The 144,179-nt window shown below is 43.4% G+C and overlaps 1 protein-coding gene across 1 annotated transcript; it reads right to left on the reverse strand.

Annotated features, from left to right (window-relative positions):
• Positions 1-28,191: 28,191 nt before the first annotated feature.
• LOC309548030 (uncharacterized protein) lies at positions 28,192-119,161 on the reverse strand (the record flags this gene model as incomplete). Its single annotated transcript, XM_082248005.1, has 3 exons — positions 28,192-28,295; positions 104,686-105,316; positions 119,078-119,161. 3 exons carry the CDS (start codon positions 119,159-119,161, stop codon positions 28,192-28,194), a joined length of 819 nt encoding a protein of 272 aa, XP_082104131.1.
• Between the last annotated feature and the right edge of the window lie 25,018 nt (positions 119,162-144,179).

Raw genomic sequence — 144,179 nt, forward strand, 5'->3', positions numbered from 1 at the left:
GGCCCCAATTACTATTGTTTGTACCCCTAAAAGGCTAGATGAGGAGTAGGGGGGGTATGGAACAGGCAGCACCCTCAAACCTTCAGAAGTATGAGATGAACCCCAACAACTTGGAAAGGTGGATCTCTCTCACACGTACCAACACAGACTATCCCCCAATTTAACTGATCCCCAAAGGTTTTTGATTAAATAGCGGAATAGAAAATATGATCCAAAAAAAGTGTATGTATATCACACGTACACAACCACACTGGGCCCCAATTACTATTGTTTGTACCCCTAAAAGGCTAGATGAGGAGTAGGGGGAGTATGGAACAGGCAGCACCCTCAAACCTTCAGAAGTATGAGATGAACCCCAACAACTTGGAAAGGTGGATCTCTCTCACACGTACCAACACAGACTATCCCCCAATTTAACTGATCCCCAAAGGTTTTTGATTAAATAGCGGAATAGAAAATATGATCCAAAAAAAGTGTATGTATATCACACGTACACAACCACACTAGGCCCCAATTACTATTGTTTGTACCCCTAAAAGGCTAGATGAGGAGTAGGGGGGGTATGGAACAGGCAGCACCCTCAAACCTTCAGAAGTATGAGATGAACCCCAACAACTTGGAAAGGTGGATCTCTCTCACACGTACCAACACAGACTATCCCCCAATTTAACTGATCCCCAAAGGTTTTTGATTAAATAGCGGAATAGAAAATATGATCCAAAAAAAGTGTATGTATATCACACGTACACAACCACACTAGGCCCCAATTACTATTGTTTGTACCCCTAAAAGGCTAGGAGTAGGGGGAGTATGGAACAGGCAGCACCCTCAAACCTTCAGAAGTATGAGATGAACCCCAACAACTTGGAAAGGTGGATCTCTCTCACACGTACCAACACAGACTATCCCCCAATTTAACTGATCCCCAAAGGTTTTTGATTAAATAGCGGAATAGAAAATATGATCCAAAAAAAGTGTATGTATATCACACGTACACAACCACACTAGGCCCCAATTACTATTGTTTGTACCCCTAAAAGGCTAGATGAGGAGTAGGGGGAGTATGGAACAGGCAGCACCCTCAAATCTTCAGAAGTATGAGATTGTGTTCACTGTACCCCACAAAGATTGAGTTCACTGCACCCCACAATGATTGTGTTCACTGCACCCCACAAAGATTGTGTTCACTGCACCTCACAAAGATTGTGTTCACTGTACCCCCCAAAGATTGTGTTCACTGCACCCCACAAAGATTCTGTTCACTGTACCCCACAAAGATTGTGTTCACTGCACCCTAAAAGGATGTTGTTCACTGCACCCCACAAAGATTGTGTTCACTGCACCCTAAAAGGATGTTGTTCACTGCACCCCAAAAAGATTGTGTTCACTGTACCCCCCCAAAGATTGTGTTCACTGCACCCCACAAAGATTGTGTTCACTGCACCCCAAAAAGATTGTGTTCACTGTACCCCCCAAAGATTGTGTTCACTGCACCCCAAAAAGATTGTGTTCACTGTACCCCCCAAAGATTGTGTTCACTGCACCCCACAAAGATTCTGTTCACTGTACCCCACAAAGATTGTGTTCACTGCACCCCAAAAAGATTGTGTTCACTGTACCCCCCCAAAGATTGTGTTCACTGCACCCCACAAAGATTCTGTTCACTGCACCCCACAAAGGATTTTGTTCACTGCACCCCAAAAAGATTGTGTTCACTGCACCCCAAAAAGGATTTTGATCACTGCACCCCAAAAAGGATGTTGTTCACTGCACCCCAAAAATGATTTTGTTCACTCCACCCCAAAAAGATTGTGTTCACTGCACCCCACAAAGATTGTGTTCACTGCACCCCAAAAAGATTGTGTTCACTGTACCCCCCAAAGATTGTGTTCACTGCACCCCACAAAGATTCTGTTCACTGTACCCCACAAAGATTGTGTTCACTGCACCCCAAAAAGATTGTGTTCACTGCACCCCAAAAAGGATGTTGTTCACTGCACCCCAAAAAGGATGTTGTTCACTCCACCCCAAAAAGATTGTGTTCACTGCACCCCACAAAGATTGTGTTCACTGCACCCCAAAAAGATTGTGTTCACTGCACCCCAAAAATGATTTTGTTCACTGCACCCCAAAAAGGATTTTGTTCACTGCACCCCAAAAAGGATGTTGTTCACTCCACCCCAAAAAGATTGTGTTCACTGCACCCCAAAAAGATTGTGTTCACTGCACCCCACAAAGGATTTTGTTCACTGCACCCCAAAAAGATTGTGTTCACTGCACCCCAAAAAGGATGTTGTTCACTGCACCCCAAAAAGGATTTTGTTCACTGCACCCCAAAAAGATTGTGTTCACTGCACCCCACAAAGGATTTTGTTCACTGCACCCCACAAAGATTGTGTTCACTGCACACCAAAAAGGATTGTGTTCACTGCACCCCAAAAAGATTTTGTTCACTGCACCCCAAAAAGATTGTGTTCACTGCAGCCCAAAAAGATTGTGTTCACTGCAGCCCAAAAAGATTGTGTTCACTGCAGCCCAAAAAGATTGTGTTCACTGCAGCTCACACACAGAAAAATGGATGTGGATCACTGACACCTGCCTATCTCCAATCCCACACCACACAGCAATATCGATTGTAGTTTGTAGAACACAGTTTCCCTAAAATTCAGCAGACTCTGTCCCTAACAGGATTGAGAAGAGATCGTAGATCAGGATTGAGTGCAGATTCACCCCACCCCCCACACAGCAATATCGATTGTAGTTTGTAGAAGACACTGACCCTATAATTCAGCAGACTCTATCCCTAAAATGCCTACAACTCGCCCTGCCTAAACACTCCGACCTGTCCCTCAATTCTATCCGGACACAAATGGTTTTTTCCTGCCTATCTTTCCCTAATCAGCAGCCAGCACATTGATGTGTGCTCTGTCCCTTAGCTAAGCAGCAGAATGACGCTGCTGCGGCGGCTGCCTCGAACTTATAAAGACTTGGTCACATGCTTCAGACGGCCAATCACAGCTACTAAGACATTTGCAGGCATGGCTGGGATGGCTTAAGGCACACCAGTTAAACGATTGTTGATTGGCTGTTGAAAGCCCGCCATGAAAAGAGCGCCAAAGCATGCAAAACCCGGATTTTTACCCGAACATACAGTAAAGTGTCCGTGTCCGTGTTCGGGTAAAAAAAATCCAATTATTCGGTACGAACACGAATAATACAGTCCGTGTTCGCTCAACACTACCCATGAATGATTGTTGCAGACTAAGATATGTTAACGTGATGTTGCGTATTGACTATTTGTCTCTTTTCACATCGTGTTTCTATCATCTTTTTACATTAGATTTCCAACTACTTGCGAAACCTGCGTGGTCCCTCTCTACATATTAGTATACAACATAGTATATTGGATGTTCTTACAGTCTGTATAGCATTGTACACTCAATTAATTGTGTATGTGAATTCAATTTTCTTTCTCCTGCTTTGTTAAGGTTTACATTTAATAATTCAATAAACATTTTATTGATGCAAAAGAGCAAATTCACAAAAAGAACACTACTTAGTAATTCAATTTTCAAGACAGAAGAAAAATGATTTTTCCGATAAAATATTTAGAGTATAAATTTGATAAACAAACTAGTAAACTTATGTTATGAAGGCATGCGACCATCCAAAGAATGATTTACGTTATGAAATAGTTTATTATTAAAATAATTTAATTGTACTAATTGTAATGATTATGAATGTAACTGTGAACACAGAAGACAGGGTCATACAAGTAGGACAGTCCTAATAAAAACATCGATCTAGGAAACTAGGTCAAAATACATATAATTAGTTATATGTGTGCTGATCTAGTCTTTTTTTTTTTTTCGTTTAACGTATTTGGAATAAAGTATTGTAATTAAAGTTTAATCTTGTTTATTATGATATCCTAAGCACTCCCATAAAAATAATTCAAGGAATGTGGCACATATATCCATTTTTGAATGCATCACTCCACATCACCTTCTATGACCTTCCCTTAAGCTTGTCCAATGGGTGTTAGCAGTGGTGTCATAGGTAGCAGGGGGCTGCTGACATAGTTATGGGCTTTAGGAACTGAAACATGAAAGAAGCTTGATGATAGGAGCATTGCAGATATGTAGGGTAGAGTGGGAACAAAGATCTTAGCAGTATAGACTAAAAGGGGATACTGCATTGCCAGCTGATGAGAAATTACTCTTATTGGAGTGCCCAAGTGCCTGATTGCCTGGTCTTCTTCAGAATTGTTAAAGCTACAAATAGACTTCTGTGGCAGGACAGCTCCCAGTATGCAACCCCTAGGATTACATGTGTGGATTAACCAAAAACAAAACACATTAATAAATTGTCACCACCCAACAGACAGACAGGAACAGACAGAGTTGCAACCAGGCACAACAGAATACACATAGAAACAGAGAGGATGATAGAAAGGATCCCATTTCTGAATGAGATGAAATAGAGTGTACTCAAGTGCCAGGTAATAATCTGTATGTATGGCCACTTAGTACTACTGTACTGTGGCCTCTCCCTTCACTTTTGCCCCCATTGTACATGCCTCGTTAAAGCTTGGCACTGACTGCACCAAGAAATGCCAGTGGAGGCCACACTGACCTCCCTTCCAATACCTAGATCACATACCTCCCAACTTTGGAAAGGTAGAGGACTTGTGCTAGAATGTGGGGTGGTCAGATATGTCCTGGAGGGGTGGGGTGCGTGCGCGGGGGGGGGGGGGGTCAGGCATGTACTGAGGGGTGTTTTGGGAGGGGAGAGAACTTGTACTAGAAAGTGGGGTGGGGGGTCAGATATGTGCTGCAAGTGCATTGGGAGGGGAGTGGATTTTTGCTAGGCAAAGGTGGGGGGCACAGATATGCAAGAGGGGTGCTTTTGGAGGGGAGATAATGAAGTGGGTGTGGCCAAACTTCACAGCGGGAGTGGCTTAAAGGGCATAGTTAAACAAAACCCAGGCTTTTTGATATGTTTGGGGGGGGACGCTTTGGGAAGGGAGAGAACTTGTGCTAGATTGTGGGGTAGAAGGGGGATTAGATATGTGCTGGGGGGATCTGGGAGGGGGGAAGACTTGTGTTAGAAGGTGGGGTGGGGATCAGATATGTCCTAGGGGGCATTTTTGGAGGGGTGAAAACTTGTGCTAGAAAGTGGGGTGGGGGGGTCAGGTATGGGCTGTGGGTGGATGGGTGAAGAGGAGAGGACTTTAACTAGAAGGTGGAGTGCAGATTTTCAACGGGGGTGCTTTGGGAGAGCAGAGGATGAATCAGATGTGGCCGAAATTCACAGGGGGTTGGCTTTAAGGGCATAGGTAAACAAAACCCAGGCTTTGGATATGTGTTGGGTGCTTTGAGAAGGGAGAGGACTTGTGGCATGGAAGGAGGGTTAGGTATGTGCTGGGGGGATCTGGAAGGGGAGAGGATTTTTTGCTAGAAGGTGGGAGGGGCAGATATGTGAGGGGGCACATTGGGAGGGGAGAGGATTTGTGCTTTTGTGCTAGAAGGTGGGATGGGGGGGATTTTCAAATTCAACCCTCCCAAAGCACAAGTCCTCTCCCCTCCAAAAGCACTCTCCAGCACACATCATTTTACCACTGCCCTCCAAAAATCACTCCTGTGTACACTGTTGTTATCTGCCCCCCTCCACCTCCTTTCCTGGTCATTGTGTCCCCTTTCCCTGTAAGTCTCCAGTTATAATAAACTCATCAACATAAATCATCTATTTCCTCTAGAATGCAGGAATTTGGATATAAGATACTGACCAGGTGGTACAGATCACCTGAGAAATTGCATTGCATATTCCCGAACACAGGCCCTACTTGCTGGCGATGTGGAGAAGATAGGGGAACACTTTTTCATATATTCTGGAAATACCCTCGAATACGCCCATTTTGGGAAAATATAGGCACTCTGATTGGGGAAATTATTGGTCTTGTTATAGATCACAACCCAGCAACTTGTTTACTGCATCTCAACTCTGTCTTCAAAGGTAAATACCAAAAATCTGTGGTAAAACATCTCTTAAACTAGGTTGTGTGTGCCAACTCACTGGAAATCCCCATACATCCCTACTGTGGGCCAATGAATCAGAGCATTAAATGATGTTATGAAAATGGAGGAACTTATGGCATTGTTAAATTCGCAGGAAGCATGCTTCTGCAAAACATGGTCACAATGGATTAATTTTACTCTATCATCAAAATATCAGTCACTCGCAGATAGTTGGGCTAGACATGAGGAGGCAGAGATGCAGTAGAACAGCACATACACACACGCACGCACGCACACACACACTTCCTCACTTCCTCTGCTTGAAGAGTGTTGAATGGGCCATCCTCACTCCCAGTCCTCTCCTCTTCCAGTCAGTGGAAAGTTGCTAAAAGCCAGGGTTTGTTCCAAGTTCCCTGTCCTCTGATTGGCAGTAGGTGGACGGGGTCAGAGTTATGTTGTTAACTCTGCTGCTAGATTTGAATGATCAGGCCCCACTGACAGTCCCCCCTTCTCCGATCAGCAGCAGGTGGGTGAGGCTCAGAGTTCCTCTATCCGGTCTGATGTTTACCAGCCCGCGTTTATGATTTCTGCTCTAGGGGTGGACTGTGGTATGCCAAGGCTCACTGCAGGAGGGGAAGGTGTCGGGAAGGTTCCCTGGTGATCGGCTAGAGCCCTGTGATATGCATGTATTAATGGAGCCCAGTGTTGGAAATCATTCTAGCATTGGTCTCCGGGGGTTCCAGCTGGATTTGTGGGAGGTGGGATTTAATTGCAATCTTGGGATGGTCCAGGCGAATCTGGGACAGTTGGGAGTTATAATGTTGATTCCTACATTTTTCATACCAGATATATTGCAACACTTTTGGACTTCAGGCTTTGTTCATTACCTTGGGAACCTACTTAGCCTCAGCAAAGGTTTTCTCAAACCTTTTGCAGCTCTTCAGAGGGAATTATCTACTACAGAATATTATAGATATTTACAAATATCACAGTTTCTGGCCCGCAACCCTCTGTTGCATGTTAAATTACACTGGAAAGCCTGTCTTTACTACAAGGCTGGTCATAGTAAAGAAAGAGGTATATCATTTTTCAAGAAATGACTACAAGATACATCTACTTTAAATAAATCATCTCCTTTTAAAAGCAGGGAATGATGTTAATATGTTGCTACACACCTTCCCAATGATCTACTGCACTCCGCATGATTTAAAAAGCTACTTTGTGTACCAACTTTTGGGAACTCTCACAAAAAAAAATTACACTCAGATGGTATTAGACCTCCCTTCATATGTCTAAATTTGAGCTCTATCTCCTCCAATTGCTGGAGAGATTGTGGGCAAGAGGGTAACATCTGCTACATTTTTTGGTCATGTAAAAATCTGACAAGCTATTGGTTAAAGATTTTCGGAATCACCTCAGAGATAATAGTACACTGTAAAATCCCCACTCTGAGTTTAGCACTCCTAAATCTTGTAATTGATGATATTCCTCATCCTTTATGACATACTTATAACTCATATCCTTATAGCGGCCATATTGATGATTATGACACACTGGAAGTCTAATATCACTCCCTTCTTTACTGAAACTCTGAATGCTGTGAAAAAACCCACTGTACAAAAAGCTTATGCTTGCAGCAAGCAGAGGGCCCTATGGGAAAACTGAGCTGTTCTGGCACCACCCTTGCATGCAGTGGTATAATACAAGATATACACATTGTTGATATTACTGCGTGAAAGTAAATTTTCTTATGTGGAATAAGAAATGTAAATTTCTAATGCAATTGGTTTGTCCTGCTGTTTCTTTTCACAGTATAGGTGTTTTTTTTTAATTTTAGTATATTTGTTTTTTTGGGTATGGATTTGCACTGGTTTAGAACCTATTGGTTTCTATATTTTCTCTTATGAATATGTTACAAAGGGCAAAGCAGGGCAAGGTGGTATGATCCCTGTGTTGTGCTTTATTTAATGAACCTACCCTTTCTCAATAAATACTTCATGGAACCAGCTTCTCTAAGTATTCAACTAGAGACAACTTGGCAAGGCTGTAGGGTTGGGAAATGTTGTTGAGAGTTGCTGCATGGATTAATATACATGTTCGACAGCACACCGTGGATCTTGCATAGCAGTCCAAAAAAACTTTTTTTGAGGAAGAATCACATCACATCAAGATAAGTGCAATGTTTCAGAGCCACATAGGACCCCTTCGTCAGGCATGTGATGAAGGCATCCTACGTGGCTCTGAAATGTTGCGCATCTTAATGTGATGTGATCCTTTCACAATAAAAAGTTTTTTTGGACTGCTATGCAAGATCCATGGTGTGCTGGCGAACATGTATACAGTACTTATCTGTGATATATCCAGCGTTCAGTTGGTGATCGCTGCAGCTCCCATAACAGATGTGCCTATCTCCAGGAACGTGTGCAATGGGAATATGAACTATTCTATTGCTACAGGGATTGTGATATCCAATGGAGTTAGAGCTCCACAACAATGATATTGTAATATGGGTAGCAGAGATAAATAGTAACTAAATAGAACTACTTCACTACTGTACTTAAGTACTGAAAGGCGGTATCTGTACTTTCCTGGAGTATAATTTTTTTCTCCTACTTCCACTTTTACTTCACTAAATTTTTTCGATGATTTCAATACTTCTACTCCGATATTTTTTTTGTGCTGCATAGTTAAAAATTACCACTGCCAGAACAGTAGATGGCAGGTTTCATGAAGTTCAAAAAAATGTGTATAATGTCATGTGTAAATCAGCGCATACGAAAATAAATGCTACTGTATGTATAAATAAAATGGTCTACATATCTGCTGTTAAGGGGAAAGACAAACCTCCCCCAACCAAGGAGAGTCAGAAGCATACATAGACCTTTTTTCTGGTAAGAGGCTGATTTTGCTTTTTTCACTGGAAGTTGAGAGCACAGGTTTTTCATTTTTTTTTAATTTGCACTTACCTTCATCCGCCGGGTAAGGGAGAAATCCACAAGGTGGTGGGAGTCTGCGCCTAATTTTTGGAATAGCACCTGTTTGATTCCTGCACCTTTGAAAATATATTCATCTTGTTTTGTCACATATATATGGTATTATGGCATTATGGCATTATATATATATATATATGGACTTTTTATTGACTTTGATTTCATAAACTCTTCCTTTATTTCATTATTGGAATATATTGTTGTATATCACATATATGATTTTGCACACCAATAAGCTGTGGAGAAAAAAAAAACATGCAGGGAAGAGAAGAAGGGATGCTTTAAAGGGGAAAGGGAGGGACATACTTTATCTGTTTTTGTTTACAAAAAGTTACAGCCAAAGGAATTGTGATTGTCCTTTAGGTTAATCATTTGAAATAATAAAAAACGATATGATGTTCCAACTTTTGACTTCTTTCTTTAATAACTACATAACACAGTAATTATACTTTTTACTTTCAGTACTTGAGTAACAATTTTTTAAAAAAAAACTACTTGCAATATTTAAGTACAAAAAATGTTGAATACTTTATTACTTCTACTCAAGTCACTTTTTGATCGAGCACTTCCACTTCTACTCAAGTCACTTTTTTGTCGAGCACTTGTACTTTTACTCAAGTATGGGTTTCGAGTACTTTATACAAGTGTGATGGGTAGTGACAAAAGGGGAGCGCAAAAATGTGTATTGCCAATGCCATTCATTAATGCCTACTACAGCATGATCTGTAAGTAGAGATAAGTGTGCCTATCTCTTCACATCCAAGAAAATTTAGAAAAGTAGGGTTTATGATTCATTTGGAGTGAGTAAAGGATTTTGGGAGATTGTAGGCACTCTTTGAGTGCTGTAAAGTAGATTTAGGAAAGCATACAGTATACTATTATGTCAGTGTATAAAAATGCCATTGCATTGATCAGCTCACAGTCATAGAAAAGTTCCTTTTTAGTAGCTCAAAGACATAGCCTGATACACTGGTAATACCAAAACTGACAGGAACAAACCTGTCATTTGTATTTCGTTTTTGCGAGAATATAACAGAAATAAATTCTTGTATGGCTGTGTATTTTAATAACATTTCTACTTGATTACATCCCCATACAGCAGTTTTCAGTGATTTAGCTTTTCACTTTTTCCCAGTGTTATAATGTCATAAATATAAATGCTGCTGTGTTTTTTAATAGAATAATAATCATCATTTTAAAAGCCTTCGGTTTCATAAGCATGTACTTAAACTTTTTTAGTGGCTCCCTTAGTGAGTTTTGGAGAGTATTTAATGCTCATTGAAAAGCATTGCCAAAACCTGCTTCTCTGGTTTATTGAAGTCTTATAGCAAACCACCTATGTTTTCATACCTCTTCTGACACTCATTTCAGAAATGGCACTGAATCTATTTACACTGAATGGTTCTTGTACAAATAGACGGTGAGCAAAAAGGATGCCCCACATCTGTAACCACAATATGCTCTTGCTGAACACATGGGATTAAATACAAACCTTTTCCACAATACATCTTTTCTACTTGCAGACATCTGTGTACCAGCATCCAACCACATCCTTTGTCTGTTTGTTATTTCCTTTGTGATTAATGATATTCCACATTTTTTTGTTCTTTTTATGTTAAAGTCAAGTACAGTACTTCATTTGTAAAATGTTCGAGAATTTATACCATTGACTGCATTGGAATTTATTTTTCTTTTATGCTGTAACGCATTGTAATTTTTACTATAAAAGAGAAATTGTCATGAAAAAGAACATCAAAAGTGTTTAATAGCTCTTGTCCGACATTCATTATCTTAAAATGTATTCCTTTTTTTTTTTTTATTTCCAGTGTCGTGTAGAATGTTGTACCAAAAACTATCAGGTCTCCAGTTTTAATATTACTTTTCTGCTGGATTATTTATTACTTAACCGAGTTGTTCAGAGAGTTGTTATCAGTGACTCACACTCCAGCTCATTGATATTAGCAATGTTCTCCTGGGTTCTGGCTCTGTGACCAATAAGGTTTCATTTACTAATAAATCATTTACAAGTTTTAGATTAAAGTGGTTGTAAAGACTGAATGTTTATTACCTTAATGGATTCTATGCATGAAGATAAAAAGCTTCCTGTGTACTGTTTCCGCCACAGCCCCCTCCTCCTCCAATACACACCTAAGCCCCCTCTCGAACCAGCGATGTGCATGGGAGCCTCGGCTGTCCCTGGTCTCTCTCTCCTCATTGGTTGAGACACAGCAGCGGGAGCCATTGGCCAGTGAGCCAATAAAAAGTGAACGGAGGGGGGGGGGAGGTCCGTGGCTCTATGTGTCTTATAGACACATAAATGGCGGCTTAGGAGTGAGCACGCACCAGTGCCCCCATAGCAAGTGGCTTGATATTGGGGGCATCGGTCAGGGGGGAGGAGCCCAGAAGCACCGGCGATGTTCCCAAGAAGAAGAGGATCGGGGCTGCTCTGTGAAAAACCATTCCACAGAGCAGGTAAGGTTGACATGTTTGTTATTTAAAAAAAAAACATTATTATCAGTTTAACATTAATAGCCCTGTGTTTGCATTTGGCCAAAATAGTATAACAAAGATGAAGCAAAATGTTTCAGATTTTCCTTAGGGGCTATTATTGCTGTCCTCCTTCTAAAAACAGTTGCCTGGATGCAGATATTCTAAATTTAGTACTTTGTGAGTCACTGTCCTGGAATAGATATGCACATCAGAAAAGTCAGACAGAATCCTTATTTGCATTAGTTTTGTTTTAGGTGACTCAAAGTATTAAAGTAAGTGGACTACATGGTGAGCAGTCATTTAGCATTTCGAAAAGGCAAGGGCAGCAATGGCAATTTCAAGTATTTCTCAGGAACAAGTTTCCTTTAACATTAGACATGCTGGGAGATTGGATAATTATATGACAAACCAGGTTCAGCGTGGGGTAAAGTTATGCATTTGGGGACAAGCTACAAAGCTACATGCATTTAACACTATCCGACCACCAGCAGTACTATTAATGATGATGGGCAGCTCACCCAGGCACCGTGACATACCCTGGGGTGCACAGAGGCATGATCTGAGATCCACTGTGTCCACCGGACACAGCAGTTTACAGTGCTTGGTATTGGGCCACTGTGAGTGACCCAGATATCACATAATCGCTGTGTGATCACATGAGACCCAGAAAACAATAGTCATGAATAGGATCCATTCATGACATCTGTGTTTACTACTGTGTGTGATCTGTGATTAGTCACCAGTGATCACACCGTACTTGGACCAATCGCAGCACCCTGCACCACGTAATAGCTGGGGACCAATCACAGCATCACAGTAAACAGTCAGCCATTCATCACAGTTCAAACGATTGCTGTTAAAGTGATCATCACTGTAATAAGTAAGCACATTGTAAAAAAGGCAGAGGCCCTAGAGAATAAAATGGTGGGTCTCCCATGGAACAGCGACAAACTACGGTACATTAACTTATTCATAGGTGATGCTTTAAAATCCTTTACATGTTGCCACTTAAGATTTACATAGGAATAGGAGTTCTGGTGCTAGAATTATTGTTCTCAATCTGATGTTGGCTGTGATTTTGATGCAATCACTATTTACATATGCGTGCAGGACTGATGGGACTGTCAGGGACTGGTGCATCTCATTAAAAGCATCAGCTCAAACCAAGATCAGTTTGATGCAATGCTTTCCCTAGTTAGATAATGGCGTGTTTACATCCGACAAAAACTGAAGTAATGAAATACTTATTGTTTCCGGGTTTCTAAGACCATAGGGATGATCAGGTATGTTTCGGGCCCCGATCATCTCCATGGTATGCCGGAGGTCCCCCTTCCACCCCCTGTAAAAGTGATCCAGCGGCTAAGTATCCACCAGGATCGCTTTTACAAAAAAGTCCATTGCTGGCAATAAAATAAAAAAAACAAAAAACACTTTAACCTAGCGATGTACATGCACGTTAGCAGGTCTTAAAATGCAACAGTCTTGGAAGAATCTTTTGGGTACATGCAGAAAGAAATATGTCTCCCATGGGACTTTAATACAGAAAACATGTGTATCAAAGGCAATGTTTATTGTACAATGTATTTAAAACTGTCTGTTGGGTAAATTTCTGTTGAAGAAGGATCAATGTCAGTTTACAGTTTCTAAAGCTACCAAAAAGCAGTTTCATTTTAAAAGAGGCATGGGGGCTATTTATAAAGAATGGCAAATTGAGAAATGGTTGTAATTTTTTGGGTTTGCTGTCTTCCAAAGTTTGCGCACCATTTGCACTGCGTATAAGAGCCGGGGGGACAATGGGACACAATAGGGAAAATAGTTCTGTGGCAAGGAATGCATGCTGTAAAGAAAGACGGGCATGGCCAGGTTGCACTAAACAGCTGAAGTATTATAAAAAAATGAATGAAAAAAACATGTGCCTATTTGCTGGATGCACTGCATGCACATGCCATAGTCCTTGTGGTACAGTGTCCCTAATTACTGAGCCACACAAGTGACAGTCACAGACACATAAAAAAATGCAGGTTAAGAGATTATTATTTAGGCCTCATGCACACAGGACGTTTTTACAGCTGCTGTTTTTGGCATCAGGCGTTTTTTTCTACAGCCAGTAAACTCTCGAGCATTTTATTCTATGTGTCCATGCACACATAGGCTGTTATCAGCAGTTTTTGGCAGGGCGTTTTCTGGCTGGAAAAAAAAAAGAAAACTAGTGGGTTTTAAGTGGCGTTTTTTCAGCTGGAAAACGCTCTAACGTCGATAAATGCCAGTAAACGCTGATAAACGCCAAAAAACGCTGCTAATTGGCTTTTTAAGCCTGGGTTCTGTTTCGAGGTGTCGTTCATGGATTCACACTGGTGCATTCTGAACACTGCATGTGATTTGCACCAAAAACACACCACATTCCTGTGCACATCACGTCATGTCTGTGCGATGTGATTTGAGCCAAATATTTTGTATGCATCCAAAATGTTGACCTTTTTTTCTCCACACCTATACGCATTGCATGGGTGTGAACACCTATGCAATGCGATTCTGGCAAGCAAACTGCATTTAGCAATCTGTTTCGGGGTATCATTCATGGAACATGAAGTCCCCGTTGACATTGCACCGATTTGTCATGCGATTTGTCATGTCGAATCACATGTCAAATTGGAGCCTATTGCCGGCAACGGCACCGGTTCACACTGAGGGCGGGTTTGAAACCTTTCGGTTAAATGCGGACGATTTCAAACTCGCATGTCAGTGCGAGTTCGGAGGCGATTTGACAGACATCTCTATGGGTTCATGCACAGATGTCTATTGAAATCGCCATGAAGTCACCAAAAGCAGTGCAGAAACTACTTTTGGGAATCGGTGCAACGCTGCAAAGTCAGGGTTGCACCAATTCGGACAGTGACGTTGCTGGCAATAGGCTCTGATTTGGCATGCAATTTGACATGTCAAATCGCATGTCAAATCTGTCCGATGTGAACAGGGGCTTAATGTTCCATGAACGACACCCCAAAACAGATTGCAAAATGCAGTGAGCTTGACAGAATCGCATCGCTTGGGTGTTCACACTCATGCAATTCGATTTTGATGCGGGGAAAAAAGGGTCCACATTTGCACCAAAATTTTGTAGGACCTTTTTTTCCCTGCACCTAAATCTTATTGCATGGGTGTGAACACCCATGTGATGCAATTCTGGCAAGCATTGTCTGGCAAGCATTGCGGGAAAGTGGGAGTTACTAAAAGAGAGGTGATTTTTAGCTAAAAACGCCAAAAAACGCTAACGCCAAAAAAACGCTAAAAAACACTTAAAAACGCCAATGCAAAAAAGCTGAAAAACTCACTACAAAACTACTGGCATTTTTATAATGTCCAGTGTGCATGAGGCCTAAAAAATAAACTCTCTTGTTACAAAAAGTTTTCTGCACACAGAAATCCAGCAACTGTGAAACAATGAACAGTGTGGTAAGAACTTTATAATCTAATAAACAATCTATATAATTCAGCATTTAGAAATTGTAGAGTGCAGCAGTTATGTCAACATAGTGTACAACATAATACATGCAGTGCACCAATCAGAGAGCACGTCAGGACTATGTCATGCATTGCACAGATTGCAGAGAGTAGTTGTCAGGAGTGCCTCTTTTAATGTTGGTGGTGAGTGAAGAGTTCCCCAAAAATTTTGGTTGTCATTGGTTTATGTTTTGGCCCTGTCACTTCTGTAAAAAAAAAAAAAAAAACAGTGAACCTGTAAAAGAAAATTGTAAATACTTACCCATTACCAATCTTTGGTTTACTGCCTAAAGAATTTTATGCATCCAACACTTTCAAGTGTGTTGGTATAAGGGGGCATGGCTACAAATCCAGAAAGTTAGTGATTGGCAGGGGAGGTCTCAGATCTTGGCAGAGGAGGTCTCAGATCTTGGGAGAGAAGGTCTCAGGTCTTGGCAGAGGAGGTCTCAGATCTTGGCAGGGGAGGTCTCAGATCTTGGCAGGGGAGGTCTCAGATCTTGGCAGGGGAGGTCTCAGGTCTTGGCAGAGGAGGTCTCAGATCTTGGCAGGGGAGGTCTCAGATCTTGGCAGAGGAGGTCTCAGATCTTGGCAGAGGAGGTCTCAGATCTTGGCAGGGGAGGTCTCAGGTCTTGGCAGAGGAGGTCTCAGATCTTGGCAGGGGAGGTCTCAGATCTTGGCAGGGGAGGTCTCAGGTCTTGGCAGGGGACGTAGCTTCTTCAGAGCTGTGGGAGGAATAAATTGCAGTTCTGCAAGGAGTCATTACTTGACATGCTGGTAGTGCTGGGCATTGCAGACCAGGGGCGCCTGGGAAGAAACCTAGAGCACGTGCCTCAGCTGTCAAATGCTAGCGACACCCCTCATGCATTCTTAAAATGCAAAACTGTACCTATAGATTTCTATATCCAGCACTCAAAAGGGGTATTTTGAATAGGATGTACTTCTTTTATTGTACTGGCAATTCTCAGAAATTGCATACAAAAACAAAGTGGAACTTTACCCATAACAACTTGATATAAAAAATAACGTTTTTTTTTTTAGCAAGGAGCATACATTCCACATTAATAATTATGCTATCAAAATGAATGTGTGTTGTAAATTGCCTCCAGCATTACTCCAGTCTCTTCTTGCTGGAGGCTGCCATTTTGCTGAAGCCCAGAGCCCATGAGCAGCAGTAAATCTTTAATCTGTCAGCAGATTGGCCTCCAGTGGCTCAATGCCAAAAATGGAGAGCAACTTGGCCTGTGCAGAGCAAGGTGAGACAGTGTGTTCCTGGATTTTAAACAGTATAGGCACTTAACTTATGTTTAATGTTTTACATAGCTATACCTGCAAAAGGGGCCAAGTGATTTAGCAGGACTTAAAGTGTTACTAAACCCACAACAGTAAAATTAGTCTGTATATGCATGCAAACATGCCTGTTATACTCACTGTGGAACCTAAGGGGGTAATCCTGCACATTGTGTTTGATCCTGTCTTCTCTGATCCTCCCCTTCTTCCACAGTCCCCAATCCTTCCCCTGACAGTACAGAGCCTTGGGGGAACTCTGAATTTTCTCAATTTGGTGTGTAATGCTAGAGAGCTTTTTTTTCCTTTGGCGAGTGCATGTGTTCAGCACAGGGCCAATTAGCACTTTCCAGACAGAGGGTCAAAACTCATGTAGCCTCATAGGACGGTCAGAGTAGAATGAAAACTCCTCCTACAAGCTTTAACCAGACACTAATACAAGTCATAAGACTGCTATATACTGCTGATGAGAAAAAGTATTTAACAGTTTAAATGTACTAAAATACTGGAATTTTCATGTTATGTGTACTGTGGGAAACCAGATATAGTGAATACAGCGTCCTGGGTTTGATAACACTTTACTTTTTTTGAATAAAGTTCCACTTTAAGTTTGGTCTGATGGAAAAATTCTTATTCCTCTAGGGGATCCTACTCTTTCTTTCCCTTGGTGGCGCATAGATTCTTTTTTGATTTCAATAAAAAAAACTTACCATATCATTAAATGTGGTGAAAATAATGCATTAGTTAAAGTGACCCTATTGCCTAAATTGCTTAAACTAAGGAATGCATGTAAAAGAGGACAGCATGTACTCACTTTTTTTTTGCTGCTCATGCTGTTGAACAATTTTAAATTCTAAGAAATATTCTACTGAAGTCCAAAGGGTTTCTGACATTTTCAGGAGCGTTGATCTTCAGGGTCCATTGTAGCTCTCACCCAGGGCCAGATTAACGTAGGGGCTATTGGAGCTGCAGCTCCAGGCCCCTACCTTTATATAGGCCCCGGGTTGGCCATATTCACTGTTACCGCTCTTCTGTCACTTGTAAACACAGAAGTCTGGCTTCTATGCTCGCTTCCCCAGGCAGCTCCCTCAGAACCTCCCCACACAGCACGAAGGCCGGACAAGGAGGGACAGTTGCCGATGCATGGATGTGTTTATGGGCTTCAGAGACAGCATCCCATGTTGAATTAGGCATGCATGGCTGCACCCTTCCTCCTCTGGGTGCATGCCAAGGCACGGCCCTTAAAGCCCTTCAAAATCCTCAGCACCAAGCCCATGATGCTCTTAATCCGGCCCTGCTCTCACCCCCCTCTGACCTCAAATCAATACAAAAACCCTTAGTTATTTGGAGACTAGCAGGAGGAATCGGTGAGAGCTGCAGGGGACACAGGAGGTTGACACTCAGAAATTTTGGTTTCTGTGCGGATCTAAGCAGAAGTTTTCTCAGCATCAAAGTTGAGTTTAATGTTGCAAGGCCAGGCAATTAGAACTTTTTAGAAGACAGTCAGCAATAGCAGCCTTCATACTTTCCTTTTACATGTGTCCTTTAAATGATCATGATGTGCATGAAAAAGCATTCATGAATGCAAAAAAAAAGTGCATTGCAGCATTAAACTATAAATCTTACTTTTTTATATTAGTAAAACTTTTGGCATTGAAATTGTATTGGACAATTTTCCTTATGTGTTGCATCGGAGAAATAACCATCAAGTGGCCACAATTTCAATAAGATCCTCTTATATTTCCTTACATATCTTTAGGGTGACTTTTAGATTGTAGTTTAGAAGACATTAACTTTATTGTCATTTTTAATTATATATTTACATGCATTTTGGATATGGGTTACATAGTTAGTGAGGTTGAAAAAGACATCAGTCCATCCAGTTCAACCTATAATGTGTGTGTGTGTGTTTGTGTGTGTTTGCTGCTAACCATACATTGTATACCCCTGTATGTAATTATCATTAAGGTGCCCATCTAATAGTTTTTTTTTGAAACTATCGATGCTCCCTGCTGATACCACTGCTTGTGGAAGAGAATTCCACATCCTCACCGCTCTAACAGTAAAGAACCCCTTACGTAGTTTAAGGTTAAACCGTTTTTCTTCTAGTTTTAGTGAGTGGCCCTGTGTCTTATTGAATTCCCTTACTCTGAAAAGTTTGTTCCTTATGCTTGGGTCAACAGTACAGTATTTGTACATTGATATCATATCCCCTCTTAGGCGTTTCTTTTCCAGAGAGAATAATTTCAATGCTTGTAGTCTTTCCTCATAGCTGATGTCCTCCATTCCCCTAATTATCTTTGTTGCCCTTCTCTGGACTCTCTCCAGTTCCAGCACATCCTTTCTGAGGACCGGTGCCCAGAACTGGACGGCATATTCAAGATGTGGCTGGACAAGAGTCTTGTAAAGTGGGAGAATAATCTCTTTATTTCTGGAGTGAATCCCCTTTTTTATACATGCCAGTATTCTGTTGGCTTTGCTTGCAGCAGCTTGGCATTGCATGGCACTGCCAAGCCTGTTGTCCACCAGGACCCCCAATGTCCTTTTCCATCTTCGGGTTAGTACAATTTGTGTGTAGCATTACCCCCGTAGAAGCTGCCGGTAAATAAGGATCCCCCACCCTGCACAGCCAGGCACACCAAATTTCCACAGCACACTTGAGTTAGGAAACAGTCAAGCAACTTTGTTTGTTTTGTTTATTAGGGGTATTAAACTTGGAGGGGGATAGGGGTATTATGGGATGCCCACTTCACTTTTCAGCAAAATAAACTATTCAGGGACACAACTATATACAGCCCATATCTACACTCCCCTTCTCCCTCCTGCACAAATCTTGCTTGCAGAAACAATCAGGCCCAGCTGGAACACTGTTTTTGAGATCTGACTAAGCACTCAGCCAGATCCAGTAAAAGCCCTTCACAAGCAGAGACTGCAGGCCTCTTTTGTGTGTAGAAAAGTCCCAGTGTCCAGCTACCTTCCTGTGGCTACTGATCCCAGTACCACCTCTTCGGGCACTGCCAGACTACCTGGCTGCAGCTGGCACTTTCATTAGCCCTCCTGGCTAATCTTCCACAGTTCTCCCAGACTGACTCTACAGCCATCCTAGACTGCCACTCCTCAGTCCTCCCTGACTGTTTCACTCACCTACCCGTTTGTCTTCTCCCTGGAGATCTCCTGGACATGCCCGCTGGCTCCTTCTGTCCTCAAACCTGCTCCCGTGCCACTGGACAGGATTCCTCCTTGTGTTGTCTGAGGATCCCTTCTGCAACTGAGTCCCAGGCCCTAGGTTACCCCCCCCCCCAGACTAGGGGATTGCCCTCAAGGGCCTCTGACAGCCTCCTCTGCACTCCATCTCCAGCTTCCACCCAAACTCCACTACCCCTGCTGGGCTTACCCAGAGTGTTTTTAGGAAGTCCCACCCCCTGCCAGCCCATTTGGCCAGGGATTGGTTGGGGCCCTCATTAATACTCCAGGCAGCTCCTTCTAACCCCCCTCCCATTCTTCTGGAAGTTTTTGCAAAGTTCCAGCAAGTAGGGGGAGGTATCAGACATGCTGCCCAATGAGTCATTCCAGCCTCCCTGGATCACTACCCCTGATCCAGATTCAAAACACAGGCTTGGCTGCCAGCCAAGGCAAACAATTTACCTACACTACCAAAAAAACTATTTACACTAGCACACTAAGCTAGAGGGTGCTACTTTTGCATACATTTATGACTTTGTAATGCACTATTTTGTGCCTGCAAGGGAAAGCAACACAGGTCAGACCGAGGTGAAGGACCCCCCTTGTGGAAGGTTAAATATAAACATCTTACGGTTAGTATCACTTTATTTTTCGTTATAATCTGCAAATAGGATATTTTCTTTCCATTATATTTTTTTAATTTCTGCCAGCTCGAACCTTAAAATAAACGAATATGTTTCTTTTTCCTTTATCTTCCTGGCTTTATCTCTATTTCAGCAAAAAATGTATTTTGGTTTAGACAGAACAGGAAAGCGTTAGAACCTTTGTTAGGTTTGCATTGCTGTCTGTTTCCCTATTAAGGAGACAGGAGATACACCAGTCACACACCAAACTGGTAATAGCTACATACTTTTGTTGGCTGTTGTGAAGATAGGCCCTATCCAACCAATGATTAGGATTATCACCATCACACTGTTATTGAACATACATTTATAAATTATTGAGGCTGGAAATCATAGCATAGTTTCACAAAAGCAAAGAGAAATGTCCATGATACTTTTTTTATTTGCACAGATATTTACATTTTCAGGACAAGCTTTGTTTCCCAACCAGTGCTAATACATAACGTAGTAGCAAAATGTTAACTAGGACAATCTCTGAGAACAAAAAAACACAATCAGCAACACATACACACACATATACACAGGAATGGTAATTAAACTGGAATAGCTGTTGAGGTAAGGAAAGAAGTGGGATACAAAATGGAGGTAGCAGTGAGGGGGGGGGGGGGGTGGTGGATTCACAGAGAGGAGATTGGTCATAAAACCGTTGTATAGTGATTTAGAGAACTGAGGACCACATTTAGTCTATTATTTCTTGTGCCAAATAAAATTATCATTCATAGTTCAAAAATTTTCATTTCCTGAGTATACAGTACATCCAGAAAGTATTCAAAGCGCTTTACTTTTTCCACATTTTGTTATGTTACATCCTTATTCCAAAATGGATTCATTTCATTATTTTCCTCAAAATTCTACAAACAATACCTCATAATGACAACGTGAAAGAAGTTTGTTTGAAATCTTTGGAAATTTTATAAAATTAAATCACATGTACATAAGTATTCACAGCTTTTTCCCAGTACTTTGTTGAAGCAACTTTTAGCACCAATTACATCCCCAAGTCTTTTTGAGTATGATGCTACAAGCTGCTGGAGGGCCACAGGTTGAGCACCCATGGCCTAAGTAGACAAAAATCCTTGCACCAGACCCGAGCATGACTAATTTTGAGACCAGTGAGCATTAAATAAAAAAATACCAATACCATTTATGAATATGCGTGCACAATTGCCTACAGTATATCCATTGGGAATATTTTTTAAAAGTTGTTGTGTAACCTGTGACTCTGTGTTATCAGCCAGGCCAAAGCATGGTTAGTAGAGGCACTCATTATTAATCCCAACCTGCCAAATTTCCTGGTTTTATGTAAATTGTTGTCATTCTGGGATCTGTCTTTATGAATGACTCCTAACTTAAAATGTGATGTGTTCACTTTCTCTGCTATATAGGCAATATTGATTTACAGAGATAAACACATTTCTTAAAATCTGCTCCATCATTGATTTGCCTGTTTCAGTCCCACAACAGGGTTTAAATTGTTAAATTTTTCTCTTTTTAACATGTTCGGTTTTCCCATACTTCCCTTCCTTTCCCTTTCCATCCAGGCCCACGCCTTTACACCTTAGGCCCCGGTCCTGGAGGCACTTTGGGAATACTTCCCCTTTTTTATAGTATACATCTCTAGGGATGCGGTACTCCTTCTTCCAGTTTATTACAAACATAACTTTTTGTTTATGAATTTTAGGTGGATAACACACCTGAGGGCCTCTCTCTTTTTTCGGCCTTTTGTGCCGTATGTTTGTAAATCCGAGTTTTTTTACATAAATTTCTTGCTCTATAGTATCATTTATAGTGCTTGCTCAGCTAATCTAATCGTGATTTGGAGAGACAACTGTTTCCTAACATTAATAAATATATACTCCCTAGTGGGAGTTTTTTCCTCCCCCTCCCTTCTCTCTTTTCAGGCTTTTCTTGCGGCTCTCGTTGGTGCACATTGGGCCAGGCACGGGACTGAGCTATGGATCTCCTGGGCACAGCATGGACCGGTTTCATGTCAGGTATTCAGTCGGCTTGTGGGTCTCGAACCAAGGTCGAAGAGGACCTTAGGGTCTATCTCGGCAAAATGCAGAATCTTCTGAAGCGTAAATCCCATTTGTACTGGCACATAGAATATTTTCAAAAGTATATCGATGAAGACATTAGCCCGCAAGGCCTAAGAATACACACTCTTCCTACTCTGAGAGACCCCTCCGATACTTTTAAAAAGGAGTGGGAGGGTATTCTCAACAATTGTAGTCGTGATCTCATGAGGTCACTAGTGATCCAGTACAAAGGGGATATGACGTCTTTAGACACAGAAATAGATTTAACCAATACTAAATTTAAACATGTCTTTGAGGCCCCGACTTTCGTTCCAGCCTGGACGGAGGTCAAGGCTAAATTAGAAATCATCAATAAAGAAATTATTCACAAAAAACAGTGCAAATTTTTAAAAGACAGACAGGCCTTCAACGAAGGCTATGCCTATAGATGGAACTCCAAACTTAGCACTTCGCGCACATCTAGACCACGCACAGCTGATCATGCAGAGACCACGGATGATAACGTGGAATCTGATTCTAGCATCTCAAGTTCCCTTTCACACAAATCACGTGTGTCCCGACAAGGACCATCTATTCCTAATAAACGCACAAAAGCACAGAAACGAGGACGCGGTAGTACCGGTCCTTCACCTACTCAACCCACAAGTTACAATAAGAAAAAAACAGATACACAAGCTCACTTAAACACATCCACGCAATTAGCCAATATAGCTCCCACATTACAAAAAGTTTTAGCTAAAAATGCCACACTCCCCTTAAACACCAGTGATTCTACATCCGCCACTTCGGATGATGGTTTTTTAGAATTACCTATCCCTCAAACACCCAGGAACACCAAACAGGGCAACCTGGATCTGTACATGAAATCCAAAACCAATTAACTACACATACTAATTTTTCAAACAAATTAAACATTATCAATCTGACTACTTTTGGCCTTACTCCGGCCCAGGAACAGGTGCTTGGTTTAGGTTTGGGCTTTTGCCCATCACGGGCTCTCGATACATCAGAAACCATCAAAGATCTTCATCTATTTGCAAGGAATCTTACTTTCAAATTCATATTTGATGACGATAGAAAACAAAAGACCCTAGAAAAACAACTAGCCGAACAAACCAAGCACCTTTCCATGGCAGAGAGCCGTGCCCTCAAGGACTTAGTCCTCCTATATGAGGAGGGCAACACTGAGGTCGTTGCAGTGATTGACTCCACGGATTCCCTGTGTGGAGATTCCATACCCACCTCGGAAGTTGCCCCAAGAAGGGGCTTCAAACCCAAATCCGAAAAAATTCCGGATTTATCTACCAACCCTAATATCTGGACATTCGTCCAGAGAGTATCTAGAGACCTAAAAGCCACTGCCTGTCCCTCCACACCTGACAACCTTACTCGAGAACAGACCTCAGCATTAGCATCCCTCAAAAAGAACAAAGACATTCTGATCAAACCCTCAGACAAAGGGGGTAACATAGTCATTATGTCCCCCCCCCCCAATATGAAACTATGTGCCTCGAAGTCCTTTGCAATCGGGAGTGGTATCTTCCTATCGCACCCGATTGCATAAAGGACTTCATATTTGAGTATGGGACCCTGTGTATGGAGGCCTTTACTCAGGGCCTCATAGACAGGGACACTTATAATTTTTTGATTATTAAACACCCTAAAACCCCTACATTCTACACCTTACCAAAGGTGCACAAAAGCCTGGAACATCCCCCTGGTAGACCTATCGTCTCTGGCAACGAGTCGCTCACGGAACATGCCAGCAAGTTTGTAGATTCTTTTCTATTGCCTCATGTCCTGGCACTTCCATCTTACATACGAGATACCACTGATCTTCTAAAACACCTTGAGGAGATTCAGGTCCCTCCGGATGCCCTGCTTGTAGCAATTGATATTGAGGCTCTGTACTCAAGTATCCCGCACGACCAGGGCATCCGGATGGCTGAATCTTTCCTCAAGGAACAAGATCACAAGACCTGGCCGCTGATGGACTTTGTATTCAGGCTTCTTAGGTTTATCCTGACCAGGAACTATTTTACTTTTTTGGAACAGACATACTTGCAGATTCAGGGGGTTGCAATGGGCACTTGCTGAGCACCCTCCTATGCCAACCTATATTTGGGTGCCTGGGAGAGGCTGATCTTCTCGGACGACGAAATGGAACAATGGATGACTCAGATTTTAATATGGTACAGGTTCATTGACGATCTTCTGATCATATGGACAGGTACACATAGTGAACTTTTACGATTTCTTACGGCTCTTAACACTAACAACTTGAATCTAAAATTTACTCATACCATTGATAAACATCAAATTTCCTTTCTGGATCTGAGTATCAGCCTCTCCCCGGACGGACGGATTGATACCAACCTATACCGTAAACCAAGTGCCGGTAATACCATTCTTAGCGCAGCAAGTGCCCATCCCACCCCCCTGATCGCAAGTATCCCATATGCTCAATACCTGCGACTTCGCAGAAACTGCTCTGCTGAAACTAATTTTCAGATTCAGGCTGACCAGTTGCGTGAGCGACTCCTTGCCAGAGGATACTCTAAAACTCTGCTGAAGAAATCTTACAACAGAGCTAGAGCTCACTCTAGAGCCAATCTGTTGTATAAAACCACTACCAAAAAGAACGACACAAATGTCAGATTTATCACCACCTATTCGGCACATGACGACATTTTACGCAGAATTCTGAGCCGTCACTGGCCTATACTTACTCAGGATTACACCCTAAGTAAGTATCTTAACACCAAACCGAGTGTGGTATTCAGACGAGCCACTTCTCTTCGTGACTGTCTTATCAAAAGCCATTATACTAACTCAAGTACCACCCATGACCTTAAAAATGGTACGTACCAATGCGGTTCATGCGATAAATGTCCTTGGGTAAAAACCGGTACAAGGATACGTTTACCTAATGGGAAGTGGTTCCATGCAAGACACCATGCAGATTGCAACACACAGGGACTGATTTATCTTATGACTTGTCTTTGTGGAGCTTTCTATGTCGGTAAAATGATCAGAAAGCTCAGCAAGCGCATAGGAGACCACATTTACCATTCTGAAGGGGGCACTATTCAGACGAGCGTTACACGCCACATAGGCTTTCGTCACAAGTATGACAATTCAGTTGTCTCTTTTTTCGTGTTGGAGGTTGTTCCACAGGACCCCCGAGGGGGCAACTGGGACAAACTTATATTACAAAAAGAATCCTATTGGATTGAATCCCTTGAGGCTACGACACCTCCGGGGATCAACAAAGTTTTATCATACAAACCCTTCCTAGGTTAATGCTTTTTTTGATAACCGCTCCATGTTGAATCTCCAGCCCGGTCTGTCCATTTCCTTAGCCAATCCTGCCTGTGGCTTTCCCGGTCTGCACCGACCGAGATTTGTGGTCTGGCCTCAGAGATGGGTGAGTTATAAGTTATTCCCAATTTTTGGGAATAATGCTCCTCAAGCTTCATTCAGTATATTATACAGATGTTATTGTATGTCTCTCCGAATTTTAGTATCCATAAAGCTGATGCATCAGTGTTCATGTATTTTTCCTATTGTATTAGTCCTTGCCGGCCCCCTTGCGGGATCCTATTCACTGGATTCCCCCAATGGAGCCTATACATACGAATGGTGTATTGAAGTGTCGGGGGACCCTTTTTGTTCTCTTCCCCTTCTTCCCTTTACCCTTGATGCTGTATCAATATTACACATAATGCATTATAAGGTGTTTTTCATATTCATAATTTTGTACATTCAATTTTCTGTATGTAATTAATTTGTACAACATGCTCGTGTGGACCCCCATTATATCATGCACTTTTATAGCATCCCCTGCTGTGTATCCCCCCTCCGCCCGGGCGGTGGCGCGCTTCCCTGACTCCTCAGCGGATGTGTGGTCCTCAGGCACGCTGATGACTGGACACATCCCATTGTGTCCGCTCTATCTCCGTTGTGGCCGCTCTAGGCTGCCTATTGTGGCCTATGCAAGAACGGCACTGCGCGCGCACTCCCTTGTGCGCGCGCAGTTGAGGACATGACCCGCCCATTTTGCGCATGACGTCATGTGCATTTGGCGTCGGGTTGAGGGCCATATCAAGCGCGGTTTCACCGTACTGTCTCTTAGGAGACGGCGTTCACCGCCATTGCAGCATGCTGCTGGTAAGTCATTGGACTATTGATCTTTGGACCAAGCTTCAATATTGGACATTCTTTTTTTGAGTCTCTCCCCTTCTCTTATCATTCACTTGCTCCATAGATTGTTCCAAGCCTATGGAGACTATATTGCCTCTAGTGCTTTGTTTGACATCCCAGCGGTTTTGTGTTACATCTATTTTGCTGTCCAAATGCTGACCAAACACGCCGTTGTTCCCCCTCTACGACTTTGAACAGGTAATTTTCCTCTTCCCCTAGTCCATGACATTCCAGCCCAGGATGCTTTATTGAATTACAACAATAAGATATTTATGTATTTTATTTTTTGCTTCCATAGGATTTCATTGCCTTTGGATTTCAGCTACAGCTGTAATTTATAATCCATCTGGTTATCCCCTTTAAGTTTGATGTGTGAGTTCCCTGTTGGAAACTCTCAATAAGGTACAGGAGATCTATATCTGAACCCCTGCACCCTCTTTCTTCCTATGGTGGCAGTTACCTTTTTTCCACATATTTTTACTATATTTAACCGATTATCATATTACCTACCTTTACAGTCTCCTGCCTTGATCTCCCCTCCACATCCGCGGGGGAGGCGTTTTTCTGGGGGGCGCTCCCACTTTGCTCTGACGGTGTGTGGTTCCCTCACGGTGGATTCTTTGGGTGCTTATGGTGGTCCACACTTGCATGTATTTTTGCTTATGTATGAATGTATACACATTACTAATTAATGTTGTTGTATTACACAGGCTTATTAAGGCATATTCTGTGCATAATGTGCTCTATACCCCTGAAGAAGCGGACCTCCAGTGCCCGCGAAACATGTCGGGATTAGTCTGATGTTCCTCATTGGACCTGATTTATTGTATATTACTGCCTTATGCCTCATGTCCTTCACACATCCAGTTCTCTATATGTGTCATTTGTTATGTCTATGAGTACATCTTTTTGTACCAATCAACTTACTTTTTAATATGTATCAATAAACGTTTTCATGTTTTTATTAGCTTTTTATTCTTCTTTACCTGGTACCTAAAAAATCCCACCAGCCTCAACATTTTTTCTGACTGCCCCTTCCTTCCCACTTCTTTCCTCCTTTTCCTTTCTATTCCTCCCCCTTCTGACCTTCCCCCACACCTTCTTTTTCCCTCCCCTTTTTTCCCCCCTTTTTTCTCCCTTTCCTCACTTTTTTCCCCCTGCGCCTCCCCATTTTTTCCTTCCCTATCCTTCTCCTCTCCCTATTTCCCTCCCTCTCTCCTCCTTCGGTTTTCCCATACTTCCCTTCCTTTCCCTTTCCATCCAGGCCCACGCCTTCACACCTTAGGCCCCGGTCCTGGAGGCACTTTGGGAATACTTCCCCTTTTTTATAGTATACATCTCTAGGGATGCGGTACCCCTTCTTCCAGTTTATTACAAACATAACTTTTTGTTTAAGATGTAAAAAAAAAATAGTTCCTCATTTTAAAATATGCTATACTGCCACAGCTAGGATAAAGGCTTGTGCTGTTAGAACCCCCCATATTCCAGCCTGGCACAACCTCTTCCCAAAGATTTCTTTGGGAATTGGAAAAAGACTTACCTATTCCTGACTTGGAAGAACACATTAGGATGGGCTATATGAAAATACGAAAATGCACCATCAATGAACAATGGAGAGAAACTCATATTAAACTGATACACAGGGCATTTATTCCAGCTTACTACACAAACTCTCCAACCCAAAAAGCCATATGCCCCCATTGCGATCCCCCCAAGCCATCCTTGACTCACAGATTTTGGCTATGTCCACGGATCTCCTCATTTTGGGACACAGTTACAAACTATGCCCATTCTGTCACAATCAACGCATCCCCATATCTAATGCTATTTCATCATGACCTTCCAGATCCCTTGGCCCCCAAACAGCGTAAAACTGCAGTTCCACAATGGCTTCATCTGTGCTTCCTGGCAGCAAAAAAGGCCATACTGAAAGCTTGGACAACAAACTCACCTCCCTCGATTTCAATGGTGGAAAAAGACCTGAAACTCTTAAGGGCCATACACACTATAAGATTTTTACCAAAACCATATAATATGAGGTCAAACCTAAACACTTTCAATTTGTATGCAATCTGGCAGGCCCTTGCACTACAAAGAAAAGGTAAATCTGAAGGAAATCTAACCACAAAAGTTGGATAGTGTGTATCCAGCTTTACTCTATAGAGAACAACTAGACGTCAAGCTACAAAACCTTCCCAATACAACAGTGCTCACCAATAAATGGCTCAACTTTATGGAACATGCCCTCCCCATATCCGAAAGTGCAGCGCTTTTGACTTCTTCTTTTACATATACGGAGGGGTACCACCAGATGTCAGTACCACATCTCCCTCCCAACGGATCTAAGATGTTGCTTCGACCCACAGCTCGTTACACATAATTATAGACAATTGTCACACACTCCTTCGCCAATCCCGATACTCAGTCAGATTTACCTACACCTGACCATTTAAGATGTACTTCCAGTATCTTGTGACTCAACTCAATATTTGTGAGCTAAGTACTATCTTCGGTTTTGTTTAAGACCTTGGAAATAATGTATTTTCTTTAACTCTATCCTTTATAGTAGACCAGTTCAGAGTCATCCATAAAGTAAGATAGATGCTCTCCCCCTGTACCATGCAAGACCATCTTTCTTTTACACTTATGTTCATCTGATGCCTAACCCATCTGTTTGGCCATATATATTAGGGTTCTGAATGGCTATCGACACGTTTGTTTTTTCCTACTGTATTGTACAATTTAAACTATTGATAAAAATATTAAAAAAAAAAGAACCCCCCATATTACTTATAATGCCCTTTGGAGATATCCTAAAAAGCTAGGTTCATCTTTTGAAAAGACCAGTTTTGTGGTAGCTAGCATTGGGTATGCCTGCACTACAAGAGCTTGTGAAAATAATGCACAGTGGGAGCCTGCATACTCACAGCCCCTTTCTCGCATCTCCAAAAGTCACCCCCAATAATTAGAGTAGTGGATTGGAACAGACAAGCCAGCACTATTTGAGCTTCAGGTTTTGATGTATCTTGGGCACAGTGTATATGATCTAATGATATGAGCTGGTACCTGAAATGATCTGCTTTAAAAATATGGGACTGCATTGGGAAGTAAGAACACTCAACTTCCCTATCTGTTGAACAGTAAAATATACAATGTATTGGTGATGATTCATTCTCCATTGATTAGGCAGATGACACAGGCACCTGCTAAGCTAAATTAGAAATTGGTGCATGGATCTCCAGTTAGGCAGAGGTATTTAAATTATAGCTAGGGGGAGGGGTACAGTCAGTCGATTTGGGCTCTGAAGCAAAAAGAGAAAATGGGTACGTCAGAGGTTCCAAAACTGGAGGTAAAATCCAGGCCAAAACTCAATTTTTATTTTGTAAAACTCCACAAAACAAATCCCTCATCTAAATACTATAGCCTAAAGTTCACATGGATTATCTTCCCCCATCTGCTCTCCGAAACAAATTAACTTCCCCCCCTCGAGTAATCTACATTACACATGCCAGGTAAGCAAAGCTTAGATAGTTGTACATTTTTTTTTTTTTACAATATTTCTTTAGAAAATGTAATGAAAACTAATTTATAAAAGACATGCTCTGTGAAATTGTACTACAATTGATGGAGATTCCTCTCATTCTATTCAATGGCATTATTAGTGATGATGTCTCTCTATAAGCACTCTAACCTGCTATTTACCCGTACAGATGTATCTGGAAACTAAATGTATAAAGATTACACAATCACTGTATATTTACTGTATTACCACATGTCTATACAAGTACATGTATTGTTAGTCTTCTGTGGCACTTAAAAATGATTTCTCAAAGAACCCAGTGTAACTAGAAAATGCTATGAAGGTGTCAGTGTTCACTCGTTTTATTTGGGTACTGTTTCATTTTGTAATTGTCAGTCCATGTATCACCAGCTTCTTTGCAATTCTCTAAACCTTCAGTGCCATCCTGGACTCAAATAGCTGTGTCTGTCTAAACAGCCTTCTTGTGACTCTCTGATTAGGTGTCAGTCTTTCTTTTTTTGTGCCAATCTATTACTTAGGGAACCAGATTATCATTGTGTGTATGCCAGCCTGTCACTTTATGCCAACCTTTGTATTCATGCCAGAGTGCATCATTATGCCAGTCTATGTTTTTCCATTTGTGTCTGTAAACCACTCTTTGTGCTGGCCATTCTTTGTTCATTATTCAGATATTTATGATATGGGGACACAATCAGACTTAAAAATAACAAAGAATGATTCACAAACAGAAGAGGAAAAACATGCTTAAATCAAAACCATCAATTTAACTGTATAAACAAATAAAGTCAAGGCCAAAAAAAAAAAGGAAAGCAAAGACATGGTTCTGCTGTTAACTTAGAAGAGATGAATATTTTACAATTTTTTTTAAATAATATTTTAAACATACAAAGTATAAAGTATGAATCAAGTACAAATACATAGAAATGCAAGACAAACTTCAAAAGTTTATCATTAAACAGAGCTGCTCACATAGCTTAAAAGTCACTGTAGAACACAGCAATATCCATCGGCATGTCACAGCTTAGACCTCAAACATAAAATGCAGCATTTCAGATAATAGTACAAAATATAAACATAGAAAAATAGGGGTAATGGGAACTCTATGGAACTCAGGACTCAAAAAATCATACAGTAGGCATTTCAAAATCAATGAACATAAGAGATATCTACCTAAGGTTCTAGAAGAACCGCTTCAGGGCAATAGTCAGAGTCATCCCAAACCTCCCTGATATTATTAATCCTTGACATTGAGTCATCAATTAATGCAGGCAGGTGCTCCATCCTGCATTTATTAGCTACAGTTGACAGGAGTTGGGAGCTTGTGGTGGTGGTGGGGGGGGGGGGGTAGACAACCAGCAGCATGGTATTACTTGTTTTGCCGCTAGTAAGATCAAAGCCACCAGCCTCCTTGCAGATTTGGAGATGCCCGGAAAGGGGAGATAAGAGAAGAATATTAAAAAATGAACAATCCATTTGTTGAGACTAGGGTTGAGCGAACACGGACTGTATTATTCGTGTTCGTACCGAATAATTGGATTTTTGTTACCCGAACACGGACCCGAAAACTTTACTGTATGTTTGGGTAAAAATCCGTGTTCGGTCATTTTATTTTCGGGTTTTGCATGCATTGGCGCGCTTTTCATGGCGGGCTTTCAACAGCCAATCAACAAGCGTTTAACTGGTGTGCCTAAGCCATCCCAGCCATGCCTACAAATGTATTAGTAGCTGTGATTGGCCGTCTGAAGCATGTGACCAAGTCTTTATAAGTTCGAGGCAGCGCCGCTGCGGCGTCATTCTGCTGTGTACTAGTTCAGGGACAGAGCACACATACGTGCTGGCTGCTGATTAGGGACAGACAGGCAGGCAAAACTCATTTGTGTCCGCATAGAATTGAGGGACAGGTCAGAGTGTGTTAGGCAGGGCGACTTGTAGGCATTTTAGGGAGAGAGTCTGCTGATTTTTAGGGTCAGTTTTCTACGATCGATTTTGCTGTGTGGGAGGGGTTTGCAGTGACCGATCTACGATCTTATCAATCCTTTTAGGGAGAGAGTCTGCTGATTTTTAGGGTCAGTGTGTTCTACAAACTACAATCGATATTGCTGTGTGGGGTTCGGTTTGCAGTGACCGATCTACGATCTTATCAATCCTTTTAGGGAGAGAGTCTGCTGATTTTTAGGGTCAGTGTGTTCTACAAACTACAATCGATATTGCTGTGTGGGGTGGGGTTTGCAGTGACCGATCTACGATCTTATCAATCCTTTTAGGGAGAGAGTCTTCTGATTTTTAGGGTCAGTGTGTTCTACAAACTACAATCGATATTGCTGTGTGGGGTGGGGTTTGCAGTGACCGATCTACGATCTTATCAATCCTTTTAGGGAGAGAGTCTGCTGATTTTTAGGGTCAGTGTGTTCTACAAACTACAATCGATATTGCTGTGTGGGGTGGGATAGGAGATAGGCAGGTGTCAGTGGTCCACATCCATTTTGCTGTGTGTGGGGTGCAGTGAACACAATCTTTTTGGGGTGCAGTGAACACAATTTTTTTGGGGTGCAGTGAACACAATCTTTTTTGCCCACTGAGGAGGAGGGAGAAAAGTATCAGGCACTGTGTGCAGCGTTTTTCCTTCAGCTGTGCTGTGCTGACTGATCATACACTGCTGTGTTCAGTTCACATGTGCTATTATTGAGTGGTTTCAAAAATTATACACTTTTGTTCTATTCCACTATTCAATATACAGCCTTGGGTTAAAAAAAATTAAATTGTGGCCTGCAGCAGAGCTGAATGATATTTGGGGTTTTTGGGGTTCATCTCATACTTCTGAAGATTTGAGGGTGCTGCCTGTTCCAAACTCCTCCTACTCCTCATCCAGCCTTTTAGAGGTACAAACAATAGTAATTGGGGCCTAGTGTGCTTCTGTACGTGTGAGATACATACACTTTTTTTGATCATATTTTCTATTCCGCTATTCAATAAAAACCTTTGGGGTTCAGTTAAATTGCGGATAGTCTATGTTGGTACGTGTGAGATCCACCTTTCCAAGTTTTTGGGGTTCCTCTCATACTTCTGAAGATTTGAGGGGGCTGACTGTTCCATACTCCTCCTACTCCTCATCCAGCCTTTTAGGGGTACAAACAATAGTAATTGGGGCCTAGTGTGCTTCTGAACGTGTGAGATACATACACTTTTTTGGATCATATTTCCTATTCCGCTATTCAATAAAATCCTTTGGGGATCAATTAAATTGCGGGATAGTCTGTGTTGGTACGTGTGAGATCCACCTTTCCAAGTTTTTGGGGTTCATCTCATACTTCTGAAGATTTGAGGGTGCTGCCTGTTCCATACTCCTCCTACTCCTCATCCAGCCTTTTAGGGGTACAAACAATAGTAATTGGGGCCTAGTGTGCTTCTGTACGTGTGAGATACATACACTTTTTTGATCATATTTTCTATTCCGCTATTCAATAAAAACCTTTGGGGATCAGTTAAATTGCGGGATAGTCTGTGTTGGTACGTGTGAGATCCACCTTTCCAAGTTTTTGGGGTTCATCTCATACTTCTGAAGATTTGAGGGTGCTGCCTGTTCCATACTCCTCCTACTCCTCATCCAGCCTTTTAGGGGTACAAACAATAGTAATTGGGGCCTAGTGTGCTTCTGTACGTGTGAGATACATACACTTTTTTTGATCATATTTTCTATTCCGCTATTCAATAAAAACCTTTGGGGATCAGTTAAATTGCGGGATAGTCTGTGTTGGTACGTGTGAGATCCACCTTTCCAAGTTTTTGGGGTTCATCTCATACTTCTGAAGATTTGAGGGTGCTGCCTGTTCCATACTCCTCCTACTCCTCATCCAGCCTTTTAGGGGTACAAACAATAGTAATTGGGGCCTAGTGTGCTTCTGTACGTGTGAGATACATACACTTTTTTTGATCATATTTTCTATTCCGCTATTCAATAAAAACCTTTGGGGATCAGTTAAATTGCGGGATAGTCTGTGTTGGTACGTGTGAGATCCACCTTTCCAAGTTTTTGGGGTTCATCTCATACTTCTGAAGATTTGAGGGTGCTGCCTGTTCCATACTCCTTCTTCTCCTCATCCAGCCTTTTAGGGGTACAAACAATAGTAATTGGGGCCTAGTGTGCTTCTGTACGTGTGAGATACATACACTTTTTTGGATCATATTTCCTATTCCGCTATTCAATAAAAACCTTTGGGGATCAATTAAATTGCAGGATAGTCTGTGTTGGTACGTGTGAGATCCACCTTTCCAAGTTTTTGGGGTTCATCTCATACTTCTGAAGATTTGAGGGTGCTGCCTGTTCCATACTCCTCCTACTCCTCATCCAGCCTTTTAGGGGTACAAACAATAGTAATTGGGGCCTAGTGTGCTTCTGTACGTGTGAGATACATACACTTTTTTGGATCATATTTCCTATTCCGCTATTCAATAAAAACCTTTGGGGATCAATTAAATTGCGGGATAGTCTGTGTTGGTACGTGTGAGATACACCTTTCCAATTTTTGGGGCGCATCTCATACTGCCGAAGATTTGAGGGTGCTTCAGTCTGCCTCCTGCCTGTTCCGAACTCCTCCTACTCCTCATCCTGCCTTTAGGGTACAAAAAATTGTAATCGGGGCCTAGATTGTGTTTGTATGTGTGAGATACACCGTTTTGTAAAATTTCTCCTATTCCGCTATTCAATATACACCCTGTTTGAGTGTAAAAAATTAAATTGCGGGATAGTCTGTACCGGTACATGTGAGATACACCCTTTTAAATTTTTTTGGCGCATCTCCTTCTACCGCCTAGGATTGCAGGGCGCTTCGGTTTTTGCTCCTGTTCCCAACTCCTCCTACTCCTCTTCCTCATCCTGCCTTTAGGGTACAAAAAATTGTAATCGGGGCCTAGATTGTGTTTGTACGTGTGAGATACACCGTTTTGTAAAATTTCTCCTATTCCGCTATTCAATATACACCCTGTTTGAGTGTAAAAAATTAAATTGCGGGATAGTCTGTACCGGTACATGTGAGATACACCTTTTTAAATTTGTTTGGCGCATCTCCTTCCACCGCCGAGGATTGCAGGGCGCTTCAGTTTGCCTCCTGTTCCCAACTCCTCCTACTCCTCTTCCTCATCCTCCCTTTAGGGTACAAAAAATTTTAGTCGGGGCCTAGTCTGTGTTTGTACGTGTGAGATACACCGTTTTTTTATCCTTTTTCCTATTCCGCTATTCAATATACACCCTTTTGGGGTAAAAAACATTAAATTGCGGCATAATTTGCATATTTGACTGTCAGATACACCCGTGTGATACTGTTGTTGTTTTGTTCCGCTATTCAATAAACACCTTTCTAGGGCAAGATCATAAATTACAGAAATATGAGGAGACCGCCAAATAGGGGCCGTGGCCTGGGTCGTGGTGCTGCTGGTAGAGCTCCTGTTGCAAGGAGAGGACGTGGTCGATCTGTGCCAGCTACACACACAAGTGAAACACCTTCCACAAGTGTGAGTAGGCGACAGAACCTGCAGCAGTATTTGGTAGGGCATAATGCGCCTCTAGACGTGATGAGGCCTGAAGAAGTACAGGCGATAGTAGATTGGGTTGCTGACAGTGCCTCCAGTTCCTTCACATTGTCTCCCACCCAGTCTACTGCAGAAAGGTCAGAGTTGGCACCTGCAGCCAATGTCCAACCGTCTTTCACCTCACCCCCTTGGAAATCAGGCAAGCAGTCTGAGCCCCAATCCATACAGCAGTATCTTGTTCTTTTTGAGGACTCTGTCAGCAGGGTTTCCCAGGGCCATCCACCTAGCCCTGCCCCAGAAGTGGAAGAGATTGAGTGCAGCGATGCCCAACCATTTATTTCTCAAGATGAGTACATGCAAGGACCATCGCAGCACGTCTCCGATGATGACGAAACGCAGGTGCCAACTGCTGCGGCGTTCAGAATTGTGGAGACCGACAAGGAGGGCAGGGGTGAAGACTGGGTGGAAGATGATGTGGAGGACGATGAGGTCCTCGACCCCACATGGAATGAACGTCATGCAGGTGACCTGAGTAGTTTGGAGGAAGAGGCGGTGGTCGCACAGAGCCACCAGCACAGCAGAAGAGGGAGCAGGGTGCAGAAGCGGAGCGGCCATGCCCTAGACACTACGCCCGCTACTGCCCAACGCAGCAAGGGAACGAGCGCACCAAAGTCAGCTCAAAGGAGTTCTCTAGCGTGGAAGTTCTTTAGAAAATGTGCTGATGACAGGACACGAGTGGTTTGCACCCTGTGCAATCAGAGCCTGAAGCGAGGCATAAACCTTCTCAACCTGAGCACAACCTGCATGATCAGGCATCTAAGTGCAAAGCACGAGCTGCAGTGGAGTAGACACCTTCAAAACCAAGAAAGGTCTCTGGCTCCTCCTGCTTCCTCTTCTGCTGCAGTCTCGGCCTCTCCATCCACATCTGTAGTGATACCGGCACCTGCCACCCCGCAAACAGACGATCTGTCAGCAACACCACCAACTGGGTCACCAACCATCTCCACAATGTCCCGTGGAAGCGTTCAGCTTTCCATCTCCCAAACACTTGAGAGGAAGAGGAAGTACCCCCCTACCCACCCGCGATCCCTGGCCCTGAATGCCAGCATTTCAAAATTCTTGGCCTTTGAAATGCTGTCATTCCGTCTGGTGGAGACGCACAGTTTTAAAAACCTTATGTCGGTGGCTGTCCCACAGTACGTCATGCCCAGCCACCACTACTTTTCCAGGCAAGCCATCCCTTCCCTGCACAACCAAGTGGGGGAAAAAATCAGGTGTGCACTGCGCAACGCCATCTGTGCCAAGGTCCACCTAACTACCGATACGTGGACCAGTAAGCACGGTCAGGGGCGTTATATCTCCCTAACGGCACACTGGGTAAATGCAGTGGCGGATGGGCCTGAGGCGGATAGCAATTTGGCGCATGTCCTTCCACCACCGAGGATTGCAGGGCGCTTCAGTTTGCCTCCTGTTCCTAACTCCTCCTACTCCGCTTCCTCATCCTCTACCGCCTCCTCATCCGGACAGCGTAACACCTTCACCACCAACTTCAGCACGGCCAGGGGTAAACGACAGCAGGCAGTTTTAAAACTTGCCTGTTTGGGGGACAAACCACACACCACGCAGGAGTTGTGGAGGAGCATGGAACAGCAGACAAATGAGTGGTTGCTGCCAGCGAGCCTCAAGCCCGGCCTGGTGGTGTGCGATAACGGGCGAAATCTCATAGCAGCTCTGGGCCTAGCCGGTTTGACGCACATCCCTTGCCTGGCGCATGTGCTGAATTTGGTGGTGCAGAGGTTCCTTAAAAACTACCCCGATATGTCAGAGCTGCTGCAGAAAGTGCGGGCCGTCTGTGCGCACTTTCGGCGTTCTCACCCTGCTGCTGCTCGCCTGTCAGCGCTGCAGCGTAACTTCGGCCTTCCCGCTCACCGCCTCATATGTGACGTGCCCACAAGGTGGAACTCCACCTTGCACATGCTGCAAAGACTGTGCGAGCAGCAGCAGGCCATAGTGGAGTTTCAGCTGCAGCACGCACGAGTGAGTCGCTCTGCAGAGCAGCACCACTTCACCACCAATAACTGGGCCTCCATGCGAGACCTGTGTGCCTTGTTGCGCTGTTTTGAGTACTCCACCAACATGGCCAGTGCCAATGACGCCGTTCTCAGCTTAACTATCCCACTTCAATGCCTCCTTGAAAAAACAATTCGGGCGATGATGGAAGAGGATGTGGCACAGGATGAGGAGGAGGAGGATGAAGAGGTAACATTTCCAAGGCTTTCAGGGCAGTCATTCGCAAGGGGCTCCGAGGGTGGGTTCCTGCACACACAAACGCCAAGGACACAATTGTCCAGCAGGGGCACAGTTCTGGAGGACGAGGAGGATGAGGAGGAGGAGCTGGAGGAGGAGATGGAACCATGTTCACAGCAGGGTGGCACCCAGGCCAGCTCATGGCCATCACTGGTGCGTGGCTGGGGGGATACAGAGGACACGGACGATACACCTCCCACAGAGGACAGCCTTTCGTTGCCTCTGGGCAGCCTGGCACACATGAGCGATTACATGCTGCAGTGTCACCACAACGACCGCCGAGTTGCCCACATTCTAACTTGTGCTGATTACTGGGTGGCCACACTGCTGGATCCCCGTTACAAGGACAACGTACCGTCCTTAATTCACTCACTGGAGCGCGATCGCAAGATGCGCGAGTACAAGCGCACGCTGGTAGACGCAATGCTGCTGACATTCCCACCTGACAGCGGGGCCACAGTGGAAGCATAAGGCAGAGGAGGAGGAGGAGGAGGAGGAAGAGGTCGCCAACGCAACCAGGGCACCGCCAGCACCTCAGAAGGCAGGGTTAGCATGGCCGAAATGTGGAAAAGCTTTGTCAGCACGCCACAACAAACAGCAGCACCAGCAGCTCATATGGAACGTCTTAGCAGGAGGCAGCATTTCACCAACATGGTGGAGCAGTATGTGTGCACACGCCTAGACGTACTGAATGAGGGGTCTGCCCCCTTCAACTTCTGGGTCTCCAAGTTGGGCACATGGCCTGAGCTTGCCCTTTACGCCTTGGAGGTGCTGGCGTGCCCTGCAGCCAGTGTATTATCTGAACGGGTATTTAGCACGGCTGGGGGCGTTATCACAGACAAGCGCAGCCGCCTGTCCAGAGACAATGTGGACAAGCTCACGTTCATTAAAATGAACCAGGCATGGATCCCACGGGACTTTTCCGTACCTTGTGCAGAATAGCGATGGATACCGACCTTACCCAGCCATTGTTCCATTTTTGCTCTTTCTCACTCTTTTGGGGTGTACCCTCATTTAAAATTTGTGAAAAGAAGCAGTGTTGGCTACCTCGTCCTCCTCAGGGCCAGATTAACGTAGGGGCTATTGGAGCTGCAGCTCCAGGCCCCTACCTTTTATATAGGCCCCGGGTTGGCCATATTCACTGTTACCGCTCTTCTGTCACTTGTAAACACAGAAGTCTGGCTTCTATGCTCGCTTCCCCAGGCAGCTCCCTCAGAACCTCCCCACACAGCACGAAGGCCGGACAAGGAGGGACAGTTGCCGATGCATGGATGTGTTTATGGGCTTCAGAGACAGCATCCCATGTGGAATTAGGCATGTATGGCTGCACCCTTCCTCCTCTGGGTGCATGCCAAGGCACGGCCCTTAAGGCCCTTCAAAATCCTCAGCACCAAGCCCATGATGCTCTTAATCCGGCCCTGGTCCTCCTCCACCGCCGCTTCCACCTACACCGCCCATAGGTGTGCGCAGCCTATTGCATTATATTATATTAAATACACATGCATGTGTTTGCCTACATGTACATGGCCCCGATACATTACTCTCCCTGCTGGCAAAGAGAAATAGAGCAGAGCAGGTCCGAGGGAGATCTTTCCCATCTCCTCACTGGCAAACAGAGCAATAATGCTATGTGCCCTAGGTGATTAGGGTGAAAATTTAAGGTTCCCCTAAATTGGGACTTTTTAGGCACAAAAGATTGGAAGGATAGATAGATAATATAAATAAAGAAGTTTTTTATTTAAATACAAATACAAATCAAAGATTAAGAACAATGTGCAAGCAAGAAACAAACAGAGAGGATATAACTCATAGTGCTCGAACATGACCCGACATGTTTCGGAGCTAAGGATACTTGCTCCTTCTTCAGGGGAGTTCAAGCAGTACTAGGGTTATACCATAACTGAGTTTAAAAGAAGCCTGCACAAGGGTTAAAAACAACTGGTGATACGGATTGATCTGGCAAGCACGTATGGCAGTATGGATTGTAAATAGATGTTAGTATTTAGAGGAAGGACACAGCTGTTAAACCACGGACGTGACCGACAATCAAACTGGGCATCTGGAGTCCTCAGAAAAAGGGGGAAGCCAGGTGCAATCTCTTGAATGGAATATGGGTACTGCCGGTCTTGATAATAAACCAGATTGTAATAAAGTAGAAACGTCCTCTCCACACTGCAGCCAGCAAACAAAACGCGCAGCAAACAAAACTAGCAGCGTTTTGTTTGCTGGCTGCAGTGTGGAGAGGACGTTTCTACTTTATTACAATCTGGTTTATTATCAAGACCGGCAGTACCCATATTCCATTCAAGAGATTGCACCTGGCTTCCCCCTTTTTCTGAGGACTCCAGATGCCCAGTTTGATTGTCGGTCACGTCCGTGGTTTAACAGCTGTGTCCTTCCTCTAAATACTAACATCTATTTACAATCCATACTGCCATACATGCTTGCCAGATCAATCCGTATCACCAGTTGTTTTTAACCCTTGTGCAGGCTTCTTTTAAACTCAGTTATGGTATAACCCTAGTACTGCTTGAACTTCCCTGAAGAAGGAGCAAGTATCCTTAGCTCCGAAACATGTCGGTTCATGTTCGAGCACTATGAGTTATATCCTCTCTGTTTGTTTCTTGTTTGCACATTGTTCTTAATCTTTGATTTGTATTTGTATTTAAATAAAAAACTTCTTTATTTATATTATCTATCTATCCTTCCAATCTTTTGTGCCTAAAAAGTCCCAATTTAGGGGAACCTTAAATTTTCGCATATGTATTAGGGATGTGGCACAATAGGCTCTAGGTCTTTAGCACACTCTCCATAGGTGATTAGGGTGTGCCCAGGTACACCCGGCACACCCTGTGCACACGCCTATGACACTGCCACATCCACCACCACCTCAACCTCCCTCCTACTCCATATGGGCCTCGTCCTTCAGAGATGAAGAACATTGTTTTATTTTTCTGTTTTTTTTTTGTTGTTTTAAGTTATTTCCCTATCCACATTTGTTTGCAGAGCACTTGCCATGCTCTTAACTACGTTTTGCTGCCATTTGCAGCAGTCTAGCCCTTTCCATTGATGTTTTAGAGCCATTTTAGTGCCTGAAAGTTCGGGTCCCCATTGACTTCAATGGGGTTCGGTGTCTGGGAAAAGTTCGGCAAAAGTCCGGGACACGGACGCGGACTTCTTTTTAAAAAACAGGTGTCCGCTCAACTCTAGTTGAGACCTCACCTATTGAAGTGTTAATAAAAATTTTGAATTTGAAGCCATGCAATGTAGGTAACAGGTGAAACAGGCAGACACCCATTGTTTATATGAAAATTAGATGTTATTTGAAGTCATGCCAGGTAATCAGTGTTGGGGGTAACTAGTTACAAAGTAACTGATTACAGTAACTACATTACTTTTTTTGGTAACGAAGTAATGTAACTAGTTACAATACTAATATTGGTAACTACACTACTTTACTAGGCTATAGGAACGCTCTTTCCTGCGTTACCCAAGCCGTGCGATACAATTGTTATTTTGAAGAATAGAGAGGGATGAAGTTTATGACTTTTTGTTGCACTTTATGTTTTATTCAGTTTTTTTCAGGTTTTGTTCTCATGTTTCCCAAAGCCTGTGTTTATACAATAAACTCTATGCAGACAGAGTGTCATGTATCTTCTTCTACACCAGGGGTCTTCAAACTATGGCCCTCCAGTTGTTCAGGAACTACAATTCCCATCATGCCTAGTCATGTCTGTGAATGTCAGAGTTTTACAGTGCCTCATGGGATGTGTAGTTCCACAACAGCTGGAGGGACGTAGTTTGAGGATCCCTGTTCTACACGGTCAATTAAGAAAGAGGAAAGTAAAGTAATAAGTAGTGAAGTTACTTTTCAAATGCAGTAACTAGTAAAGTAATCTCGTTACAATTTACAGAAGTAACTAGTAACTAGTTACATTTTTTGAGTAACTACCCCAACACTGCAGGTTATATTGGGCAAATGTGGAAATCTATTAAAAGCTGGATCTGAAGTTTAACCACATTCTTTCCACAATTTATTTTTGGTAAAGGAAACATTTTAGTGTATTTACCCTTTTTTTCTATAACCTCACCCAAGCAGAGACAAAGTGTAGAAAAAAGCATGGTAAATTGTTAGGGATGAGCTTAAAGCATAACTCCACTTTTGTTGAGTAAGAAACATTCCCCTCCTGGTGATCTATGTACATTACAAGGATTATGACAACTTTTGTTTCAGATTCCTACCTTTTGTTATTCTTAAGAAATCACTGTTTGTTCCTCTGTGTCCCTGTGCTAAATGGGTCTAATAGGAGTCTCTTTATAATTATCAGTCAGCTGTGCATCTGCAGTGCACTGATGAGGAATGCTGCTGGGCCTACATCTCTTTAGATGTGATTTCCTATTGGAAGCATCTCAAAAATGACATTTTTGTTCCAGGGGATGCCTGAAATCTGACTTGTATCTTAGTGCAGACTTCTGGGTCAATCAGTCAATCACGCAAGCAAGAAATGGTGTTTCTGTGATGTGTTCAGTAAACATTCTATGTACAGAGCACCTCCAGGTAGCCATATTGTATTACATTTTCAGAAAATTACAGCGGCTGCATTTGAAAAAGAAAGGTAATTTGTAATAACATTTGATTACAATATGACTTGTGTCACAAATGTATACACATATGTTATCTCTATTTGCTATTTTTTTCCCCATGAGAGTTTACGGTTTGGGCTGGGTTGGGTATGAGTTTGCAGTGAACTCAGCACATTCTCTCTTCCTGGACCTGGCTAAGTAAAGCTGGCCATACATTATACAATTTCCTTATTCATTTTCCTTTAGACTTACCTTTGACTATGTAATGCAAAGGCCTGCCTGATTGCATACAAATTGATAGTGTTTAGGTTTGACCTCATATTATAAGGTGTTTGGTAAATCTAAAGAAAAATTGTACAATAAATTTGTATAATCTATAGCGTGCCTAATGCATTTGTTTGCTGTCATAGCTACCAGTTACCAATAATGAACCTCCTGGCTTCTGAGCTTAGGTCAGGTGGGTTGGAATGGCTAATAATGGGGGCTTTTGTGTGTGCCAGCCCCTCACTATAAAAAAGCATAAAAAAAATGAAAATGTTCAATGCTGTAATAGGGAAAACATAGGTAGTACTGCTAAATCAAGTGGTGACAATTAGTTCAGGTATTGTAGGCACTGATCTGTTGACTTATATGTCAACCCTTACTGAGTGTCTAGAAAAAAATGCTGTGTATTATAGCACCCTCTAGCTAGTGTGCTAGATGTAAATAGGTTGGTTAGTGTAGAAAAATTGGTTTGGCTGAGAGCCAGGCCTGGGTTGAATTTGGGTCAGGGATGAGTGATTCAGGGATGCTGGATGACTCAACAAACTGCATCTCTGGTGCCTTCCCCCCCTGTTTCTGGAACCTTTTAGAAGCTTCCAGATGTAGTGGGTGGAGTCTAGGAGGAGTTACTTGGCATATTTATGAGGTCCTTGACCAATCCTCAGCAAAAAGGGGCTGGAAGTTAGTAGGCACCTCATAAATAGGCAAATGTACAAAAAAACAATAGATAATATATATATAACATACAAGTGTAAGTACAATAATCAATTGAAATAATCCAATAATCAAAAAATATCAATATAATTCATATATAAATGTAAGAGAGTCCAAAAAAAGTCCCAAATACGTGATCAATGGTGCAGAAATAATAAATTGGTGTCCAAAACTAGCAGCTATTGGGAAAGCTCACATCCATTTATGGAGTTTGAGGCTAAGAGTTGGCAGTAGGTGCTATTCCATCTACATATCCTATTGATGACATCCAGTTGTATCCAACTTCTGGTGGCCCATCCTTGTTCTGCTTCATCTGTTTACTGATAAGCCTTCCTCAATTTAATTTCTGACTGACACCAATCTATGGATTTTGAGGCTTAAAGTTGGCACTAGGGGCTATCCCATCAATACATCCCATTGCTGATATCCAGGTGTATCCAGGTTCCAGTGGTCCACTCTTGCTCATTTGCTTGAGTATTGATAAGCCTTCTACAATCTAGCTTTTGGTAAGCGTATTCACTGTTGGTGGTGGATTGAGCACTAGTTTTGGACACCAATTTATTATTTCTGCACCATTGATCACGTATTTGGGATTTTTTTTGGACTTTTTTACATTTTTATATGAATTATATTGATATTTTTTGATTTTTGGATTATTTCAATTGATTATTGTACTTACACTTGTATGCTATATTCATTATCTATTGTTTTTTTGTACATTTGGGCATTTCATTTGCACGGTTCGTTTAGCGCAGCTTATATAAATTATTTGTTGTTTAAGTGCCATGTCACTAGCGCGGTTATATTTTGTTTACACCTCATAAATAGGCTTGAGTCATGCCAGCAGGGTCAGTCGGGTGAAAGATGGAGTGCTAAGGAGGCTGTCAGTGGCCCTGGAGGGTGCCCTCTAGTCTGGGGGGGGTCACCTCGGACCTGGAGCTCTGGTGCTGGAAGTTTCCCCCTAAAACACATGGAGGAAACCCTTACTGGTGGCACGGGAGCAAGTAAGAGGACAGCAGGAGCAGGTCAGCTTGTCTAGGAGATCTCCTGAGAGTCAGGCTGGTGAGTGTTAGTCTGGAGGACAGTGGAGAGAGTGACAGTCTGGAGGACAGTGAGGAGAAGTTAGTCTGGAGGGCTATTGAAAGGGGCAGCTGCAGCCAGGTGGGTTTGTCAGTGCCTGAAGAGGTGGTGCTGGGATCAGTGACCACAGAGAGGAAGTGCTGGGAAAGTGTGAAGTGTGTCACCCATCCTATCTTCAAGTATAGGGCTCTGAGTCCCTGCCTGTAATGGGCCTTTGCTGCCAAATTGCAACAAGGTGACACAGCTGGGCTCTGCAGGCAAGAGTGGGCTGGAGGAAGAAGAGGAGCTGTATATAGGACTGTAAATAGGATAAGTTGTCCCTGAAGTTTGTTAGAAGTCAAGCGGGCATCCCATAATTTCGAATCCCTATCCAAGTTTAAATCCCTCAAACAAAAATAACGAAGTCACGGACTGTTCTCTGACTCTGAGTGCTTGTGAAAATTTGCCTGTGCCTGGCTGTACAGGGTGGGGGATCCAATTTTACTTGTGGCTCCTTAGGGACTGTGCTACAGTATATTGGAAAATTTGGGGGTTGGGCAAGTAAAGGATTTTTACATCTTAAAGTGTGTTCTGCAGCCTACTCTACATGTGCTGTCTATAGTCACACTAGACTGCATGTGTTTTTTAAAAGAGTGTATTTTATATTTTTTGATGGCTGCAATATATTTTTTTTCAGCCTGTCCCATGAGTCCACATGCATCTCACTGCTTGTGTATTTTCACAGGCAGATTCCTGGATGCAAATGGGTAATGTGCATCAGTACAGAAGCTTATTTTTTATTTCAAGAATGAAGGGATCAGAGTAATATGCAGGCAAATGATTGTTACAGGGACAGATTATTGTTACCCCATAGGACAAAAAATCCAAACAAAGACCTTTATATCAATATCACCAGCTGTTAAAGATGATATAACATTCTAGTGGTTGGGTTTAAATCTATTTTAACCTCTTTAAGACCGGAAGGATTTGCCCCCTTCCTGACCAGGCCCTATTTTGCGATTTGGCACTGCGTTATTTTAACGGACAATTGCACGGTCGTTCAATGCTGTACCCAAACAAAATTCATGTCCATTTAGAGCTTTCTTTTGGTGGTATTTGATCACCTGTGCGATTTTTATTTTTTGCACTATAAACAAATAAAGAGCGACAATTTTGAAAAAAAAAAAACAATATTTTTTACATTTTGCTATATAACATTCCCAAAAAAAAAAAATTAAAAATCAAAATTTTTAAAAATTTTAGGCCAATTTGTTTTCTGCTACATATTTTTGGTAAAAAAAAAAATCTCAATAAGCATATTTTGTTTGGTTTGCACAAAAGTTATCGCGTCTACTAACTACAGGAAAGATTTATGTCATTTTTATTGTTTTTTTTTTTTTTACTAGTAATGGCGGCGATCTGCGATTTTTTGTGGGACTGTGACATTGTGGCAGACAGATCGGACCCCTAACTGACATTTGACACTTTTGGGGTTACCAGTGACATTACTACAGTAATCAGTGCTAAAAATAATAATTTTAACCCTGTGGGTGATCAAGGGGTTAAATGTGAGCCTAGGAGAGTGATTCTAACTGTGGGGGGGGGGGTGTGGCTTCTGAGATGACCATAGAGACATTTGATCCTATATAACAGGATCACATGAGCTTTGTGATCATCATTTACAACAGCCGACCGTCCTTCTCTCTCAGCGGCAAACGATTGCGGGTGTCAGGCGTCAATCGGAGCCACCTGACACACGCATCGTCTTCCCCTGCTGACAAGTGGGGGCGGGGGCGGGGGCGCGCCGCCAGTGGTGCGCACTAGCCCCCTAGCCTCCTGAGAGCGAGCGATGTATACCTACGTCGCTTTCCCCCAGGAGTAAATCTGCGGTAGGCTGTCGGTAACTGGTTAACAGACTTTGCTTGAGTTCTTTGAATTGCAGTACATTTTCATATTTAACCTGTCTATGTGCACATATCTCTACACTTAAATATCTTTTTTAACTGTCCACGATAACTTATAAAAAGCTAGCTCTTAAATTTTAACACTGTGACTGACTTCCGTACTGCTGAGGAGTATGTCTGCTGTATGAGCTCCCTTGCCAGGACAATACCCGATCCTGCAGCCCACCCAATCACTAGTCAGGACTCAGTGTAGGGCGGATAAAAGCATAAGCCTTTTATTGAAGAAGAGACACAAATATATATACCCCTGGGGACAATCCCCCCTCCTTGTTTGCATAGAGACACAAAGTGGAGTAAACTGTACATCCAATAACATGAGGCACAGGTACATTCAAACACTTCAACAAATCCTATAAACAAAAACTGGGCACACAGTCAACTTTGTCAGTGGGAAGGACACATTCCCCTTTCTTACTCTTACCTCTGGTCTTATTGCTTGGAACATGCATAATACAAACAGTAAAGAGGGTGGGGTACCGTTAGTGGCCAGCATTAACCCCATAGGTCCGGCTGGAAGAAGCTGCCCGGTACCTAAGGAACATGGTGCAGCGGTCACATTTTATATCTGAGCAATGAAATGCTGTATGACCAGTGACAGCAATATATGTACAATGTTAGTGTTCTAAACATAGACAATCTGGCTGGTTCAGGGGCCGGTATCCCAGTGAAGAAAAGGGAGTTGGGACAGATTCTAAATGGGACTCGTACTGTCACAAACACCTAAGCTACTTTTTCTTTTCTACTGAATGGGATCTTTTACCTTTATTTTTATCTTTAAGGTTGGAACACATTAGGCAGTTGTTGCTGACTATCCAGAAGCTAATTTTATTTCCTGGCACACTATGGCAGTATACACTGGTTGTGGCTCCGCCAACACAACCTGATAGGACTGGTTAGTTATACAGTACATTTTGAAAATGAGCCTACTACAGCATTCTCCATATCTACTGTATCACCTCAAGGGTGGGAGTTTGTATGCTGGCATGAAGATGCACCAGGAAAGGAAAATATATGGAAAATGACATGCTTTCTTATAGGACTTCGGAGCAGAGATGTAACGAAATGTCACCTACTGGTTAGGTTAGGTCCCCACCTGTATGTCAATCAAACCTACTGTTTAGTTATGTTCAGACCAACAGTTGTTGCCTAGGAATTTGGTTCAATTCCTAACCCCAGTTCATGTTATTTTCTTTGTTCTTGTTTGTCAGTTTACTGGGTTCAGCTTGTATCTGACTACATTTGCTGCTCTCCACCCTGACCTTTTGCCTTATCCTGATTATGTCTGTGGACTATTTACCATGCTCTAGTTCAATTTCTGTTCAACTGCACAGATGTGTCTGAGGGTTGCATCCTGGTACGCCCACCAAAAAAGTTCATCACTCCTTGTGGTGTGCTCTGATAAATGTCTGTTGTGTGTGCTTAGATTTTGCACCTCTTTATTTTTAGAAGTAACACCCTCTACATTGTGCAGATAGCACAGAGAGTCCAGTATACAAGACAATATAGTTTTCTCTGTGCTTCAGAAATTGCCTTTTTAGAGACATTCCTCTCTCTGATCTTACGTACAGTGCGCTATTCCTTGTAGCTATCACTGCTGCTAGTGTACTGTCAATTCTCTTATTTTTTTCCCTCTAAGGCAATGTACTATGGACAGTTTATATTTTTCTGACTCTGCTATGTTGCTGCTTTGTTGCAGTTAAGACCTCAGCTGTCCTTTAACTGTCTTTTTGATTGACATTAAATAATCCACATTCTAATTTTTCATGATCTGCTGCACAAAATTGTCATTGATTTTCTTGTACAGCTTTGTTGTGTGTGTTGGAGTGGCGGAACTACCAGGGTTGTAGAAGTCGTACTTACATCCGGGCCCTGGAGTTCCACCACTGTGGGGGGGCCCAATCAGTGTTGCCAGCCTCCCATTATGTTAGTGAGAGTTAGAGAAAACAGACTGATTTCCCGTCTGTAGGATAGGAGAATCAGTCTGTACAATTAGTATCTCTGACATTCATCTCACACAGCCCAGGGAGTTCACACCTCCCTCCCAGCAACGGACAGGAGAGGAGAGAGGCATATAGCTCTTCCCCCTCCCCCCCATTCCTCCTGTGTCCGCCTGGCCCACCAACTCTCCTATCTCGGCGCATGTCTGTGCAGGACAGAGAGGAGGATGTGGGCGGGAAATATAAAGAACAGCAGCTACACATTCCAGCTTCATTAATGATACCGGAGCCACCAGCTTTCAGCCTCTGCCTTGGCCCTTGAATGAGTGAGCACTTAATTTACACTTTGCATTACACATCACTGAACTGTCCCTATCTCCCCTATCTGTCTCCCCCCCCTCCCCCTGTTCTTCTAAGTTCCATTGAGCACTTATGCAACCCATACATTGACTGCTTTTTTTATTCGTTCGATCAGTACACTGAAAAAAAAAAGATATATATGATCAAATTCCCCCATCTACACATTCCAGGGGGATGGGGGAATCCTCCCACTGTGGACTAGTGGCCTAATAACCAGGGTTACTGTCCAGCCAGCTATTGACAGTGCTGGTCTCAGTCTTCATGGCAGCAGCAGCGCATTAGGACCCAGTGCTGGTTAGGTTATGGGGCTGATGGGCGCATGCGCAGGAGGGCCAGTAAAATTTGTTGTAGACAGTTGCGCCTCCTGCAGGTCGCTTACTATCGGTAGCACTGCGGAGCCTTCTCTGACATGCTGATTGGGATGTGATCCAGGTGATGCTCTCAGGCAGATCTAATAATAAATATGATAGTGGTTTTATTGATCAGAGCCCCACCCTTACTGGCTTGGAGCCCACATGGCTGCTGAACATATGGTTGATATAAATGTGATTGTAATCTTGATTCTTATAAATACTGTGTTTATTAGATCCTACTGGGAGCATCACCTGGATTACACTCCGATCGGCATGCAGCGAAGGCTGCAGAAAGCTATGCAGCATTATTGCTGCTAGGTGACTGGCACCGGGCAAAGCTGTCTACAACCAATATTCCAATATTGCCAGTCCTCCCCCATATGCATCCATCAGACCCATATTGGAACCAGCACTGGGTGCTAATAGACTGCCACCGCTGCCATGGTGACAGAGACGCCAGACCAGTACTGTCAATAGGAGGAACATGACATCAAGAGGAGGCTGGGGACTCTCACCATGGCAGAACACCAGGGACCGGTCACAAGTGTGACCTTTGCAACCCTAGTAGTTCTTACACTGCATTGGACCCTTATATGATGCGTTTGTCCCTGGTGTGCTGGTGACATATCTGCCACCGTAGGGGGGCCCCAAGATGGTAGGAAGGAGGCCCACTGCAGACACATGAAAGGGTCCTGATGCAGGACCATATTAAAGGGTCCTGTAACAGGAGTAAAGGGCCCCGGGATCAGTAGGGAGGGCCATGGGACCAGGGAAAAGGGCCCCGGGACCAATTAAATGAAGGGGGGGCTAGGGGGGCCCTCCAATGTTTCTTGCACCAGGGCCCTCAAGGTTCTAGTTATGCCTCTGGTGTATTGATTATTATTTCCTTTTCTCATTCAATAGGTTTCTCAAGTGAAGCTTTTAACTTTGAAATGTCAGTGTCCACCTGTTTTATTATGCTATTAATATCCTGTTCATCTTTCAGATTCTCCAGCTACTTACCCCCTTGCTTGGAATTGCTTCCCTATAGGTAGCTGCCTGCCCTGACCTTTAGACTGTTTCTGGATTATGCTTGTCTGCTGCCATTGGATTATCTCTAAATTATGCTACCATCTACCAACACCCTTGATCACCATCAGCCTCTGGATCTCCTTATGGATACTTCTAAAGACCACTGGTCCCTTGTACCACCTGACCAGCTATAGCAACAAAGCTATAGTATTGTTTAATAGGGCCTGGGACAACAAAGTACTGATAGGCCTTCTTGCCTTTAGGGAATGTTAGATGCTACAGATGCAGCAACATATATTGATTGGCCAAACATTCCTGTGCTCAGTTTGGTGTGGGTTCAAAAACATTACCAAAGGTAAATGGAACCCTACTGAAGCCTATAGGAGCTTAAATCAGTAATGGCCTTTTTCTATGCTTATAGGCAAGGGGATATCAAACAAAAGACATGGGGGGCTAGTCATTTTTACTTTTAAACATTCAGTTTGGTGTGGAGCATCAATTTTAATAATGCTTAAAGTGATACAGTAAAAATGCAAAATTCCTTTAAATAAAATTCCCTTAACTTGCCTGAGAAGTGGCATGTCTGTATGATCTAAACACAACTTACTACAGAGAACTGACATTTACAACAAAAACAAAAAAAATGCTGTTTAACCACTTCCCGTCTACCTGCTGCCTATTTAATGTGGCAGGGTGGCTCTCCTGTGCAAACCGACGTAAATCTACATCGGTCGCGTGCGGGAAGCTAGGGGGCGAGCGCCCCCACTTGGCAGCGGGGAAGCTGATGCATGTGTCGGGCGGCTCCAATTGCTTGTAAACACAGCCGACCGTCCTTCTCCCTGAAATGATCATAGAGCCCATGTGATCCTTCTATATAGGATCACATGTCTCTATGGTCATCTCAGAAGCCACGCCCCCCCACAGTTAGAATCACACCCCCGGGTCACATTTATCCCCTTGATCACCTATACTGTTAACCCCTTCTTTGCCAGTGTCATTATTACAGTAACAGTGCATATTTTTAGCACTGATTACTGTATTAATGTCACTGGTACCCCTAAAAGTGTCAAAAATGTCAGGGGTCCGATTTGTCCGCTGCAATGTCGCAGTCCCGTAAAAAAATCACAGATCGCCGCCATTACTAGTAAAAAAAAAAAAAAAAACAATAAAAATTACATAAATCTTTCCCCGTAGTTAGTAGACGCAATAACTTTTGCGCAAACCAATTGAAATACGCTTATTGGGATTTTTGTTATCAAAAATATGTAGCAGAAAACAAATTGGCCTAAAATGGGGTCTGCCCAGGAAGGGGACCACTCCAGTGAGGTCAGCGGACAGAAGGTTAGTGCACACAATCAAGTTAGACCCTGAAAAGTAGTCTACCAAATAGTTCGCTTTTAAATACTTCAACAGTGGCAGGGTGAAGCAGCAGCCTTGCCACATTCAACACAGATATAAGTCCTCAAGATTGTGCATAGTTTGTCAAGTTGGAGTATCCCACTCATCCCTTCTCCCATCCAAGTTCTAATAAAATACTAAAAAAAAAAAAAAAAAATCCCCTGGACTTAAAGGGTTAAGAAATTACAAGTTGTTGCTATGGGTAACCCAGGGGAATCCTTTTAAGCAGCTCCCATGGGGGAAGTGCTACAATTACTTTATTATGTGCACTAGCCCTTTAAACGAACATGCTTTAATTAAAAAGTCTGTGCCCCTAAGGTTTCTTAAAGCATTGAAAATGCAAACAATTCTGTGCAAAATACAGAAAATCTTTTTGTGCAAAAGTCCTTGGTGCAAAACTCTGCCAGGAACTGTGCATGTACCAAATTTAATAAAATGTTATACTATGCAAATCTAAGAAATTCTGTGAAAAATAAATAAATCTGATTTGAAGTCTCCCAGCACTGTGTGGTATGTTTAGTGTCAAAGAGGGCTGACTTGGCACATGTCTGCCTCACTGGAAATGCTCACCAATGACTTTCCTACACATTACTTGTCAGAAGGCAGGTGCCACCATGTTCTACTGGTGGACCACTTTGCCAAGTTTGGGGCCATACTACAAAGACCACCACCCACGTGGCATGTAAGCATTATAGTGAAAATATATGCACTGTCTGTTTAAATTTCCCCAAACAAATAAAAAATTATAAAAAATCTAATTAGTCAACTTATGCAAACACAGCAATTCATAAATAATTCATGAAAATCTACACATATATTAAAAAAAAAAAAAAAAATGTGATTCCATACACAACAATTTTGAAGTAAATGAAAGTGCAAGAGTTTGGATAAGAAAAATAAATAAATATTTAAAGGAGAAGTACACCTAAAGCTCCTGTGGATCACCCGCGACCCGTTTTTAGCAGACAGCAGCCTGACGGCTGACGTCACAGAACTGGTTCAGACTTGGACAAGATCGTGACAATGGATTCAGGATCCGCTCACATGCCTTGACCAGCACCCAGCTAAGCCTCTCAGTGAGTAGCTGAGACCTTGAGCTGGCCTCCCCTGCTCCCTCCACAGCCCAGCTCTCCAGTTAGCGGGTAGGCTGCTGACTGATAGTCAGCAGCCTCTCTGCTCACGGTACTGTGAGAACCGAGCGATCGGCAGTGTACAAAATTCAGATTTAATTCCAAGACTTGTGCTGTGAATTCATGAATTTTTGGATGGACATTTTTTACTTTGGTTTTTCATTTACACACTCGTGCTCTTTCATTCACTAAAGTCATTCATAAGTAGTTCATATTCACTTTTTTTACGTGTTTATGAATTTTCATGAATTATTTATGAATTGCTGTGTTTGCATATGAATTGATATTGATTTATTCATTGATTAATTAATTTGAATTTTTATTATTTTTTAATTTATTTGTGAGTAAACGGCATTGTTTGTTTCTTTTTATTTTATACACAAAGCGTAGGTGGTTGGGTAATATATGGAAGCATTTTTGCTACCCACTACCAAAGGCAATGGGGCATGTGAGAGGTTCAATCACACTCTGATACAACTGCTCAGAGGCTTAGCTCATGAAAAACAAAGAAAATGGACCCATTATTTAACCAAAGTGTGTGGAAATACAACTATATATTACATTCCTCGACAGCTGCTCACCTTACCATGTTATGGTTGTACTCTCTGGGAAAGGGGGAAAGGGGGGCGCAAATCTATGGGCCAAAGTATCCACAGAAGAACTTGAACACAATTAAACTGCTTGTATTTGGAAATAGAAACAATGTCTCTCTGAAGTTCAACAGTTTCTTAATGAATGAATGTGATGAATGGATGAATGGATGAAGTAAGAAGAGTTTTGAAGTGGAAGACTTTGACTTCAAACCTATGAAGTGCTAGTCTGACGCTAAAGCGCACACTAGTAGTGAAAGTTGCAAGCCCTCTGGTAAGAATTCCAGAAACTGTCCTACAAGAATCCATTACTAGTGTGTGTCTATGATACCCAGGATGAAAAAAAATGTGAAACCCATTTCATTAATCCAATCAAGACCCACAGAGAGTTTTTGAAGAATCTGCCCAGGCTTGGAACCATGAACATGTCTTCCACCAGCAGTTCAATGATGGTTGCCTTCTGCTTTTCCACCATTTTCTCCAAGATTCCCAGGAGTAACCATGGATTTTGACAATATTACACAGCACAATGGTCACCCAGCTCAGGTCTATGCTCAATCAACTGAAGCGCCTAAAGACATATACTGTATGTGTTATCTCTTGCCCCAGAAGATGGTCCTGAGACTAAACCCCTGAGGTTTTTCCAGACACGTACCTTTGGGAAATCCCCTGTATACTTTGGGCAAGATGAATTTGAATTGTTTGCATATTTGCCAGGGACAACAAGTTTAAATGGAGTGGAATGTAGTTGGCTGTCCATTTATTACTATGCTCAGATGTAGGTGGAGGCCCCTTTAACTTCATTTTACAGTGCTCCCTGGCTTTCTGGGTACAACCAAGGATTATAGATTCCTTCGCCTCTCTCTCTCAGGAGCTCACAGAAGCCACACCTAATAAGGCCGTGGGAGCTGAGCAAGTGATCTACAGCCAGGTGAGAGCCTTCCACTGTCAGAACCAGGGTAGAGGCAGGCAGGCCAGAGTCTAGTAGCATGCAACATTTCCAGAATACCAAGCTATGGTGGGTAGCCCATCCCTGATTGCTACCAAAATATTCCAGTTTTAGTGGGTTGGCTCATTGTCCTTAGGCCTTGGATCTCACCACGCTTCACCTGTGCAACAAGAGCTACTATAGACTTCACTGTGACACAGTTTATGAGGATAATTACAAGTAGCTATGTCCTGAACTGTTTCACTGAAGTAATGATCCTCATCTACACTCTTTCTTGCCATAGTGTGTTATAGAGATTATGTTATACAGGAACATGCTACAATGGTTAAGTAAAATGTTTTTTGCCACCCTAAAACTGTTTTTCATTATTGTGCAGGGTATGCATATTCTTTGTCATCTTGAACCTTTTTTTTAAATTAATTAATCTAACTCTGCACCTGTTTAGTAAACTGCAAGTTACAATTACCCCACATCTGATCATCCAGCTAATTACCTATTATCTTAGTTTTAACAAAATCCATGAGTTTTTCACAACCTTTTATCTTTTAGATAAATTGAAAAAAATTGAGCCAGATTCATATAATTTGGTATTTTCAGGTAATGTCCATACATATTTTATACTGTAAATTCCATGATAGGCAGGCAATAACTTGTGTGGATGTAATAATATAGGGTATGTTTATAAATATCAGTGTAAATCTGAGTTCTTATATGCCTGCCTTTGTACCTCCGGGATTGTACAGTGATTCAGTCTAGTGTGAATAATTTACACAAAGCATTTCGGACATTTGCTCAATATCTGAGAGGTTTATTGGTGCTGACCTGATTGTCAAAGCTCAGAAATGTTAATTTTAAATCCAGAAATATTTCTTCTATTTCACAAAGAATAAGAAGTAGGATTTGGCTAAAACCCATAAAAAGGTTTTATCTCTCTGAGATTTTCTTTCCCACGTAGTGTTTCTTAAAGCAATTCTTGGTAGTTATCCAACACTGTGCAGAATAAAATATAGAACAAAAGAAAAAAGAATGGAGCAATACTATACCTAATGCAATATATGAACACCCTTCTTGTGGTATGACCTCATTAACTGCTTCAATTGAGATAAATTGAAAAAAGTGACAAGAAAGGATAATGACAAATGAGTCAGTTGAAAAAATACATAATGACAAAAAAAGCGCAGCAGGGAAAATGTTCACAGTTCTTTAACATAAATTCTTAAAAAATACTGTGTCACAAAAAGATTACATTTTAATGAAATATAGTTTTGGACCAGTGTTCCAAAAATAAAGAAAAAATAATATATAAAATGTAAAAAGTAATATATGTATTATCTCCTTGCCAAAATCTACTGCATCAACCATAATTAGTATCCTACGAGAGCCAGTCATGATGTTGCTACAGGATTCCATCCAAAATATGTCAAAAGAACACATATATTTACTTTCTCAGTTGTAAGCCTAAACAAATCATATTGTTTATCTGTTGAACCAGGAACATTTATAAAAAAAGAAAAGTTACATAAAATAGTAAACTTTATATTTCATTCTATCAGGAATATTGGATATTAAATTGATACTGGGCCATTGTGTTGGGGCACACAATTTTAATTTATTGTCAAATGTGTTTAATAATGTTTAAATGTCATAGGAACAATTCAGGTACAGTGAATGATACATAAATAGATATAAACATGTGCTGGTCTGGCATCAGGTAGAGAGATCAAAAGTTATAAAAATCTGGGTCAGACACAATACTGACTGTAGGCGGCAAATACAAAGCTTCTGTTGACAAAACTGCTGGAGTGACTATCTCCAGATAAAAATAAAAGGTGAAATACTGTAAAGAGCAAACCCTTGCAATAGAGAAGGACCAGCTGTGATAAACTAGTGTAGTTAAAGATAAGGTCCTTGATTGGGAACCATACCATTACTGTACCATGACCAAAGGAAAGAGACACATAATAGGGAAGAAAGATTACAGGAGATGACCAGGGAAAAGGAAGAAAAGAAGAAGTAAGGCAGGGAAGTGGGTGAAAGTGAAGTAAATTCCTGGTGGTGGGACAACTCCAAAAATTTAGCTGCGTGGGTTTTGATGAGAAAAGAGGAGGTCTACCAAGGTAATGATAGCGACTCATCGAAATCAGGGGGTAGGCAGTACTTTACCTAGGGCACACATTTATTTTCAAACAAACAGTGGGTTTGATTAGACATGTACGGTTTGTTTCGTTCCGATTCTAAATTCAGACAAATTTTTTGTTATTCAGAAATTCAGATGTATCCAAAATACAGATTTACAATAGTAACAAATTTAAACAAATCCAAAATAACTAACCAAAATTCAGACAAAATTTGAAATTTGAATTTGAAAACAAATTCGACATGAATTCGTAAACGAATTAGAATTGAAATTGAATTTAAAAAAATTAGAAAAAAGAATACAATAAAATAGAATATAACATAATAAAGCAATAGAACAAAAATGAAAAGAATGAAATTAAAGAATGGTAAAGAATAGAATATAATTTATTAGAATAAAATAAAATAGAATATAAGAATATACAATAGAGTATAAAATAAAATAGAAGACTGTTTAACTAAATTTGAATTTGAATAGAATAGATTAGAATAGGATCCAAAACAATTGAATCCAACATGATCGAAAATAATAGAATAGAAAATAAGAGAATAGAATATAAAAAAATTAAAAACTATTTTTAATAGAATAGAATAAAATAGAAAAAGAAACAGTTTTATTTTATTCTATGCTATTGCTTTTCTATTCTTTTATTTTCTTTTCAATTCTTTTATTTTCTATTCTATTGTTATCTTTTCTATTCAAATTCAACTTTTTTCTATTCGAAATTCGAATTTTGGAAAATGGTTATATATCCTTTCTATTTTACTCTATTCTATTCTGTTGTTTTTATATTCTATTATTTTCTTTTTTGTTCTCTGATTTTCTATTCTATGCTATTCTAGTCTAATCTTTTCTATTCAAATTCATTCTATTCTAAATTCAAATTTCCTAAGATGGCTATATTATAACTATCTTCCGAAATTCGAATTTCAAAAATAATTAATTTGAATAGAAAAGATTAGAATAGAAAAAAATAGAATAGAAATGCAATAGAATAATATAGAATAGGGCTCCATGAACAGTGCTCATTAACATCTGTCACAGTGTACCCTTGTCCCATCAACATCTGTCACAGGGTATATTAAAAGAAAGATGTCGCACTAATCCCAAGTATAAGCAAACCAATCGATCAGTGAAAAAGTCCACATAAAGGGTAATAGCCAAACCAGTCCAATAAAGGTGCAGGGAGAGAGAGAGGATCTGCCACCAAGTAGAGCCACAAAATACTCTTACCGTCAGCTCAGACCCAAAAGGGTCATACAGCACCAGCAATACAGGTGTATGGAATGCAGATGAATTCAGTCTTCCCCTCTCAGCTTCCTGGTATGAAGGTCTGGGTTAAGCCTAGATAGCCTCGCCACTCACAGGGAAAACAAAAAGGCCCCTCATAGTGTAGCAAGTCTTAAATGATGTTTATTAGGCAAATAAAAGAAGCAGCTTACATTCAAGAAGCCAGATATCAGCGTTAAGCGGTAATCACGGACAGTCGTTGGTTTCCCCACCAACAAGATGGCCGCCGCGTCCCTCGTCTGACGCATGCGCAAAAAAATCTGATCACTTTTATTGCTGTCACAAGCAATGTAAACATCCTTTGTGTCAGTAATAGGTAATGACAGGTACTCTTTATGGAGGGGCCGGGGGTCTAAAAGACCCCAGACCCCTCCACTGCACTTTAATGTATTCAAAATGTTGAAATCTTCATTTTTGAATACTTTCACTTTTTAAAATTCGGCGCCTTTAGCCGCCGAGTAACCTGGGCAGGACGTCATCTGGGTTACTACATCGGAGACCTGATCAAAGCCAAATCCGGGTTTGATTGGGACTCCAACCTGCCGGCGGACGTGCCGGCTTGTTGCTCGGGTCTCCCGGTGGGACAGGAGACCCAGGCACGGCCACGGAAGGCGGCAGGAAGGGGGGAGTGTCTCCTCCCGCTCACTGGGGTAACACCAAGCTCGGCCATTTCCACCTGAAAGCCGACCGACGGCTCCAAAAAATGGTACCGGGATAATGCCTCTAGCTGCAGGCATCATCCCGGTACAGCCACTTCTACGAGCCGACGTAGTGCTAATGATGTTTATTACCAGATTCTTTCTTTTCTTAAAAAAAAAAAAAAAAAAAAAAAAAAAAAAAAACAGCTCCCTAACCTCTCTATAGGTTCCCTTAAATTCATAGCAGACCCTTGGGGTATGTTTGTTGTTTTTTTTTTTTTTTAAACAAAGAAACTGTCAATGACAGCTGTCAGAGTCATATGTTGGCAAAATAATACAATTTATTCCCTTTGTAAATGTGAGTGCTAAATTATCACTGCTCTGCATTGAATTTTTTTAAAAAAAAGTTTTTTTTTGCATTGGTACCCTCAGGGCAGTTTATACCCCCCATGATATTTTCAACAATTATTGCATATTAGCCCAGAAAATTTGTCTCTCATCAATTTCATTGGGGATTGGGTATGGCATTCAATCCCTTGGAAGTTCGCCTAACCCCTCCCAAACTAAACACAGGACAGTGTGGCTCATCACTAGTAAAGACTGCAGTAGGGGTCTCAGCCAGCAAAAATTAAGTAAAATGCCCTGTGGAAAAACAAATGCAGCAGGTTATGACTATAGTGCAAGTAGTCTGGCTGTAAAGAAGCTATGGGATATCAACAGCAATAATATTTAAAAAGGCCCTCCACTTTCCCACCCCCCAAATTCCCAGCAATACATAGCATTTTGCTACCTAGGACATTCAGAAAGGGTTTACATCTACTTTCAGGGCTGGTTCACCCTACCTGCCTGGTAAAACATTGTATATTACCATGCACAAAGTGCTGGTTCTGGCTGGCAGTGCCTTGTACTTTTAACCACTTCAGAACCGGGCACTTTTACCCCGTTCCTGCCCAGGCCAATTCTCAGCTTTCAGGGCTGTCACACTTTGAATGACAATTGCGCGGTCATGCAACACTGTACCCATAAGACATTTTTACCTTTTCTTTCACAGAAATAGAGCTTTATTTTGGTGGCATTTAATCACAACTGGGTTTTTTATTGTTTGCTAAATAAACAATAAACAATGGAAAATGTTGAGAAAAAAACCTCCACACTTTTTCTACATTTCTGTTAAAAAAGTTTGCAAATAAATAATCTTTCTTTTAAAATTTAGATTAAAATGCATTCTGCTACATTTCTTTGGTAAAAATAACCCAAATCAGTGCATATCATTTCGTCTGTAGGAAAGTTATAGAGTCCACAAACTATGGTATATACAGTACAGTATATCTGAAAATTGATCAATCCTGATATACTGATGGCCTAGCTCATTACTTGAGGCAAGGAAAGTAGAAATAGCTCCAAATTACCCCTTTTTTGAAAATTAGATAGTCCAAGGTATTTAGTAAGGGGCATGGCGAGTTTTTTAAGTTGTAATTTTTTGTCACAATTATTTGGAAAATAATTAATTCACAATTTTTTTTATTTCTACATACTGTCACCATTGCAGTGCAGCATTATCATTAAACTGGTTTAGCGGTGACCAGACACACTGACTGGTGACAGTATTAAAAAATGAAAAAATATATATATTTTTATAAAAAAATGTATTACTTTTTTCTTTTTTTTTTTTTACGATTTTTTTTTCTAACACACTGTGACCAGAGCAATACAGTGTTACCATAGAAACACTGTACTACTCTGGGAAAGGGATAAAGATTTTTTTTTTTTACACATTATGATTGCATATTTCAATGAATTTCATTGGTATAAGCAACCATTTTTACTGAATGGAATTAGTTCATTTAGTGTCTTTTGTTGTGATTAGCTGTGATTGGTCAAAACTAATTACATGGTACAGATGGCTTGTGGTTGGCCTGTCTGTACTATGTGTTCACAGCGACCAATTACAACTGGCAACACAATTGTATACAATGGATGGCATAAAAGGAAGCCATCTATTGTTTACAACTGTCATGTGATGTGCTGTTGTTGGTCACATTGGAAACTGGCAACAAGGCAGTGCTGTAATTATTCATTGGCTGTGTCCAGAGGACACAGCTGGTGACAGATCGTGCCATTGCATGGGCCTGCGGCCGAGCGAGAGGCATGTTCTCGGGTGGATATCATATGACATCCTCCCAGAAGAACAGTGCCCGCCACCTGCCCGTCATTTTACTATAGGCCGGGCGGGAAGGTGTTAAAGCACAGAACACTGTTTACTGCGGTTCAAAAAAATTACAATATTCTTTATTGACTGGGAAATCTGGCCATCTCACCTTAAGAAGAATTATAGAATCACATTAACTGAAGTTTTGATTCACTTTATCTGCTAATTTGCAGTACGGGTCAGTTAACTCATCTATGCCTCATTTAGCATTTTCTTTTGCCATTACTGACACATTAAGAAGGGTACATTTGACACTGCATTTGTTAAAAGAAAGCTATAGTTCCGCTGCTTCCACTGTTGTCTCAAAACAGTAAAATGTAGAATTGGAAAAAATGCAGCTAATGAAATTAGCCACCTCTAAATAATACGATGCACATAAAATACTCATCGACTTTAAAGGCTGTTAACTGACATCTCTTTTGTGCCTTGTTGCTAGATACCTTAGATTCCCTTTAATTATTTTAATGTGTGTACCATGGATGAGCAGTGTGCGTTCCTGATGGCACTTTCAAATTCAAGATCACAAAACTTAGTGTAGATAAATGAGGTATAAACAACTAATTTCTCTAAATGTACGATATTAGCCTTTTTTTTGTTGTTTAATGTCCACAGGCAGATGTGTTTAATTTCATTTATTAGCATCTTAAAAGCAAAGTTTTCAGCATAAGCCAGAAGGTAACTTCTATTGTTTTCTTGTCTCATAAGAAATAAAGTAACTGCATATTTTACAGTCAGCACATTCTTCTCAAGGACCCTTAGAGCATTATTTTTCCTTACAGATAAACATCTTCTTAATACCGAACTCTAGCCATACAAATATTTAAAAAATATATAGACTGGTGTGTGGCTCCTTTAATTTGCCTGCAGAATGTTTCCACCATTGCAGTTTATTACTTTCTTATTTCAGTTCAGACAGTACTGAACTGGGATGTATCACAAACACAGGAGGAGTGGTGGCAATTTTGGTGAAGAATAGGCTGGAACGGACTCCTATTGGCTGAAGTTGGGGACCTGGCCCCATCCACAAATGGAACCAGGGGAAGGACCTGTGCTGTGAGGAGGGGGGAGAGAAGCATGTAAATTGATGGATGCTGCTGGGAGAACTGCTGTTTGTGTAGGAGCAGAGAACTGCACATGGACTGCTGGAGATTACTTATTACTGGTGCAAATAGGCAGTTGTTTTTTGTTCAGCCCAGCAGACTGATGAAAAAATCTATAGGAGCTCCCTGTACTAACTATGCAATGATAGTACAGTGATCTCTCCGCTGAGATATTGTGTTGTGACAGGGGCACTTCCCCTGCGCCAGAACACACCCATCAGCGCTCTCAGCAATTAGCTGCCAGCACTGATCAGATGCCAATCGGCTACTGGTTTTCTAATATGTCCATTCAACAACAGTTGGATGTTAGGCCGGCTTCTGTCGCATAGACTGCTGTACACACTGGCTAAATGTTGGCTGGTTTCCTTTGAACTGGCCGATACCAGACAATATTCAGTAAGTGTGTACTAGCCTTTAGATAGTGGGAAGTGCTTCTATATTATACTGTTTCATAGAGCTGCTGTTCCAAATACTGTGCTGTTGATAACTGTGAGGACAAAGGTACTGTGCTGAACCCATCAGAGTCTGTGTATGTATCCAGTGTTGCTCTGGGAGAGATTACAGCTTGAACCATTTAGTAGGGATGAACTTAAGGGTTGGCTCTAAACACCTTAATATTTGTAATTTCAGATGGAGCCGATTGTCATGTATAAAACAGTATTACGTCTACTATGACAGATTCCCATTGTTAATGGTTGTTATGGAAGCGGGTGGGTGCAGGCACAAACCACAACACTCAGTGAATCCCTGGCCATGTAAGCAAAGGAGTCAGAGATAGTTAGAAGAAAATGAAATGGCCTGGGGTTTCACCCCTAATTTGACGTCTTTCAGGCCTAGTATAAAATGTATGGGGAACTTTACTCAAAAAATCAACCCAAAGAGTCTGGTATGGATTTAAGAGGGAACCTCCTGCCAAAATCAAATATGGGGACTACCCGACTGGTAGGTCAACAAAAGGGGGGTGGGCAAGCATGCTCCTCCCCTTCCTGAACCATACCAGACCACATGCCTGCATGAAGAATACCTTTTCATGTTGATGAGGGCAATGGCCTTTTCCCCACTACATTGGCCCAGTGGTTGTGGGGGTATGTTATCAGAATAACGCCCCCCCCCCCCATGTTAATGAGTAAGGGGTATATAGCACTCCTGCTCATTCGCAAAAAAAATGAAAACAGTAGAAAAAAAAACACACCGTTTTTGAAAATCCTTTATTAAGAAACCTCACAGAAATCCCACGCTGTACATCCTTTGATTGCAATATCCAGTGATGTAAATGCATGTCAGTAACAATGCTCAACGATCAGCCAAAAGAAAGGTAACACCACCTGCAGACACAAGTCTGCTGTCATTACTCCACTATCCCTGAATGACAGGTCCTGCGGATGACAGCTCAAATATACAAAGAGGTGGGGTCTCCCAGGTGATGTGATTGACCAAATATGGATGTGAAAGGGTTAGGTCAATGATGTCACAGGCATCCTATCATCTAAGTTAAGGGTATGGATGAAGGGAATCCCTATCCATGTAAGCAAAGGAATTGGGAATGATTAAAAGAAAAAAAGATGTGAGGGTTCCCCCGTAATTAATATTAGGACCTTTACATCTGGTATGAGGCCCTGTTCAGCTCGTAAATGCTCATTGCTGAAGTCTCAAAACGCCCAACAAGCAAAATCCAATTCATTTCAATGGCCACCTAAGCAAAACGCCTGAAGCTTAAAAAAGTACATGAGCTTCTTTTTTGGCAGATTACAAGCATTTTTGTAAGATGTCAATGCCTGTCTCCAGCCTGCAACGGCTGAAAAACGCCCAAAGAAAACTCACTTGAAAAATTCCCCAAAAAAGCCTGAAAAATGCCCAAAAAAATGCCTGAAAATGATACGCTCAGGTGTGAGTGGAGCCTGAATTTTTATAAGGGGGATCCAATGCAAAAAAAACCCCAGTGTCCCTTTATATCAGCTCCTTCTTGTCAGAAATGGGTGGGCAGTTGCTGGATTAACAATATTAATGTTAATGTTATGGTCACAGGTCAAGCTCAGAGACCAGTAACTTTAGCAGTAGAGAGAGTCACACTGACCAGCAGAATAAATACAAGAGCAGGTCATCATTGAGGATAATGCCAGCTCACCCGAGGTGCGGTGTCTAAGCACTAACTGGTCTTCACCGGAGCTCCTGATAATGGAGATGGGTTTGCTGCATGCTAATGCCAGATCACAGTCCTCCGGATCTCCTTGACAGAAGTAGCAGGCAGAGATAAAGCAGAAAGAAGTATACTCAGTAAACAAGACAAAGGTTTGTAACAATTGGTTGCCGGTTGGGATCAAGCACTAGCATTGTCGAGTAACAAACCAAAATGCAGTAACAAGTGTTTCCAGGTTGGGATCAAGTGGAAGCGGTGTCAAGAAAATAGGCCAAAGTTTAGTAACAAATAGTGGTGAAGATAAGGATAAGGTATGCAAGAAGCAAGATATTGGCTGGAGAGAGTACAATAACCTGGAAAATTGGAAGTGCAGAGACATGGCTTAAATCAGGAAGTTTGTGGATCCAGACTCAGATTCAGACCCTGACGGTAACATTGTGTTGGTGGGCAGCAGGTTTTTCTCTTTCGGCTGATTGGTGGGCATCCTGATTGATGTTGATCTACATCGCTGGAGGAAGTGGGCATGTAGCCTTTTCAGGAGGGGAGGTGCATATTTGTCTACTGTCCAGCCAGGCTACATGCTTAGAGAGCCTGGTGTAGAATAGGTATACAGATTTTTTCTGGGACCCCCTCTTTGTTTTTGATTTTTGTGTGGAGTTTCCACTTACATCGATACCATGGTTGTGGTATGTATGGTATTTTGTGTAGGTGTGCCACATTAATATCTATAGCAGACCCTCACCTAGGATAAGGGTCTGATATTGATAAATGGAATCCCTGGCTGTTTATTTACAAACAGAACAAAGTGTGCAGAAACTGCAATTTTTTCTTTGTAAATATCAGTATTGCTGTAGTAGGTTGTATAAATTGCACGGCATGTTATTTAACTGAGTTTTGCATTTTAAATATTTCACTTTACTTTAAGAAAAAAAAGTATTAAGCTAGGGTGCAATTGCACCCTCATAGAAAAACGCACTGCTGCTTAGGAAATACGTGGGGTTACCGGCGGACAGCTTGGATGCCTAGAAGATAAGAATGAATTAACAATTAAAACTATTTTTGTTTGTGTGATGTTTTATTTTACTTTTGATGACTAGTGTTGGGGGAACAGTTCGAGCCAAGCAAAAACATTGTCTGTTCGCCCGTTCGGCAAACACCCGAATTTGGGGGTAATTTGGTTGGATGTTTGCCCGCTAAGAGCCCCACAATGCACTGCATGCTTCACAGTGCATTCTAGGGCCCTAATTGGATTCACTAATTACCACTGCCAGAGCCCTGATTGGACAAAGTGATAATGACTTTCTCCAATCACGGCTCAGTGCTCATAGTGCCACTCCAATCTAGAACAGTTAACTTCCTACAGAAATATTTTATAGTGTGTTGGAATGGGGATAGATAGAGCAAGGCTCAGTTTGCTACCTGCGAGTTAGTGTGTTCACTCATTGTGACTCTGAGTGTAGTTTGTTAGTTTAGTGTTAGTATAGTGTGTGAGTATAGTATGTCAATGTATTGTGTTAGTGTTGTGCAGTGTTTAACACAGCTTTACATAACATTTGACTCTGAGTGTAGAGTTTTAGTAAAGTGTGTGAGTATAGTGTAGTGGGTTAGTGTAGTACAGTGTTTAGCACAGCATTACATAACATTTAGTGCTGTATACAGTGCTGTATACCCTTTTTTTTTCTTGGCTGCTGTGTGTTTTTTTTTTCTGTCTCCTGCCTGCCCCCTTCTTTTAAATTGTCAGCTGCAGGTTTTCTAACTGAGCGTTTCCCCCTTTTTTAAAAATAGTTTTTAGATTTGTGTTTGGGTAATAAGCCCCCCCCATCATGTCTGGGAGGCCAACAAGAAGAGGCAGACATTCCTATACAACTATGAGGGGGTCAGCAGCTTCTGTGTCCATAGGCAAAGGTGGACGTGGTCTGTCCTCAGGCAGGGCACCTTTGTCTTTAATTAGTGATGTTGCCCGTGCTATCCAGCCACAGCATGTAGAGATGGTGAACTGGCTTACTAAACCATCCTCTTCCTCCTCATCCTTGACCCCAACTGACACTAGTGAACATTTCACTGCAGCGACCAGAGCAGCTTATTCTGCCTCCCTGTCCACAGCTATGCCTGCCATAGTCCCAACATCATGCATGGAGGAGTCAGTTGAATTATTTGAACACAGCATCAACCACTTGCTGCTTGAGGATGCACAGGCATGACTTGATTCTGATGTTGGCTCTGAGGTAGAGGAAGGGAGTAACATGTTCCCCCAGTTGCAGCGTATTGTTGGCTGCAGTGATGATGAGGATGGGGGGGTAAAGATGATGAGGTCACTGACGCGACTTGGGTGCCGGATAGAGCAGAGGAGGAGGGGGAGAAACAACCCCAATTAGGCAGGATGTCCTCCAGAGGCAGGTATCATGGAAGAGTAGAGAGAGACCCCATTCCACCAGATTGTGGAGCTGTTTCTCTTGGCCCACTTCCCACACCTCAGCTGTGTGGGCCTTTTTTTTTTAGCACATGTGAAGCCGATCGCACTGTTGCAATTTGCAAACTCTGCCTGAAGCAGATCAAGTGTGGCAAAAACTCCAGCCGTTTGTATACCACATGCTTGACAAGGCATTTAACCTCCCACCACTCAGCCCCTTAGCTAGAGCTCCTGAAAGCCACACACGAACACAATTCTTCTCTTTATCACTCCTCACCTTTCATGTCTTCCCCCACTATATCTCATGACCTCTCAGCATCCTACACTGACATTGGTGAAGGTATAGCAAAGGGTTTCACAGGTCCTTGCAACACGTCTGCCAGCAGAACACCACCAGCTGTAGAGTATAGCAGGCAACGTTTTCTGCCCCAGCTGCTGCAGCGAAAAAAAAATACACTCCCTGCCACCTACATACCCAGTGTCTAAATTCCAGCTTGTCCAAATTGCTGGCTTTACAACTCCTGCCTTTCCATCTAGTGGATTCTACCCCTTCCGTTAATTTGCAGAATGTGCGGTACCACAATGGCAGTTTTCCAGTCGCTATTTCTTTGCAGGTAAGGCCATTACAGCTCTGTACCATCACGTGGAAGTCTATTGAAGTAACAGTGCCACTGATTAAATCACTGAATTACAAATGTTCTAATAGACAGCTGCTGCTCCGGCCTTTGATGAAGCATCAAATAGTAATTGACAATGTATTGTATGAGCAGCGCTGGTCTACACACCAACCCTGTGTTCCTTATTCATAATTTCATAACCATAAATACGTGTAAATACATATCATAACAATTAAAAAATATTTTATAACATAAACAATGTGCAAACATACATTATATTGTCAAAAGTATTGGGACACCTACCTTTACACGCACATGAACTTTAATGGCATCCCAGTCTTAGTAAACAGGCAAAAAATTTGGGGGAGCATACCCATGTATTTCTAAAGCTGCTGCAGCTATGAACCAAAAGACATGTATATTAAAAAAGAATAGTGCGCAAATGCAAAAGAAATAACTACCAAATCTGAAGACAATCCATAAATAAAAATGGGGGTTTGGTCCCACCATATTGCCATATCGTGCTCAAGCCCACTACTGCGTCAAAGTACCCCATTATCAGTGGGTCCTACACTATCCATGAAAAAGACTCAATCAGTGTCCACCATCAATTGGATATAGGAGGAGTCCCCTGTAGTGCATTTGCACATCCTTCCCAGCAAGGAGTATTATCTCCAAGGGTTAGAATGGCTGGATTAATCTCTTTTTCATGGATAGTGTAGGACCCACTGATAATGGGGTACTTTGACGCAGTAGTGGGCTTGAGCACGATATGGCCATATGGTGGGACCAAACCCCCATTTTTATTTATGAATTGTCTTCAGATTTGGTAGTTATTTCTTTTGCATTTGCGCACTATTCTTTTTTTAATATACATGTCTTTTGGTTCATAGCTGCAGCAGCTTTAGAAATACATGGGTATGCTCCCCCAAATTTTTTGCCTGTTTATTATGTATTCGGTCTGACCAGACTATCGAGGTTGAGCAACCCTCCCCACCCCCCCACACACACCTGTACTCAATCAGTGTCCACCATCAATTGGATATAGGAGGAGTCCCCTGTAGTGCATTTGCACATCCTTCCCAGCAAGGAGTATTATCTCCAAGGGTTAGAATGGCTGGATTCATCTCTTTTTCATGGATAGTGTAGGACCCACTGATAATGGGGTACTTTGACGCAGTAGTGGGCTTGAGCACGATATGGCCATATGGTGGGACCAAACCCCCATTTTTATTTATGGATTGTCTTCAGATTTGGTAGTTATTTCTTTTGCATTTGCGCACTATTCTTTTTTAATATACATGTCTTTTGGTTCATAGCTGCAGCAGCTTTAGAAATACATGGGTATGCTCCCCCAAATTTTTTGCCTGTTTATTATGTATTCGGTCTGACCAGACTATCGAGGTTGAGCAACCCTCCCCACCCCCCCCACACACACCTGTACTCAATCAGTGTCCACCATCAATTGGATATAGGAGGAGTCCCCTGTAGTGCATTTGCACATCCTTCCCAGCAAGGAGTATTATCTCCAAGGGTTAGAATGGCTGGATTCATCTCTTTTTCATGGATAGTGTAGGACCCACTGATAATGGGGTACTTTGACGCAGTAGTGGGCTTGAGCACGATATGGCCATATGGTGGGACCAAACCCCCATTTTTATTTATGGATTGTCTTCAGATTTGGTAGTTATTTCTTTTGCATTTGCGCACTATTCTTTTTTAATATCCCAGTCTTAGTCCCTAGAGTTCAATATTGAGTTGGCCCACCCTTTGCAGCTATAACAGCTTCAACTCTTCTAGAAAAGAGGTCCATAAATACATGATGAGTAAGTTGGGGGTGAAAGAACTTGACTGGCCTGCTTAGAGTCATGTCCTCAACCCGATAGAACACCTTTGGGATGAATTAGAGCGAAGACTACAAGCCAGGCCTTCTTGCCCCCGACATCAGTGTCTGACCTCACAAATGCACTTCTGAAAGCATGGTCACACATTCCCATAGACACACTCCTAAACCTTGTGGACAACCTTCCCAGTAGAGTTGAAGCTGTTATAGCTGTAAAGGGTGGACCAACTCAATATTGAACCCTAGAGGCTAAGACTGGGAGGCCATTAAACTTCACGTGCGTGCCCAATACGTTCAACAATATAGTGTGTTAGAAAAAAGGTGCGTACCAATAAATGATAAACACAAGCAGCGCTGAACAAATAAAACAAAAACATATAGCTCTACGTCAGAAAAGCTCTCCTTATACATATAACATGCATAAATTAAATGCTAGCTAAATTAAGTGTTAGAGTCCAGTATGAGAAAAGTCCATCACCAAAACAAGTTTCCAATGGGGTTGTAAAGAGGGAACAGCCGCTGTATGGCAGATGCCAATAATACGCCTCCACCTCACCATGTGCTCATCCCAAAGATTTTACTCTTACCAGATTTCTCTGTATAATGAGCCCCAAACAGTTAGTGATGGTCTCCCATGAATCGTCCGCTGTTCAGTGTCCCGGAAGTGTCCGATCCTCGTGGCTAGACAGCGTCCTGTTGCCCTCTGAGGGCGGTGGCTTGCGCGGTCACCCAGGGACGCTGTCTAGCCACGAGGATCGGACACTTCCGGGACGCTGAACAGCGGGCGGGAGACCGGTAAGCGGCCGGCACGGACCGTGTTGCCATTTGATGTTATGCTGTGTTTTCTTCAGTGTCATGTGAGTTTAATGGGAGAAGGTTTTATTATTACAATAAAGGTGCGTTGATTGTTAAAACAATACTGGTTTATTCTCTCATACACATGACGGATGTCTGAGGTCACTGCAGCCGTGAGTGTTAACTATAGGAGCTGAGTCCGCGGACGATTCATGGGAGACCATCACTAACTGTTTGGGGCTCATTATACAGAGAAATCTGGTAAGAGTAAAATCTTTGGGATGAGCATGTGGTGAGGTGGAGGCGTATTATTGGCATCTGCCATACAGCGGCTGTTCCCTCTTTACAACCCCATTGGAAACTTGTTTTGGTGATGGACTTTTCTCATACTGGACTCTAACACTTTAATTTATGCATGTTATATGTATAAGGAGAGCTTTTCTGACGTAGAGCTATATGTTTTTGTTTTATTTGTTCAGCGCTGCTTGTGTTTATCATTTATTGGTACGCACCTTTTTTCTATATGTTTTTATTTTAGGCAGCTGCTTTTAGTATTTTAACTGATGGTTTGGTCTATGTGCACATGAGAAACTGTCGCATTTATTTGTAAGCGCTGGGTGATTGGGTCATAAGTTTTTTCTTAATACTCAGTCCTCTTTTTCCATTATAGTGTGTTATGTTATAAAAGTGCTAGTGCAAAAATCAGTGTAGTTTAATTAGTGCAAAAAAATCTGGTATGTGCAAACAGTCCCACTAATATTAGGTGCTGTAGTGCAAATGTGCTATCTGCTCAAAAAAAGTGTCCTACAGATAGACTGGGCAGTGCAGTCTCCAAAAAATGAAAAAAATAAATAGTCTCAAAATCCTCCAATCCAATGTGATGTCCAGAAACAATATGAAACCAAAAAAGTGTTCCTCAAACCGCAGTGCAACACCCAGGTGTAAATCCCTCACCACTCTCACTACATCAAACTCACCAAAAGTATGGGCTGGTATGGGAAAAACAGCTCCCAGTAATCACTGACTCCGTGTCTCTCCCGATTAGGCTCCAATCAGTAACATCTCTCCTGTGCCATAGCACTCAATATAGAGGCTAGAAAGAAGGAAGGAAGTGCCCATAGTGTGAAATCATCAAAACCGGCTTTTATTCAAAGCAAAATGTTGCACTGACATGTAAAAAGTGTCCACCCAACACTATGGTACAAAGCTCAATCCTGTTAGTCATTCGTCTATGGTCAAAACACAAACCACGAGTATGAACCAGCATGCGTGGTGACGACAGCCTCCTTGCCCTGCCCTACGCATTTCATCGTGTGATGTCCGCACGGAGCGGCAGGATGTCTGCACATACTGCACCATCTTTATAGAGGAACAGTTGCCCCTCTTACCCTTACAATTCAATCAATAATCATATCATTCTATTAATTGTAATTCAAGCTTAAACACTTAAACCATGACTATTTAGCAGGCTATATTCCTCATATCTATCCATTACTCAATACAACATTAACAACTCAAATATACAATATAAAATTACTGCATGTCTTAAATCCTTACTTACTTCATATTTGTGGGACTGTTTGCACATGCTACATTCTTTTGCACTGATTACATTGCCTTGATTTATGCACTAGCACTTTTATGTTTGCACATTGTTTATGTTATGAAATATTTTTAAATTTTCACTGCTTTGCAAAATCCCAAATTGCAGTGGGTACATGGATAGGAGAGGGGCTCAGAATAACTGGATTAACCAGGCTTTTTGCAGAGTACAGAAAATGTACCCATAGTAAGTATGAAGAGCATGTAATACAGAATTTTTCGGGAGTTTTTTAATGAAGTGGGTTTAGGCCTGGTTCACACCTATGCATCCTTTGGCACATTTAGCGTTTTGCAGAATCGCGCTATAGTCCATTTAACATGGTTTTCTATAGGACACATTCACATTTATGCGTTTTTCAGGCTCAATGTTTTTGGAAGGGGTCAATTACTTTTCTAAATGAAACATGATGAGCTTTTGGTTCAATAGGATTTAATGGACACACTGCAGAAATGCATATAGTGCGCTTTTGATGCGATTTTTTTATGCATTTTGTGTTTAGCCTTTTTCTAACCTGTCCAACAACAATAACATCTCCCCTTTAACAAAGAAAAACCCATAAAAGATGCATAACGCATCACAAAACATGTGAAAAAAGCATAAAAATGTGTGTTCAAAACCGCAAAACGCACTGCATTGCGTGAACCAGGCCTTAATGACACTTTAAAGTGGTTCTAAAGGCAGAAGGTTTTTTTAAAAAAAAAACCTGTGTGCAGCAGCTCCTCATAACCCCCTAATATCTACCTGAGCCCCATTTTGATCCAGCCATGTGCATGAGAGCCTTGGCTCTCCAGGGAATCTCCCTCCTCATTGACTGAGATGGCAGTGGGCACCATTGGCTCAAAGTCAGTGAGCCAATGAGGAGAGGGGGCAAGGTGGAGCTGTGCTTCTTGTCTAAATGGACAGACCGAGCAGTGGCTCAAGAGGTAACCTGCTCGAGTGTCCCAAAAAGAAAGCTGTTTGCTCTGGGGGCACTAAGCTGGAGGGAGGGACAAGGAGAGCCAGTGGGGACCCAAGAAGAGGAGGATCCGACCTGCTCTGTGCAACACCACTTCACAGAGCAGGTGAGTATGACATGTTTGTTGTACCCTTTAAAATCACTTTAAGGCTACTGTACATTTACAACTAAGCTTCACATTTTCAAGCATATTATCAATAGTGATGTGCCGAACATACCCCGTTCGGTTCGCACCAGATCACCGCGAACAGGGGAAAAGTTTGTTAGAACATGCAAACTCCATTAAAGTCTATGGGACTCGAACATGAAAAATCAAAACTCCTCATTTTAAAGGCTTAAATGCAAGTTATTGTCCAAAAAAAAGTGTATGGGGGTCTGGGTAATGCCCTGGGGGACATGTACCCATGCAAACATTTATTTTTTTGCAAAAGATTGTTTTTACAGGAGCATTGATTTTAATGATGCTTAAAGTGAAACAATAAAAATTAAAAATTCCTTTAAATATTGTGCCTGAGGGGGCCCCTTAATGTGCCTGTAAAGAGGCGCATTTGTACAATGTATGTAGCCTGCTGTAGCAATACTGACATTTCTAAAGGAAAAAATGTAATTTAAACTTGCTTGCGGCTGTAATTTATTGTCGGCTCCCGGAAATACAGATAAAAAATAAAAAAAACGGTGTGGGGTCCCCCCAAGATCCATAACAGACCCTTATCCGAGCAACAGCCTGGTGAGCGCCCCTCCTGAACCATACCAGGCCACTTGCCCTCAACATGGGGAGGGTGCTTTGGGGGGGACAAGGGCCTCTTCCTGGACAACCCTGGGCGGTGGTTCTCGGGGTCTGCGGGTGGGGGGCTTATCAGAATCAGGAAGCCCCCTTTAACAAGGGGGCCCCCAGATCCTGCCCCAACATGTGAATGGATATCGGGTACATCGTACCCCTACCCATTCAACAAAAAAGTATACAAAAAAAAAATTAAGACAAAAGCCAGTTTTTGACAAGTCCTTTATTAAAAAAAAAAAAAAATAGTGTTCTCCGATGTAAATCCATCGTCAATCACGTCGCCCACCGCACCCGAAAAATAGAAATCTTTTAATTTTTTTACTAAAGGACTTGTCAGAAACTGGCTTTTGTCTTTATTTTTTTGTACACTTTTTTGGTGAATGGGTAGGGGTATGATGTACCCGATATCCATTCGCATGGATCCTATCCTGTCCAGCCAGGCTGCTTGCTTGGATAAGGGTCTGGTATAGATTTTGGGGGGACCCCATGCCGTTTTTTCTTTTTTCAATTTTGGTGTGGGGTTCCCTTTAAAATCTGTACCAGACTCAGCCCTACACTACATTGTCATAAGAATCAGCCCTACACTACACTGTACTGCTTGATATAAATCCTGCAATAACTGATGAAAAAAAAAAAAAAAATATATATATATATATATATATATATATATATATATATATATATATATACTACACTTCCTGATCTATTACTAGATGCATTGCTCAATCCACTAACTACCTGCCTAATCTAACTCCTATCTCGCCTAACACACTATACACGGTTGCCATATAAGCAGCAGCTTCATATAGTGAGGGACGTGGACTTAGCCCCTGAACCATGATTGGCTAAAGGCACCCTGCCTTTGGCCAATCACGGACATTGTGCTATGATTGGCCAAAGCATACAGGTCATGTGCATGTTTTGGCCAATCATCAGACAAACAGTAATTTATTCACTGCACCAGTGCAGTGCATTATGGGGTGCTCATCGGCGGGTGAACTTTCCGCCGAGCGCCCCATTTGTTTGTGTGTTCAGCGAACACATGAACGCCCAATGTTGAACTTACGTTCGACTGAAACTCAAAGCTCCTCCCTAATTATCAAGCGTTTTTGAGCATTTTTTGGAGCCGAATTAGACGTTTTTGGAGCTTTTGTCAGGCATATTTTCATGGGTTTTTCAACTAAAAGGTGTGGCGTGCTACTGAAAAAGGGGCGGGGAGCTGCTGTTTGAGCAGAAAACATGCAAGAAAATGCTTTTAAAAAAGCTCATGTCACGCTTTTTTAGGCGTTTCCGCTAAAGTCTTTGGGGACAAAAACACTCAATTCTGCCTGAAAAGTAGCTCATGTACTTTTTTGAGCAACAGTCATTTTTGCTTGTTGAGCTTGTTAAGCATTTTTGAACTCCGAGCTACAAGCTACAAACATACCTCCCAACCGTCCTGGATTTGCCAGGACCGTCCCAGGATCTGATGTAAATACAGGCAAATCACGCCTGTATCCCGGAGCGGAGCCCAGTGCCAGAGCAAATTCTGGCACTTGGCACCATGGACTTGCCCAGAGAGGATGCAGTAGCGTAGGGACCAGAGAGATGTGCCTGCGGCATGTGCAGGGTGTCTAGGGTCCTGCAAGCTGCATCCTTGGCTCTATTTGGCAACTGGTATGTCTCGTGTATGGCTGCCTATCACATTGCAGAGCCGCGGAACCCTCCTCCTCCCTGGTCTGATGTCTTCCTGTGTACAGACAGGAGGAGGATGCGGGGGGAGGAATGGACACCGATCTGTACGCACTGATCTGAGGTCTGTGATCAGAGGAAGTTGAAAAACCCCAGCAAAGCATGATCCAATTTGCTCCCGCCAGGGACAAAAACTCCTGCCTGATCCCCCGAGAGGCAATTGGATATTACCTGGATCAACTTTATCTATAAATATTAGTACCCAGTTATATTATGTACACCTGGAAAGAATCCAGGCCTTTTTTAAAGAAATCCACTTAGCTGGCCAGAACCACCTCTGGAGGGGGTCTATTTCACATTTTACAGCTCTTACTCTCTAGAAACCTTTCTGTATTTGGAGACAAAATCTATTTTCCTCTAGGCGTAAAGAGTGCCCCCTTGTCCTCTGTAATGACCTTTAAGTGAATAACTCAACACCAAGTTCACCCTTATATATTTATACATGTTGATCATATCCCTCCTTAATCTTCTCTTCTCAATAGAGAATAAATTCAATGCCTCTATTCTTTCCTCATAGCTGAGCTCCTCCATGTCTCTTATCAGTTTTGGTTGCCCTTCTCTGTGCTTTCTCCAGTTCCCTGATATCCTTTTTGAGAACTGGTGCCCAAAACTCAACTGCATATCCCAGATGAGGTCTTACTAGTAGTGTTGAGCGAACACGGACTGTATTATTCGTGTTCGTACCGAATAATTGGATTTTTTGTACCCGAACACGGACACGGACACTTTACTGTATGTTCGGGTAAAAATCCGTGTTCGGTCGTTTTATTTCCGGGTTTTGCATGCTTTGGCGCTCTTTTCATGGCGGGCTTTCAACAGCCAATCAACAATCGTTTAACTGGTGTGCCTTAAGCCATCCCAGCCATGCCTGCAAATGTCTCAGTAGCTGTGATTGGCCGTCTGAAGCATGTGACCAAGTCTTTATAAGTTCCAGGCAGCCGCAGCGTCTTCATTCTGCTGCTTAGATCAGGGACAGAGCACACATCAACGTGCTGGCTGCTGATTAGGGAAAGACAGGCAGGAAAAAAACATTTGTGTCCGGATAGAATTGAGGGACAGGTCGGAGTGTTTAGGCAGGGCGAGTTGTAGGCATTTTAGGGATAGAGTCTGCTGAATTATAGGGTCAGTGTCTTCTACAAAGTACAATCGATATTGCTGTGTGGGGGGTGGGGTGACTCTGCACTCAATCCTGATCTACGATCTCTTCTCAATCCTGTTAGGGAGAGGCTGCTGCTGCTGAATTTTAGGGAAACTGTGTTCTACAAACTACAATCGATATTGCTGTGTGGTGTGGGATAGGAGATAGGCAGGTGTCAGTGATCCACATCCATTTTTCTGTGTGTGAGCTGCAGTGAACACAATCTTTTTGGGCTGCAGTGAACACAATCTTTTTGGGGTGCAGTGAACAACGTCCTTTTTGGGGTGCAGTGAACAAAATCTTTTTGGGGTGCAGTGAACAAAATCCTTTTTGGGGTGCAGTGAACAACATCCTTTTTGGGGTGCAGTGAACACAATCTTTTTGGGGTGCAGTGAACAAAATCCTTTGTGGGGTGCAGTGAACACAATCTTTTTGGGGTGCAGTGAACAACATCCTTTTTGGGGCGCAGTGAACAAAATCCTTTTTGGGGTGCAGTGAACACAATCTTTTTGGGGTGCAGTGAACAAAATCCTTTGTGGGGTGCAGTGAACACAATCTTTTTGGGGTGCAGTGAACAAAATCCTTTTTGGGGTGCAGTGAACAACATCCTTTTTGGGGTGCAGTGAACAAAATCCTTTTTGGGGTGCAGTGAACAAAATCCTTTTAGGGTGCAGTGAACACAATCTTTGTGGGGTACAGTGAACAGAATCTTTGTGGGGTGCAGTGAACACAATCTTTGGGGGGTACAGTGAACACAATCTTTTTGGGGTGCAGTGAACAAAATCCTTTGTGGGGTGCAGTGAACACAATCTTTGTGGGGTGCAGTGAACACAATCTTTTTGGGGTGCAGTGAACACAATCTTTGTGGGGTGCAGTGAACACAATCTTTTTGGGGTGCAGTGAACAAAATCCTTTTTGGGGTGCAGTGAACACAATCTTTGTGGGGTGCAGTGAACACAATCTTTTTGGGGTGGAGTGAACAAAATCCTTTTTGGGGTGAAGTGAACAACATCCTTTTTGGGGTGCAGTGAACAAAATCCTTTTTGGGGTGCAGTGAACACAATCTTTTTGGGGTGCAGTGAACAAAATCCTTTGTGGGGTGCAGTGAACACAATCTTTGTGGGGTGCAGTGAACACAATCTTTTTGGGGTGCAGTGAACAAAATCCTTTTTGGGGTGCAGTGAACAACATCCTTTTTGGGGTGCAGTGAACAAAATCCTTTTGGGGTGCAGTGAACACAATCTTTTTGGGGTGCAGTGAACAAAATCCTTTGTGGGGTGCAGTGAACACAATCTTTGTGGGGTACAGTGAACAGAATCTTTGTGGGGTGCAGTGAACACAATCTTTGGGGGGTACAGTGAACACAATCTTTTTGGGGTGCAGTGAACAAAATCCTTTGTGGGGTGCAGTGAACACAATCTTTGGGGGGTACAGTGAACACAATCTTTTTGGGGTGCAGTGAACAAAATCCTTTGTGGGGTGCAGTGAACACAATCTTTGTGGGGTGCAGTGAACACAATCTTTTTGGGATGCAGTGAACAAAATCCTTTTTGGGGTGCAGTGAACAACATCCTTTTTGGGGTGCAGTGAACACAATCTTTTTGGGGTGCAGTGAACAAAATCCTTTGTGGGGTGCAGTGAACACAATCTTTGTGGGGTACAGTGAACAGAATCTTTGTGGGGTGCAGTGAACACAATCTTTGGGGGGTACAGTGAACACAATCTTTTTGGGGTGCAGTGAACAAAATCCTTTGTGGGGTGCAGTGAACACAATCTTTGGGGGGTACAGTGAACACAATCTTTTTGGGGTGCAGTGAACAAAATCCTTTGTGGGGTGCAGTGAACACAATCTTTGTGGGGTGCAGTGAACACAATCTTTTTGGGGTGCAGTGAACAAAATCCTTTTTGGGGTGCAGTGAACACAATCTTTTTGGGGTGCAGTGAACAAAATCCTTTGTGGGGTGCAGTGAACACAATCTTTGTGGGGTACAGGGAACAGAATCTTTGTGGGGTGCAGTGAACACAATCTTTGGGGGGTACAGTGAACACAATCTTTTTGGGGTGCAGTGAACAAAATCCTTTTAGGGTGCAGTGAACACAATCTTTGTGGGGTGCAGTGAACAAAATCCTTTTTGAGGTGCAGTGAACACAATCTTTGTGGGGTGCAGTGAACACAATCTTTGTGGGGTACAGTGAACACAATCTCATACTTCTGAAGATTTGAGGGTGCTGCCTGTTCCATACTCCTCCTCCTACTGCTCAACCATCCTTTTAGGGGTACAAACAATAGTAATTGGGGCCTAGTGTGGTGGTGTACGTGTGAGATACATACACTTTCTTTTTGATCATATTTTCTATTCCGCTATTCAATTAAATCCTTTGGGGATCAATTCAATTGCGTGATAGTCTGTGTCGGTACGTGTGAGATCCACCTTTCCAAGTTTTTGGGGTTCATCTCATACTTCTGAAGATTTGAGGGTGCTGCCTGTTCCATACTCCTCCTCCTACTGCTCAACCATCCTTTTAGGGGTACAAACAATAGTAATTGGGGCCTAGTGTGGTGGTGTACGTGTGAGATACATACACTTTCTTTTTGATCATATTTTCTATTCCGCTATTCAATTAAAACCTTTGGGGATCAATTAAATTGCGTGATAGTCTGTGTCGGTACGTGTAAGATCCACCTTTCCAAGTTTTTGGGGTTCATCTCATACTTCTGAAGATTTGAGGGTGCTGCCTGTTCCATACTCCTCCTCCTACTGCTCAACCATCCTTTTAGGGGTACAAACAATAGTAATTGGGGCCTAGTGTGGTGGTGTACGTGTGAGATACATACACTTTCTTTTTGATCATATTTTCTATTCCGCTATTCAATTAAATCCTTTGGGGATCAATTAAATTGCGTGATAGTCTGTGTCGGTACGTGTGAGATCCACCTTTCCAAGTTTTTGGGGTTCATCTCATACTTCTGAAGATTTGAGGGTGCTGCCTGTTCCATACTCCTCCTCCTACTGCTCAACCATCCTTTTAGGGGTACAAACAATAGTAATTGGGGCCTAGTGTGGTGGTGTACGTGTGAGATACATACACTTTCTTTTTGATCATATTTTCTATTCCGCTATTCAATTAAAACCTTTGGGGATCAATTAAATTGCGTGATAGTCTGTGTCGGTACGTGTGAGATCCACCTTTCCAAGTTTTTGGGGTTCATCTCATACTTCTGAAGATTTGAGGGTGCTGCCTGTTCCATACTCCTCCTCCTACTGCTCAACCATCCTTTTAGGGGTACAAACAATAGTAATTGGGGCCTAGTGTGGTGGTGTACGTGTGAGATACATACACTTTCTTTTTGATCATATTTTCTATTCCGCTATTCAATTAAAACCTTTGGGGATCAATTAAATTGCGTGATAGTCTGTGTCGGTACGTGTGAGATCCACCTTTCCAAGTTTTTGGGGTTCATCTCATACTTCTGAAGATTTGAGGGTGCTGCCTGTTCCATACTCCTCCTCCTACTGCTCAACCATCCTTTTAGGGGTACAAACAATAGTAATTGGGGCCTAGTGTGGTGGTGTACGTGTGAGATACATACACTTTCTTTTTGATCATATTTTCTATTCCGCTATTCAATTAAATCCTTTTGGGATCAATTAAATTGCGTGATAGTCTGTGTCGGTACGTGTGAGATCCACCTTTCCAAGTTTTTGGGGTTCATCTCATACTTCTGAAGATTTGAGGGTGCTGCCTGTTCCATACTCCTCCTCCTACTGCTCAACCATCCTTTTAGGGGTACAAACAATAGTAATTGGGGCCTAGTGTGGTGGTGTACGTGTGAGATACATACACTTTCTTTTTGATCATATTTTCTATTCCGCTATTCAATTAAAACCTTTGGGGATCAATTAAATTGCGTGATAGTCTGTGTCGGTACGTGTGAGATCCACCTTTCCAAGTTTTTGGGGTTCATCTCATACTTCTGAAGATTTGAGGGTGCTGCCTGTTCCAGGGGTGAAGACTGGGTGGAAGATGATGTGGAGGACGATGAGGTCTTCGACCCCACATGGAATGAACGTCATGCAGGTGACCTGAGTAGTTTGGAGGAAGAGGCGGTGGTCGCACAGAGCCACCAGCACAGCAGAAGAGGGAGCAGGGTGCAGAAGCGGAGCGGCCGTGCCCTAGACACTACGCCCGCTACTGCCCAACGCAGCAAGGGAACGAGCGCACCAAAGTCAGCTCAAAGGAGTTCTCTAGCGTGGAAGTTCTTTAGAAAATGTGCTGATGACAGGACACGAGTGGTTTGCACCCTGTGCAATCAGAGCTTGAAGCGAGGCATAAACCTTCTCAACCTGAGCACAACCTGCATGATCAGGCATCTAAGTGCAAAGCACGAGCTGCAGTGGAGTACACACCTTCAAAACCAAGAAACGTCTCTGGCTCATCCTGCTTCCTCTTCTGCTGCAGTCTCGGCCGCTCCAGCCACATCTGTAGTGATACCGGCACCTGCCACCCCGCAAACAGACGATCTGTCAGCAACACCACCACCTGGGTCACCAACAACTATCTCCACAATGTCCCGTGGAAGCGTTCAGCTTTCCATCTCCCAAACACTTGAGAGGAAGAGGAAGTACCCCCCTACCCACCCGCGATCCCTGGCCCTGAATGCCAGCATTTCAAAATTATTGGCCTTTGAAATGCTGTCATTCCGTCTGGTGGAGACGCACAGTTTTAAAAACCTTATGTCGGTGGCTGTCCCACAGTACGTCGTGCCCAGCCGCCACTACTTTTCCAGGCAAGCCATCCCTTCCCTGCACAACCAAGTGGGGGAAAAAATCAGGTGTGCACTGCGCAACGCCATCTGTGCCAAGGTCCACCTAACTACCGATACGTGGACCAGTAAGCACGGTCAGGGGCGTTATATCTCCCTAACGGCACACTGGGTAAATGCAGTGGCGGATGGGCCTGAGGCGGATAGCAATTTGGCGCATGTCCTTCCACCACCGAGGATTGCAGGGCGCTTCAGTTTGCCTCCTGTTCCTAACTCCTCCTACTCCGCTTCCTCATCCTCTACCGCCTCCTCATCCGGACAGCGTAACACCTTCACCACCAACTTCAGCACGGCCAGGGGTAAACGACAGCAGGCAGTTTTACAACTTGCCTGTTTGGGGGACAAACCACACACCGCGCAGGAGTTGTGGAGGAGCATGGAACAGGAGACAAATGAGTGGTTGCTGCCAGCGAGCCTCAAGCCCGGCCTGGTGGTGTGCGATAACGGGCGAAATCTCATAGCAGCTCTGGGCCTAGCCGGTTTGACGCACATCCCTTGCCTGGCGCATGTGCTGAATTTGGTGGTGCAGAGGTTCCTTAAAAACTACCCCGATATGTCAGAGCTGCTGCAGAAAGTGCGGGCCGTTTGTGCGCACTTTCGGCGTTCTCACCCTGCTGCTCGCCTGTCAGCGCTGCAGCGTAACTTCGGCCTTCCCGCTCACTGCCTCATATGTGACGTGCCCACAAGGTGGAACTCCACCTTGCACATGCTGGAAAGACTGTGCGAGCAGCAGCAGGCCATAGTGGAGTTTCAGCTGCAGCACGCACGCATGAGTTGCTCTGCGGAACAGCACCACTTCACCACCAATAACTGGGCCTCCATGCGAGACCTGTGTGCCTTGTTGCGCTGTTTTGAGTACTCCACCAACATGGCCAGTGGCAATGACGCCGTTCTCAGCTTAACTATCCCACTTCTATGCCTCCTTGAAAAAACAATTCGGGCGATGATGGAAGAGGATGTGGCACAGGATGAGGAGGAGGAGGAGGATGAAGAGGTAACATTTCCAAGGCTTTCAGGGCAGTCATTCGCAAGGGGCTCCGAGGGTGGGTTCCTGCACACACAAACGCCAGGGACACAATTGTCCAGCAGGGGCACAGTTCTGGAGGATGAGGAGGATGAGGAGGAGGAGGAGCTGGAGGAGGAGATGGAACCATGTTCACAGCAGGGTGGCACCCAGGCCAGCTCATGGCCATCACTGGTGCGTGGCTGGGGGGATACAGAGGACACGGACGATACACCTCCCACAGAGGACAGCCTTTCGTTGCCTCTGGGCAGCCTGGCACACATGAGCGATTACATGCTGCAGTGTCTCCACAACGACCGCGAGTTGCCCACATTCTAACTTGTGCTGATTACTGGGTGGCCACGCTGCTGGATCCCCGTTACAAGGACAACGTACCGTCCTTAATTCACTCACTGGAGCGCGATCGCAAGATGCGCGAGTACAAGCGCACGCTGGTAGACGCCATGCTGCTGGCATTCCCATCTGACAGCGGGGCCGCAGTGGAAGCACAAGGCAGAGGAGGAGGAGGAGGAGGAGGTCACCAACGCAACCAGGGCACCGCCAGCACCTCAGAAGGCAGGGTTAGCATGGCCGAAATGTGGAAAAGCTTTGTCAGCACGCCACAACAAACAGCAGCACCAGCAGCTCAGATGGAACGTCTTAGCAGGAGGCAGCATTTTACCAACATGGTGGAGCAGTATGTGTGCACACGCCTACATGTAGTGAATGAGGGGTCTGCCCCCTTCAACTTCTGGGTCTCCAAATTGGGCACATGGCCTGAGCTTGCCCTTTACGCCTTGGAGGTGCTGGCGTGCCCTGCAGCCAGTGTATTATCTGAACGGGTATTTAGCACGGCTGGGGGCGTTATAACAGACAAGCGCAGCAGCCTGTCCAGAGACAATGTGGACAAGCTCACGTTCATTAAAATGAACCAGGCATGGATCCCACGGGACTTTTCCGTACCTTATGCAGAATAGCAATGGATATCGACCTTACCCACCCATTGTTCCATTTTTGCTCTTTCTCACTCTTTTGGGGTGTACCCTCATTTAAAATTTGTGAAAAGAAGCAGTGTTGGCTACCTCGTCCTCCTCCTCAGGGCCAGATTAACGTAGGGTCTATTGGAGCTGCAGCTCCAGGCCCCTACCTTTTATATAGGCCCCGGGTTGGCCATATTCACTGTTACCGCTCTTCTGTCACTTGTAAACACAGAAGTCTGGCTTCTATGCTCGCTTCCCCAGGCAGCACCCTCAGAACCTCCCCACACAGCGCGAAGGCCGGACAAGGAGGGACAGTTGCCGATGCATGGATGTGTTTATGGGCTTCAGAGACAGCATCCCATGTTGAATTAGGCATGCATGGCTGCACCCTTCCTCCTCTGGGTGCATGGCAAGGCACGGCCCTTAAGGCCCTTCAAAATCCTCAGCACCAAGCCCATGATGCTCTTAATCCGGCCCTGGTCCTCCTCCACCGCCGCTTCCACCTACACCGCCCATAGGTGTGCGCAGCCTATTGCATTAAGGTGTGCACCCCAAAGTTGAAATACACATGCATGTGTTTGCCAGCAGGGAGAGTAATGTATCGGGGCCATGTACCTGTAGGCAAAGAGAAATAGAGCAGAGCAGGTCCGAGGGAGATCTTTCCCATCTCCTCACTGGCAATGCTATGTGCCCTAGGTGATTAGGGTGTGCCCAGGCACACCCGGCACACCCTGTGCGCATGCCTATGTCACCGCCACATCCACCACCACCTCAACCTCCCTCCTACTCCATATGGGCCTCGTCCTTCAGAGATGAAGAAGAACATTGTTTTATTTTTCTGTTTTTTTTTGTTGTTTTAAGTTATTTCCCTATCCACATTTGTTTGCAGAGCACTTGCCATGCTCTTAATTACGTTTTGCTGCCATTTGCAGCACTCTAGCCCTTTCCTTTGGTGTTTTAGAGCCATTTTAGTGCCTTAAAGTTCGGGTCCCCATTGACTTCAATGGGGTTCGGTGTCCGGGAAAAGTTCGGTAAAAGTCCGGGACACGGACCCGGACTTTTTTTTAAAGTTCGGCCGAACCCGTCGAACACGGACATCTAGGTGTCCGCTCAACCCTACTTACTAGTGATTTATACAGGTGCAAAATTATATCTCTCTCTCTCTGGAGTCCATGCCCCTGTTAATACAAGAAAGGACTTTGCTTGCTTTGGAAACCGCAGCTTGGCATTGCATGCTATTATTAAGCGTATGATCTACCAGAACACCCAGATCCTTCTCCGCTATGGATTCCCCAAGTTCTACTCCCCCTAGTATGTATGATGCATGCATATTCTTAGCCCCCAAGTGCATTACTTTACATTTATCAACAGTAAACCTCATTTGCCATATCGTTGGCTAATGAAACTGTGCATTGAGGTCGGCTTGTGAGTTGGAGACATCCTGTAAGGAAGGTAATCCACTTCATTGCTTGGTGTCCTCTGCAAAGACTAAATTTGTAATTTTAATCCCAGACCCTATATCATTTATAAAGATAAAGATATGTTCTAGGGGGCATTAAACGAGGGGGTGACTTGTGCTAGAAGGGGGGTTGGATATAAAATCCGTCCCCCTACCCCCCAGTTCCGGCACTGGGCCCATGACCCAGGGATGGTTCACACCATGAATTGCAAAGGAACGCACTTCTTGTGTCGTATTGTATAATTTACATGCGGTACAGGTGCAGCGCAACTTCAGCCCATTCATTTGAAATGAGCTAGAATTGCGCCAGACTACACCAAAAGTAGTGCACGCACTACTTTAACCACTTGCCTACAGTGCACTTTCACCCCCTTCCTGCCCAGACCGATTTTCAGCTTTCAGCGCTCTCACATTTTGACTGAGAATTACTCAGTCATGCAACACTGTACCCATACAAAAATTGTGTCCTTTTTTCACACAAATAGAGCTTTCTTTTGATGGTATTTGATCAATACTGGGTTTTTTATTTGTGCTATAAATAAAAAAAGACTGAAAATATTGTGAAAAAACGCATTTTTCTTTGTTTCTGTCATAAAATTTTGCAAATTAGTAATTTTTCTTCACAAATTTTGGCCAAAATTTATACTGCTACTTATCTTTGGTAAAAATAACCCAAGTAAGTGTATATTATTTGGTCTTTGTGAAAGTTATAGAGTCCACAAGCTATGGTGCGAATCATTGAAAATTGATCACACTTGATCACACCTGATGTACTGAAGGCCTATCTCATTTCTTGAGACACTAAAAAGTCAGGAAAGTACAAATACCCCCCAAATGACCCCTTTTTGGAAAGTAGACATTCCAAGGTATTTAATAAGGGGCATGGTGAGTTTTTTGAAGTTGTAATTTTTTCCCACAATGCTTTGCAAAATGAAGATTTTTATTTTTTTTTTATTTTTTTTTACAAATTGCCGTATTAACAGGTTATTTCTCTCACACAGCACATGTATACTTGCAACTACACCCCAAAACATATTCTACTACTCCTCCTGAGTATGGCGATACCACATGTGTGAGACTTTTTCACAGCCTGGCCACATACAGAGGCCTAACATCCAAGTAGCCCCGTCCGGCATTCTAGGAGCACAAATTACACATATAATTTCCTGACAACCTATCGCACTTTTGAAGGCCCTGGAGCACCAGGACAATGGAAACCCCCATAAAATGACCCCATTTTAGAAAGCAAACAGCCCAACGTATAATTTTTGAGGCATAATGAGTCTTTTGAATATGTCATTTTTTTCCACAAGTTTTTGGAAAATGTGAAAAGAAAATGAAAACACATTTTTTTTTACACAAAGCTGTCCATTTATGCAATATTTCTAACACATAGCATGTACATAGCAAAAATTGCACCCCAAAATACATTCTGCTATTCCTCCTGAGTATGGCGATACCACATGTGTAACACTTTTTCACAGCCTGGCCACATACATAGGCCTAACATCCAAGTAGCGCTTTACACAAAGTTGTCCATTTATCCACTTTAAGACTGGGCCTATTTTTGACACTTGGTGTTTACAAGCTAAAATCATTTTTTTTGCTAGAAAACTACTTGGAACCCCCAAACATTATATATTTTTTTTTTAGCAGAGACCCTAGAGAATAAAATGGAGATCGTTGCAATATTTTTTATCACACCATATTTGCGCAGCAGTCTTCCAAATGAGGTTTTTTTGAAAAAAAATTCACTTTTTTGAACAAAAACATAAGAAAACAGTAAATTTAGCACAATTTTTTTCCATAATGTGAAAGATAATGTTACGCCGAGTAATTAGATACCCAACATGTCATGCTTCAAAATTGCGCATGCTCACAGAACAAACATTGGTACTTAAAAATCCCCATAGGCAACATTTTAAAAATTTCTGCAGGTTACTAGCTTAGAGTTACAGAGGAGGTCTAGGGCTCAAATTATTGCTCTCGCTCTAACGATCGCGGCGATACCTCACATGTATGGTTTGAACACCGTTTACATATGTGGGTGGGACTTGCGTATGCGTTTGCTTCTGCGCGCGAGCTAACGGGGACAGGGCGCTTTAATTTTTTTTTTTTTTTTTTTCCTATTTATTTTATTTATTATTTTTTTATTTTTACACAGTTTAAAAAAAAAATGTTTTGATCATTTTTATTCCTATTACAAGGAATGTAAACATCCCTTGTAATAGAAATAGGCATGACAGGTCCTCTTTATTGTGAGATCTGGGGTCAAAAAGACCTCACACCTCACAACTACACTAAAAAAGCAAAAAAAAAAAAAAAAAAATTGTTGAAAGAGGAAAAAAAAAAAAGCAAAAAAAAAAAGCGGCCCTTTAAACCGGTTGAGTGAGGGCCATCTTGCCCTCACTCGACTTCCTGTCTCTGAGGATCCGGGACCGGATAGTTTTCCCCGCTGCCGGCGGGTCCGGTAAGCTGGGAAAACGTCTGGGACGCGGCAGGAGGGGGGGGGGCACCTCTTCCCCTGCACCGTAAGGGTAATTCCGCGGCGAATCCGCCACTGGGACCACCCTTATCTGAAAGCCGACCGCCCGCCGTTTCAAAAAATACCGGGGTTATGGGGGCTATCTGCTGCCATAACCCCAGTATTTAGCTTTTAATGGCCGACGCATATAGTCGTTAGGCGGTCAGTAAGTGATTGCATGTATATGGCAAACAGGTGACGATGACTGATGGGGTGACAGGTGACGATGACTGATGGGGTGACAGGTGACAATGACTGATGGGGTGACAGGTGACGATGACTGATGGGGTGACAGGTGACGATGACTGATGGGGTGACAGGTGATGATGATTGATGAGGTGACAGGTGACGATGATTGATGAGGTGACAAGTGACGATGATTGATGGGGTGACAGATGACAATCACTGACGGGGTGACATGTGACGATGATTGATGGGGTGACAAGTGACGATCACTGATGGGGTGTCAAGTGACGATGACTGATGGGGTGACAGGTGACGGTGATTGATGGGGTGACAGGTGACGGGCGATGGTCACTGATGGGTGACAGGTGACGGTGCACGGCGGTACTGATGACAGTCTCTGGTGACCGGTGAACTTTAGGCTACATTCACATGTGAGCGTAGCGATCATGGGCAGAATCACTGCGATTCTGCCCGTGATCCAGAAATCATTGCAAATCACGGGACAAGCCTGTGATTTGCAATAGCACCCCAAACGCTGTGCGATGTTGCAGCGATTTCCACCTGCCGAATCGAGGTAACATCACGCAAACAACGCATGACGCCCCAAAGAAACTCTTGTACCTTTTTTGGGCGTCATGCGATGTTTGCGCGATGTTACTGTGATTCGGCAGGCGGAAATGGCGGCAACATCGCACAGCGTTTGGGGTGCTATTGCAAATCACGGGCAGCGCACAGGCGTCCCGCCATTTGCAATGATTTCTGGATCGCGGGCAGAATCGCGGTTATTTTGCCTGCGATCGCTACGCTCACATGTGAACATTATGGGTGTCAATTTCTGGGCACTGATGAGGTGACTGTTGGGTGACAGGGGACATTGGGGGGGCTGAGGACTGTGTGTGGGGACCTTTATTTGTGTGCTTTTTACTTTTTACAGGGGTACAGAGCAGTAACTCAATGTTTCTAGCTCTTCTCCCCTCACACTGGAAACTGTATGAGGGGAGAAGAGCTAGTAACAGTCAGTTACTGCTCTTTGTTTACATTTTGTGATCGGCTGTGAATGGATTCACAGCCGATCACATAGTAAACAGTCACTGTCAGTGACTGTTTACTACCGCCGGTGACAGCTGTGTTCCTACGGAACACAGTGCCACCGACATGACCGCGCTGCGCGCTCCCGATCGCGCATGCACGGTCATCTCCCGGGCGCCTCCATTGTGATTGGCTGTGTCATTGGAACACAGCCGATCACGTGGGAAACAGCCATGCCTATTGGCTGTTTCCCCCCTGCTGGTGATCGGCTGTGTTCCGGGGACACGCCGACACTGGCAGTGCACGGCGGCGCGCCCGCGATCGCGCGCCTGCCCTGCTTGAATGGGCGGACGTCATATGACGGCCGCCCAGGATAATAGCCGCACCGTCCCACCGTCATATGACGGCGGGCGGGCGGTAAGTGGTTAAAAAACGCACAGCAACTTGTTAAAATGGTTGTTACGCTCAGCGCTCCGGGCCCCCTGCTGGCCTCGAAGCGCTCACAGCGCACCGGGACTCTTAGATCTAAAGGACCAGTGCACAGGTGATTGGTACCTGGCCCAGACTGGTTATTAAGGGTTAAGGTTTGTGAAAGGCAGTGCTGACTTAATTAGGCTTCACCTGTGCACTGCTCATTAATACCTTCTCCTCACACAGCTTCCTGCCGGATCTTTGTGTCTTGTGCCTCTGTGTTTGTTTGCTTTGCCTGTTGCTGAATCCTTGCTACCGACATCTCGCCTTTGAACCTCTGCCGCCTGCCCTGACCTCTGCTACGTCCGACTACGCTCTTGCCTACTCCCTGTGTACCACGCCATATCAGCCGCCAGAGAGATCGAGTTGTTACTAGGGGACACGACCTGGTAGTTACCGCCGCAGCAAATCCATCCCGCCTTGCGGCGGGCTCTGGTGAAGACCAGTAACTGCTTAGAAACGGTCCTCTAGTACAACCCACGCCATCGTCTCTCTGGTCTAGAGGATCCACTACCAGTCCTGCCGGTTCGTGACAATGGTATTACTGTATCATGCCATCCTGTGCAGAAAAACCCATTATGTTTGCAACCTACATGTGGGGTGTTAAGTTAACACGTTTTTGTGCTGGGTCGATTTGGAGAGGGGGATTGGGTGGGAGACTAGAATGGGGCATTGTGCCAGAGCAGATGATTTGTGTGGTGGAGGAGGATTTTTTCTGTGCATTACACTTTCGCCTCCTATTCTGTGCATTACACTTCCACCCCCTGCATTCTGTGCATTACACTACTGTTCCCTGCATTCTGTGCATTTCACTCCCTTCTCCTGCATTCTATGCATTACACTCCCATCCCCTGCATTCTGTGCATTACACTCCCGTCCACTGCATTCTGTGCACTACACTCCCATTCCTTGCATTCTGTGCATTACACTTCCGGTCCCCTGCATTCTGCGAATTACACTACCATCCCTTGCATTCTGTGCATTACACTCCCATCCCCTGCATTCTGTGCATTACACTCCTGTCCCCTGCATTCTGTGTATAACACTCCTGCCTCTGCATTCTGTTCATAACACTCGTGTGCTCTGCATTCTGTGCATTGCACTCCTGTCCACTGCATTCTATGCATTACGCTCCCCTCCCCTGCATTCTATGCATTACACTCCCTTCCCCTGCATTCTGCGCATTACACTCCCTTCCCCTGCATTCGGTGCATTACACTCCCATCCCCTACATTCTGTGCATTACACTTCCGTTCCCTACATTCTGTGCATTAAACTCCTGTCCCCTTGTCAAGGTCTTACCTTGCCTTCCTCTACATTCTGTGCATTAGACTCCCGTCCCTTGCATTCTGTGCATTACACTCCTGTTCCCTTGTCAAGGTCTTACTTTGCCTTCCTGTTGGCAGCCATCCTGGACATGTGCAGACTGCTATCTTTTATAAACTCTGTTTGTATCATTACATGCCTGCTGCCTGGGCGTTACTCAGTGATGAAGTTGCCCACCTGACATATATTTATATATATATATATATATATATATATATATATATATATATATATATATATATATATATCACCTGTTAGCTTGCAGTCCTTTGCCCTTGTGTTTGTGCTCCAAGGTGCATCACTGCTAGCAGTCTATACATGACGTGGCTTGGCTAATGACTTTCCTGTCTCTCAATTCTACATTGGCAGATGACCCGGCATCGACAGACAACCCAGCATCGGCAGACCACCCACCTCTGGACTCGACCCTGGCTTAGATGACTACCCTCTTTTAGACTCGATCCCAGCTTGGATGACTACCTGCTCTGGACTTTACCCCCGGCTGTTCCTGATTTCGCTCCTCACTCTTGCTGTGTGTTTATTGTTGTGGCTCTAATAAACTGCTTTATTTAATTTGTATCTTTGTGTGGTCTGATTTCCTGGCACCCTGACACACCTGCATTTTGTGCATTACATACTCCTGTTCCCTGCATTTTATGCAGTACACTCCTGTCCCCTGCATTCTGTGCATTATACTCCAATTCCCTGCATTCTGTGCATTATGTACTCCAGGACATGCTCTCTGTGTGTCATGTACTCCTAAACCCAGCACTCACTATAGTCCTCTGTGCATTGCATACTCCTGATCCTTGAACACACCATGGATCCCTGCAGTCAGTGTATGCATCCAAAACCCAACACTGAATTCAGACTTCCCCAACCCCTGTGCTCCTGCGCTGTATACACAATACTGTACATTATATACTTCTCACCAAAGCGTGCATTGTCTCAACAGTTGTTGGTTGCTATGTAGTCCCTGACTATTTAAATGAAGTTCTTCTTTAAGGTATGCTCAGAAAGAGAAATCAAACATATTTTATAGGTACAAGGAAGCCTGGGTTTTGTTTAACCAAGCCCCATAAGCCCCTCCCACTGTTATCAGTTTGGCCACACCCACATTTTGCAGCAGCACTCCACAACTCAATTCCTTCCTTAAATGTCCCTCATTCTTAAGTTCAAAAGTTGGGAGGTATGCTACAAAATGCTCAAGTGTGAACAAAGTGTTTAGACCTAGGTAAATGTTAGGTGTTCGTGCGATTTAGAATGAAGCTACTAACATAGGATTTAGATTAAGGTTTAAGAGTTCAGGAAAGGTGTAGGATAGGTATTAGAAAGTCCTTTGAGATGCTAAAAGGGACACATAGCTGCATGAAAATATGTGTTCTTGATGCCCAGAGTTCCTTACCAAAAAAATAAAAAAGGTCAGTGCCAAGTCATACTACTAGAGCATTTCTCATGCGTGTGAGAAAATGTTTTTCCATGCATTTCAAAGAAGAGCTAGGTTATCCTGTCACCTGGGTCCAAAAGTGTTCATTAACTTCATGATGCTGGACTTTGGAGATTACACTCTCAAAAAGCTTTTGAAAATGTTCAACAATGTCTAATTCTAATTGGCAGACACCCGGCTAAAAGCACCCTTCTGAGATTATTTACTATTTGTATAAATAAATCTAAGCAAAGTAAAGCTGTAATCATATGAGGAGTTTATGACCTGGGAATATTTTGTTATAAAAACTGTGCTTAGAACTTATCAGTTAACATAAATTTTAATTTGATGAAAAAGTATTTATTGTGGCCTATTGTGTCTTTTCTTGCAGATGCGAACTTGTAAAAATATACTGCTTATGCAAGAGCCTGAGAATATAAGAGAAACTTAATAAACAAAAGAAATCATGCCAAGCTGATATATTGCATTTCACATTGAGAAGACTTGTTCTGTTTTTCTTTTTATACATACATCCTTTTGTTTTCATTGCAACAAAACCAATACTGATTTCTTAAACTTTATTATGCACTACATATGATGGTTCCAGAGTCTGCATAGCCTAATGAAGCTGTTAAATCCAATTTATGTGTTTGAGATATGGTAAGGGAGTAGTTCAGAATGAAAAAAAAATCATATTTTAAACCATAGAGAAAACTATTCACTACTCAGGGACAAATGGAAGGCTATAATGATCCAATAAAAATCCAACAACAAAAGCTCAGTACATTTCATGTCAGGAAAGTTCAGGTTTTAAGTTGTGAACGATATATTAAATCTAAATATAGTTTTATAGTTAATTCAGTTAAAAAAAAAAAAACAGATTTGCCAACTTCTCTTCGACAATACTATTGGTCTGAAGGAAACTAAAATGAAAAATATCTTCCAACAGCTGCATTTTATCTTGAAAAGGAATTTTTTAAAAAATTATGAGAATATTATCAAATCTAATTATTATGATAAGAGCCTAGGAGTTAGGAATCTGGTCGTGTTAAGCAATGGAATGTCCACCTGCAAATGAGTTGTTGAATGGGAAAATGAATTGGACAGTATAGACCCAGGCCGGAAGTTATTCATTAAGTAACGGTATTGCTACAGCCACTAAATTATGACATCTTCCTGCTGCTCACCTGCTTTTTTAAAATTGTAAACAAGCTGGGAGGCATACTGACTGATTACATGCGTAATGGTCATAGATGGTTAATGACATCAGCCAACTTCCCAGGTCAGTTTTTTGATGGTGTGGGGCCTCCCTTATAATACATATCGGACCCTTATCCTTGATAAAGATCTGGTATGGATGTTGAGGGGGACATCCTGCAAAAAACAAAAAATCCAAATGTAGATGCCAAAAAAGGGCTTGGAAAGATTGGGTCTTATAAGGTGATTATATTTCCTTAAGACTCAAAAACATAAAATATACTAATATTTATTGATACATTTGGTTAAAATATATAATATCCATTTAATAAGGACATTACACAATAAAATAACATAGCACAAATTATTCCCTTGTTAGGGAGACTACCCTGTGGATTACCGATCCTTTACTATGTACAAAACATGTAGCCAGCTTTGCTTGGTGGTGCCCTTTCTCAATGCTTTTTTTATATCAAGATTCATTATTAGAATGAGGCGAGGACAATTCTACAATATTATTACAATTCGATTTAGAATCAGAATCAAACTTGATTTACATCCTATTTTATACATAACTTTTTACGACAGTTTACCATTCACCTACATCAATCTGTTTACCATTCATTCACATTACCAACTAATTATATGACTCAGAATATGCCTCACATCCCCTATACATTCACATACAGAAGGGGAAAGGAAAGTTCCTCTGGGATAATTGAATGGATGCTGCGATTGGCGTGCACATAGATCTTATACCTTTTTAGTTCTTCTGTATTTTTTACTTTTTTTTGCATTCGTACATGTCCTTTGTAGCAGTGCCCAGCTATTTATGCCCAAGCTTGCAAACTGTCCTTAAAAAAGTAAAGAAAGGATACCAATGCGCTACAAAGTGAAAAAAAAAACAAAACAAAAATTAAATAAATATAAAAATCATAATGCTGGATACAGCAGCCAATCCCTGTAGTGTCACCACATACACTGATAATAATAATAAACCGATATGGAGCGGCACTATATCTATTTAATGAAAAACAGTGGAATAACATATATGACAGTGTAAATATATATATATACACTTGTGCTTCAACAAATATAGATGCAAGTGAAAAAATATTCTAACTGTGAAAAAATAATTTAAGTGAATGTGCAAAATCTATACACAAATCAATAATAAACACCATTCAGCAAGTGAATAATACGTCCATGTCCCAAAAAACATGTTGTTTTCTTTTTCATTACATATCTGGAAAAATTGCTTCAGTCTTTTCCCCCCCACCTGCCGATGGCTGCCTAGAGACTTGTGGACTCTTCTCCTTACCCAAAATTCTACAGAACACTGTAAGTTCCATCAAGGACTTGATAATATTCAGAACTAGCGCCGATCCATTCTGTATTTTGTCCCAAAAAACATTATATAAGAATACTCAAATATATATATATATATATATATATATATATATATATATATATATATATATATATATATATATATATATATATATAATAAGAAGATAAATAAAGTGTCCAAATGAAACATGCAATAGTGATAAATGAGCACAAAAAAAGTCTATTAATCGGTGAATGCTGTGATCCAAAAAATGGTGATATAGGTGCTCTATCCCAACAACCGGCAATCCACTACTAAGTACAGTGGCCCCTCACCTTAAGGCAAATAATATTGCGTTTTCACAGAAATCAATCGTTGGCTGAAGAAATTCGTTCCATTGCAGACAAATCTCAGCTCATATAAGATAAAATAAGGATCTCCATAGTGTAGTATGTATAATTGTACTTTATTTAAATGCAGTAGTAACTTACAATGAGGTAGACACAAACAAGTATGGCAAAAACAGGACTGAGGGGTTCCAGGATGATGCAGCGTAGAAATTCTAAACTTCCGGTCTTGGCCGTGACATCACCCGTCTCCTCCCGACGCGTTGCGTCACAATCACGTGACTTTCTCAAGGGCTGGAGGCTGGGTGATCGTGGCCGGGTTAAATAGACAAGCGATTGCTATAGGAACTGTGAGGAAATGTAAACAATAGACATAACATTCAAACCACATTACCTAGCACTATACCCACTAAAATCCCTCTGCCAAAGTATAAAAATCAGTCCTCATTTGAGAATATTAAAACATATTAAAACAGATATACTGAATAAATGATCTTTATACAAAGAAGCAGATAAAAATATATGAAAACACAGATCACTTGCTAATACATATACAAACATACTACACTATGGATATCCACACTTATATGAGCTGAGATTTGTCTGCAATGGAACAAACTTCTTCAGCCAACGATTGATTTCTGTGAAAACGCAATATTATTTGCCTTAAGGTGAGCGGCCACTGCACTTAGTGGTCATTTATCACTATTGCACATTGCAGTTTGACACTTTATTTGTCTTTTTATTATTTATATTTTTTTGAGTATTTTTATATAATTTTTTTGGGGACTTGGACGTATTATATAATTGCTGAATGGTGTGCATTATTGATTTGTGTATAGATTTTAAACATTCACTTCAATTATTTTTTCACAGTCAGAATATTTTTTTCATATGCATGTATATTTGTTGAAGCACGAGATATATATTTACATTGTCATATGTGTTATTCCACTGTTTCTCATTTAATATATATAGTGCCTCTCCATACTGTTTTATTATTATGTAAAAAAGGCCATACAAATATTCCAAGAAATTGTATGCATTCTTGCTAATAGTGAATATTTTTCAAAAAATCTAGAAGTTCTTAACTTAGCAAACAAATTCCAAAAAGGATCTTTAGACAACATAACTTTACTATGAGTTTTGCATCACAGTGCAGATTTCAGTAAGTTCAATCTAGACCTAGATACCATCAGTTCAGGGGATTGACAAGTTAAGACTTAGACAGTAAGCTTTTATTTTTACAGGAAGTAATTTGGCACAGGTGGGGGGGGGGATTTATACCTAGTGTTGCTTTATATTGGGAATGAATCCAACTTTAGTGCTAGAAGTTATACCTCAATCACTGATGGGGAGTTCCACCCTTTTGCTTTGGAGGAAGAGGGGATGGTGTAGAAAAGTACTCTATTTGAAATTATGTATAGTCTCTAGCTTAAAATAATTAACAAAGCTCAGAAAGCGTTATTGAAGGTACAGGAAAACAAAATGATTATCTACAGCTGTGATAACAAAGATCTTTTCACTTTTTGGACAAAAAGTTTAAAATCAGATTGACTTCTGTAATGCTGAAGACATCTTGCAACTTATCTACGTCGCTTCTTCAGTTCTAATGCAGAAACATATCCCTGCATAAGAACTTACTGTATCCATGCATTTGTAGTTCTACGTGTAGGTATGGTAGTCACTTAAATTCATTCACCATGGAACTTGTCAAGAATGATTTCAATGGTGGTCATGAATAGGATAGAAGGTGTGAAAATTTGTGAAAGCATCCTCTTCTAACTACATAATCTAAATTCTGGCTGCCAGGAAGTCTAAAAAATATGTTAATTCTTCAATTTAATTCGATTGGAGAGCAGACTGGATTGCCACTAGCAGAAGTTTTAGCCTGCATTTGCACTTGAGCAGAACGTATTCCGCGTGATTTTGAAGCTTTTTTTTTTTTCAGGTGCTTTTCAGGGCTTTTTACAGATGTTTTTATGGCAAATTTTAGATGTTTTACAGGCCTTTTTTACAGGCATTTTACAGCCATTTTTGCCTGGGTGTCATGCTTCAATAGATTATGTCCTGGGCTGGGCGATGGGAGAAGAGCAGTTCTATAGGAAGAGAAACATTCTTCAGACAGAAAAATGCATGCCAAAAATATGCATATTGAGTTCATGTTTACAGGTGTTTTCTTCTATGTCTATGTGATAAAAAACTCTTGAAAATGCTCAAAAAAAAGCTATTGTACTTTTTAAAGCTCAGGGAGTAGAGAGCAGGGTGACTAAGCACTACAAGTGTGAACAGAGTCCATTAGAAGGAATGGATTCTGCATAGTCAGACATAGTAAGGTATAGTCAGGTGTAGGGAAATGAGCAGAAAAATGCTCAAGTGTAAATGGGTGTTTAGAGCCATGAAAGAATCATGATTATTTAACTACTGCTTTTAATGGTTAGGAGAAATTTTTACCACAAGATACAAACCTTATATTAAAAGAGCAGTTTGGCTTTTTAAAAAAAATCATACTTACCTAGGTGGATGCAGCATTGGTCCGATGCTGCATCTGTCCACCGCTGGCTCTAAGACTGAGAACCGTGCATTCAAAAACGGCTGATCGCTCGGTTCTCAGAGCTCTGTGAGCAAAGAGCTGGTGACTGTCAGTCACCGGCTCTCTGCTCTGCCCTCCTGCACTCACTGGAGTGATGGGCTATGGAATGGGCTGGAACGGCTGGCTCAGCCTCTCAGTGACTCACTAAGCATCAGAGCCAGGTGTCGGTCCAGGGTTGTGGACCGATCCCAACTTTATTGTTGCAATGTTGCCCCAACCTGGACTAGCTCTGTGACATTAGTGAGCATCAGCCTGTGATCCACAGGAGAAGTACGACCAAGCTAGCTTTTGCTATACTTCTCCTTTAAGCATGAATCCCGCTGATCAAACTCTCTCCTTTGGATTTATCAACAATAATGTTTCTTAAGCTCTGCTTCACTGGATACAAATAAAATAGACTGTTTAAGAATGCACTCAGATTACATGGTTTTGGTAAATCTAAAATTCCTTGTACAATTGATTTGTATGGTTTATTTCAAGTTTCTCTCTACCTCACTAGTTTAACAGCTAACTGGTCTAAAACAGAGTACCCCTACCAGAATAACTATGACCTGCTATAAATTACTATTTTAGGACTCGCATTCTTTTAGTAAAGTCCAGAATACAGATGTAGCATCCTCCTAGGTAGGTGCTAGGAAAAGCATATTGTGGCCCTGTCTGCTTATCAGGGGGGCCTGATCATTCAGCTAGGCTGTCATGTGTTTCCAGGTGCGTCTGTTGAGTATGGGGAGTCTCCCCACTGTGTCAAATGAGGGCTCTTATTGGACAGTGAGGAAACCTGGCCAATAGCGCACCAGGGCTTATATCTATCCCAGAGGGCGGAGTCTTCCGCAATTCACCCTGGGATGGGGTATAAGTCTGAGGGGAACACATGACAGAGTGTCTTTGGCGGGAAGCAGTCCCAGGAGGAGGCTGATGGCTGTCACTCCTCCTGTCAGAGGAAGCAATTGTGTCCTGGGAGGTAGGACCTGAGGTTGAGCTGGGCTGCAGGAAGGGATCCAGAGTGCTGTGGACCATGGAGCTGCTGGGCAGAGGTTTCCAGGAAAAACCGTGATCCGGGAGCCAGCTAACCAGTAGAGAGGTTTAGAGAAAGGGGGTGCCTGTGTCTGAAGTGAGAGAAAGGGGGTTCCAGTGTGGGCCCTAAAGTGTTCAGCAGTACAGCAGTGTATACAGACAGCTACCTCAGCAAGGAGTGCTTAAAGTGGAGTTCCAGCCTATTTTGCAACTTTAGTGATTCCTGGAGTGCTCGCTATGCTGATCAACAATTAGGCATTTTCAAATTTTGTCGGGGGTCCCTTACCTTATTTTCAGGGCATTTTTGATTGTACTTCCTCCTTTTCCCCCCTCTGTGGCCAGGGCCACCGACATCACTTCTGCCTTGCATTGCATCCTGGGAGCTGTTTGTCACCACTCCCAGGAGGCTGGAATCAGGAAGAACTCCCAGAACACTCCCTGGAATCAGGAAGAAGGACACAGCAGATTACGCTGCGGCTTCAGATGCCCACGTCTAAGATGGCCACGCCCAGACAGCATTTTTAAAAGTAAGATTTTGTCTAAAATCCAATACTGTACAACTTGTAAGTATGAGAATAGCAGTTCTGTAAAGGGCAATGGATTAGTATTATAGGGGTATTTTTAGTTTAAAAAGGTATTTGAGGCCGGAACTCCACTTTAAGGGAGCTTAAAGCGGAGTTCCAGCCATTTACTCACCTGTCCAACGGTCCAGCGATGCGGCCACCGGAAGCCTCGATCCTCTCCCTCGGCGCCGGCATCACTGCTGTGGGCACCCGGCTGTTACAGTTTGCGGCTTCACGGCCGGGTACCCACTGCGCATGCGCGAGTTGCGCTGTGCGCCGTGATTGGCCGGCAATCTTCTGGGACCTCTGACGTGTCCCAGAAGATTGCAGGGAGGGAGGGGGAGAGGAGAACTTCCGCTCAGGGCGCGGCGGCGCTCCGAGCGGAAGTGGGAGCGGGTACCTGTCAAAACTAGGTACCCGCTCCCCCCCCCAAAAAATGACATGCCAAATGTGGCATGTCGGGGGGTCAGGACTCCCTAAAGCGGAAGTTCCACTTTTGGGTGGAACTCCGCTTTAAAGAGGACTTCTTTATACAGAAAAGCAGTCACAAGTCAGTTCAGCGTTAACAGGCATCAGGCCAGCGTTAACCAGCGTTAACCATCGTTGACCGGCATGCTGCCAGCGTCAAGTCAGCGCCAATCTGCATTTTTCAAGTGTCTCCGCTAAAGGCCCGTACACACGTACCGATCGTCGGCAGACAAGCGTCGGCGGACGAACGATCTGCCGATTGTACGCTTGTTAGTATGGTGCCTCCGACAGCCGTCAGCGCACATTCTGCCGACAAGAATCTGTCTTGCAAGCATTAAAATTTTTGTATGCCGACACCAGAATGGCCGATTGTTCGCCAGTCAGTACAGAATTCGGCCGACACACAGCTACAAATCCCAACACGCATGATCAAACCAAATGAGGTCCCGGAAGAATTTTCTCTAGTAAACTCAACATTTTATCCAGAAAGAACTTTCGGCTCGCGGCAGTCCAAAAAATAGGTGAAATGCGGAGCACATGCTCATCTTGATAAATGTGAGAAGGAAGATGCTGCTCATAATGCCATACTTTTCTAATAAAAAGGCATGTGTTTTGTTATGATGAAGATAATGTTTGTCTATTCTATCTGTTCTATCAAATTTTATAATTAAATAATTTTAACTCTTCACCATTATTTTTTTATTTTCACAGCAAAGATCTAACTATTGATATGACCCTTTATTCTTGTATGAATTAATGTATAAAACATATTTTTCAGGTTATGCACAATATTAAACATGTTAACAAATTCAAATAGGCCATTTTTTAGTTCCAATTTTCTTTATTTTTTGGATCTCAGAAAAAACAAATGAAAACATTAATACTTTCCGTATTTAAAATATCAACATAAAAAAGGTCCATTTGGACTAAATTAAATTAGAAACTGACAAACAGGGGTAAAATAAATAATAGGGGTTTACACAAATTAAAGTTGGTGATAACTATAATCCCCCTGCCATGAGGGCAGGTTTGGATCATGCTGGCCATATTGCCACTGGCCATGTGGCATTTGGCGAGGTGGTGGTTGTTGTGGAGGTGGAGGTGGAGGGCATGGGTGCTCCTCGCATGCGTGGCTGTGCTCAGTAAGGACGCCGTTTTCCGCCTTTTGCAGCACATCGAGGATAATTTTTCGGGCATACTGACACTGCCTGAGGTCCACCTTATCTAAAATTTTGCCCGCCATATTCCCGAAGGACTCATTTGCCTCCGGTTTCCTACGTAGGGCTATGGTGGCCTCATGTATAAATTCGTCGGTGAGATCAAAAAATAACTAAAACAATGCCAATGTTTTTGCGACCCACCCCCCCCTTGGCCTGTGCCCCTGGCGGTTGCCTGTCATGCCAAGCCCTTGCTATGCCAGTTTACATAAAGGGTCAATTATGGTTTAGCTTATAATTTTGTTACATGATTACATTTTTAGCAGACAATATATAGTGAAATGCCATACCTGAGTAAAACTCTCCTCCAGGATATCTTCATCCTGGCTTGGATCTACAGACACTGAGCCCTCTGCCGAAGTCGAAGGCAGTGTGGAAATGGATGGCCTCGATTCCAATGTGTCTGCCAGGAACCTGAGGTTATCAAAATCCCACAGCCGTGGTACATGTACATTCTCTGCAGCTGCTCCAGACTGGGTGGACTGTTCAATTTGTTTTACCTCTTGCCTGTAGGCAGTGCGAATACTGTTTATTTTTTTGCGTACATACTCAACATTTGCCCCAGGACAGACGGGCTTGTAGAAGGCCACTAAATGTTCAATGGCCTGTTTTTTTAGGTGCTTATTTTTATATTCAGCCGACTTGACTTTCCACAAACAGGGCAGTTGCCTGAATTCATCAATGAAACTGATGAGAAAATTATGGCTGGTGTAATTGTCCACCATTTTGCAGGACAGTATATGCCTGCAAGACACAACACAAAACATATTAAAATAGCATGTATTTTGGGACATAATAAAGATATTCCTAATAAAAGCTGTATAGGGCCCAAAACACACACTTTCTAATAAAATAGTCGTACCTTTGTTTGTGGGGAAAAGTCGTGATTCGCCGTTCGATCGTGCTCCAACCCTCGATATGTCCGCTAGCGAATCGTCGGCCGAAAGATCTGGCGTCCTTTAAATACAGCGCATGCGTCAACTCCTCCTCCAGTGGCGGGCTTGTGCAGGGGTGTGTACGTGCCAAAGATCAGGCCTACATGCGACACTCACACCTGAAGCAGTGGAACAATCTTTTAATCAAGAAAAATGTCTGAAAGATCTCAGAGTTCATCAAGTGGGGGCCGAAGTGATTGGGCCACCAGAAAATCAAGGGCTACACCCATGACAAAGGCAGAAATGGTGGAGATGGTTTCCATTTTAGAAAAAATGGACTATGATGGAAAGTTGGGAAATTACGATAGGCCCAATGCCAGGAAAGATGGCATCATGGATAAGGTGGTGGCCTGTTTGCTAAAAAAATTTGGTGTGGAGCGATCGAAAGATCAGATTCGGAAACGGTGGTCCGACCTGAAACACCGTGAGCAGGATCAGCTGGGCCAAATCCATCGGATTTTGAAAAAAAGTAAGTTTTTTTTTTTATTTTTTTTTTTAAACATGCAATATGTTTTTTATAATTTTGTGTATGTTGTATTAACATGTCTAGATTAAAATGTCTATGTAAAAAGTTAGATTACTCATTTTAGTTGTCATGTCGTGATTAGATCGATCTATTGTTGATGTTTTAGTATATGACATTAAAAGTCAGGAAGCCATAGTTAAAAATATATGTATTGTGTTGCAAAGAACGTTCTTTCCTGCACGAATCTTCTCTGCAAACATTCCTATTAATCACAGATTATTAATCAAACCTTTGAATAGGAGAAAAACGAAAACTCCGTGCCAAACTATGGGAAAGGAGGAGGAGAGGTTTGGCAGCTCCATCGGCAGTTGCCGAAGAAGATGAGGACATGGGCCCAGATGGTGGCACAGATTCGACTAAAGGTAATTGGTTCCTATGCACTGTCAAACATTAATGTACCATATTTTCCGTAGATAACCATGTACATGTCTTCATATTTGTTACCAAAAGAGCTATCAAGCAGGGCACCATGTCCTAACAAATGTACCTCTTGTGACTTTTATGATATGGCCAATTTTTTGTATTATGTAGATGAAGACATTATGCCTGAGGTTATTCTGGTGGAGACAACAAGTGACCAGACACCAGAGCAACAAGAAGGTTGGTAGGCACATTTTTTTGTGTAGTGGGATCATAGAAATATGTGTATTTGCAATGATTGTTTAACCTTATATTCCTATATTCCCTTACAAATTTACATTGCAGATGTTGCGTCATGCGAGGATGTTGCATCCCCAGCCAGGTCAGAACCCAGATCTCCTGGCAACTTGCCAAGCAGCGTGGAAGCCACTTCCGAAAATGTGGAGGATCCAGGACCAAGTGTCAGAGAGCCAATTGTGTGCCCACGTAGGTTTTTTCATAATGATTTTTATCAGTGTTATTTTTAGCCTCCAATTGTCAACACTAGTTCCCTATGGGAGCCTCTTTATTTGAATGGAAGTCGCACCGTAAGTCGGATCAGGATGCTCTGACTTGCGGGGCCACTTGCGCTGTGAAGATTTTTGAGGGGGAACTACACAGAAAAATTGAATAACCCACCATGGGTATCCCCCCCAAGTTCACAACCAGGCCTTTTGTGTGTGGTATTGAGTTTGAGGGTATGCCCACAACAAAAATACAGCGTGGGTTACCCCCAAAACCCCTACCAGACCCTTATCCAAGCATGCAGCTTGTCAGGCCAAGAAAGAGAACGAGCAAGCGGACCAAACACCCCCTGGACCACAGCAGGACACATGCCCTCAACATGGGGGGGTTTTGTTGCTTTGGGCCAGGGGGCCTCTGCACCGCACACCCAAAAGCACCTTGCTCCCATGTAGAGGAGGGCAAGGGCCTCATCCCCACAACCCTGTCTGGTGGTTTTGGGTGGTCATGCGGCCAGAGGCTTCCTAGGAATTTGGAAGCAACCTTTAACAAAGGGTGGCCCCCAGATCCCAGACCCCAATCACTATGTGAATGGGTATGGGGTACATAGTACCCCTACACATTAACCACATAAATGTAAGTGTATGTGAATAACGACAGGAGACGTTTATGAAATGTTCTTAAATATCTTCATCCGGTCTTCTCCACTCTGCTCTTTGGATCTTCTCCTCTCCACTCTTGTGCTGTCCAATATTCTGCTCTTATGTTGTCTGCTCTTTTGCCCTAGGCTCTTCTTCTTCCTCCTGTCCTCCTCCGATGCTGTTGCCGTGCATTCTGCCCGTCTCTGGTCTCTGCATCTTAATATATATACATAACGACCATGCCCTCACAATGACGTCATCATGCGTTCACACCCCTAATGAATATATAGTAAGCTCAGGAGACCGGCAGAATCATCAGCAACAGCATCGGAGGAGGACAGGAGGAAGAAGAACAGCCTAGGGCAAAAGAGCATAAGAACAGGGTAGGTATTAACTCGAGAGGAATTTAAGATTACCTGGACACCAAATGTTTCTCTATTATTATGACCGCATGTAGGTGATTCACATTGACAAAGTTTTTTTTTTTTTTTACAGACCATGTTTTACATAGTTGCACATTAGCCAAATTGACCCGTGAGGCTCTCCAATGCTGCGCAGACCTGGAACAAATAAAGGAGACTGCAACGGCATTACAAATCAAAATGCGCAATTTTGTGGACATGATTGGCAAATTTTAAGCCACAATTTTACTACGTTTTTAATGTTTGTATTGGGATGTTCCTGATGTTACAAATTTGTTATAATGTTTTATGGCATTTTAATTACACTCAGATGTTAAAGAGTGTACCCAAGTTTGGGAAAAGCACTTTACAACACCCTAACCCTAACCCTGTGAATGTTTGATACTAAAACATTTTTACATTCAACAATGTGTGTTCAATTCTTTATTAGACTTTCGTTGGGGGGTCGAGGTCTAAAGCTGTGTAAAGAAGCACTAAATGTATGATGGCTGGCCTATTCACATATTTACATGTTAATGAAAGCATTTTGGACACTGCCATATGCGAGTTGCTGGAGGTGTCAATGAAATGTTAAAGATACCCCCAGTTTTAACGCATATCACAGTGCGATCTGACATTTCACACAGGATCGGATCACACAAGTGTGAACGACTGTGCGATCCTATCCTGATGCGGCTGAATAAATGCATCATGTGCGACTTTTGTGCGAGTGCAGTGCGAATTGAGCCATACAAACTGTATAGCTGATTTTCGCATGAACATCTGATCGCATGTAATAAAGGAGCAGTGCGCTACGATATTACATGCCATCGGATGTGCAGTGTGAATTGAGACATACTCTTTGTATGGCTACATTCACACTGAACACGCATACAAGTCGCACATGACCCTTTATTTCTGATGTATCTGGATTGGATCGCACAGTGCTTAACACTTGTGGAATACAATCCTGTGCAAAAAGTAAGTGGCGGGTCACCCTTATGCAATGCTGGAAGACTGCAAAGTCGCAGACTTCCCGCATCGCATAAGTGTAACTCAACACTCATGGTACTAGCAGTCCTAGGATTCAATATGGCATTGATATTGCCAGTAGCAATCAGTGTAGGGAAATCAGTGTAATCTATAGTGTATTGCTTGTTCGTTGCTCTAGTTCACTTTCCATTACCTATATATATAACACTTTGAGATGAACAATGATCAAGTTTCACATAACACTGACATATCCTAACATTGGTGGGCAGTGAGAAGGATGTCATAAATGAACACAACATAACAGGTGTAGGTACGTTGTTAATACCCTAATGTATTATATGAAATATATAGTATGGGCAACTTCTGGACAATGAACACCAATGTAAGGTGACATTAGATGAACCTTGGGCGTGCCCTAGTTCTCAATGTGACAGGGTTTGTGTACATTTTGTGGGGTGCAGAAGGCCCTTGTATTTACACCACTGGCTCAAAAATAACACATGGCCATCATCACTTTGGATCAGCTGGTGAGAGGCTACAGCAAATAAACACACTGATGAATGTATTAACCCTTCCAAAGTCACACATATATAACACATGATTAACCCAAAAAATTATGTTTGCCATATGTGCCCAAATGATTAGAATCCACAATACAGAATCATAGCAATTTTTGTTTAATGTGTTCAAAAATCAGAGATCTATGACATTTTTCTGGTTAGGAAATTAGTTATGAAGTTTATTGGTTGTGTGACAGTGATTGCTGCCAGGACAGAGCTCCTCTCCCCAAGAAATAGTCCAGATATTCCTGGCGGATCTGACGGGCCCTGTGTGATGCCAATCCTGACCGTCCAACTTGCATTGACGTCATGGACTCCACTTGGTCAGGAGGTTGGGCCTCTCCACTTGTACCTGGCATAGCAGGGTCAGTATCCAGTTGCTGCAAAACATAATTGTGTACATTCCTGCGTAGGAAGTTGTGCAAAATGCAGCAACACAAGACCACATTATCCACTTTGTACAGTGCCAGGTGTATGGACGTCAGGAATATCCGGAACCGGTTGGCCATTATCCCGAAGGCATTCTCCACAACTCTGCGAGCTCTGGACAACCGGTAGTTGTAAATCCTTTGGTCGGGGGTGAGGTTCCTCTGAGGGTATGGCTTCATGAGATGCTCCCCAAGCGCAAAAGCATCATCTGCGATAAAAACAAAGCTCATACCCTCAACAGTTTGCTCCCTGGATGGCAGGTTCAGAGTGCCGTTATTTAGACGACGAGCGAACTCCGTCTGCTCAATAACTCCCCCATCCGAATTGCGGCCATTTTTGCCAATATCCAAATAAATAAACTCATAGTTTGCATTAACTATGGCTAGCATGACTATACTAAAAAATCCTTTATAATTATAATAAAATGTGCCGGAATTCGGAGGGGGGACAATGCGGACGTGCTTCCCATCAATAGCACCCCCACAATTGGGAAAATTCCACTTCTCCTGAAATTGAGCAGCAATCTCCAGCCATTGCTCTGCGTTTGAAGGGAACTGTGGGGAAAAAAATAAAAAAATAAAAAAAAATTAGTGCTTGAGCACATCACATTATTAATTACACACACAGTTGTCTGTTAAATGCTTATGCAACTTGTTAAAAATATAAACAACAGGAAGGCAAACGTTTTGATTTGGGGATGTAACATATACATACATTTATTTTCAACCTCCTATTGTTCTTATATTGTAAAGGGCCATACACACTATAAGATTCTCTGAAGACTTTTTCGTGCAGATTTACCTTTTCTATGTAGTGCAAGTGCCTGCCAGATTGCATAGGATTTGAAAGTGTTTGTTTGACCTCATATTATTTGGTTGGGGTAAATCGGAAGGATACATTGTTCTGACAATCTTATAGTGTGTATGGCCCATTATACTCACCAGCTAGAGCTGAAATTTACAAACTACGGCCCTCCAGCTGTTGCAGAACTACACATCCCATGAGGCCTTGTAATTCTATGACATTCACAGACATGACTAGGCATGATGGAAATTGTAGTTCCTGAACAACTGGAGAGCCGTAGTTTGAAGACCTCTGAGCTTGAGCTTTGGTATATGCTGACTTTGAGATTTTGCATGTGGGTGGGGGGATGGGTAAGTAAAACTTTTATACATCAATAAGGGCTTGTGGTCAGTGAAGGTTTTAACATCATTACATAAACATACACAATCATAGGTGGGAATGGATGGACTGATGTATTTTAGATAAATCATAAACTAGGTAATAAAACATTGGCCAAGGAATAATTGTTTGAGGGAAAGTAATAAAATGACCCAAATTCAAAATACTGTTAACAGGCAATGCGTTTAGGGACACATAGGAGAGAATGGTGGGGTGGTTAGTGGGTAATTTTACAAATGGTTAAGATAATATAAATCTTTACTACAATGTGCATGCGGACAGAGGGTAGTTTACAAATAATGTCCTGTGTGAATTGCTGTACATCCAAAAACATCATAATTCGGGTGAAACGACTAATACATGTAATGTAATGTAAAATATAAAACATACCTTGATATAGTCCTTCTGCAAGACCTTGATGATGGCAGAGCAGGTCTCAGGGATGATGACTCCAAGTGCTTGGGGGGAGATGCCTGTGGTGAACTTCAGATCCTGCAGGCTTCTCCCTGTTGCAAGATACCTCAACGTCGCAATTAACCTTTGCTCAGGAGTAGGGTTGAGCGGACACCTAGATGTCCGTGTTCGACGGGTTCGGCCGAACTTTAAAAAAAAGTCCGGGTCCGTGTCCCGGACTTTTACCGAACTTTTCCCGGACACCGAACCCCATTGAAGTCAATGGGGACCCGAACTTTAAGGCACTAAAATGGCTCTAAAACACCAAAGGAAAGGGCTAGAGTGCTGCAAATGGCAGCAAAACGTAATTAAGAGCATGGCAAGTGCTCTGCAAACAAATGTGGATAGGGAAATAACTTAAAACAACAAAAAAAAACAGAAAAATAAAACAATGTTCTTCTTCATCTCTGAAGGACGAGGCCCATATGGAGTAGGAGGGAGGTTGAGGTGGTGGTGGATGTGGCGGTGACATAGGCGTGCGCACAGGGTGTGCTGGGTGTGCCTGGGCACACCCTAATCACCTAGGGCACATAGCATTGCCAGTGAGGAGATGGGAAAGATCTCCCTGGGACCTGCTCTGCTCTATTTCTCCTTGCCTACAGGTACATGGCCCCGATACATTACTCTCCCTGCTGGCAAACACATGCATGTGTATTTCAACTTTGGGGTGCACACCTTAATGCAATAGGCTGCGCACACCTATGGGCGGTGTAGGTGGAAGCGGCGGTGGAGGAGGACCAGGGCCGGATTAACAGCATCATGGGCTTGGTGCTGAGGATTTTGAAGGGCCTTAGGGCCGTGCCTTGCCATGCACCCAGAGGAGGAAGGGTGCAGCCATGCATGCCTAATTCAACATGGGATGCTGTCTCTGAAGCCCATAAACACATCCATGCATCGCCAACTGTCCCTCCTTGTCCGGCCTTCACGCTGTGTGGGGAGGTTCTGAGGGTGCTGCCTGGGGAAGCGAGCATAGAAGCCAGACTTCTGTGTTTACAAGTGACAGAAGAGCGGTAACAGTGAATATGGCCAACCCGGGGCCTATATAAAAGGTAGGGGCCTGGAGCTGCAGCTCCAATAGACCCTACATTAATCTGGCCCTGAGGAGGAGGACGAGGTAGCCAACACTGCTTCTTTTCACAAATTTTAAATGAGGGTACACCCCAAAAGAGTGAGAAAGAGCAAAAATGGAACAATGGGTGGGTAAGGTCGGTATCCATTGCTATTCTGCATAAGGTACGGAAAAGTCCCGTGGGATCCATGCCTGGTTCATTTTAATGAACGTGAGCTTGTCCACATTGTCTCTGGACAGGCGGCTGCGCTTGTCTGTTATAACGCCCCCAGCCGTGCTAAATACCCGTTCAGATAATACACTGGCTGCAGGGCACGCCAGCACCTCCAAGGCGTAAAGGGCAAGCTCAGGCCATGTGCCCAATTTGGAGACCCAGAAGTTGAAGGGGGCAGACCCGTCATTCACTACATGTAGGCGTGTGCACACATACTGCTCCACCATGTTGGTAAAATGCTGCCTCCTGCTAAGACGTTCCATCTGAGCTGCTGGTGCTGCTGTTTGTTGTGGCGTGCTGACAAAGCTTTTCCACATTTCGGCCATGCTAACCCTGCCTTCTGAGGTGCTGGCGGTGCCCTGGTTGCGTTGGCGACCTCCTCCTCCTCCTCCTCTGCCTTGTGCTTCTACTGTGGCCCCGCTGTCAGATGGGAATGCCAGCAGCATGGCGTCTACCAGCGTGCGCTTGTACTCGCGCATCTTGCGATCGCGCTCCAGTGAGTGAATTAAGGACGGTACGTTGTCCTTGTAACGGGGATCCAGCAGCGTGGCCACCCAGTAATCAGCACAAGTTAGAATGTGGGCAACTCGGCGGTCGTTGTGGAGACACTGCAGCATGTAATCGCTCATGTGTGCCAGGCTGCCCAGAGGCGACGAAAGGCTGTCCTCTGTGGGAGGTGTATGGTCCGTGTCCTCTGTATCCCCCCAGCCACGCACCAGTGATGGCCATGAGCTGGCCTGGGTGCCACCCTGCTGTGAACATGGTTCCATCTCCTCCTCCAGCTCCTCCTCCTCCTCATCCTCCTCATCCTCCAGAACTGTGCCCCTGCTGGACAATTGCGTCCCTGGCGTTTGCGTGTGCAGGAACCCACCCTCGGAGCCCCTTGCGAATGACTGCCCTGAAAGCCTTGGAAATGTTACCTCTTCATCCTCCTCCTCCTCCTCATCCTGTGCCACATCCTCTTCCATCATCGCCCGAATTGTTTTTTCAAGGAGGCATAGAAGTGGGATAGTTAAGCTGAGAACGGCGTCATTGCCACTGGCCATGTTGGTGGAGTACTCAAAACAGCGCAACAAGGCACACAGGTCTCGCATGGAGGCCCAGTTATTGGTGGTGAAGTGGTGCTGTTCCGCAGAGCGACTCACGCGTGCGTGCTGCAGCTGAAACTCCACTATGGCCTGCTGCTGCTCGCACAGTCTTTCCAGCATGTGCAAGGTGGAGTTCCACCTTGTGGGCACGTCACATATGAGGCGGTGAGCGGGAAGGCCGAAGTTACGCTGCAGCGCTGCCAGGCGAGCAGCAGCAGGGTGAGAACGCCGAAAGTGCGCACAAACGGCCCGCACTTTCTGCAGCAGCTCTGACATATCGGGGTAGTTTTTAAGGAACCTCTGCACCACCAAATTCAGCACATGCGCCAGGCAAGGGATGTGCGTCAAACCGGCTAGGCCCAGAGCTGCTATGAGATTTCGCCCGTTATCGCACACCACCAGGCCGGGCTTGAGGCTCGCTGGCAGCAACCACTCATTTGTCTGCTGTTCCATGCTCCTCCACAACTCCTGCGCGGTGTGTGGTTTGTCCCCCAAACAGGCAAGTTGTAAAACTGCCTGCTGTCGTTTACCCCTGGCCGTGCTGAAGTTGGTGGTGAAGGTGTTACGCTGTCCGGATGAGGAGGCGGTAGAGGATGAGGAAGCGGAGTAGGAGGAGTTAGGAACAGGAGGCAAACTGAAGCGCCCTGCAATCCTCGGTGGTGGAAGGACATGCGCCAAATTGCTATCCGCCTCAGGCCCATCCGCCACTGCATTTACCCAGTGTGCCGTTAGGGAGATATAACGCCCCTGACCGTGCTTACTGGTCCACGTATCCGTAGTTAGGTGGACCTTGGCACAGATGGCGTTGGGCAGTGCACACCTGATTTTTTCCCCCACTTGGTTGTGCAGGGAAGGGATGGCTTGCCTGGAAAAGTAGTGGCGGCTGGGCACGACGTACTGTGGGACAGCCACCGACATAAGGTTTTTAAAACTGTGCGTCTCCACCAGACGGAATGACAGCATTTCAAAGGCCAATAATTTTGAAATGCTGGCATTCAGGGCCAGGGATCGCGGGTGGGTAGGGGGGTACTTCCTCTTCCTCTCAAGTGTTTGGGAGATGGAAAGCTGAACGCTTCCACGGGACATTGTGGAGATGGTTGTTGGTGACCCAGGTGGTGGTGTTGCTGACAGATCGTCTGTTTGCGGGGTGGCAGGTGCCGGTATCACTACAGATGTGGCTGGAGCGGCCGAGACTGCAGCAGAAGAGGAAGCAGGATGAGCCAGAGACGTTTCTTGGTTTTGAAGGTGTGTACTCCACTGCAGCTCGTGCTTTGCACTTAGATGCCTGATCATGCAGGTTGTGCTCAGGTTGAGAAGGTTCATGCCTCGCTTCAAGCTCTGATTGCACAGGGTGCAAACCACTCGTGTCCTGTCATCAGCACATTTTCTAAAGAACTTCCACGCTAGAGAACTCCTTTGAGCTGACTTTGGTGCGCTCGTTCCCTTGCTGCGTTGGGCAGTAGCGGGCGTAGTGTCTAGGGCACGGCCGCTCCGCTTCTGCACCCTGCTCCCTCTTCTGCTGTGCTGGTGGCTCTGTGCGACCACCGCCTCTTCCTCCAAACTACTCAGTTCACCTGCATGACGTTCATTCCATGTGGGGTCGAGGACCTCATCGTCCTCCACATCATCTTCCACCCAGTCTTCACCCCTGCCCTCCTTGTCGGTCTCCACAATGCTGAACGCCGCAGCAGTTGGCACCTGCGTTTCGTCATCATCGGAGACGTGCTGCGATGATCCTTGCATGTACTCATCTTGAGGAATAAGTGGTTGGGCATCGCTGCACTCAATCTCTTCCACTTCTGGGGCAGGGCTAGGTGGATGGCCCTGGGAAACCCTGCTGACAGAGTCCTCAAAAAGAATAAGAGACTGCTGTATGGCTTGGGGCTCAGACTGCTGGCCTGATTTGCAAGGGGGTGAGGTGAAAGACGGTTGGACATTGGCTGCAGGTGCCAACTCTGACCTTTCTGCAGTAGACTGGGTGGGAGACAATGTGAAGGAACTGGAGGCACTGTCAGCAGCAAACCAATCTACTATCGCCTCAACTTGTTCTGGCCTCATCACTTCTAGGGGCGTTTGATGCCCTACCAAATACTGATGCAGGTTCTGTCGCCTACTCACACTTGAGGAAGGTGTTTCACTTGTGCGTGTAGCTGGCACAGATCGACCATGTCCTCTCCTTGCAACAGGAGCTCTACCAGCAGCACCACGACCCAGGCCACGGCCCTTATTTGACGGTCTCCTCATATTTCTGTAATTTAAGATCTTGCCCTAGAAAGGTTTTTATTGAATAGCGGAATAGAAAATATGATCCAAAAAAAGTGTATGTATATCACACGTACACAACCACACTAGGCCCCAATTACTATTGTTTGTACCCCTAAAAGGCTAGATGAGGAGTAGGGGGAGTATGGAACAGGCAGCACCCTCAAACCTTCAGAAGTATGAGATGAACCCCAACAACTTGGAAAGGTGGATCTCTCTCACACGTACCGACACAGACTATCCCGCAATTCAATTGATCCCCAAAGGTTTTTATTGAATAGCGGAATAGGAAATATGATCAAAAAAAGTGTATGTATCTCACACGTACAGAAACACACTAGGCCCCAATTACTATTGTTTGTACACCTAAAAGGATGGATGAGGAGGAGGAGGAGTATGGAACAGGCAGCACCCTCAAAGCTTCAGAAGTATGAGATGAACCCCAAAAACTTGGAAAGGTGGATCTCACACGTACCGACACAGACTATCCCGCAATTTAATTGATCCCCAAAGGTTTTTATTGAATAGCGGAATAGAAAATATGATCCCAAAAAAGTGTATGTATATCACACGTACACAACCACACTAGGCCCCAATTACTATTGTTTGTACCCCTAAAAGGCTAGATGAGGAGTAGGGGGAGTATGGAACAGGCAGCACCCTCAAACCTTCAGAAGTATGAGATGAACCCCAACAACTTGGAAAGGTGGATCTCTCTCACACGTACCAACACAGACTATCCCCCAATTTAACTGATCCCCAGAGGTTTTTGATTAAATAGCGGAATAGAAAATATGATCCCAAAAAAGTGTATGTATATCACACGTACACAACCACACTAGGCCCCAATTACTATTGTTTGTACCCCTAAAAGGCTAGGAGTAGGGGGGAGTATGGAACAGGCAGCACCCTCAAACCTTCAGAAGTATGAGATGAACCCCAACAACTTGGAAAGGTGGATCTCTCTCACACGTACCAACACAGACTATCCCCCAATTTAACTGATCCCCAGAGGTTTTTGATTAAATAGCGGAATAGAAAATATGATCCCAAAAAAGTGTATGTATATCACACGTACACAACCACACTAGGCCCCAATTACTATTGTTTGTACCCCTAAAAGGCTAGGAGTAGGGGGGAGTATGGAACAGGCAGCACCCTCAAACCTTCAGAAGTATGAGATGAACCCCAACAACTTGGAAAGGTGGATCTCTCTCACACGTACCAACACAGATTATCCCCCAATTTAACTGATCCCCAGAGGTTTTTGATTAAATAGCGGAATAGAAAATATGATCCCAAAAAAGTGTATGTATATCACACGTACACAACCACACTAGGCCCCAATTACTATTGTTTGTACCCCTAAAAGGCTAGGAGTAGGGGGAGTATGGAACAGGCAGCACCCTCAAACCTTCAGAAGTATGAGATGAACCCCAACAACTTGGAAAGGTGGATCTCTCTCACACGTACCAACACAGACTATCCCCCAATTTAACTGATCCCCAGAGGTTTTTGATTAAATAGCGGAATAGAAAATATGATCCCAAAAAAGTGTATGTATATCACACGTACACAACCACACTAGGCCCCAATTACTATTGTTTGTACCCCTAAAAGGCTAGGAGTAGGGGGGAGTATGGAACAGGCAGCACCCTCAAACCTTCAGAAGTATGAGATGAACCCCAACAACTTGGAAAGGTGGATCTCTCTCACACGTACCAACACAGACTATCCCCCAATTTAACTGATCCCCAGAGGTTTTTGATTAAATAGCGGAATAGAAAATATGATCCCAAAAAAGTGTATGTATATCACACGTACACAACCACACTAGGCCCCAATTACTATTGTTTGTACCCCTAAAAGGCTAGGAGTAGGGGGAGTATGGAACAGGCAGCACCCTCAAACCTTCAGAAGTACGAGATGAACCCCAACAACTTGGAAAGGTGGATCTCTCTCACACGTACCAACACAGACTATCCCCCAATTTAACTGATCCCCAGAGGTTTTTGATTAAATAGCGGAATAGAAAATATGATCCCAAAAAAGTGTATGTATATCACACGTACACAACCACACTAGGCCCCAATTACTATTGTTTGTACCCCTAAAAGGCTAGGAGTAGGGGGAGTATGGAACAGGCAGCACCCTCAAACCTTCAGAAGTATGAGATGAACCCCAACAACTTGGAAAGGTGGATCTCTCTCACACGTACCAACACAGACTATCCCCCAATTTAACTGATCCCCAAAGGTTTTTGATTAAATAGCGGAATAGAAAATATGATCCCAAAAAAGTGTATGTATATCACACGTACACAACCACACTAGGCCCCAATTACTATTGTTTGTACCCCTAAAAGGCTAGGAGTAGGGGGAGTATGGAACAGGCAGCACCCTCAAACCTTCAGAAGTATGAGATGAACCCCAACAACTTGGAAAGGTGGATCTCTCTCACACGTACCAACACAGACTATCCCCCAATTTAACTGATCCCCAGAGGTTTTTGATTAAATAGCGGAATAGAAAATATGATCCCAAAAAAGTGTATGTATATCACACGTACACAACCACACTAGGCCCCAATTACTATTGTTTGTACCCCTAAAAGGCTAGGAGTAGGGGGAGTATGGAACAGGCAGCACCCTCAAACCTTCAGAAGTATGAGATGAACCCCAACAACTTGGAAAGGTGGATCTCTCTCACACGTACCAACACAGACTATCCCCCAATTTAACTGATCCCCAGAGGTTTTTGATTAAATAGCGGAATAGAAAATATGATCCCAAAAAAGTGTATGTATATCACACGTACACAACCACACTAGGCCCCAATTACTATTGTTTGTACCCCTAAAAGGCTAGGAGTAGGGGGAGTATGGAACAGGCAGCACCCTCAAACCTTCAGAAGTATGAGATGAACCCCAACAACTTGGAAAGGTGGATCTCTCTCACACGTACCAACACAGACTATCCCCCAATTTAACTGATCCCCAGAGGTTTTTGATTAAATAGCGGAATAGAAAATATGATCCCAAAAAAGTGTATGTATATCACACGTACACAACCACACTAGGCCCCAATTACTATTGTTTGTACCCCTAAAAGGCTAGGAGTAGGGGGGAGTATGGAACAGGCAGCACCCTCAAACCTTCAGAAGTATGAGATGAACCCCAACAACTTGGAAAGGTGGATCTCTCTCACACGTACCAACACAGACTATCCCCCAATTTAACTGATCCCCAAAGGTTTTTGATTAAATAGCGGAATAGAAAATATGATCCCAAAAAAGTGTATGTATATCACACGTACACAACCACACTAGGCCCCAATTACTATTGTTTGTACCCCTAAAAGGCTAGGAGTAGGGGGGAGTATGGAACAGGCAGCACCCTCAAACCTTCAGAAGTATGAGATGAACCCCAACAACTTGGAAAGGTGGATCTCTCTCACACGTACCAACACAGACTATCCCCCAATTTAACTGATCCCCAAAGGTTTTTGATTAAATAGCGGAATAGAAAATATGATCCCAAAAAAGTGTATGTATATCACACGTACACAACCACACTAGGCCCCAATTACTATTGTTTGTACCCCTAAAAGGCTAGATGAGGAGTAGGGGGAGTATGGAACAGGCAGCACCCTCAAACCTTCAGTATGAGATTGTGTTCACTGTACCCCACAAAGATTGAGTTCACTGCACCCCACAATGATTGTGTTCACTGCACCCCACAAAGATTGTGTTCACTGCACCTCACAAAGATTGTGTTCACTGTACCCCCCAAAGATTGTGTTCACTGCACCCCACAAAGATTCTGTTCACTGTACCCCACAAAGATTGTGTTCACTGCACCCCAAAAAGATTGTGTTCACTGCACCCCAAAAAGGATGTTGTTCACTGCACCCCAAAAAGGATTTTGTTCACTGCACCCCAAAAAGGATGTTGTTCACTCCACCCCAAAAAGATTCTGTTCACTGTACCCCACAAAGATTGTGTTCACTGCACCCCAAAAAGATTGTGTTCACTGCACCCCAAAAAGGATGTTGTTCACTGCACCCCAAAAAGGATTTTGTTCACTGCACCCCAAAAAGGATGTTGTTCACTCCACCCCAAAAAGATTGTGTTCACTGCACCCCACAAAGATTGTGTTCACTGCACCCCAAAAAGATTGTGTTCACTGCACCCCAAAAATGATTTTGTTCACTGCACCCCAAAAAGGATTTTGTTCACTGCACCCCAAAAAGGATGTTGTTCACTCCACCCCAAAAATATTGTGTTCACTGCACCCCAAAAAGATTGTGTTCACTGCACCCCACAAAGGATTTTGTTCACTGCACCCCAAAAAGATTGTGTTCACTGCACCCCAAAAAGGATGTTGTTCACTGCACCCCAAAAAGGATTTTGTTCACTGCACCCCAAAAAGATTGTGTTCACTGCACCCCACAAAGGATTTTGTTCACTGCACCCCACAAAGATTGTGTTCACTGCACACCAAAAAGGATTGTGTTCACTGCACCCCAAAAAGATTTTGTTCACTGCACCCCAAAAAGATTGTGTTCACTGCAGCCCAAAAAGATTGTGTTCACTGCAGCCCAAAAAGATTGTGTTCACTGCAGCCCAAAAAGATTGTGTTCACTGCAGCCCAAAAAGATTGTGTTCACTGCAGCCCAAAAAGATTGTGTTCACTGCAGCTCACACACAGAAAAATGGATGTGGATCACTGACACCTGCCTATCTCCAATCCCACACCACACAGCAATATCGATTGTAGTTTGTAGAACACAGTTTCCCTAAAATTCAGCAGACTCTGTCCCTAACAGGATTGAGAAGAGATCGTAGATCAGGATTGAGTGCAGATTCACCCCACCCCCCACACAGCAATATCGATTGTAGTTTGTAGAACACAGTTTCCCTAAAATTCAGCAGACTCTGTCCCTAACAGGATTGAGAAGAGATCGTAGATCAGGATTGAGTGCAGATTCACCCCACCCCCCACACAGCAATATCGATTGTAGTTTGTAGAACACAGTTTCCCTAAAATTCAGCAGACTCTGTCCCTAACAGGATTGAGAAGAGATCGTAGATCAGGATTGAGTGCAGATTCACCCCACCCCCCACACAGCAATATCGATTGTAGTTTGTAGAAGACACTGACCCTATATAATTCAGCAGACTCTATCCCTAAAATGCCTACAACTCGCCCTGCCTAAACACTCCGACCTGTCCCTCAATTCTATCCGGACACAAATGTTTTTTTCCTGCCTATCTTTCCCTAATCAGCAGCCAGCACGTTGATGTGTGCTCTGTCCCTGAATCTAAGCAGCATAATGACGCCGCTGCGGCTGCCTCGAACTTATAAAGACTTGGTCACATGCTTCAGACGGCCAATCACAGCTACTGAGACATTTGCAGGCATGGCTGGGATGGCTTAAGGCACACCAGTTAAACGATTGTTGATTGGCTGTTGAAAGCCCGCCATGAAAAGAGCGCCAAAGCATGCAAAACCCGGAAATAAAACGACCGAACACGGATTTTTACCCGAACATACAGTAAAGTGTCCGTGTCCGTGTTCGGGTACAAAAAATCCAATTATTCGGTACGAACACGAATAATACAGTCCGTGTTCGCTCAACACTACTCAGGAGTAATTGCAAGCCGCATACAAGTATCCTGCTTCAGAATATAGGGGGACACCAGGGCAAGAAGACGGTGAAAGATGGGATCCGTCATCCTCAAATAATTCCTGAAGTCATCAGGATTATTTTCCTGGAGCTCCCTCAGCAAGGACATATGAGAAAATTGATCACGGTTAAGCAACCAATTTTTCGTCCAGGAGGTCCGCTTCTTCTTCCTATTGCTCGTACGTCGTCTCAGAGCCAAAACTCCAACACTAACGACAGCAACGATCAAATTCACGGTCGCCATAATAAATTCTCGAACGATGTCTCGGAAAATAGCGAAATGTCGTCAACCAAACAAATGCTACCGAAATCAGCGCGAGATGCCCAGAAGGGTCACGGCCAAACACTCACTTCCTCTTTTGTAGCGGCGAACGTGCGTGGAACGTAGTGACGTCATTTTCTGTCGGCAGACAAATGTCCTGGCCAAGTTTTGAGCACTTTTCAACAGACAAACAACAAACACGCCAGTCGCGAACATTTGTCGGACGTTCTGTCGGCCGACGATCGGTACGTGTGTACGGGCCTTAAGTTGTACATAGTTGAGCCAAAGGAGTATCCCACTCATCCCTTCTCCTATCCAAGTTACAAAATAAATACAAAAACCCAAAGATACATGACTGATCATTGTCTCAGTGCTCACACTTGGAGAAACATGCTCAAAGGTGCTTTTGTTACACCCGGTGACCCAGGGGGACCAACAGCCAGCAAAATGGCTTGGAATTGTGCTACATTTGGGGGCTCATCTGAGATTTCACCCTGGGTTACCAGGCTGGTTGCTAACGGCAATGGCCGTAACAAAAGTTAAAAAATCTCAATTTTTGTGTCTGGGACTTTATTCTAAAACTCAAGCCAAGTGTGAGGTCAGCTCTGCAGGAGGTAGGAAGATTGATGTGCACATGGAAGGTTGCCCGTGGCAACGGAAATGTTCCAGTCATTACAGCAAAATGGCGAGAACCTTCCATTTCAGTTATGAGATGTACTCTGCTATCAAGTATTGGAGAGCAGGGAAGAAACCTATGTCAGTGAATAAAAGCTGCAGCTGCCTAACAGGAAAAGGTCCAAGTGTGGACAAAGAAAATTGAGGCCAGGGGCACATGGAGCAGGGTGTCAGGAGCCAGGTGTGTGCAGGTTATATGGACTGATGTTGACTGTGCTTATGACATTTGTTCTATATAGCAATTGCAGTGATACTGTGAAGATTGCAGTCAGCCATGCCGGGAGGGGCAGTGGGACTATCTTCGAAGATAGTATGGTATGGTGGCCCTTACTTGCACATGTGTTGGGGAGAGGACTGTTGACAATGCATGTGACAGCGGGACAATTCTCTTGCCTGGCAAAGAGGGACAGCTGGCTCCGGGAGAGGGAGGCGCAGCTGGAGCCCTGTTGCAAGTAGGAATGTGGATGCATGTCTGGCGAGGGACATGGTCCACTTTGCAGCCACTTCCCTACGGGCTAGAGAGAAAGAGCATGGCATGGGAGGAGTTGCTGCCCTGCACAGGAAAGTGAAATCCAGAAAGCACTGCCTAGCAGGAGGAGCCACCACCAAACAAGGAATATGGGTGGAGACATAGGTCGCACCCAGCCAATCAGGAGTGACTAAGGGAGTCCATATAATACTCCCCAGAGGTGTAACTAGAACCTTCAGGGCCCCGATGCAAGAAACAATGAAGGGCCCCCAAGACCCCTGGCCGGGGCCCTTCCCTTCAAGCCCGGGGCTCTTCCCACTAATCCTGGGGCTCTTTACTCTCGTTGCATGGCCTTTTATTATGGTCCCACAGCAGGTTCCTTTCACAAGTTCTGCAGTGGGCCCCCTTCCTGCAATCTTGGGGCCTCCCCACAGTGGTGCAATGCCAGGGCCCGGTCGCAAGTGTGACCTTTGAGATCCTGGAAGTTCACCCACTGGTTTGCTACTGGGCCCCCTGGAGCATGGGGCCCGGTAGCAATTGCAACCCCTGCAACCCCTGTAGTTACGCCCCTGATACTCCCCCCTTCGGATGTGGCTGAGAGGGAGACATGTGTGAGGAGAAGCGCCATGGAATTGCTTGGAAAAGAGAAGTGCGCAGCCATGATCGCTTCACCCACTGGCTGAGAACCTGCTGGGCAGATCGAGGAGCAGACCGGGAAGTCGAGCCCAACCTTTGAGTGGGAAACGGGCATACGGATGGTGCCCGAAGGAAGACTGGCACTGTGCACCGGAGGAGGTCGGGAGTATCTTGGCACGGTATGTCCTCAGTGTGCGAGAGTCATGATGAAGGTGCAAGCATGGAGTCAGTGTGGGCATTGCAGCTATCTGCTGCTGTGGGCGGAGAAGAGTGAAGGCCGGCCCAGACGGATGTGGGTGGCTTAGGAGTCGGGGCTCACTCGGGAAGTGACAGGAACAGAGTCCAGGTTCCTCCGCAGAAGCGGGAGGGGCATGATCAGAGTGCTGATGGAGTTGGAGGCCATGCGGTCTGACAGTGATCCAGCTTTGTTAATACGGGGGGGACTGAGTCACTAGGTAGAGGGTGCATGCCAGTCCAGCAGGCCGGGAGGTGGCTAGAGGATGCACCGGAATCCGCCGCAGCAGAGACAAGGTCTGCCCCTGTGCCTATATTACAGCAAAAATGGCCCGTGGCCATCAAGGCCTCACCAACCAGTCCTAGTAGTGAGGAAGAGGCTAGGGTCATTAATGTGGGGTCTCCTAGTTTACAATACAAATATGGATCCATAGAGGAGGGGATGGATGATTGGAGATCCAAAGATGAGACGGAATAGGACTGGGGTTCTGAAGCTGGGAGTAGCTCACCAGGTCCGGATGTTGTTACCATGCCTGATAAATAGACTCAGGAGTCGATTGAAAGAGGGCTGGCCCAAAAATTGCGAGGCCTACACAAAAATGGTCCCAGACCTAACAGCACCCACAAACTATGTCCGGACTCGGGATCAGAATGAGGCGTACAGCTCCCTGATCAGAAGAGAGGAGGCCCCTTTTTCTTTGCCTGTGAGAGGTAATTGGAAGACCCTCCCTAGGATCTCACGGATGCAAAGATGGATGCAGTGCAAGGTGGCAGTGGAGTATGGATACGATTATCTGTATGCTCCTAGGGAGGTCATGTTAAATATTGAATCAAAAAGAGACTTCTGGCGTGATGAAGCTATTTTGGATTTTCTGTTTGTCCCCAAGCCTTTCCAGGATTCATCCAGAACTGACCTCAAAGAAAAATGAAATGCTGTAAAGACACAATGGCTGTATGGACGATCTATATACATTGACCGGGTGGAGGTTCATCGTCTGGACGGGTCGGACCAGGCTTGGACCATCTGAGTGTGGGACAGCCAGGGAGCCCTTGTTGAGGTCCCCCACCCAGAGTACTATATTTAAACTGAGTTCTCCATCTACAAGACTTTAACAGTAAGGCTGGATAACCAGTGAAAAAAATATAATGCTGAATTTTGAAGGTTACAGTTTAAATTGTTACCCTTTTGTTTGAAAGGAACTGTTGTTCTACAGAGCCCTTGGGCCATCTGGCCAGGGTCCTACAAAGGAACTTCAACCTCACAGATCCCTTGGGCCAACGGGCCAGGATCTTTGGATTACAATTACCTGTTTGAACAAGAATTGGATCGCAACGGGTGGCCGTAGCAGTGATCGGCGGTGCATCCAGAAAAGTTTAGTGGAGGCTGCTCTAACAGACCCCCAACATTTCCCTGACTCAGCAGGACTGCAGACCACTCAGGCTCCAGTGGTTTCCCCTGTTTCCAGAAGGAGAAGTGTCGTGAGAGACAGCAGGAAGATGCTGTAGTGGTCTTCTCCAAGGACTCTGCATAGGTAGTCAGTGGTGGGGCACAGATTCCCCCAGGAGGAGAAGGAAGATTGGACTCAACGTGTCAAGCACTGAGTAGCAGAGGAGTCAGGGCCTGGAGTGAGAAGGTCGACCCTGTGGGGGGGGGGGGTCTTCTCATTCAACTGTTAAGGTAGATAGTCATGTTACAGATCTAATAAAATGTGACTAACCTTCCACTCTCTCTACAGGTGGGCTCACAGTAGAGGCAGATAGTTAAGATATGTATATTTTGCTTAATCCCCACAAAACTGAGGTTGTTCGGTGGGGGGTGCATCTTTCCATGCACCTTAAATAATTTGTATATGTGTACAGTATAGAGATGCCTATATATATTTTTTCACATAAATTATTTGTACATTTGTTTCTTTCCTTTTCCCCTTTTCCAAGTTTGTGGGATACTCCTGTTTTTTTTTTTTTGACAGATTTTTGTAGGAGGCGGCTGCCTCAGAGCCAATGGGGACATGGCTCATTTTTGGTGGGGGGTGAATTTAGCACCCTCCTAGGTAGGTGCTAGGAAAAGCATATTGTGGCCCTGTCTGTCACCCACTGTCATCCTCTGTCAATCAAAAGCAAAACAGACTTGATGGGGAACTAGTCTCTCAGTTACCCATCAGTCTCTGCTCACCCAACAGGTGCTGTGGCCATCAGGGCTAGTTCCCCATCTCCTGTGATTTCATCATTTTCCAAATATTGGCATTTTGATATTTGGATAATGACATCACCAGTGTCCCCAGTTCTTTTGTTTACATTTAGCTTTTGCACGGGGGTCCTTCCAGTCAACAGAGAAGCCCATGACATTCATGACAGATTCCTAGTACAGACATGCCCCAGCCCCACTATGAGCACAGGCCTACCTCAGAGCTGGTTTTATTTAACACCAGTTTCTGAAACTACAAACTGGCAGTATTTATTTAAGAATCTGTTGCAGCCATAGCCACAGGTTCTTAAACTGGCGATAGTAAGAACTACCGAAATGTGTTACACATACTGCCAATTTTACTAAAACTGGCCCCAATGCCTGTCTGAATTTGGTGCAGGTCGTTTTAAAGGAAACTACCACCAGAAAAGTGTCTTAAATGCCTTAATGAATTCCCCTGTATATGTATATAAACAGGTAAAAAAAAATCAAAGGAACACTTTAAAAACACATCAGATCTCAATAGGGAAAAATAACATGCTTGATATCTATACTAATTTGGACTAGGTAATGTGTTACGAAAGAAAAGATGCCACATCGTTTGATAAAAATTTTAATTATCAACCTACAGAGGGCTAAATTCAAAGACATCCCGAAAATCAAAGTGAAAAAATTATGCAGCAGGCTAGTTCATTTTACTGAAATGTCATTGCAGCAACTCAGAATGGTACTCAGTAGTTTGTATGGCCCCCACGTGCTTGTATGCATGCCTGACAACATCTGGGCATGTTCCTAATAAGACGATGGATGGTGTCCTGGGGTATTTCCTCCCAAATCTGGACCAGGGCATCACTGAGCTCCTGAACAGACTGAGATGCAACCTGGCTGCATTGGATGGTCCGAAACATAATGTCCCAGAGGTGTTCTATTGGATTTAGGTCAGGTGATCATGGGGGCCATACAATGGTATCAATTCCTTTATCCTCCAGGAACTGGCTGCATACTCTTGCCACATGAGGCTGGGCATTGTCATACACCAGGAGGAACCCAGGACCTGCTGCACCAGCATAGGGTCTGACAATGGGTCCAAGGATTTCATCTTGATACCTAATGGTCAGGGGGCCATTGTCTAGCCTGTAGAGGTCTGTGTGTCCCTTTATGGATATGCCGCCCCAGACCATTACTGACCCACCACCAAATTCGGTCATGCTTCGGTGTTACAGGCAGCATAACATTCTCCATGGCTTCCCCAGACCCGTTCATGTCTTTCACATGTGCTCTGGGTGAAATTCCAATCGAGCTCTACGGTGCCAGGCAGTGAGCACAGGGCCCACTAGAGGATGTCAGACCCTCATGCCACCCTCATAAAGTCTGTTTCTGATTGTTTGGTCAGAGATATTCACACCAGTGGCCTGCTGGAGGTCATATTGTAGGGCTCTGGCAGTGCTCATCCTGTTCCTCCTTGCACAAAGGAGCAGATACTGGCTGATGGGTTAAGGACCTTCAATGGTCCTGTCCAGCTCTCCTATAGTAACTGCCTGTCTCTTGGAATCTCCTCCATGCTTTTGAGACTGTGCTGGGAGACACAGCAAACCTTCTGGCAATGGCATGTATTGATGTGCCACCCTAGGGGAGTTGGACTGCCTGTGCAACCTCTATAGGGTCCAGGTATCGCCGCATGCTACTCTGGCACTGACACTAACTCTAGCCAAATTCAAAACTGGTGCAAAACAGTCAGAAACGAGGAAAGAAAATGTAATGTCCTCCACCTGTAAAACCATTCCCGTTTTGGCGGTTGTCTCATTGTTGCCCATCTAGTGCACCTGCTGTTAATTTCCTTAACACCAAAGCAGCTGAAACTGAATAACAACCCCCTCTGCTACCTAACTGACTAGATCAGTATTCCAGGAGTTTAATTGACTTGATGCTTATACTTTTTTTGAGCAGTGTATTTTAAAACTGGTGCATTGGTAGGATTTGGAAAGACCTGGGGCCTCTTTTTCACCTAGAGGAGACAAATAGTGGTTGTGACAAAATTGCACTAACAGTAGGAGGGGCATAGTTAAGTAAAACCTGATTTTCCCTACAGTATAAACAATACACATACAGTTTGTCACAGTCCTTGTACCCGCACAATATGTTTAATTACTGTTCCTAAGTACTGTGCCACAAGCAAGAGACTAACATTCGTGTACAGCACAATCATTTTACATCATATTTTAAATGAAATTCTTCCATTACATTTGCTTTTCTACCCACCACTTCTGGACCAGAAGGTTTTCCCCCTAATGACCAGTCCATTTTTTTGCGATACAGCACTGCGTTACTCTAACTGATAATTGCACTCGTGTGATGCTGTACCCAAAAAAATGTATGTTCTTTTTTTTTCACAAATAGAGCTTTCTTTTGGTGGTATTTTATTTTTTGCGCTATAAACAGAAAAAGCAACAATTTTGAAAGAAAAAAAAAACAATATTTTTTACTTTCTACTATAAAACACAGCCAATAAAAATGTTGTAAAAATCATATTTTTTCATCAATTTAGGCCAATATGTATTCTGCTACAAATTTTTGGTAAAAGAAATCCCATTAAGCATATATTGATTGGTTTGTGCAAATGTTATAGTGTCTACAAAAGATGCAATATTTTTATGGAATTTTTATTTATATATTTTTTTTTACTAGTAATGGCGGCGATCCGTGTTTTTTAGCGGGACTGCCACTGGGACAAATCGGACATCTAACTGACACTTTTGACACTTTTTGGGGACCAGTGGCATTATTTCAGTGATCAGTGCTTAAAAAATGCTCTGTCACTGCACTAATGACACGTGAAGGGGAAGGTTTAACTTTAGGGGTGAATAAAGGGTTTAGTGTGTCCCTAGGGGGTGCTTACTAACTGTGGGGGGGTTGCACTAATTGGGGGAAGACAGAGATCCTGGTTCCTGGTTCTCCATCTTGTCCCCTTGCAGAACAGTGATCTGCCTTGTTTACTCAGGCAGATCACCATTCTGCCTCTCCCGGGGATGATTGTGGATGGCCGGTGGACATCAGGTTCACCGGACCCGTTGATTGGCATCCCCGCTAGCCAATCACAGCGCAATGGCGCCTCCGGTGGCGCAATGGCACCATCTAGTGGCTATTGAACATAATGACGTACAGGTGCCAATAGTGCCACTTTGCTGCAGTATATAGGCGGCGGCTGGTTGGCAAGTGGTTAAGGAAACATCTAATAAAATAGTCAAAAACTACTTTGCACCCTGCAGTTTTTGAGACAATAAAGACTTTGATCAAAAGTATGTAATAAAAAAAATGCATGTCATATGTACCCCCCTTGATACAGAGTGCAAAAATCAGGAGTATTAAATGTGAAACAAAGTGCATATAGTGCAGGGCTCAAGAGTGCATAGCGAAAAGAGCTCATGGCACAGGAGTGAGTATCCTACAGGCCACATGGCTCAGGAATGCATGTCACACACAGCACAAAGCTTATGAGTATGTATCAAATTGGGCACTGGGTTTAGGAGTACTTACTGTAGCATTCTTGAGTGTGTGCTAGATTTAAATGAAAGTTTGTTAGTGTAGGTAATAATGAATTTGGCTCAGGGCCAAGCCTGAGCTGGGAATCTACGTCCGGTGACGTTTACTGACTCAGGGCTGGATGACTCATCCTAGCACCCTCTCTGTTGCCTCCCTCTGAGGAGCTGCTTGGCATATTTATAAGGTCCTCAGCCAATCCCCTGTAAAGGTCTGTCAGGGTGCTTGCCACCTCATAAATAGGCATGACTCATGCCATCAGGGACAGTGAGGTAGAGGATAGAGTGCAAAGGATGCTGCCGGGGGCTCTCAGGGGTCCCCCCTAGTTTGGGGGGTGACCTTGGGCCGGTGCTCGGGTGCTGGAAGAATCCTGCCATAACACATGGAGGAAGCCCTTCCTGGAGAAACGGGGGAAAGGAGAGAGGACAGCAGGAGCAGGTCAACACTACTCTGAGATCTCCTGAGAGTCAGCCGGGTGGGCTGGTAAATGAGTCTGGAGGACTGTGGTAGAGAAGTTAGCCTGGAGAGCTAGCAAAGGGGCAGCGACAGCTAGGTGGGTTGGCAGTGCTTGAAGAGGTGGTACTGGGATCAGTAGCCACAGGAAGAATACAAGCTGGACACTGTAATGGACCAGTGCTTTTAATCTGACTTAATAACTGTCAGATCTTTATACAGTGATTCATCTGGGTTCTGCAAGTGTGTGCTGGAGGAAGAAGTGGAGCTGTATATAGAACTGTATATAGAGACTGTATATAGGAAGAATGTCCCTGAAGTTTAGCTTAAGTTAAGTGGGCATCCTATAACCTCCCATCCCTATCCAAGTTATTAACCCTCAATAAACCACAAAAAACAAAGTCACTGACTGTTCCCTGTCTTAAGTGTGCCTGTGAAAATTTGGTGTGCCTGGCTGTGCAGGATGGGGGATCCCAGTTACATGCAGTCCTTGAGGGGGTGTGTTACAATATTGTATAGGACACAGGGATCAGGAGTGGATATCACACAGGGTGGAATTTTCAGAAGTTCTTATCACACAGTACACATGGCGCAGGTGTGAGTATTGCACTGTGTACAAAGTTTAATGAGTATGTATCTTAAAGGGTGCAAGGCTAACACATGCAAATCCCAAAGAGAACAGGGCTCAGAAATAAGTAACAAACAGGCCTGTGTACATCCAAAATTACTTACCCTGCAAAAAAAGTGCAAAAAGTGCAGGGCTCAGAAGTGCAAAACACACAGAGCTCAGGGCTCAGGAATGAGTATTGTACAGCAGTGGTCCTCAACCCTGGCCTACAGGGCCCACTAACAGGCCAGGTTTTAAGTATTACCTTGGGGAGATGCAGACTAGAATACTGCAATCACTGAGCAGCAAATGATATCACCTGGGATGTATTTCAGTTATCTTACAAACCTGGCCTGTTAGTGGGCCCTGTAGGCCAGGGTTGAGGACCACTGTTGTACAGGACACAGGGCTCACGAATGCATAGAACACTGGTTGCAGGGTTCAGGAGTGCATATCGCACAAAGCACAGGTCTCAGGAGTTTTTATTGCATGGGGGACTGGGCTTAGGAATGCTTATCACACAGCATGCAGGGATCAAGAGTGCATAACACACAGTGCACAGGGCTCAGGAGTGTGTATCACACAGGGTGTAGAGCTCAGAAGTGTTTATCTCAAAGGGTACAGGTCTCAGGAGTGGAAATTTCAAAGGGCATAGGGCTCAGGTGTAAGTAACAAACAGTGTACAACCAAAATGACCTCCCCCCGCCCAGTACAGAACTCTCTCCAATTCCCCACTAGCACAGAACTCACTCCCCTATTAACTCCACTCACCAGACCTCAGATACAGTAGCAGAGTGCTGTGAAGATAAAACCTCCAATCTGCTGAGTTATGTGATGAGCTCCTCCTTGGCTTTAAAGTGCCAGTGTATCTGAGTTGTGAAAGTGGAAGAAGCCAGTGAATCAGGGCAATGGTAATGCACTGCTGAAACTGTAAAATTGAAAAAAAAAAAAAAAACAGTGGGAGATTGTGGCCTTAGAACCCTGGGCATCACCCACAAGATGTCAAGCATGTGCCCTGGGTACTCAACAAAGCTGTACACATGGTTAGAAGATTGTAAAACACAAAAGAAAGGCAAATAGCTATCCATTAGCTTTTTGTATGCACCATTTTTGAGAACTATAAATGTAATGGCAAGAAAAGCTAAAGGCATGATTTGAACATCTTGTAAAAAATATTCTCTGGCAGTCTAATAAATCATCATGGCTTCACACAAAGATTATCTGTACAACCCGGGGAAAGCAGTACAGTTAAAAAGTGTAAAAAAAGGCTTACAGTATGTTAACATTATAATGTCACTTTCTAAAATGCAACTTTTAATGGCAGTATGTACATGACAAGAAAAATGATACATAGTAATGAAAAAACACGCCATTTTTATTTAAAAATTGTTACAAATTTATGAATGGAAATGCTGCATATTAGCATGACAGGACAATGGGGAATAATGCTTAAGTACACATACACAAGATACAAACATCAAATAGTTGCAGGTCAAGTATTACTGTATATAATACATTTAATGTGGAATTTTGATGCCTGGGCAGTGCATGGTCTTATTTACGTAGCACAACTGTATAGCATTAGTGTCCTTACATAATTTTAATTCTTGAAAAAAGAGTCTCAACTATCCAATAGATGCTTTTTCCAATATCTGAAGCTATGGTATGCAGTCTTAGAACATTCTAACTCAAGTATATGGTTCCTGACGGTCTCTTCTCTGCTTGATTTCTTGACTACTTCTCTCTCAACAAAGGGTTAGATACTGTCATTGTATAAGGCCTTGTTGCAGCACTCTGTGACTCACATGACCCTCAAGTTTAGGGAACCTTGGCAAACTGATGTAGGGCCTATCTCAGACGATGAATGGTCTGATATCCTAAACAATTTGTTACTGATATCCTTACTGCATCTAATACACATAAATTGACTCAATTATTTATTATTTATAGAACCTCTTATATTCTTAAAAAATGTTTTGGATGGAATAAAAGAGAGTTGCCTTAGTCCGCGAGATGTGCATGAAACACAAGCACGATGATTCACATTCTCTGAAAATGTCACCTAATTTTAGGTACTATTTACACTGTTTTTTCAGTTAATTTTCAGCCTATTGTGTGTTAGGATGGTTGAATGAGGTGCAATATACCCACCTGGTATTTATAGAGCGTAAGCTCATCACTCAAATGGATTTCTCCATTCCCCCCCCCCCCATGATGAGTGTAAACAGCTGATAAATGCTTCACTCTTAATGGAGAAACACATGTATCGACATAAGGGTTGTCCTACTCAATTTACCAAAATTTGGTACGCCTTTTTGACAATCTCCGATTGGACACTTACACAACTGGTCCTGAATTAGTTACTAGGTTGATCCTTCTCTTACTTAGAGGTTTTATGCTATGCTGATAACTGTTTTTGCCCCTGCTATGTCTTTTCTCTAGACTTTTGTTACAATTGCTTTTAATACCTGTGTTGATGGTTGATGTTTTGCTAAAAAACTTGTTGGATATATCATAGAATCAATCAGAAAATAGTTCCATAAGTGAAATCAAAAAAGTTCATGATCCCAAATGCAAAGTGACTCGTGCATGAACAACAAGGTGCAGTGTTAATCACTGGTGAAGAAAAGGGGGGTAAATCCACTCATGCTCCCCCCTCAGATCCACACTCACCAGTGGACTGAACCCCTGCAGGGGTCAGAGGCACCACAAATAGGTTGTTTTACAATCCTATGTCTCCTCTTTACCAGGTCTGGTCAATGGGGAAGCCCATGGACAAAGGGGTATCTCCTAGTGTAAGCCTGTTAAATAAACATTCATTAAATAAAAGCTAAAAAGCCCACTTATGAAGGTCCAAAATGTTACGCGTAGGGAGGCGCCAAGAGCGCCATTGTGTCACTTCCTGTTCCGAATATTCCTGTCCATGGACCGCGTCCCTGACACATTGTTTGATTACACTGCTGCAACATTTTGGGCCTTTGTAAGTGCGGTTTTTAGCTTTTATTTAATAAATGTTTATTTAGCAGACTTACACTATGAGATGCCTCTTTGTCCATCTACCTTTATATGAGTGTCCCCATTGACCAGACCTGGTGAGGAGGAGACCTAGGATTGGACAACCTATTTGTGGTGCCTCTGACCCCTGCAGGGGTTCAGTCCTCTGGTGAGTGTGGATCTGAGGGGGGAGCATGAGTGCATTCACCCTCTTTTCTTCAACAGTGATTAACACTGCACCTTGTTGTTCATGCATGAATCACTTTGCTATTGGGATCACTTATATGGACTTATGAACTTTTTTGATTTCACATATGCAACTATTTGCTGATTGATTCAACTTATTAATATTCGTTTTTGTATAGCATTTGTTTTTGCACATTCTGCACTTAGAGCAGTTTTGAGTAATATAATACCGTTTACATGTATATTGATGCACGGAGTTTAAGAGATATTCAGATTTGTGCAATATCACCCAGTTGCTATTTTTATTATTAACACTTTATTATTTTTTTGCACCATATGTAATAGCTTTACACGTAGGAGGAGTGGTAATTTTTTTAGCATCTACATCTAAAGAGATAGCGCACCTTTTGCACCTTTTTTGTTGAGGATTACACATAGAAATTACGCAGCCCCACTTATAAATCTCTACCTACACTTACCTTTTTACATATCTCACTTTGCAGAGTGTCTGAGATAGGCAGCAGCCATATTGTTTAGTCCATAGTGTGGAATAATAATTTTTTATAAATCTGTACTTAGGGGTCTGTCTTGGGAAGGTCAGTCTGTGCAGAGGGGTTTGTACTGAGGGTCTGTACTGAGGCGGTAGGCTGGAAAGGGGCATTTAGGGGTGTTTTGGGACATCTATACTTTGGGGTATATGGACTTAGAAGGGTGATTTGTACTGAGAAGAGGGGATCATTTTGGTTCTACTCTGTAAAGTGGCCTGTGTGTTACGCACTCCTGACCCCTGTACTATAGGCACTGAGGAGAAGTTATCAAAGCTGGAGAAGACAGAATTTGAACCAGCTGTGCATGACAACCAATCAGCTTCTAGTTTTCATTTTCATAGCTTAACTGAACAAGCTGAAGATAGAACCTGATTGGTTGCCATACACAGCTGCTTCAGATTTGGTCTGCGTTAGTTTTGAGAAAATTCCTGTTACTGTGTCTTACATTTTGTCCTCCTGACCTTGCACTTAAGCATAAGCACATTATTTCTGAAGTTCAGAAGGCTGTGATAAGAAAATAATTCAGTATGTGATAAAACAGTTTTATTTTATTGAAAGTTGTGTGCTGAGGTTTATATGTGTCTGTTACACTTTTGCTTGTGGCTAAACTTTGTTTGTAAAAAGACTGGTATATGTGGGCTAAGTATAGGGGTTTTTATTTGACTATTCCCTTTAAGGGCCCTAACACTTTCAACTAAATTTTAACACATACATTACTTGGTGCAGTGAGCATAGCATTCTTCTTTATTTCTTCAGACCATTTTGTTTTGGACCAGTGGGAGGGTCGGCCCCCAGGTGGCAGATGCACTAGGTACACCACTGTCAGTATTACAGAAGATACTGTATAGACATATAAATCAGGCAAAGGCTATGGTAGCAACATGTGGTGGTCATACATGGTTCACTGGAAGTAATATGACTGTGTCCCTTAGGGTGCCCTAAAGTGGTGGAAATCAGAGATTTGTGGGGAAAAAAACAGCACTTTTTGTTACTTTTTCCTGCAACCACATTTTATTATGTTAAGCTTCTGTATTAGGGATATCAATTGCAATGATGCTACCAGACCAAAACATGCAAATATTTATGAGCAAGATTTTCTGCAATGGCAAAAGGTGTTTGTCATAGAATTAGTCCTATATATACCAAAGAGAATCCTTTGTTGGCTTATTCATACATTCATTCATTTTATTTACACTCACATATCTGCATGTTGTATTGAGGTGGGGAATAATTGCATTTTCTAATGCAAAGATCACACATGAAATCCTATTTTCTGAAAAGTGCGCATGCACGCGGGCACGGGAGCGGTCATGCTGTAACCGAGCTCTGCACACCACCAGCCGAACTTAAGCTATTTTTAGCAGCGGGAGGGGGAGAACACACCCGCCAATCCTATCCGAGGGCTCGTAAGCCTGCCATGCAGCGGAGGACGACGAGGAAGCAGCAATACAAACAGGGAGGGAAGCGAGAAACAGCGAAGCACACACCGCCGGGCCAGACTCCTCCATCCAAGATGGCGCCGGGTAAGCAGCACGAACACAGCGGCCGGGATCCAGCACAGGGCAATCCGCCCTCCACCAGCTATGCTTCCCAGGCTGCCCGCTCGCCCTCTGGGGATGAGCCGAGGGATCCATTTTCCTCCCAATCCTCCGGGGAGCCGGAGGGAGGCCTGCAGGGTGTGGGATCGCCCCCATCCCCCTCCACCCCCCATGATTGCCCTGCACTGTCGAACTCTCCTGTTTCCTCCATGGACAGGAATATGGCAGACCTGGCTGAATCTCTCTTTAGCCAACCCAGCCCCACAGGGAGAGATCCCGAGCCTCCTGCAACCACATACTCAGGGGACGCTGTGCTGCTGGCACGATTCTCCACCATGCTTCAACAGGAACTCTCTAAAGCTTGCTCTATCATAACCACAGACATTAAAAGGGACCTGCAGAGTTTTGGGGCTAGGCTTGACACCATTGAAACTAAGGTGGATGGATCCCTGTCCAGAGTCAACCAGAACACTGCACTGGTATCGGAATTACATGAAAGATTGGAGGAGGCTTATTCTAAGATAGAGGACCTTGAGAATTGTTCGCGCCGATATAATGTGCGCATCAGGGGCCTTCCAGAATCGCACCAGGACTTGGAATCGGCGGTCCATACCCTTATGCAGGATCTAATCCCTGATATCCAACCTCATCAGCTGGAAGTGGATCGGGTCCATAGGGCCCTGACGGCTCCACGCCAGGATGAACTTCCACGCGACATCATTCTCAAGCCCCATTACTTTAGGGTAAAGGAGAAAATGATGGCGGCGGCTAGGAAAAGACAGGACCTTGCTTTACTTGGATCCCCCATACAGCTTTTCACTGACCTGGCTCCGTGCACGGTGCAAAAACGGCGCACCCTTAAACCCTTGCTACAACAATTGCTGAATCGCCAAATAAAGTACAGGTGATCATTTCCGTTCTGGCTCTCCTTCACGTTTCAAGGCAAGAACTACTCTTTCACAAACTTTCGGGATGGGGAGATTTTACTTCTGGAACTGGGCATTATCTCCAGGGAACCACATTCATCACCGCATCCTTTGACCTCCATGACTCCGACAGCTCGCCCCTTGTCTCCTATTTGGACCCACAGGGGCCCCCCCTCTGCGAGGAAGGACAGGAGCAACACCTAAAGTGACTGGGATTTTTGTTTCCCTTTTTTCTTCCACATGTTGTTCTCAAATTTTTTTTTTTCTCTCTTTTTTTTCGATTGTGCTGTGCCCCTGCGGGTGGGGGGGGGGGTGGGGGGTGCCCTTTCTGGCTCCTCTGCCCTCCTCTCTTCTCCCTCTCCTGCTTGGGCGTAGCTACCTTTACATGGTCTGTCCCTATTTCGCCAGCTGGCGGTCACGTCGGTGGCGATTGGCAGAGTGGGGATGGCCGGGATGGTGACAGTGACCATCCTTGACCCTGGTCGCCCCTACGGGGGGGTCCGGGAAAATGCCTTGTTATTCTTGCTGGGTGGGGGCCGGTCGGCCGCTTCCGGGGTGCTCACCACTCCGGACCCCCTGTTGGGGGCTGGGGGGGGTCCCTGGAGCGGCGGGCTTCCCCTCGGTGGGGGGGGAGGGGGGGATGTGTTCCATTGTTGATGACATTGGCGTTTCTTTTTGTCCCCCCTTCCGGGACCCCGGGACCAGCCTGGAAGTTGTGCCTTTTTTTCTTTCTTTTTTTTTGTTTTCTTCATGTTCCTGTGTTTGGGCGGACCGTGTTTGGGGCCTGGGTCCGGGTCCGTGGTAGGCGGATCGTGGGCCCGGGTTCTGGATGTGGGAGTGTTATTACTAGGCGGGATTGGGCCCACGTTATGGGGCCGTTGCCCCTTGTATTTCCCCGCTGGCGTGTGCTTTTTGATGAGTCGGCTGGGGTGCAACCGCATGCCACTCTTGTGACCTTGCCCTTGTCTTACGATGGGGGCAACCTCGCAAAGTGTCCCCCAGAAGGAGGGACTGGGGAAAGTAAATTCCCTTCTATGTTGCATTATTCTGTGTTATTATGTTCTTTTGGCGGGAGGAACTTATCCTCTTGCTTGTGCTTATCTCTTTTTTCACCATCTTTTCTTTTTCCTTCGTTTCCTTTGGACCCTGGCCCTGCGCTCTGACTCCGTTTTGCTTTTCCTGGATCCCGGATGTGCCTGGACTCATGCTGTTGGGAACCTGCTCCTGATAAGGATTTGATCAGGTGAGCGTACTCTGTCAGACCACAATGTCAGCCAGTAGTTCTTCTATGTATTACCTTATATCACTTAATGTACAGGGATTTAATTCCCCGGTTAAGCGTACCAAAGCTTTTACCTATTACCACAAACAGAAAGCGGATATTCTGCTGTTACAAGAAACATATTTTTCCAAATCCTCCGCCCCTAGATACCTCTCAGCCCGTTACCCGCAATTCTACCTTTCGTCAGGTCCTGAGAAAAAGCGGGGTGTGGCCATATTCTTTTCTCGCAGGGTCCCTTTTACTCCAGTGACAGTTGTGCGGGACAAGGAGGGCCGTTATCTTATGGTAGTGGGTCTTGTCAACGATCAACTAACTTCATTTATCTCTTATTACACTCCTAACACGGGACAACTCGCCTTTTTCCATAGCATGCTGCGTACACTGCTCCCCAAAGCTCAGGGCAAAGTGATCCTGGGGGGGGATAGCAACCTTCCCCTGGATCAGGCCTGGGACAGGACCGTCCAGGGGAAGCCACAATTAAAACATGTGCCGAGGAATGGGCATAAACTGGCTCGTCTCCTTCATGATTGTGACTTTCTAGACCTCTGGAGGGAACTTAACCCCTCTCGGAGGGATTATACCCACTTCTCACATGTCCACGGTACGTATTCCCGCATAGATCATGTGTTCGCGAGCTCGACGCTTTCCCCCTACGTGTCGTCGGCAAAGATTTTAGTCACTCCCTGGTCAGATCATGCTCCGGTGCTCATAACGCTCTCAGGGCTGTGGTCTAAACCAGGTCCATCCCCGTGGCGGCTCAATGTCACACTTTTAAACGACCCGCATATTCTCAATGAACTAGAAACCGAGATCAGCACTTTTTTTATAGAGAACCGTCTGACGGACACGACTCCTGCTATCACTTGGGCGGCACATAAGGCCACAATTCGTGGCAAACTGATACAGGTAGCGGCTAGATTGAAACGGAATCAGGAAAGCATGATTAAACATCAGGAGAAGGAACTCTCTGCCCTTTTGGCCGAACAACGGTCCCAACCCTAGGTAGATATACGACACAAGATTGACGCGGCGAGACTGTCTCTTAATCTAAGCCTTACTACGCAAGCAGAAAAATATATTCGTTGGTCGCGACACAAATATTACACCATGGGTGATAAGCCTACCACATTATAGGCTAGGAAACTAACGCCTCGCCCGTATACCTCAGCGCTACCCAAATTACGCCTTAAATCCGGGGCTCTTTCTCATAATCCTGAACTGCTCACGGCGGAATTTACCGATTTCTACACCAAACTATACCGCATACCTACCCCTTACGACAGGGACTTGGCTGATGTTTTTTTCGCTGATATGTCGCTGCCCACGCTGACAAAATCCCATAAGGACATGATGGACGGCAAAATCACTGAGGCGGAGGTCAAACAGGCGATTAAAGGCTTACACCCCTCTAAAGCACCTGGTCTTGATGGTTTTCCTGGACTATACCATCGCAAATTTCAGGACGTTTTGTCCCCTCATCTCTGTGCATTCTTTAACGCGATACGCCTTGGGGGAGACCTTCCTCCTCAGGAGAACACGGCGTTCATTCATGTCCTCCAGAAACCGGGGAAAGATCACAGTATGTGCGAGAATTATCGCCCAATATCGTTAATAAATTCAGACTTAAAGATCCTAACTAAAATTATGGCGACTAGGCTCGGCTCTTTCCTATCTAGCTATATTCATCCTGACCAAGCGGGGTTTGTCCCGGGACGCCAGACTTCCGATCAAACTAGGCGAATACTGGACATCATATCGGCCATTCACTCGGACTGGGATGGGGGGGGCCCATGTAAGTGCATGATCCTCTCGTTAGACATTCACAAGGCCTTTGATTCCCTATCGTGGGATTATTTGTTTGATGTCCTGGGGAGATATGGTTTCGGTGCTCCTTTCCTCACCATGCTGAGGGCTCTTTATAGTTCTCCCACGGCGAGACTAATAGTGTAGGGTTACGCGTCGGGTTCGATTACCATTAGTAGGGGGACTCGACAGGGCTGCCCCTTATCTCCCCTACTTTTTGTGCTGGCCTTGGAGCCTCTGGCTATCAAGATTCGGGCCTCGACGGATATTAGGGGAGTTCTCTGTGGAGGATCGGAGCACAAATGCATGTTGTTTGCAGACGACATTCTGGCTTTGATCTCTTCGCCGATCACGACGCTTCCGAACCTCTTTGCGCTACTCCGCCAATTTGCGCGTCTATCGGGCTTAAACGCCAATCAGGCTAAATCGCAGGCGATGAATATTTCTTTGGAGGACTCAACGGTCGCCGGATTACAACAATCCTTTAAATTCATATGGCAGACTAAAACGTTACCTTACCTAGGCATACAATTGACACCGTCCTTACACACCTTGTACAATGCTAACTATCCACCCCTCATTACTCGACTGTTGGCTGACATGGATAAGTGGCTACTTCACCCTCCGTCATGGTTTGGCAGACTACACTCAGTCAAAATGAATATCTTGCCTAAAATCTTATACTTGTTTCGCACATTGCCTGTTGCCTTATGTAGACATGATATCCAGAGATTACAGGGTAAACTTTTGTCCTTCATCTGGGGGAATAAGAGACCCAGGGTGAACAGGAGAATGCTTTTGACCCCTAGAAACAGGGGTGGCTTGGGAGTGCCGGATCTGATGAAGTATTACTATGCAGCGCAACTGGCCCAATTGGCTAAATTCCACTCTGGGGGCCCCCATCCTATCTGGATGCAGCTGGAGGCACGCTCTGTCCCGGGTAAATTGATCTCTCATTTATTGTGGCTACCGCCCAGAGAGCGCCCCCCTGTTCTGTGCCCGGCACTTTCCCACTCACTGGCCGTCTGGGACAAATTGTCCAAAGCACATACGTTTAAATCACTCCACACTCCTCTAGCACCTGTCCTCAACAACAGCGGGTTCCCCCCCGGGTCTCTCTCCCAGCTCCTTCCAATGGTGGACAAATAAGGGGCTTCTAAGAATAGCGGATCTCTGTGACCACAGGGGTATACTAATGAGACAGGCATTGATTGAGAAATACGCTTTGCCCACATCTGAATTTTATCATTTTAACCAAGTTGTGCACTATCTACGTACTTTGTCTCAGGTTTCTGACTTAACTACTATGACTCCCATGGAATTTCTTTGCCGGAATTATGACAAGCTTCGCGGCTATATCTCAATACTCTACAATATGTTGTCTGACTCTTCCGTGAAGCTGCAATACATGGTTCAGTGGGAGGCCGACCTGCAGGAGGGCATCGAGCTGGTCGACTGGCGAAACATGGCTCAAGCCGCCTCCAAATCATTAATCAATACCTCAATTATTGAAGCGAACTACAAAGTATTGTTGCGCTGGTATATGGCACCGGCGAGAATCTCGAAATTTGTACCTGGCGCATCTTCTTTGTGCTTCCGTGGCTGCGGTCAGGAAGGAACCATGTTCCACATCTGGTGGCAATGCCCTAAGGCGCGCCGCTATTGGATTAGGGTGTATAACTTTATATACACCCTCACGCAAGTAAACCTGCCTAAATCCCCACAGTAAGGATAATCGAACTTTTGAAAAGTTCGGTTCGGCCAGAACATCCGAACTTGCCGAAAGTTCGGCCCGGATTTCAGAACCCCATTGAAATCAATGGTACCCGAACTTCGGTAATCAAAAAACACAATTTTGAAGCCCCAAAACCCAATAAATGCCCCTAAAAGTGCCTAGGGTTCTGGGTCATGCCCCATTAACTATTAACTATCACACAAAAAAAGTTCTTAAAAATTGTCATTTTTGATAAAAAAGCCAATTATTGAAAAAAAAATTTTTTTAAAAAAAGAGAGATTTTTTGATTTTGACTTTGGATTTAGTATCTGGGGGGTCTAAAAGGTGTGCATGTGAAGTTTCAGCTGTGTAGCATGTCCTGAACCATAAAAAAAAATATACTTTTTCAGTAGAACAGGGATGTGGGACCCTCCTTTAACTTTAACACCTATATGATCTTTTTTTCTGGTTCTGGACATGCTACAGAGCTGAAACTTCACAGGTACACCTTTTAGACCCCCCCAGACACAAAATCACACAAAAAAAGTTCTTAAAAAATGTCATTTTTGATAAAAAAGCCAATTATTGAAAAAATTAAAAAAAAAAAAAAAAAAGAGATTTTTTGATTTTTACATTGGATTTAGTATCTGGGGGGTCTAAAAGGTGTACATGTGAAGTTTCAGCTCTGTAGCATGTCCAGAACCATAAAAAAAAAAAGATTGTTTGTATTAGAAAATTTTCTGACAGGGGGTTGGCTTCGCTGCTGTAACACCTTGCTGGTTTAATAGAAAGCATTTTTTTGGGTTCTTTGCAGTCAGGAAAAACATCTGAACTTGTGTATAGTGGTACTGTGCACAAGTTCAGATGTTTTGCCTGCCTCCAAAACCCCCAAAAAATGCCAGCAAAAACACACCTGGGCATTTTTTTTTGACGCTAGCGTTTTTTTTTGGCATTTTTTGGGGTTCTTTTGAGGCAGGCAAAACATCTGAACTTGTATATAGTGGTGTATATACACACATCCATATATTTATATACACACCTAGACATATATAGGTGTGATAGTAGCAGAAATATATGCTTGCGCTAATGAAATCATTTACAGTAATATATTTCTGCTACTATCACACCTATATATGTCTAGGTGTGTATATAAATATATGTATGTGTGTATATATACCATTATACACAAGTTCAGATGTTTTGCCTGCCTCAAAAGAACCTCTAAAAATGCCAAAAAAAACACTAGCGTCAAAAAAAAATGCCCAGGTGTGTTTTTGCTGGCATTTTTTGGGAGTTTTTGGAGGCAGGCAAAACATCAGAACTTGTGCACAGTACCACTATACACAAGTTCAGATGTTTTTCCTGACTGCAAAGATCCCAAAAAAATGCCTTCTATTAAACCGGCAAGGTGTTACAGCAGCGGAGCCAACCCCCTGTCAGAAAGTTTTCTAATACAAACAATCTTTTTTTTATGGTTCTGGACATGCTACAGAGCTGAAACTTCACATGTACACTTTTTAGACCCCCCAGATCTGAAATCCAAAGTAAAAATCAAAAAATCTCTTTTTTTTTTTAAATTTTTTCAATAATTGGCTTTTTTTATCAAAAATGACAATTTTAAGAACTTTTTTTGTGTGATTTTGTGTCTGGGGGGTCTAAAAGGTGTACCTGTGAAATTTCAGCTCTGTAGCGTGTCCAGAACCAGAAAAAAAAGGATTGTTTGTATTAGAAAACTTTCAGCACAGGAATATGGCTTCTCTGCTGTAACACCTTGCCGGTTTCAAAGCAGGCATTTTTTTGGGTTCTTTGCAGTCAGGAAAAACATCTGAACTTGTGTATAGTGGTACTGTGCACAAGTTCAGATGTTTTGCGTGCCTCCAAAACCCCCCAAAAAATGCCAGCAAAAACACACCTGGGCATTTTTTTTTTTTTTGACGCTAGCGTTATTTTGGCATTTTTTTGGGTTCTTTTGAGGCAGGCAAAACATCTGAACTTGTGTATAGTGGTATATATACACACATACATATATTTATATACACACCTAGACATATATAGGTGTGATAGTAGCAGAAATATATTACTGTAAATGATTATATTAGCGCAAGCATATATTTCTGCTACTATCACACCTATATATGTCTAGGTGTGTATATAAATATATGGATGTGTGTATATACACCACTATACACAAGTTCAGATGTTTTGCCTGCCTCCAAAACCCCACAAAAAATGCCAGCAAAAACACACCTGGGCATTTTTTGTTTGACGCTAGCATTTTTTTGGCATTTTTTTGGGTTCTTTTGAGGCAGGCAAAACATCTGAACATGTGTATAGGGGGTATATATACACATATATGTCTGAATATATACCCCTAGACATATATAGGTGTGATAGTAGCAGAAATATATTACTGTAAATGATTTCATTAGCGCAAGCATTTATTTCAGCTACTATCACACCTATATATGTCTAGGGGTATATATTCAGACATATATGTCTATATATACCCCCTATACACATGTTCAGATGTCATGTCTGACATCAAACATGTCCTCAAAAAAGCACTGGCAGTGGCTGCCCCTGCAGCATAAAAAATGCTTGGCTGGTGAGAAGCCATATGGGTGTCCCGAAGCTATTCAGAAAAATGATCATTTCTCAATAGCGGTCACCCTGCTATGGAAGGGTTTTGTCACCCTGCCATAGCAGTCACTGCCAGTTTACCCTACACTACACTACGGTCCCCTGACACTTAACACTTTCCCTACAGAAACTGAATTTTTGAAGCTAACTAAAGTGTAAAGGAGCACTCTAACTACACTAGATATCCCTTTCCTCACACTAATAAATGCTAAATGACACTTTTAAAGTAAAATTAACAGAACTGCTTCCACTCTCTTCCATGTCCAGTATAACAATGCTAGGAATATGGCGGGGGCGATCTTATATACTGGGGGGCGTATTCACTAATGATTGGTCTAGGGACCCCCTAGTCACTCCAATCACATTCCTAGCATTCTCCTGCCCCCTCAATTGGCTTTTGCTAATGGTTCTGGTCCAATCACGGGCTTTTAAAGCCCATTTCCTGAAGCATTGCATTTTGGGCGGTTCTGGTTGCCGAATTCCGAACTTTTTGGGCAAAAAGTTCTAAATTCGGCCGAACCTCGAACACCCAATGTTCGGGCCGAACCGATGGTGGACCCGAACCATTCGATCATCCCTACCCCACAGCAAGCTTTGCTGGGGTTGAAGGTGGATGCTGCCGCGGGGGCACAGAGAAGGCTTATTTCGTTTATTTTCACGGCTGCCAAGGTAACGCTAGCACGATCCTGAAGATCTCCAGTCCTGCCGTTCGACCAGCTCCGCCATAAACTTACATGGATAATGCTCAATGAACGTATGTCGGCCATGTTAAATGATAAAATGAAACAGTTTGATAAGGTGTGGGAGCCGTGGTTCCGTTATCTTACCGGGAGTGGTTAATGGAGTCTGGGGCATCGGGGATTCGGGGGGGGGGTGCTGGGCGGGGTCCTGCTAAATTCTCTTCCTATTACCTTCTTTCTTTCTTCTCTCTTGCTATTCCTTCTTATTCCTATCTCTTTGGCCTTATGGGCATGTACCGTTAGCCCACTTACATCTTCCAATGTTTAAACCCTATAGGCTGTTACATGGGCAGCACTGGGGTCAGGTTATGGCAGTGAGCTGAATGACCTGTATTGTTTTCTATGTTTTCTACCTGCTGCACTGGGATGCTCGTGATCCCATTGCCTGTCCTGCTTGGGTATTGTCATGTACCCTGTTGTACTACATATACATTTTTTCACTATGTTTGGAATATGTTACATAAAGACTGCTTATACTACAAGAACTTTCTTTTTCAACGTTAATGCATTGTAATTGCAGTAGGATACTTGAAACTGTTATGCTTATGTTGACGGTACTCTTTTCTGTACCTTTGAAATTTTTGTTTGTCAATTTCTCAGGAAAACTTTCAATAAAAACCATTGAAAAGAAATCCTATTTTCTATAATCCTGAAGCCTACATTTTACACAGGTTCAGTGCTTGTGGGATTTACTCAAAGTGTATAACTTTGTTATTAACAAATAATTTAAAATCAAAAAGTTGTATAACTTGTAAAACAACTAATCTTAATCTTACTTGCTTTGGTAAATAAACTGGAAAATGTGCAAATAATATAACATTTGTACTGCACAAAATAGGGTGAATGCAGCAGTACACACCTACAGTATTTGTACCTGGTCTGAACCTTTTTGGCTCCTGGTCTGTTGCGTCATTCTGATGACACACACATGGTTCTGGAAGTGGCATGACACAACTTCTGGACATGTGCAGTGTGATTCCTGGTGCCATCTTGCAATCCTCATGGGGACTGGCGGATGGAGGGTAGAGGCTGGGGGCAGTTTCCTCCATATTTGTAGTTGCTCATGGCGTGGGGGCAGCCCTTGGAACACCTGACCTGCATATATAGGCCAGAGTGAGTAGTTCAAACTATGGATTGCACCTGTACAGGACATGTGGTAGGACCCACGGGACACACCTTTCTTAATGGATAAAAGTTAGTTTGAGGCTATGGACTGCTATTCAAGCTATTTCATCTGTTAGCCTATCAAGGGATTTCTTGATGGTACTACCTATTACCTCTCTTGTGTTTTTAAGGTATTCCCTTGTGGATATTAGAATTTTCATCTTTCCGTGAGCCTGTTTACCCTATTTCCTAGTGATCCATAGACATAGATAACTTTGATGTTCATACTATTCACACCATATTGGATCCCACTCATGTCCTATTTGGTAAGAGTGGGCATATTTATGGTATTTATGGTATATTGTTTATAAATCTCTTTTCTTTCCTTGTTTATGCTTCCCTTTTCTCGGCATGGGCAACTTTGTTTAGTTGTGATCCCCCTCTTTTTAGTCAATACAATTTAAAGCATAGCTCCAGGCTGCTTAAAAGAAAAAGTAAAAGTCAGCAGCTACACATACTGTAGCTGCTGACTTTTAATATTAGGATACTTACCTGTTCATGAATCTAGTGGTGTCTTCACAAGAGAGGATTTTTCAATCGGCTCTCGGAGGCTGCAGCCGCCATCTCATCCAAGGGAAACTGGCAGTGAAGCCTTACGGCTTTGCAGCCGGCTCCCTACTTCACATGCGCAAAGCACTCTGAGCTTTGAGAATGCCCCGGCGGGGGAAGGAGGAGGGGGGCCAAACTTTCGTCTGAGTTTGCTGCGGTACAGTAAATGGAAAGTGGGAGTAGGTACCTTTTAAGACCAAGTACCTTCTTCCCCATCCCCCCGAAAGGTGACAAATGTGGCAGCGGAGGGGGGGGGGGGAGACTAACAAGTGGATTTTCCCCTTTAGTATGGAGCTCGGCTTTAAGTATGAACTATATATTCTGGATTGCAGATGCAGTATGTTCCCATGGGCCGATAGGCGCAACCTTTGGTGACAAATTTTTGCTTTTTGTTTTTATGGTAGTTTTTCTACTCACATATATCCTTCAGATTGAGGTAGGATACCAGTGTAAGAGAATTTTTATTTTTTTATTTATTATTATTTCCTTCCTCTTCCTCCTTCATTTCTTGCTATTGGAGTCAGATCGGTGTGTACAGAATAACTCACAATATACATGTGTCCCTGAGAAAGCAGGGGTTCCCATGAAACGCGTAGACAAATTATGCATTTACCTACAGACTAACTGTATAGGGAACTATATTTTACAAAATGTATAAGCTCTGCATTCTGGAAGTTTTTATGTTTATATCCTCACCACAAGATTTAAATTGTTGTTTTTATTGTATTATATAATACAACTTAACTTTTTCTCTCCCTTTTGGTTAGTTGTGAAAATACATTTCACCTGGCAAATATGTAGCATACTGTATGTGCTTTACAAGAAGGGTGAATAATTACCAGCAAAAGTGTTATGAAAGTGCAAAAGAATATTTAGCAAATATGCCCTTAGCTCATACTCATTAGCACTCTAGTAAAATTATAGATGTGTTGTAAAGCAAATGTATAAGTACTTTATGGATTTGGATTGGTTGTTCACTTATACATTTTTTTTTCAATTAATATGCCACTGAATATGAAACTCTAAGAAATCCATTAGTATTCAAATATTGTCATTCTAAATTGTGGATTTTGTGTGGGAGTAACAGAATATTATGCTTTTTGGAACTGTAAAGAGGTTTTAAAGGAGCACATTCAAAATGAATCCCAAATGTAGATGTTTCAGAAAAATCAAAAGTAAGACTGTTCTACTGACAAATTATAACAAAGAGCAGTTACAACATAAATCAAGTACCAAATATTTCATGCACAGGCATCTCGAAGCAAATGGCCCGATGTTCTCTCATAGGACTACTGTACTGTCCTAATGACCTCATATCATAGTGTGCTCTGAGTCTGCATTGTTAAACTTAATCCTTCTATATCCCTGGAGGGTTAGTTAAATATGTATTAAACTTTAAAAATTCTGCATTTTTACATGATTCTTTTTTATGCACTCCGTGGGGATGTTTTAGTAGAGGCAGATTTGACTCAGCTTGAACAAATTTTAAATATGATGTACAATAAAAATGTACAATATTTTACAGAAAACCTTGTCATTTGGCACCTCTTGCATTAGGCAAAGGCAAAGAGCAATTTAGTAAATGCTAAGTGCAATAGATAAAGTGCAGCAAGCCAGTCAAATATTTTACCTGTCAGACTAAAGTAGACAGAAATCTAAAAGGAAAAGGCTTAACTGAGTTAATGCTCTCTGCCCTTTACCACTACTTTTTGCCATTTTTTTCTTTTTGGATCCCAGTTCATCTACAGCTCCTTAGGGGGCAACCTGCACAGCCGTTGTTCCCTATCGAGGCGGAGGACTGTGCTTTGATTCCTGGACCACAGTGGGTGTTAATACAGGGGAATGGAGTTGTTTGCCCTGCTGAACTGTGATTCTACTTTCTAAAATCAAGTGTCGTTGTCCATAGCAACCAGCAGGAGCTGCTGCCGAAACAGTGCTGCACCGGATACCCAGTTGCCCCAAAATGTGGCTGGGATGGACACGTGTGCTAAGGTCTGCTGTTCAGTGAGAACTGTGTTATGTGCTGTCACCATGGCAACCGCAGCGGGTTATAGCGCCCATGGATTACAAAATGTTCAGCAGGTTGCTTGAAGCTATAAAGAGTGACTTTATGCTGCAATGTCTTACTGAGAACAGTAACAAGTGCAGTAATATGTCTGCTGTTGCACATGGTGTTTGGGGTAAGCCAGCGGGTGTCTGCAGGAGGGGATCTATCAGTTGTCCAACCACGGCTGATGTTAAGGACTGTCCTAACCCTGCTGACTAGAGTGTGACATGTGTTACACCCTTTTCTGTTGCTCTTGACAACAGTAAACACTTTC

Source organism: Pelophylax lessonae (genome assembly GCF_965119305.1).
Source record: "Pelophylax lessonae genome assembly, chromosome: 2".
Classification (NCBI taxonomy): Eukaryota; Metazoa; Chordata; class Amphibia; order Anura; family Ranidae; genus Pelophylax; species Pelophylax lessonae.